Source organism: Oenanthe melanoleuca, chromosome 1 (genome assembly GCF_029582105.1).
Source record: "Oenanthe melanoleuca isolate GR-GAL-2019-014 chromosome 1, OMel1.0, whole genome shotgun sequence".
Lineage (NCBI taxonomy): Eukaryota > Metazoa > Chordata > Aves > Passeriformes > Muscicapidae > Oenanthe > Oenanthe melanoleuca.
The window spans coordinates 89,424,343-89,568,521 of NC_079333.1; the positions used below are offsets into that span (position 1 = coordinate 89,424,343).

The 144,179-nt window shown below is 36.6% G+C and overlaps 1 protein-coding gene across 1 annotated transcript; it reads right to left on the bottom strand.

Annotated features, from left to right (window-relative positions):
* Positions 1-36,925: 36,925 nt before the first annotated feature.
* On the bottom strand, positions 36,926-92,441 carry PRKX (protein kinase cAMP-dependent X-linked catalytic subunit). The gene is made up of 9 exons (XM_056499160.1): positions 92,007-92,441; positions 66,695-66,863; positions 62,373-62,636; positions 55,527-55,646; positions 49,738-49,833; positions 45,960-46,017; positions 43,830-43,907; positions 40,867-41,015; positions 36,926-40,448 (listed from the first exon to the last, which is right to left on the bottom strand). Exons 1-8 carry the CDS (start codon positions 92,188-92,190, stop codon positions 40,890-40,892), a joined length of 1,095 nt encoding a protein of 364 aa, XP_056355135.1. The 5' UTR covers positions 92,191-92,441; the 3' UTR covers positions 36,926-40,448; positions 40,867-40,889.
* Positions 92,442-144,179: the final 51,738 nt, after the last annotated feature.

Consider the following 144,179-nt stretch of genomic DNA (forward strand, 5'->3'; position numbering starts at 1 on the left):
GGAAGGGAAGGGAAGGGAAGGGAAGGGAAGGGAAGGGAAGGGAAGGGAAGGGAAGGGAAGGGAAGGGAAGGGAGAAAAAGAAAAAGAAAAAGAAAAAGAAAAAGAAAAAGAAAAAGAAAAAGAAAAAGAAAAAGAAAAAGAATTACTTTCACTGTCTTACCTTCATGATTTTTGCATTAGGGTGTTTAATCTTTTCTCTTTGCCTATCTGATAGCTTCTTTCTAAGAGATCTGCAGACGTTTGAAAGAGTACCCCAATTTTTATTTATTTTTTTTTTTAATGCAGAAAGAGCCAAAGCAAGGTTGGCCTCCTGAATCAAGTAACAGCCCAGTACCTTTCCCGTGGGAGAGCTCCTGCTCGGGGCTGCTTGGCCCTGGCAGTGGTACCTGATGGGTCCCAGCTGGCTGCAGCAGCAGGGCTGGGATGGGATGATGCTCTGTTCTCTGCGTGGGAGGTGGGGGTAACACAGGCTGCTCTGACAGCAGTGGAGCAAACCTGGCCCGAGGGCTGCCTGCAAGGGTAAGGAACTGATAAATCAAAGTGTGATCTATGCAGGGATGAATGGAAAAAAGGAGAAAAATGTTGAACTTTTTACCTCACCAGAGGGGAGGAAGGAGCTGATCTACATCTCAGATTCATCTGCTCTGAAAATGTGAAGCAAAACTGTTACTTTGCAGGGCCTCATCCCTCTCTGAAACTGAGAAGTGATGCTAAGAGAATATGTGAACACAGTGAACACAGCAGAGATAAAACTGCATCTGTCAGTAGGTATCTTGTAAGCCCCTGCCTGTATCACACACAGTCTCACTCCGTGACTTCCTCCTGCTGTGAGCAGTGTCCACTCACACAGGCCTAGAAAAAACCTTAGCAGCTGAATTTTGTGCCCCTGGGCTCATCAGAGACCCTGCAGACCTGTTTGAGAAGTGAAGCAGGTGACTGAACTTCAGAAAGGTCAGTGTGAGTTTTTTTACAGTCCAAAATACAAACTTAAATCCCTGAAAGAATGTGGATTTTGATAACCAGCTTCTGAGCCCAGAGACATATTGTCTCCCATATCTGTAAATACGGAAATAAAAAATTATATTGTTTGCCCTCCTCCTGTTTTGACATCTCAGAATAGCACAGCATCCTTTCCTAATAATACAGTAACCCCTCTCCTTCCAACCAAAATATCCAGAGGTGGAAACAACTGGCAGCTTCTCCCTTCCCTTCATTATTATAACTCGTTCACTTCCTCTGGGAAACACGAGAGGGATGTTTTCCTAGGATTGTGCAAAAGGGAGTTCCAGCTTGCTGCACGGGGGTCAGAGGGTCATCTCACCCTTCAGGAGCAGCAGAGAGAGGATGGGGGAAGATGGTGTGCAGTGAAACACTGAACCAAGGAGTTACTTAATGGGGGCAAAATGTAAAATTATTCACTGATCCTTACATCAAACCTGTGCAAGTTGTTGGAATTAGAAAGAGAAAAACTAATAGAAACACATAAAGGTGTACACAGACAGGTGAGCCAAAGGGTCAGTCTGGGAAAAAGGAATGTAACAGGGAAGTAAATGAGCTGAGCAGTTTCTGATAAACAGGGGTTAGAAAAAGAAAAAAGTTCTGCTAAATAGCACAACTTATGCATTCACGTGAAGAAAAACTTTACTGGAAAAAGATATCTGGAGGAAAGGTCTCAAAAATAAAGGCTATAGAAAGTTTAGAAAAAACAAGATATAGAAGGTGGCATTGGAAAAGTTAGTAAAACTTCTGTTATTTGCTTTTCCTGCAGCTATTGCCTCACACATATACCCTTTCCAAAATGCAAGCAACATTTGATTCTTAGGGGAGTGCAATCTTCACTTTCAAGAACTTGATGCTTAATATGCAGAGGATCCTTTGAAAATCCAGGATGCCATTTCTGATGGATGTAATATCCCTTTGAAAAATGGTGTTTCCTCTATAATACATCATCAATGCTTTTGCCACCCCTGCCCTGCTTTATGATTTATGTCTTGAACAATGTCTTATACCAGAATTCACCAGTCTGTAATTGTCCTGGGGTGATACACTTGGCAACAATTTAATACTTCTTACTCTTTGGCTATGATTTTACACTGAGGTTCTGACTTTTGAGATAGTAAGGGACATGCAGAAGTAATATTTGATCTCTTTCCCTGTCATGAATCACCCACTCTTGTTAGAGGCAGTTTGTTTTCATGATATTTGATCCTTGGATTTTTCCTGTGAGACCACAGATCATGAATGTAAGGATGCTGCACTGCAGAGATCATCAGTGACTTAACAAAGCCTTAGTGACTTCAGTGCAAGTTTAGACTTGCCATTAATGTAATGCATTAAATGTTTCTTGAATCAGGAGAAACACAATAAATATTAAGGAAAAATCACTAGCCTCTTTGACCATCTCACATTGTCAAAGGAGTAGTGGTTGAAAACTGATATGCTCTGCAAGTATGAATCATAGCATAACAGCACATCTATGCCCCTAAATAAATTCTTCTTTGTCTCCAGGATTCTCCAGAAAGACAAAGGCACTGAAGACTGTTTTCTGCAAAGCAGTTGGTTGAACATAGACATCAAGAAATAACTAGAAGAAAGGTAGCTTTCAGTTAGAGAACTACTTCTAATTGGCAAAAAAAAAAAAAAAAAAAAAAAAAAAAAAGAGAGAGAAGAAATTTAAAAATGCAAGATTCATCCTCATTTTAATAGGAGTTTCATTATGACTTCAGTGAATGCCACATGAACTTACTTGAGAAATACTAATGGATATAATTTTCTTTTAAGCTTTCACTCTGGCTAAGATCTTTCCCTAAGTGTAAGAATTCTGAGAATGGAAAATCTGTGCAGGATATCCCAAAAGGAAAAGGATAAAGAAAAAAGATCTTATCTGGTGCCTGAATTCTAGTAGCTTGTATTAGAAATTTGCTATAATTTCTCAATGAAACCCATTAGGAAATGTGAAGGTAATCAGAAATCTTAATCCATACAGATAGTTTTTCTGAGTCCAATGGAATCATAGTGTCAATATATGTAAGGACTAAATATCTGCCCAAGTTTGCAATGGTGCTTATATATACATATATGTAGATATAATGATGCTAAATGGTCTACTGGTTGAAACAATTTTTTCCACTCAGGATTTCAGGGATCTGCTGTTTCTAACACTAACAGATGACTCAATCTTACAGGATGCTCTGCATTGTCAATTACTGTTCAACTGGGACTATTGTGTGGGTATAAGAGAAGAGGTGGAGGTGGAAATTATGTATATGTAGCTTCTGCCAAAGAAACAAGATAACTTTCTAAATGTTATTTTTGCTGTGATTCCTGTAGAAATTGTATCTATTATAAGTAGTTAGCACAGTGACAGAACCAGACATTTTACTTGAAAATAAGTATTTACTTGATAACAACCTCAAATGAAGAGTCAGCTCCAATGAAAGTATTCACAATGCCTTGTGACTCCAATTACACTTTCAGCATAAACTATTTGTTGCTGAAATCATAAGGCCTTCTCTCAAAATACACCTATTTGAAAACACAAAGCAGACTATTTTGCTATTTTCATAACTTTAAAAACTAATGCTGAACAGAGGTCATTTTATCCAGAAGTAATTCACAGAATTATGCAGAATAATTAATGGAGTTAGTTCATCACTTAGTGCTGCCCAGCCTCCAGTCTTTTGTTATGCAGATGTATACAGCTATGCCAAGGGAAATGAACGAGATAGAAAAGAAAAACCTAATTACCTAATTGCATTTTTTTTAAAAAAACATTTCTTTGCAAATTTTGCAGATAAATTTCATGAGAAATGTAATATACAAGTGGAATGGGTGTTAAAATTTCCCCTGGGAAAGAAACCAAAATTTTCTGAGGTGTATGGTGGCCCCTAGTGGCCCCTGCCTCCAGACCAAGATGTGACAATTGTCATGTTTTAAAACATACTTGTTGGGACGATTTACTTCAAACCCATTATGTTAGTGCAAATTATATATTTATTAGATTTGTTTATTTGCAGTTGCATCTAAGTGCCTCACATTGTCTATCTTCTGGAAGGAAGCATGCCATAAATAAATACAGATAGATATATAATATATGTATGTATATTAAGATACATTCAAATCAAAGATTAGCTTGAATCCAATTCCTTCATATAAACTCCTTGTAAAAATATAAGAATATTGGGTTCAGCTTCAAAAGGTTTTAGCTGTAAACATCTTCCCTGCAAATAGGTTTTTGATATTTTTTCATGTGAGATTATTGCAATGTAGAGAACAGCTGCATAGAAAAAAATTGCTGATGTTTCCAAGTCAAAAACTTTTGGTTTTGTCTCATCTCAATCTAGAGGTGCATAAATCTTGGGGGAACCTTAACTCCTTTAATATTATGCATTGTAAGGATTTTTACAATCCTGGTTTGAGGCAGTCCCAGAGTCACCTGTGTCCTGTGGTGCTGAGAAGCAGAAAAGTATCACACACCAACCATGAGGATTTAAGCTGTGCTTTGTCTAGAGCTAACACTGCTCTGCAAAAATCCAGCTTCATTTCCTCTCATCCTCTAATGCTAATCCCCCATGTGTCAGAAATCCTCCTTAGAAGAGCAGATTACAGATCTGTAACAGCAGATCTTGCAGATTGCATTACAGGATCTCTTCTGCTTTGGTTGGTTGGTTGGTTGGTTGGTTGGTTGTTTTATGATGACTGACAAGGTTTTTTTTAGTTTAAAAATTCTTGTGAGGTCCCCAAGAAGATAAAAAACAACATAACTGTATGATCATTATAATACTGGGCACTAAAACAGTGAAACAAATTGAGTTGTCTGAGCTGTGGAGTATTATTGTTCTACAGGGATCCCTTTGTAAACAGTATTGTTTTCAAATAACAATATGAAAATTCTTCCTAGACATTAAAAGACATTCTTTATTGCTGCTTGATGAAGACCAATTAATGTTTTGATGTATCCTGAGCTGTCTGTTACAGTGCTTTATAAGTAGGCATTTAATATAGTTATAAAGTTCATATTTCTTCTAAAATACTGGTGGCATTGTAATTGGTTATATCTTAAGCTGGTTTGTATATGCTGTGGTATCTCAAAAATGCTTTCTTACTGAATATGTAGCAGGTAAAATCATCTTTGGCTATCTTGCTAGTTCCAATAAACATTACCTCAATTTCAGAGTTGCAGCATGGAAATAACTAAAAATTTAATTTCACAGTAGAATAATTTCCATGGCTTTTAACATATAATGAAAAATTGTGAAACAATAAACTGGGAAATGAGATGTGTCTACGGGGAAGTTCTCACCTGCAGAGAGTGATGGAATGTCACTCTTGGTCCATGCCACATGGCAAAAAATTTATTGTCTTTTTACTGAGCTCTGATCTACTGAGCACTGACTATCCCACACATTTCTGAAAGCTTTAGTTATCAGGAGACAGCTGCTAATGATAGTGGCATATAAATCCTAGAACACAAACAGAATCACCCCAGAAAGTTGCATGCTGACCCTCGTGAATTTTCCCTTCCAGTCTTCATGTCACTGTGGTCTGCAGACATCCCAGATCTGCATTCATACTCTAAACCTTTTGGATCCTTCATACTGAGACAGGCAGAGCTTTCCCTCTTCTTTCTTTTCTTTACTCTCAATCTTAATGATTGGGTCTCCTATGTATGGAGTCCTGTCCCATTCATTTTGTGCCAAACACTCCTCCAAGTTGTTCTTTTTTAAAAGGGCCCTTCTGTTATGTACTGCTATCTTCCTTTTCCACATATCTCTCCTAAAGTATTTTTGACCTTGCTATATCCCTATATACAGAAGAACAGGAAATTTAAAAATTTAACAAAGAAGGTCAACCATTCACATATTTTCCCACAACAAATAAACCAGATGACCTAACTTTTTAATATAAAAAAACTTGTCTGTGTGACCTCTAAAGAAAGACTTTAACTCATTGGGGCCCTTTTAGTTTTGGATCCCCTTAAGGGATTGGACAGCTTGATTAACTGGGATTGCTCATCTGGGATCTACAGTGCTGAGAAACTGAAAATTTACCTTTAGAAACAAGAGATAAAGCAAGTGACAACTTGTTCATGGCACCTTGGCACTTTATCAGCCCCTGCCAAGGTGACAGAAATCAGCCCCTGGAGGCATGTGAGAGCTGCATCTTTCACAGTGGGTTCCTTCCTGATGTACATTTTTTCTGAGACAGGAGTGCCCTGACTGGAAGGCCAGGGCTGTCCTGGCCATGTCCTGCCTGGCACTGCTGTGCTTGCTGCTTTTGGAGGGTTTGGTCACCTGCAGAGCCCCAAGCAGAGGGAGCCACAGGCTCCGTCTCTCCTGACATCCCTCACTCTCCCACCTCCCACTGCAGAAATGGGTGAATTTATTTTTTCTTAAGGACTTGAGAAGCCTGTTTATGTCTGCTCAATTATATCACTTGCAAGATGAACCCTCTTCCTACCTGAGATTTGTTTTTTGCATATATACAATCAATTCTCTTTGTAGGTTAATACTCTCCTAGGGTCAGCCCTAGAATATGTCCATATTGTCTATCAATTTCTCAAAAAATGCATCTTCCCAAGGAAACTCACTTTCAAACTCCTAAGCACTGAACACTCTGCAATGATCAATTGTCTGTTTCAACAGAGAAACTCTCCAGTTATTCTGAAATATAAGCATTTTCTGGATATAAAAATATAAAAATTGAGATTAATTCATGTAGTCACTAACCCTTGTACCAAAAGAACATACACATTGTGTCACCCTGAACCACATTAGGAGAAATTCAGTAAATTATGTAACAATTTCAAAAAAGTGTTGTTACTGCAGCCCCTCCTATAGCTACCCTGAATTATATATTTAAAGAAATAGACCCAGGGAGGGTATCCAAATTTTTTTTAAGGAACACAAGAAAGCAGATTTTGTATATACCTTGAATGAAATTGAAACCACTTATTGCATTACAACTTTGTATCTTCCAAATAAAAGATTAAAATCGACAGTCAAGAAAAGGTCAGTTTCAGAAACTTACTGGTAAACTAGGTTTCTAGTGCATGCTGAACCATATAGCTCAAAAATGGTCTCTTACACTATTTAAGAAATGTGGAAAATGTTTCTGGCATCCTTGAATGGAAATTCAATCATTTTTAGTAGTAAGCTTGCTCAGAAAAAAAAAAATCTTGGTCTGAAGTGTCTGGGTGTGTCTACTTATACATTAATTTTGTATTTGTAAAAGTCCAAATTTAAGTGTCCAGTAATGCAGGCACAGAAATACTGAAACACTGAAGACTTTTATGAAAATCTAGCTTCCTCTCTTATTCTGTTTAAAAATATAACATTTAGAAGTACTTACCAAAAAGCTTGAGGTATTGATGAATTTACCCAGTTTCTGAGGGCAAATGCATAATCAGGCTTTGTAACTTCCACAACCTGCCATTTGCTACTATTTCTTTTCCAACGTCTTAAAAAGACAAAGTCAATTGTTTAAAAACAGGGTGGGGGAAAAGATAAATATAACTAAAACATATATAATAAATTTTTGATGGTTTATATCTACTGTACAGAAGAAATTTGGGGTTGTGAAAAGGTAATTAAGTTTTTTATAACAGTATTGGTAAATAAAAGCACAAAGCCTGTTTTCTCCCCTGCTTTCCACATTACAGTACTGTGACTTAAAAAGAACAAGCAGAAAGTGTCAGACACCACTGAATCCTGATGGGAGCACAGTGAACTTCCTGCTGAGCAGGGCAATGACTATTCCAGGTGGGCATTAATATGGAATTAATGACCATCAGTCCACTATGCTTATTGGAAATATCTCTGAAGGGATTCTCTATTAACTGTTGCTTTGTCACTCTCAAAGAGTGCAAGGAGAATCCCATGTAACCCATTCTTTGCTGGGCATGTCACCTTCACAATTACTGAAGTAACAGCATGGGCCAGTGTCACACATCATCAGCTCACTGCTCTGGAAACTGTGTGCTGGCCAAGGTCAGCAGCTGCTGCCATGACAGGCAACTTCACTGGCAAACAATTCTTGTGCATTGCCATGCTTCTCAGCTAAAGATCTCACTTCATCAACAGTCAGCCCTCAAAAGTGACATTTTATGGAAAATGCTTTTGCACCATTACCAGTGCTGGCCTGGGAGGGTTGTGCAAATGAAAATTCAAATTCATCATCCTTAGAATTAAACTGGAGTTTAATAATTTACCATAAGGAGAAACTCTTATTCATCATTGTTTAATTTAAGTTCAGCAAAATTCAATTTGGGAAGAAGGGACATATACTACATTTTTAGACAGGCATATATCATGCATGTATATGTAGTTATATATAGTTTTTATATGTATAAAAATTACAGTAAATCAACATCTTCTTCTGCCATAACAAATGCACACAGCTGGGGGTTCACATATGCTGAAAGAAAAAACACATCTGTTTTATTACAGGGCTTGACTGCCCAAAATACATCTATGTTTTAACCCTGTTAAAACAAAAAGCAACAAAAGCAACCGTATATTTCATTTACATATTTTGAGTGCTAGTATTGAGAAAACAGAAAAAAATGTTAATTTCTTCTCCAAAAAAGTTTCTGGCCTTTAAGGGTCATTTCTCATTCTCTCCCTCAATTCTTAGCAGCGTACAGTTTCTTAAGAATCAAAAGTGAAAACAAAACCTCTCCTGAGATATTAGAGTCCGAAAGCTGCAAATGATTTTATGAGCCTTGTACATTGATATTCCACAACTGCTGCTATACAACACCTCCACAGAGTCATAACAATTTCTTTCTGTCACTTTGTGGGAGGGTGAAAATGAGAACAATGAAGATTGCTTTTTTCTTCTCGAAAACACCACAAAATATTATGAAATATTTACTATCAAAGATATATCTATTTAGCATTTGCTTCTTTCAAAGGTAATCTCATCATTCCTGTTAAGTCAATTTTTTATTGCACAGTCTGCTAAGGTGTAATGTGCCAAACATGTCAGATGGTCCTACAGCAACACAGATGTTTGAAAACAGAAGCCAGGTCTGAAGAAGCTACATAACTCTCTAAGCTTTTTTCTAGGTTAAATCTCACCCAAGCATTTCCTAGGCCCAATCTAACCTAAATCCTGAGCTTGTGCAATGTGTGATTGGCTTCACCTAACACATACTGTTAGGTGTTTATCTGTAGGGAGCTGGAGTTCTAGGGTCTGCTTATAGGGTTTTTATAGGTGAATTTAACCCAGGTTCATCTAGATCACCACTGAAGCAGCAGACTACTGTAAAAATGTGCTTTGTCCTTCTTGCAGAAGCCAGTCTCCAGTATATTTAGCATGCAGTCATACAGCCAGATGTATCAGCAAAGAAGAAGGGGCAGTGTTGGAGAGAGAGCTCTGGGTGATACTGAGATCAGTCTGCTTCCTCCAGCTGCTCCTGCTTCACCATTAGCTTATGCTCATACCTTAGCTGCTTAGCAGCTCTCAGGACCTACTCTGTGCTCCAAAACCTTACTCTGTTATTCATGTGATATGCAGGGGCGTGGCAGTGATCTGAAATAATCATTGGCAGCCAAAAGAGTGGCAGGGGAACAGAGCCACAGGTATGGCCAAGTGCTCGGCAGTAGCACACAAGGCTGGGACACTGCCTGTTCTCAGGGCTGCTCCTTCCCCTTCCCATATGGACACACTCAAAAAAGCCAGCTGGAACAGCTTGAGATTTTATGCAAAAGATCATCTTACAAAATACTGAGCTGTCATACCTCTGCCAGCAGGGCAGACCTCTACTGGGTCTCCCTGTTCCAAAACATCATTGCATAGCAAACTTTGGAGAAAACTGCGGTTTGTAAGAAGCAAATGCAATTTACTTTGTTCTGGAAAGACACTGTATAAAAATAATAAAGCAATTAATCATAATTCACTTGTAGAGTCTGAGGCAAAAGTAACTCAGCCTCCTGAAATAGAAAGTAAAAACAACAACCAAAAAGTTAATATATAAAGCAAGACCTGAGTGTGCATTTGTGTGTGTGTGTGTGTGTGTGTGTGTGTGTGTGTGTGTGTTGAGCCAAGTAATCTCTTGGTTGCTTTGAAACAATTAACCCTGCACTTGGAGCTTCATCAGGGAGAGGAAGGGATAAGGGCTGATCTGAAATAAAAGGGAGGAATGAGAAAGAAAACACAATGAACAACTTCTGCTGCTGCAACATTCCTCAGTCCAGACATGAATCCAAACCTGAAACTGGATTGGAAAATAAATCAGTAAGCCAACACATCATTAAAACAGAAGGAAGAGGCTGTAAATTCATGCTGTCCATTAGAAATTTACTGCAATTGCCTCACACTCACAGTGGATGCATTTTGAGATGTGAAGGTGACCTTTGGGTACATTGGGTACCCTGCTGGTGTTCTAGGACAATCAGCACTTTGTTTATTGAACAATTCAGCAGGTTTGGGTGTGGTCCTGAGACTGATGGAGTACTGGAAAACACAGTGTGACTCTTGGCTCCCCATGGGTTTTTTTTGTTTCCGTCTATTTCTTTATTTTGCAAGATTTGAAAGAATTTCTGAGTTTCTATATTTCTCCTGTTTATGCCTCTGCAGTTTCTACTCAGAAATGTAACAAACTGACAGCTTTCACCTGCAAAAAGTTCTCTGCTCTGAGACCTTTTCTTTTGTTTTCCCTCTTTTTTAATAAGGAAATAAAAGGGTTGTCTCTCTAGTTTATTGCAGAGAACAAAAATCACTTCTATTTCTCTGTTCTTGCCTCCTTTTCCCCCACTCCAGTAAAACCTGAAACATGCTTACAGTCCTGTAAACAAATATCTTCTATTTTTTTCTTGAATTCAGTTCACACCATCACCTTGTCGTAAATGTAAGTACAAATATCTGGGAGTGGAGTTTTTTTCTGTTTATCCTTTTTTTTTTTCATGTAGATGTCAAATCCATATGGAAGTCTTTCCAGATGTTCCTCTTTAAATGCAAAGCTGTCTAAAAAAAGCTGTGTTTTAAATGTTTGTTTGCTACAGGAGAAACCAATAATCTTAAACTCAAATCTAAGCCAAGTAGAAAAGCAACAATACTGCTTTAATATCTTCATTTTAGATCACCTTTTCACAACTCTAGATTCAGCCATGTGAATATAGGCTTTAGAAACTTGTCCCGTTTCTATAAATTGCTTTTTAATAAAAATGAATAGTCTGCTTACCACAATTTATTGCAAGAAGTAAGATTTTGTAGGGAAAAAAGGAGGGAAAAAGAGTGGGAAAACTGATTATAAAATTTTAAAAACCCCATGAAATCTAGTGACAGAGAATCACTATCATGTGGAAGGTGTGGAGGAAAATTGCTAGAAATATGTGGTGCATCTAACAAGACTTTGGCCACAGCACTGATGCTGCAATAAGGCAGTCAGTTTATCTCTTAGTATCCTTATCTTACTTCCCAGACAGTTCTCTGGGAGTGCAGACTCAGAAAAAGAAGTGTTGAAACAGGCCAGCCTCACTAAGAAAAATGATCTGTGAGAATTCTCCATATTTTCAAAAGAGAGTTTGTTGTGAGCACATGATTTTCTTATATGAGCTGGTTAAACAAATAGGGGTTCCCTTAGTTTTAAGGCTCGACCCACTTGGCAAAACTCAGAGCAACTGTCTAAATGGGAGTTGCCATTTCTCCATATTTAGTGAACCATTTAATATCAAAATATTCAAAACAGTGAAAAGAAAGACCAATGGTAATATCTTTTCCAGACAGATAATACATCAGTGAGCCCAAGTCTTTCAGAAAAAAATGACAGTGTCCAGCTTAAGATAAAACCAGCTGCCTTCAGTTTTTCCAGAAATTCCAGGGTTGTTTTTAAACACCTTCTCAGAGATATAGTACATACTCTACTTTCACTGCACTGACTGTATTTATCTAGAAACAATGTACAGTAGTCATGCATTGACCAGATACAGGAAAGGAGACAAAACACAGTCCACACAATATTCAGGAGTAGACAGTACCATATTAAAAGAAGTTAATACCATAATTTGGAAATAAAATATTTATTTGTTCAACCACTAACACAAGCAACAAACCAAGTCATTTGGAAACCAAAGTTTAGAAATATACAGCCGTAGAAAGCTTGCCCCCACACTCTTAATAAAATTTTTGTATCCAAATATCTTTTTAATCAAGCACTTCCTTAAAAGTTTTAATGTGTCTTAAAGATTTTAGCTGATGTGTACACAACACTTCACATGGCTCTACCCAAAACAGAAAACTTTTAGATTACTAAAATGTACAATAAAAGGTTACAGGAAAATAACAGGCTTCTTGTTTTTATATCTTCAATTTTTAGGAAAGGAAGAAGAATGAAATCCAATTATATGCAGCTCAGTTCCTGGGATGAATGCCAACCAATCACTCTGTCTCTTCTCTTCTCTTTTGACTTTCAGGGCTTTGAGATTATGTCTGTGAAGAATTAGTAAGAAACTTGTATGCTTTAATATAGCTTTCTATTTATTTTCTCTTCCAAGTCCTGCCTCCAAACCATACCTGTTTTCTCACACTGCTATGGTGGTCTTGAACTGGTAGAAAAAATATGGTAAGCTCTGTTCTCATTTTATTATGGTCTACTTACCTAATCATAGCAATAAGTTACACAAAAACTCCAACATCCATATAATTTATCTTTTCTCCCACATACTTTCTGAGATACTGATCCTTTTAAAAACAATGAGAGAGAAAACCCTCACTTCAAAATTTTCAGAATCAGACAAGCACTTCTGCCTCCTGTAATAATAATCTGAATTCAAAAACTTCTGAAGAAAGCACATAAACATCCTAAGAAACAGCCTGTAAAACAAGGTATTATGTTCATTGAGCATCACTCTCAGTAAAAACAATTTTAAACAAAGACAGTACCAAATGGCAAAACTATCATAAAGTCTGTCTAGCCACACTTTCTTAACCTGGAATCAAACCACCAGCTTCCTCCAAAGAATAAGAACATCAGAACAATTTTATTCAATCCAATATCAGTAGAGGTGCTGTTGGTCCCTAACCACACACATAGTGAGGATATCTGAAACTGCAAGACAGCTTTGCAGAGAAAAGCACTAGTGTTTCTGTGTTTATATGAACATCCACCTGAGCCCTACCAAACTTAGTCTGCATAAGTTTAACTGGGAGCATTTCAGTGTCTTCAGTGAAGTTCAGCCCATTTGCAAGAACAGAGATTGGTCATGGAATGTAGATCAACAACCCTTGTGAAAATATTTTTAACAACACATGAAGGATAATTTTTATACAACAACTAAGACTATTAGAAAATTAAGAGTCCTTTTCCATATATATGAGAGAATTACTGCATAATGACAGTTCAGAGATCCCTTATAGAAACTACTTAAGGGATACTCTCAGAAAATCAACAAATGCACTGATCCTCAGAGGTAACTGAATGAAAATTGCTGGATTTTGAAGACTTTAAATGTTCTCATTCTTTTTGTTATTCTTTTGGAGGCCCTGTTTCCTTTCTTTCCAATTTCCCAAGTTTCAATGAAGGGACATCAGAAGGTGAAGCAGTACCTTCTACTAAAATACTGTTTTCTGGAAGGCTTCATATAAAACAGGCAAGAACTTATTGCTAGCAACAATATCCTAACAACAGACTCTGTTGTACTTTCATTCCCCCAGCTTTCCCCTTTATGTAGCCTTGTCCATCTGCAACCGGCCTTTCAAACAGGAAAATTCATTAGAGTATGATTTATAGTGCATCCACTGAGATCACATTCATTACTATTCTTGGGAGTTACTTCAGCAATATAAAGCAGGCATCATGCTGACTTACCCTACTCTATAATGCTTAGGGGCCTATTGTATTATTAAAGCAGTGGAATGTAGTAAAACCACACCTATTTTAATGTTCATATAAAATATTCATCTCTGTTGGATAAAGGTTTTCATTTTTAATGCATTACATAACATTCCTAACTTTAGTGGCAGAGGCTACAGCTCAGGTTGTTTGAATTTATTTATATTTTTTCAAATGAAAAGAGATTTTCTCCTTGGTTTCTGTAAAAACAAGCAAAACTATTGAGATGTCTACAGCTTCTGTGCTCAGTAAAGATTCAGAATGTCTGTTTAATATAAAGGCAGTTTTCATTTAATAACTAGTATATTAAAAGTACAGTTTTCAATTCTCAAATATAGAGGAGGTACTTTAGTCCTACTCTGGAAAAGATACAGATATGCATGATTTCCCAAGAGCCTGACTTCTGTGGGAAGGTAAATCAGCATCTCCAAGAGAACTCCAGAATCAGGGGACCAAGCCCATGCAGGATGCCAAGGGATCATTGCCTCGTGCTTTTCTGAACACTGCACAAGCACCCAGGCAAGAAAACCCTTCCCCCTCTGCTTGGAGCTGAGGGTGCCTGGGCTGCTTGCTTCTCTCTCATGGCTTAAGGATGGAATGAGTTAAATTTCCCACTTGGCAACTGGACCTCAGATGCAGACTCTAGAGAAGTATGTGCCCTTTCAACTCATTCCCAAAATCCTGATTAGGATTTTGTAGCCTGTATGCATTACTGGCTCCCATTCAGCCAACATCAGACAAACATCAGGAATCACACTATAATGGTGATAAAATCAATTACTTTCTTTTACCCTGCAATTGAGTCTATCAATTACAGATAATGACAGGCAAGGATTTAAAGCTAATGCTGGTGGAGAATTGGCCTCCTCTGTGTATTCAGTTTTCTCCACTGGTTTTTCCATATTTATGTGATCCCTTAATGTGGCTTTCTTATCTGTACATGAGTGTAGCCTGTGGACTTTCTAGGGTGAGACTACCTCTGTATAAAACTTAGCAGAGTAGGGTGTAGCCAGGATTTGTAGCTGTACTGTAAGGAAAATAAACATTATTTTTAAAAATATTTAATTTAATTTAATTTTCCAACTTAAGAACCAAAAAATTGATTTCATAGACTATTCTGTTTACCATATTTGATATAACCACAGATAGACTTTTTATCACCTCTGACATGTGTACTCCTGCATGTGCTGAGATTCCAGAGATATTATGATAAAGGACAGGTTGCTTTTGATTTCTTCAAGTTATTTAATGTGTTCAACCCAACAGGATAAAAGCAATTTTTAAATGCTGCAAAGTATGTCTGGTTCTTTACATAAAACTCAACATCATACAACTGAATCTAAGGAATTTACAAGGTAAGAGGGAGTTTCAGAAACTTGTTCTGAGATTAAGCTGTCATGTTAGAAGAGAAAGATAGTTCAATACACACACATGTGGTGGGAATGTGGCAGTATATCTGGAATATGTCCTCATAAATACCATTCTGTACTGACTGGGTGAAAAACTCTATAACATCAAAGGATGCTTTGGGAGAACACAGTTTCTCAGAAAGAATAGTTACTGACTTTGGAGTTTAAATCCCAGAAAAAAAAGTCAAGATGAGGAAGGAAATTCTTGATACCTTGCAATGTACTCAGATGACCTAAACACTCCTTCTATTTAAAAACAATCCCTTTGGAATAGGTTTAGGTTGCAATATTGACTTTTATACTTTTTCACTATGTACTCATCATAGTGGTCATTTCTACTTAAAAAACAAATGACATGGAAGAGTCTGGTAACAATATGTCTAATTTGTATTTCATATTTTTTGCAGTATCATTCTTGCAGAACATGAATTTTTAAAAGAGGTTGGTGGAGAGCAGGTCAAAAGCTCTGGGATGGGCCTGAGGAACACAATGGGATCTCCTTGGGGACAATTACAATAATAACAATTTTATTATTATAATAATAAAATTATAACAATTCTGCCTGCCAGGCTTCCTTCTTCAGGATATTACTGCAGTGCATCTGAATATGCTTTGACCTGCCTAATGCTTTCTGATTCCCTATCTGGGAACTATTTATTCCTTCATGCATATTTCTGACTTTCCTTTAGGAGAGACATTAAATGATTGGACAAATTTAACCTAATTTTTGATCAGCAGCATTAAATGAATTGCTGAATATGTCTTTTTACATCTTGGCTTCACAGAAGCTTTGAATCTTTCAATATAAAATCCTACACAAAACTTTCCTCTGAAATCTTGGGAAAGTCCTGCTTTCAGTCACTTACCTAAGTACCATCCAGATACAGTTGCTGTAATACTTATAACCAGAACTTACCTTTAATTAAAACCTTATTGCAACAAGAGAAACAGTGGCTTTTTCAGCCAGCCAAGTGGAATCTGCACATTTTGTTTTATAATTCAGTTTTTACAGTGCCCTTTCCAGAGGAGATCTTCTCTTTCCTGTCTTTGATTATTGCTGGGCTGGTGCCACTATCATGGCTTTGCACCACAAGACAAAATCTGAGTTTTAGCAACACAAAGGAGTGGGCCCAGCTCCTCAATCACTCCAGACTTGTATCTGACAGCACTCTGGAAGCACAGACCTTGCACAAACTGCCAATAACAGCCAACCTTCCCAACTGCATTCCTCTAAAAGCCACTATTGTTCTCATTCATGATTGAACAGCTCAGCTTTCATTTCAAATGAAAAAAAAAAAGAAGTCCAGGCTGCATTGAACAACTTCCAGACATTTCCTATACCCTCAGAGCATTTCAATACCATTGTAAGGCTTTTTAGTGTAGCACCCCTGAAATGGTGATGGTTATTATCTTTTCCGACAGGACAAAATCTCTCTGATTAATGCCAGCACTATTTTTCTATAATCTTTTAAAAGAAATTTTCTGTATGTATTAACTTGCAGAATTGGAAAGGCAGTGCAGTAAATTCATGCAAGGCACAATTTTACTGGCAGACAACTAGATGATGGATTAAATCTGGTGTTAGTTCAGCTTCTTCGGTAATAACCCATTTTCATTGTGATCCCAAATTGTTTTTCTAAGTCACATTCTGGGCTTCAAGACAATGCAAGCAGTTATAAATTATTTTCATTTTGCTCAGTGTTATGCTAGAAAAACAATGAGCTCCAGGAAGATGTCATGAATGGAAGTGTTTTTAACACAGACATCTTGGTAGCCTTTTTCTCCTATTTCTTGATTATGTTTCTTAATTTATCCCTTTTCTAGAATTACTACCTAGAAATAAACTGCAAACTTCCAGTGTGCTAGACATCAAAAAGAGGGCATGGTCCTTACCCAGGAGACATTATGATGTAAAACACTAGGCAACTGTCCAGTTAAATTAGTGAGTTATAAAATAAACATCTGCATATTTTTAATATTTATATATTTTTAGAAAAGGTATAATTTTCCTCAACTCCTTTCATATTCTGACACATGCATTTTAGGAAAGGAAAATAGGGATAGGGATTATTTAGATTACACACACAGAATGCCAGAAGGGGTGAGGTTGGAAGGGACCACAGTGGGTTATCTGGTCCAACCTCCTTGCTCAAGCAGGGTCATCCCAGAGCACGTGGGCCAGGATTGTGTCCAGATGGTCATTCATCATCTCCAGTGAGGGAGACTCCACACCCTCTCTGGGCAGCCTGCATGGTCACCCACACTGTAAGGAAGTTCTTCCTCATATTCAGGGGAGTTTCCTGTGCCTCAGTTTCTGCCTGTTGCCTCTTGTCCCATTGCTTGGCACCACTGAGCAGAGCCTGGCTCCGTCCTCTTGGCACCCTCCCTTCAGACACTGACAGAGACTGATGAGGTCCCCTCTCACTTTTCCCAAGGCTGAACAGATCCATCTCTCAGCCTTTCCTCATAGGGGATGCTCCAGACTCTGAGTCATCTGTGTTGGACCTGCTCCAGGAGCCCCATGTCTCTCTTGCCCTGAGGAGCCCAGAACCCAACACAGCACTCCAGATGTGGCTCCACCAGGGCTGAGTCACCTCCCCTCACCAAATGCTTTTCCTGATGCACTCCAGGATTCTATTGGCCTTCCTGGCCACAAGGGCTCCCTGTTCATGGACACCTTGTTGCCTGAAATGAATTTAAATATTATTCATGTTAAAAAAAACCTCAACACACTGGTTTCTCTATGATGAGCTAGCAGAGGTGGAAATACCCAATATCTATGGGCAGGTCAAACAGAGTTTGGTGCTTTGCTTCCTAGTGAAACAGGAAAGAAACAGGGAGAAAAGTACTCCATTGTGCAAGAGAAAAAAATTAGTAGATTCAAATAAAATTATTTTAAAACTCCTTCCCAGTAAGTATTTACATGAAAATGTTAAGTAGGAAGGTAACTTCAGCTCTGCTTTCTGGTGTTCAAGTGCATTTTTTTAAAAAGAAAACCCCCTTAAAAGCCAAAAGCTCTGCTAAATGTGAGCCCAGACACAGTTTTTCATTAACTACAGTCCAGGAGAGATATAAAGAAAGAGCACTTCTCTTGGGCACACTCCTGTATAGAATTTCCCTTGGTACTGGAGTGTGGCTGGTGGGTCCTTACACAGGACACAAATTGAATTGACAGTGGACTCTCAACTGACAGAAGCATCAATCCCTTATCTAAAAACTTTTATACCTTTCCCCAATTGACAGTGCACTAAGGCTGACACCAAAGATGCCAGCAAGCATCAGCAGTTTATTAAAGCTTTCTGCTTTTTCTCTTTTGCAATCCCACAAGGATCAGCACCACACAATACAAACTCCTTCCTCTCACAGCACAACCTGCCAACTCCAACAACAACATCTCCTCCCAGCTCTTTGTACATTTTCTCTCACATGCATGGCTCCTGTGTGCCCTTTCACACTTTTTTGTGTTGGCCAATACACATCAGCATTCTGTGCTTCTTCTCTTTCAATGCTGCTCACCTGTCTAATACAGCTGCACCCCATCAGGGATGAGGCTTGTCTGCAGCCCCATTCCCTATGTCCCATAATCTGTTCTTCCACACTGGAGCAGTGAAAATCTCTGTCCACTTGGAGGGATTCAGACCCAAAGTTCCCATGAAGCTGGGGTGGGAACTTGCCTCAGATACCCCAGTGAAGCTGCACATGGATGTCACTTAAAGCTCTCTCTAAGAAGAAGCAGAGAGATAGGAAGGTGGGAATCTATAGCACTCTGAAAGGACACTCACCTGGAAGGCAGGAGAGTAGCAATTGATTTATTTTTTGTACCAGGTGGCAAAGCCCAATTCATATCCCCAGCAAAGATCACTCCCATGAAAACCCCAGACACCCAAACAGGAGATCCAAACAGCCCCATGGTGAAGTAATTCAGCTACCCAGAAATCAATCCCAACACTAGGGAGCTGTCCCTTGTCATTGGAAGCACCTGTCCCAGCTATTTCTGGGATTGCATTTTTTTCTCTAATTAGCTGCTTGAAATAGCACCTTTTTACACAAAATGAAAAAATTATAGTCTTTATTATCTAATGGTTTCATTATTCAGCATTTACATTGGAAGTCACCAAGAAGGATGTCCTTGTGGACCAGCTTTCTTCCATAAAAGCAAATAAACTGGATGGACTCCATTCCCCATTTTCATTAATATTAAAGAATTTTATACCAAGCATAGATAGCATAAATTTGTGAGCAGGAAAGGACTTTCCTCAGTGGTATATCCACTGGAGAGGAAATAATGTTTGTTCATATTTGACAAGAAGAGAAGAAACTGAATGGATCCTGCACAAACTGGAGGAATTTTCTCTTTACAGAAACACTAGGAGAGTCAGAACCCACTGTTCCACTAGATACCCAGAATGTATCTGTAAAACCAGTCCCTTGGACCACATCAGGAAAACCATACTGATTGTCTGCTGGGGCTGGGATGGACCAAAAGTACCTACACTGCTTGGGCAGTGGAAGTTACATGTCTGGGATAAGGTGGCAGCTGAAGGAGGGTTTTGTACAGCTCAAGAGCACATGATGCTGATGTGAGTTCTTTCATGGTAAGGAGGTGCAAGTTGGCTGGGAAAATCTGTACACAGTGGGAAGATCTGCTATCCTAATCTCTCCAGACAAATAACACAGTAAAGCATTGTCTAGATCCATCTAAATTTAACATGAGGAGTCCTTATTGTTTTCACTTAGTGGATTAGCAGTGACCTTATCCAAACATCCTCTTCCCTCTCACTGTTTCCTTCCCTATTGCCTGTTTCTCCTCTACAGCTGAGAGGAAGCACCTCTTGGTCCCACAGGACTGTCCACTGGGTCACATTGCACTTGTCCAGGCCCCTTGCCCCAGCAGAAGCTGGACACACACATCTTAGAGGTGTTAGAAGACTAAAATATAAGGGCAATGGTAAATAAAGATTTGACACCAGGAAGCAGGGAGAGATGGAGGGAGTATGTAATAAAATTCCTTTCCTGCCACCCACACCTAGCTCTCCTCTAGGTGCTAGAAGGGAATGAAGACTCTCTTTCTTGTTCTCTTTCTCTCTTTCCCCCTGATTCCCTTCCTACCTGGACTGACATCCCCTGGTCACTCTCCCACTGGTACAACCTTCAGCAGATCCTAGGGCTCGTGCTGCCAGGTCACTGGCACATGTGAGGGACCGGCCTCTTTCAGAAAATCCTGGTGATATGTGGCCAGCCATTCTACACATAAAACCCTGGAAGTTCCTAATGTGTTCAGCATGTGCAAACTGATTAAGTTCTGACTACAGGGAAACATAATCATCTGCATATAGTCGGAGGTAGTAAGAGGAGAAGTTATTAAACATGGTATGAGGGAGTTTATTAGGAGTAATAGGATGGAACTAAGAAGGCAAACACTTGAACATATGGAAAAGCTGCCAGACAATGAGATCAACTCAGTATTAAGACTAGTGCAAGGAGGTGGAGGAAACCACATTTAAAATTAGACTTAACACTAGAAATGTGCTGTGGGGAACGCCTGCCTGGCAGAGAGTGCAGAGCCCTTTTTCTCTCCACACCTAGCACCCTTGGATCTGAAAACAGATCCAATCACAACAGATCCAGACTCCAAAATCTGAGGCTTCATGCTGTCTCTGTTATGATCAGAAGAAAAATCTTTTTAACATATGTTATGAACCACTGGAAAACGTAGCTGAGTTTAGTGCTTTATCTTTGCACTGATAAAGGCCAAAGAGGACATTACAGGACTGGGATTTTTATTCCCAAACTAGCTATCACCCATTTTTTTGCTAAAACTTTTTTTATGCATCCAGTATTTTCTGGGTGGAAATGGGTGAAAGGAAAGCAAGATGTGTGAGATTAAAAAAGAAAGTCCCTAAAATTATGTCCAGAGTGTGGGAAGTTCAAGCAATGTATTTTGCCTTTCAGAGCCAGGGAAGGAGAGCTGTTGGGAAAGTCTGGCATGGTTATTTTTACAGCTCCATGACTATTGCTAAACACAGCTTTGTAGACACCACTGACTGGAAACACCCACCCACCAGCTACATATTTATTGTGAAACCAAGGCAATAGCAGAAGGCACCAGGGCTGCTGTTATCAAGCCAGCTGGGAACACCAGCAATTCTCATGTCCTCTCAGCAGCCAGGCAATCCTGGAGCCCCAGCTCAGCAGCAAAATCTTGGTTCTCAGCTGATACAGCACTGCATGTATGGGGCTAAGAAGGCTTGAATTAACTGTCAGACATTGCCTCAGGACACAAAGATGCATAGATTTTTCCATTCTCCTTTTATTTGCAATCTCTCTGCTTAATCCCACACAGCAGTCTCAGTGAAACCCAATAGGTCACTGGTGGGCTGCTTCCCACAGCTCCTGTTTTCCTCCTCTGCAGACAGGCTCAAATGGAGCAGCTAAAACAGGTTTAAGTGTCTGACACTCAAATACCAGAAAAGAGCAGAGGTCTGTCTGGATATATTAATGGGCACAGTGATTTGCATGATGGAATAATGCTTTTTAGGGGGTAAACATGGGAAATTTGCAGTTTTACATATGCCCTCATATATGGATTCTGGGGGGTGTCTTTATACTTGCACTATTTAAATGTACAAATCAAGAATATTTCACTGTGTAAACACACACTCAAATGAGGCAAATTGAACTATTTCTGTTTCCAACAAGCTGCTCTGTCTCAGACAAAGAGCAATTACACACTTGAATATAATGTCTTTGATGCTTTTTCATTACAAAGTCTTGGCTAAAATATTCTGAATTTGTATTTATCTTCATTATTGTTACAGACTTTGGCAGCAATACATGAGGAAATCAAATAAGGTAATTTTCATTATTTCATCCAATGATAAACATTTTCATCATGTGGCTTGGATAAAATACTGTAAGTACAAAGCTGTGGGGAGCTGATGAAATACTTATTAATCAAACTATTGAAGAAACAATGGCATGTGGATACTAAAAAACATTCAGGATTATGAAGCTGTGCAACTTCACAGTTGCTGAAAAAAAAAACAAACCCAATAATATTTCCATTAAAATCAAACTTTTTTTCAATAATATTTCATACTCAAACACATAAAGAAAGTCAAGAAACACTATAAGTTTGTGTTTGTTTTTGATGTGAGAAAAAAAGCCAGTGTGTGTTCAGAAAGCCTGAAAATGCAATGAATTTGTCTTCACTTCAAAAAAGCCTGAAATGCTGTTACCCCTGCAGAGCACCTTGTCAGAAAGCTGTCTTGGGGGAGTTATCTCAGCTGTCCTGAAGTCTTTGTTAACTCAACTCCATCACATTTCTTGCTTTTCATTTTAACATAGGTGGATATGAGCACAAGCTGATATTTTCTGCTGTGCTCCTGAGTCATTGATATTACCAAAGGATCAGTTAGAAAAAAAGGCTTTGGATGTCTGGAGTCTTGGATGGCAGGCTGAATTTGTCCATTTAAGTGACCCTTAACAAGTCATTTAATTTTTAATTTTGCACATCAGTTTTCCCTTATGACTGCCATTTGCAATATCCAGGACACTGAGATTTCTGAGTAAATGACACTTTTATTAATTATTTGGATGACTCACATCCAAGAGGCCAGTCACACAGTAAACTCATCTGCATTGAACACAGTACAAAACTGATAAACACACATATACAGACTGTAAAATCATGTGTTAGGGGCAGATTAAAAATAATCCATAATGGCAAATAACATTAAGATTAGCTGTCTTTTATGACTCTTGCCCAAGACTCATAGAAAATCCTGAAGGAAGCAGAGCTTTGGAAACTACACAAATTGATGAAACATCCACTAAAAATTACTTAGTCACAACAAGTTTCCTGCTCACCAGCAGATTGTTTTGACAAGCTGCTATCTGGAATATCTGAGGCAAGGCAGCTGTTTCTAGTCATCCCCCTCCACATGAACTGTGCATGGAAAGTGTACAGTGAGGATATGTGGAGGCAGAAAGTGCCTACATGATATCAACCTCAAGTGATCAAACATCTGAGATTTGTTTTATTTCATAAGCCTTTTTTCATTAACAAACCCAAATGTCATATTCTGTTATCCTAGTCCTTTCCATAAAAGGATTATAGCTGTCCAGTTTATCAGGGCTCATTTTTGCTAACAATGGGCAGATTTCCTTCTCTTTACAGTATAAGACATTAATCTTCATTTTTCTATTAATCAGTCCAAGGATTTTAACACTTAATACTTTATGCATGGAAAGCAAAAGAACTGTCAGCATGATATAATTAAATTCTCTCTCATTGACCCTTATCATATTTAACAGCACTTCTTCCAGAGACAGAAATATAGTAAAATGGAAGGAAAGCTTCCAAATTCAGCTGGATCTCCTGAATAGTAACTGCATTCTTTATCCCTGAATACACAGCTGTTAGCACTCCTGTTGAGATGTATTTAAAGAACCTTCTAGGAGAACAACTACATACCCATAACAATATTAGGTAGAAAATCCTACTTACAACACTGATGATTTGTTAGATGTCCAAGACCTTTCTGCAAAATGTCTGATTTTCCATTTAGAACACAGTATCCAGGATTTAATCAAAATAATTTAGTAGATGTCTCTCTGCTCTACTTTCTCAATAACCAGAAGTACACAAACAGATATCAATTACAAACATTTCTGATTAGAGATACTTAGAGGAGCATCCATGTCCCAGATCACAGGCTTCAGAAAAATGAATACATCTCAGGTTATTTAGAGGTAAGACTGAGGAACAGATATAGTATTAATGCAAGTTTTAAGCCTGTCTGCCATTCTCTCACACAGAGAAAGGCAGAGTACAGATTGCCTTGGTCCTGGGAGAGTCTGAGTCCCCTTCAACTCTGAGAGAGGGACACCTGGTGTGACTGCCACAGGTACCCTGAATGAATATTTTCTTTTTGCTATTTTCTTAAGGTAACTAACTCTCAGTTTTAATCCCTGCATGTACAGGATTGCACAGACAATTTCAAGTTGAAAAATCCCAAGCTTTTTGTTTAGTTGAATGTTCTCTTTCACAATGCAAAACTTCCATGCAGTGACAGCTGGAAATATTGTACACACCAAAATAGCCCTGCCAATATTGCTGCTGAAAATAACTCTGAGAAGACACTGATTTACCATCTGCATCCTCTGCAAGTCCACTTCCTGACTATTGATTTATCAGAATTTCCTCCCCTCCACGAGCAGCACTGACCATGCACAGTTTATTCACCGAGCAAGTGAAACAGAGGATCTGCATTTCAAGGGACTTCACAGCTGAGCAAGAGCAGCCACCCTTCTGATTCACACCAGAAAATCTCTGTTCTCACAGAGAACTTCCCTGGAGTTCTCCTGCTGGCCAAAGTATCTCCCAGTGATAATGTGGAGCAGAAATGGAGGTTTCTTGGCTGCTGGAGGCAAACATGATAGCACTCAAGGTTAACATGTGTTTTTGCTCTATCAGAAAATGATCTCAGCTTTTACCCCCTAAATTTCTTATGCTAGAGGAAAATCAGACAAAATCAATGCAGCAGATATTTGAGAAGTGGGAGGAGAGCTATGTTTCCTCTAACTTAGGCAGCATCAAGAGCTCCATCCAGCTCTGGCACATCCATCTCCCCTTAGTGCTGTAAGTTTGTGGATGGGCAGAAGGCATTTCCCTCTCTCTTGCCCCACAGTGTGTTCAGGGCAGATTTCAAGGCTGTTATATGCTTCCCCAGACAGACCTAGGAGCTGGGCCTGGGGCCAGGAGTCTGGCTCATTGTCCAGAAATGTGATTCTGATTTGGACTTTGTGATAGGTGAGGGAGCTGTGCTGAGTTTCCTTGGGGAAGAAAGAGGTTTGGCCAAAGCCTTTGTAACACAATACAAGTGTAAACCCCTGAGCTGGAGAATGCCCTGTGATAGAAGGAGCTTTGGCCAACCTCATTTGTGTCACTTGCAGCACCCAGGACCTGCAGCTGTACCAGAACCGTTCTGCATGTAAGTGCTAATCATCACTGTGCTCACAGCCATGAAAGGGCACAGCAGCTCTTCAACATATGCCTGGGAACAAATGATTCACACTTGCTTCACAGCTGCTTGCTCCTGCTTTGGGAGAGGATTAAAGATACGTGGAGAGCAAGGAAATGGGATTTGTGCTGATGTCCTGCTTTTTCTTCCCTCTTGGAAACTGTAAAGTGTGGAAGAACAGAGAGGCAAGAGCCTCCTTTCCATGAGCCCTGTCTCTTTCCAAACTCAGCTGGATGGAGACAGTCAAACTCACTAAGACAGCCTGCCAAGGCTTGGCAACACAGCTGTAATTATTTGGGCTGTTTGCATTTTGTTTATTTACTTGATTGTTATATGATTACAAAAATAATCTGTTTTTCGTTATTTGTTCCTTATCCTTTCAATTTCCTCAGAAAAGAAAGGAACAAAAGAAATTTAATAAGCAAAGACAGGGATTCACAGTATTTCCAAGGTCTTCTATCCTACAGGCTCAGGAATAGAAAGAGAGCAAGTTCCTTAGCGTTCAACTAAAAATTATGACTACTACAAAATATGTAGTATGTTGAGAAAGAAGGGATGTGTGCTTCCTAGTTAGACTGTTTACTTTGCACAGCAATTATCTGTGGTTTGAGGATGGAATGCCAGGCTCCTTACCAGGCTGCAGAACCCCATCCACACTTGATCCCTGCCCCTACAGCATCACCTAGCTTCAAGAAAAAGCATGGTCAGGAATGAGAAAGTAAACAGTAGCCTTTGAACTTCGGTTTTCGTTTTATATTCTAGATAAGCAACCACTGTTTTACAAAAAATAATTTAATTGGGGGGACTCTGTTTTTGTAGTTGCCTGTGAAAATCAGTATGAGAGGATTTGAGGCTTTTACTCAATCAAGCATCTTGTGAGCACAGCTGTCTGCCTACCTAAGCACAAGAAAGGAGAGTAAGTTTCTCCCCATTATTCCAGTTTAAAATATTGCTATTTCACACAAAACTACAGTAAAAGGTAAGTTTATTTAAGTAACTCATAATATAATAGAATAGCTAGGGAAAAAAAAGAGAGAGAAAGGGCTGCAAGGAGAGGAAAACAACGGTGTATTTACAGCCTCCAAAGCAGAAGCCAGGGCTTCCCAGCAGGGCAATCTCCCAGCAGGGCAATGAGCTTTGCTGAAATGATGGCAGCAGCCCCAGGAGCAGGAGCCCTGTGAACAGGACTGCAGCTCTGCAAGGCTGCTTGAGGTGAGACAGGTCTGTTCTCACCCCACAGTCCTCTCGGGAGAAGGGGATTTTTCTGCTGACTGACCTAGGCTGCAAGAACAAGCCCATTCCTAGGGAGCAACATGCTAAAAACCCTTTAATACTTTTAGTTTTTAAGGAGGCTGCTTTTTCATCTGAGTGAAGATGGATGTAAGGCAAATGAAATCTCTCCATTCAAGTCCTTCCAGCCTCATTCTTCTTTTAATTAATTTTGGCTGTGTGACAGCTTCCCTTTCCTGTCCTGTTGCTCTTTCAGATCTCACCTCTTCCCCCGACGAGCTGCCAGAGCTCTGTTTTCACTCTCTGACTGTCACTTAACTTCTTAGTGCAAACCCCAGACCACAGGCTCTACCCCACAAGCTCTTTTTCCTTTCTTCCTCTTGGGCTGTGCTCACAGACTCTCATCTTACCAAAGTACAATGGAAAAAAAAACATTGCTCATTTTGACTCCTGTGTTTATGCTGCTGTTACAGAAAGTCTGTGGAGAGGCAGAAGAGATGTGCTGGTGTTTGGATCTGCATGTTGCACACCAGGATGCTCTGACACATCCACCACACTCACAGAGATAAAAGTATCAAAGAATTGTAAGTCCTCATTGCACAAATTTAAGGACTAATTTGACCCCAGAAGGTCATTTACAGTGACTATGCTGGATAACCACCTGGAAGGTACAAAGCCTCAGGCTGAAATAGGTGACTCAGGGTGCCAGGCTCCCTTCACACTGTCTGAGAACAATCAAAAATCCAGTGTACTGCAGGCCTTCAGAGCTTCTCCCACTGTTTGGATGTGTCTATAGGATCCTGTGGAAAGATCATACTGTGACAGGTCTGCAGAAGCTCTTTACTGGATCATGCCACACTTGTTGTACGTGAAGATGACACATTTCCAGCCTCTTGAATCACACCTTTTAAAACTCCATATGGCACCTGGACCTGTCCGTGACATCATGTGTTGAAGCATTCTCATGAATCAAATCACTTGAATCACTTTGTCCTTAACTTCTCTCCCAGCTACTTCTTTGTGAGACTATTTAAAGCAAAAAAATATAAATTTTGATTCAACTTTGTTTGTTTTTTCCTTCACATTCTCTGGTGCTAGCCCACGTACCATTTTTTTTTCCCTTCAAGAAGCTTGACTTATACACTCAATTTAATTATGAATGTTGCATTCAATAAAAATCAGAAACATTATGATGTTAACCCCCTGTGACTGGCTTAAGGGAGAGAGACTTGCAGACATAGAAACTGATGTTCTTTAAGTGTTTGGAAACTCCTAAACTATTATAGGAGAAATAGTCTTTCCAATCTCATGACCATGTTCAAGTATTAGCCAAAATTATAGCCATTAATGTGATGATGAAACTATTTTTCAGTGAGTAAAGGCAACCTAAAAAGCAGAGCATAACAACATTACAGCCTTCTTAAATTACAAGAGTGCTACTTTTATGATGCTGACCTACCTAAATAATTATTTAGTTAAATGGTTGCATAGTTTTCATCTGGATAAACCTTTAAGTGCCACTCTAGGCTAGAACCTCTTGGAAAATAACAGAAAAAGAAAAAAGAAAAACAAGAAAAAGGAGTAAAGAAAGAAAACTGCCAAAGAAAAACACAACTACCCTTGTTTTATAAAATAGCCCCATGAGATGCCTCCCAGTTAAATTAACTGTTTTGTTTTATTACCCTCACTAACCCAGCAATGTTGTATTTGCAGACATAAATATCAAAAACTATGAATTTCAATTTTCTGAAACTTTTCACACTCACAAAAATACAATAAAAATCTTGGGATTGAAATTTCAAATCTCTTGAGACTCCCTATACCCCAAGTCCACATTTAATGTCTAAAGTCTGGCATGCCCCAAGCGAGCAGACACTGCCCCTCCAGAGATCTGTGGAATCTCCTTTTGTCTAAGGACATTTTGAAGCCCCTTGGTCATTTACTTAAATTCTTGGGGCAGTTTCCACCTCCTGATCCAGCTCTATCCCTCCTTTTCGAATCAGGGCCATTGTAGGGAGCCAGGGCAGTGGTGTGTGCCAGCTGGTGCTCCTGTTACCTTGCTGTGATTTTACTGCAATGTATTACACTTCTAACATGGTGCTCAGCAGCATTAGAGGGCAATCAATGGATGACATATTCCACACATTGCAGGCTGGAAGCAGAATCACTTATGTACCCAGTAGTACAAAACCACTGAAATGTTTTCAATAGTTCTGCTTTTAATAGGCTCATTTTTAAAGAAAAAAAAATACACACTGGATTATAACACATGCTTTGCTTGTGAGAAGAGGACACTGTGATCATTGTCTAGAGAGGTTCATGGGGGAGCAAGGCATGCAAAATTAACTAAAGAAAAGCCCCAATTCCCATCAATTCAAACAGGAAATGAGAGAGGAAGAGAGTTTTGTTTTCCTGCACATCTTTTTAAGATCAATTCTTTTAACTCCAAATTTAGAACTGCTTGAAACTAAGCCTAGTTGAAACAATTAAATGATTTACTATTGTTTAAAAATAAATATGACTCCAGAGTACACTTTAAAAGTACTTCTGTGGTTATTTTATTCCTCTTTTAATTTTTCTTTTATTTAGAGGGAGAACAATTCTTCCTCTATACTTCTGTCACCGAAAGGACAAAGAACAACTCAGGCTCTGTTAATTAACAGTGGAAAAATACTTCTTGACTTTGAAACTGTTTATTAAACTATTATATGGTATTTCAAAAGAAGGGGATTAAAATTATATGGTGTTACTAATGTATGTACATAAACTGATGCTTAAGCAAATGAGGAGTTTATCACAAGAAAGGCATGACTTGGAAATGGCATCAGTTTCCCTCTGTTTTCAATTACACGTATTCCAGGCCAATTCCCATGGCACAGTTGTCAGGGGAGGAGAAAAGAAGATGTTCTCTATGCATTAGCAAAAGCCAAAATATTAAAGTGAATTCTTTTGTTGACATGAGGCCCCCTGCATGAGCAAGATGGAAGTTGTACATTTGGGGTGCTTGAATAAAACCAGGTGGGAGCAGGCAAGTGTGTGTCTTTAGACCTATGGCACAACTCCGTCACCCAGCCCAGGAACAGACATGAGGCTACTCCAGCCTTTGTCCTGAACATCTCCCCTGACCCACGAAACATCTTTCCCAAGAGGTCTTGCTGTGCTTCGTTCCCATCTGCCTGTGATAAACGTTGGGTGGCAAGCCAAATGGAATCATGCTTGGGCTCATGGTTCCTGGCTTTTTTGTGGAGACACATTCCCTTTCCACACTCCAGACAGCTGTGTAGGATCAGCATCTATTAATCAGACAGACTGTATCTGTCTGATGGAAATGCAAGCACAATGTCCCAAGACGTGATTATTTGTCAGATTGTCATATCACAATAGGAAGAACTGGCTGCAAATTAATTTCTTGTGAAACTTCTCTATCTCATAGAGGTGTGTTCTGCACAGCAACCAGCACTCTTTGCATTCAGGGCACACCCAGCAGCTTGGGAGCACACCAGCTTTAGTCTCTCAGCTTGCAAATAACTCAGTCCTGCACTAACTGGCAGGGCCATTAGAACACCTGTGACGTGAAAAGATTTATTAATTACTGCAAACTGTTGGTTCTACACATGGAAGGCACTGAGGTAACAATTTTTTACCATAAACCTGTGACCAACAAAATCAGTTTTCTTCCAAATGAAAATTCAAAGCTGTCTATAGACAGCAAATCCAGCACCACCTTTAATGAGGACTTGCTTGTGGTGAGCAATGAGTGTGGGGCACTGACACTGACTCCTTTGCTTGCACATGGTCCTTTTCACAACTTCAGACCTCTATTAAGTCCAGAGAGGTTAAACATTCCTTCTACGGCATTTGAAAGTCAAGGAGCTTTGTAATTTCAACTCCACTGAAGTTTAAGTTGTGAGAATGATGAATTATATTACTAATAAATAATAACTAATAATAACATAATTATTTGCTGTTTTAAAAACTTTAAAATGGAAAAATGATTAAAAAGAAATGCTTTACTTTTCAGTGAAATACAAAAAGCAACAACAAAAAAGAGCAGTGTATATTTTATTTTCTCAGCTTTTGAGGACAGTTCAAAGAATGCCACTTAAGATGAATACAAAATACTGTTTCATTGTCTTGGCTCTAAATGTCCCTGCCTGAGCAGGGGCGTTGGGCCAGCTGACCTCTGGAGATCCTTTCCAACCTCAACCATCCTGTGCTTCTGTGAGATGGTCAAGTGAAAGTCAAAACTTTTCCTAAGTATTTCCTTCCCCTGCTTCAAATTAATCCACCTAATTTGATCCTCGAAGACCTGAGCTCCTCTGGTGTAACATAAGGCTCTTGCCTGAGATTCTGACAGAAAACTTTCAGACCCAAGTATGTAACACTTCCTCTCCCATTCTCCCACTGCTGTTCTTCAGTTTCAAGTACTGTCTCCACCCCTAAAAACTGCATCTGCATTAAATCAGCTACTTCATGGGTGGTGGAGTTTTTTTAGTTGGTTTTGGTTTTATTCTCATAGAAGGGGATACATATCAAAGGAAATAATCATTGAAGATTTTTATTTCATGTAGTCCTTTTTCCAATTTGAAAATATTTAACCCCCAAACAAAGAAAGGCAGGCTGCCTAAATGTGCTGTGGTGATACCAGGCAATAAATGCAATGCAAATAAATTTTTTCTCCCTTCTTGCCACAGGTAAACATTTGTTCTGCAGTGTTACCTTTCGATTAGAGCATTTCATAGAAGGTAAGGTTTTCACATTACCCAGACATTCTCCTGTTCCAGACACTTACATACAACCCTACTAACTTTCCACTATGCAAACTGAGATAAATTGGGCAAATGGAACTATTGACATTAATAGGAGAAATTTCATTTGTTCCTTAAGCTTTGTATCTTTAAGGCCTTGTTTGAAATAATTTTAATTTAATCATGTTACTCGAAATCCTTTTAAATACTCTACTGTGATAGGATGTGTTCTGTCTCTTGTTTGTCTCCTTCTCATTCATTGTCTTTCATGATAATTCATTGTTTCAATCTGTAATGTATTACTGCTATCGCTCATAACACCTTGAGAAAAAACAGATGAGGGATTTTTTCAATAGAATAAACAGAAGTGAACTCCACTGAATGTCACCCTCGGGGCAACAGAGAAACAAGCTTGAACATGAAGCAAGCATTTGCAAAACATTACAGGAAAATACACTTATTGACAACTTTAAAGGGAACTAGCTAAGCAAAGTATATGCAAGAACTTTACTGGCAATTTATGAAACTGTCCAGAGCTGTGTCTCAAGGTGCTTTTTTGTTTTAGCTTCCAATACATCATATGTTATATGGCCCTATGCAGAGAAAAGAAACCAAAACCCAACAAAGCCCTCACACTTTTGGACAGCATATGTTCAAAATGTCATTGACTGTTTCTATATTCTTCTCTCAGATTTTCTTCTCTAAGTTGCTTGAAGTTATGCCAATCTTGTATCAACTAAAGGGCTTTAGAGAGAGAAAAAACTAATGGAATGAATTATTTCAAGTAGAATGACATCTCTACTCAATGTACAGAATACACTAGAAGCGTAAAGACAATCCAACATAAATGCCCCTCATCTGTTTTATTGTATTAATTACTATTCCTTTTGACAGTTTGAAAACAGAAAATCCAGCACACAGATCACAACAAATTAAGTAACTTCCAGTACTGCTCATGATTTTGGCACTGGCATGATAAAAAAGTCAACTTAGTTTTAATTTTTAATTACATTGAAAAAATAATCACTTCACTGTTTAATCATTCAATGTTCTTATTTTATACTTGGAAATATAAAAAATCTTCACCAAATCTTGTCTGTCACCACGAGCCCAATGGAAGTTTGTTTCCTAGACTGATAAGTTATCTCAATGAAGGCTATTTCACTCCATGAATCCCATCCTTAGATAAACATGACCTACAAAAAGATTTTTACTCTGCAGCAAACTCAGAAGCTGAGAACTGTCTTGTATTGGCAACTTTCATGTGTCACACAAATAGAACAAAATCGGTAAAAGGCTGCATCTTTTAAAGCTGCAAAGCCTCCTTTGCTTAAGAAATGTGACATCACGTCAAAATTCAAATCATTTAACATTTCATGAAGATAAGTAATAAAAAAAAAAAAAGACAGGGTTAATACTATTAACTCAGCTACTCCTTTTCCATTGAGGTGAACCTTGGTCTTGGGGGTAATAAGCAAGATTTTATACTTCTATCAAAGGCTTGCACTTCAAAGTGATACAAAAGCATACAGAGTGCCAACAACCAACAATCTGTTCTCAGGAGGTGACTCCCAGCATGAAAGCACCCCAGTAAATCCTGATACAAGGACAAGCTGCTCGGCATCACCACAGACTGCAGTTCTGAGAAACATCCTGTACATATCCCAGCTTCATTCTTTAATACTGGCTACTGCCATGGCTAAACTTTTCTACTACATAATTATTGACAGGTTGGAAGAGAGGAATTAAAGAAAACTTCCTCTTTTATTGCTCATTCAATAGCTCCCAGTGTTAATCCCCAGCTGAAGAACTGAAATCAGCCCACTTTCATGATACTTGTTTATTCAGACAATATTATCCTATTTCCAACTTTAAAATATTTTTCATCCAAAGTTTCAATATGGTTAAGCATCTTATTCTTAAACTGAATGCAATGAAAAATGAAGTATTTTCTTATTTGGTTGCCAGTTCAGTGTATTAATTAAAATTTTAAACAAATAAGAATTTCAAATCTGCCATATTTTGCATGTAAATAACCACCAGCCACATAGACAAAAAAATATAAAATATAAAATTACTAGCAGACTCTAGTCTCTAAAAGAGATTTCAGATGTTTTCAAAATGCAGAACCAAGGGTCAGCAAAAAAACCTGACTCAAGGGTAATGGTCACTCATGCTTTGATAGACAGCTAGAAAATATTTTTAAAAATAATTATTAATTATTATAATTAATGTAAATCTCCCTTTCCTCAATAGCAAGATGATGATGGACTCAGTCCCTAGCAACATTTGTTTAAGTGATTCACCACCACACTTTCCTTTTTGCATAATCAAGATTCTGCTGGGGATTACATGAGTCATAGGAGCTTTATATAAATATTTGAAAATAGATTAGAAATGCACTGTAAGAATTTTGTTTTATTTTACAGAACATTGCAATACTCTTGCTCCCTGGTGGCAAGTACCTGCAGAGAACAGAAAGACTTCAGTCACACTCAGCTTTTGAAAACTCCTTTTCAGATAAAATAGGTGGAAGTAGTGCTTTTGATGCAAAGTTCAGGTCCCAGCAGGGAAACATTTCTGACAGATCAGCTGGGTTAGCAGGCTCACCTACAGCTGCTACATGGAGGATGGCAGAGTGGCAGGAGGAGCAAGTGCCATGGCACAGGACTGCAGCTCTGCTTTAAGTCACAGGCCAGTAAGAAAAATAAATAAAACCCCTAAATCTGAATACATTCAAAGCAGGAATTTATTAATCTGAAGATGCTGCTGTTCCTGGATAATGCATTTACATATAAACTCATAACTCAGCTTTATCAACAGGAAAAAAAATACCTACTTCTGCTTACTTACCCGCTTTTTTTTTTTTTTTTTTTTTTTTTTTTTGCAAAACCTGCTAGTAGAATGGGTAAAAGCTTGACCAAAAACTAAGAACAGAATGTTAAGCCGTTAAGCCATCTAGTTAACATGCATCAAAGGAAACTGGTTATCAGCACAAATGGAACACAGCCTAGCAGCACTGCTTCACTTAAATGGTGCTTCCCAAGCATCTTGATTAGAAGAGGGTCCCAAATTCAACTACAATTTCTTTGTAACTGAAAAAATAAAAGCAGGCCAAAGAAGCTACTAGATATTATACACACAATCTGAAACACTCCATATTTTTGGCATTTGTTCACCAGACTTCAGAAGCACGTAACAGCACAGGATATTTTACTTTTGTATTCCAAATCAAAAACTGAGCTCTCTAATGCTTAGCTTCTGAAGTGTTGCCATTGTAAAGCTCAGTTTTTCTATACCTCAGTCTTAGTACTTGCTAAGCTGCCCAGTTACACTCTCACAAAGCTGCTCAAAGAAGAGACTTGGTCCTTCAAGGTGAAAAGACTTAAGTTTAGGCTCTGCAGCCTCGAGCAAGCTGCTGTTTTTTTTTGTGTGAATTGCAACAGTATTGGAACTGAAAGCACAACCACCCCCTCGGCACAGCTTGCACTCCAGGAAAAAAACTAACAGCATGATGATTGTAAAGCACTGACCTTCTCCAACCAAGGGATTTTAGTATCGACGATTCTCTAAACTAGTCTGATTACTGACTAAAGTTGAAATAAACTCGGACTCCCAAAACTACATTTTTGGATACACCATTGAAAAAACCAGGAATTTTAGCTTAAAAGCCAGCATAAATCTAAACAGGAGCCATTTTTTCTACAACAGTTAGTGATAGAAAAGTGCATTTGCAGGTATGTACTGGTCAGGCATACTAAGTTATTTCTTGGATTGAAGTCCAATTCAAGCTTATTTGTTTTCCCAAAATATTTAATTCCCATTCGTCTGCTTTATTATAATAGTCCAGAATAGGGACAATATGCTGGAGAGAAAAATTTTAAAAACAAAAAACCAACAAACAACGAAAAAACCTCTGAAGTTGGTTAGTTGTTCAATCTGACACAGACTACACTTCTTGAGTACCTATCTGTGGTCTGATTATGTAAAAAACTAGTACAGTAGAGACATCACCTGAATGGCACCTTAAAGTTCTGCATGCTAGAAGCAAGACAGGCCTGCATTTTTGGTGTTTAAAGTTGCTTATCAGTTTTGGGATGTGCCTCAGACACAAACAAATGCAGTGAATCAGATAAACCTACTTTAAGTCAAAGTTGGAATAATAGCCCCACTGGCTGCTGCACTTTTCACAGAATAAGAGTTTGAAGTATGATTGCACAAAATTGGAAAAGCATTTGGATACTTAGAAAGAAAATCATACAATTCAGCTTGCTAAAGTTTTACAGTACTTCTGCTTTCAAGGATAAATACAAAGCTTGACATACATTCATATGTGGGGATTTTTTGAAGGGTAGATGGAAAGGCAGCATGGAAGTCAGCATGGAGTTGTCTTCTACTGAGACCAGCAGAAGAGCCTTTTACTTTCCCTGTGAAAAGCTGCCTGAATTCTAAAGCTGAGATTGAAGCAGCCTGCAGGAATGAGCACACAGAAGGGCTTGATTTGTGAATTTTATAAGAATTCACAAAGTACTAGGCAGGATCCAGACGTAACAGTACCAATTGCTTTCTACCATTCCTTATAGCATCATACCTTTACTGGATAACAGTGGGTCACAGAACAGTGGGCTACTGTCAAATGCTGTTCTAAGAGTGTTTTGAAGTGAGAGATTTGGAGGTAGTAAGTGTGGCCCAAAAAACCTACCTGCCCTGAATGACAGAAAAAGCATATTTTAAATGGTCTCTATTGGAAAAGATAAGGAGTTACACGTGCATTCAAAAAAAGATACAGTACACAGGACAAATAAACAAAAACTCTACCACACGGCTGGAGTATGAACAAGATGCCAAACAAAATTATTTCTTGTTATCATCCAAAAATTTCCTGTGTTTTAACTGAAAAGTCCTTTTAATTCATGTCAAAGACATGACTAAAAGCCTGCCAGGGCTCATTGCGGGTTTCCTTCACTTTCCATTAGCAGCCTCTTGAAGCACATGACGTAGTGGTTTACAAGAGAATAACATCAATGCACAGAATTTAGAATGAAGCCAGGCAGGAAAAAAAGAAATATTCTGCCTTAAGAAAGTGAACCTTTAACTAGTCCAAACTATCCACTAGGTTCTATGACTATGTAATTATCACCAGGTTATATCTAGGGTATAAATAAAATACATTTGATCCAAGAGAAGGAATTTAACACAAACAGCTAAACTAATTTTGTTTAAAATGAACTTCTCAGGTTTTGATGTAAGATGAAATAAAGGGTAAATTAGGTGTGCCTGACATGGTAAGAATGTTTTTCGTGACATTGTAAGAATATTTTTCAATGGTTAAAGAAACCGATTGTACTGAGTGTTCTGGACAGTATTCAGGTCATTAAGTTGTGAAAATGCCAGAACAATTAGGGTCATATAATAAAAGTTTAATGAGAAGTCCAAGTTAACACTTTTGATTATTGGTGCACTACCTGAAATGTTTTGAAAATGTACTTTTTGGTGCTTCCTTGACACCATCTGAAATCTGTTCCAACACTTGTGTCTTGTTCTGAAACGGCTTAAAACACGAAAAGAAGGAACAATTTTTCTCCTACTTCTCTCACCTCCCCTTCACCATTTTCTTGGATGAAAAACCCCAATCTCCTCCCAGCATAAATGGAAGCAAACTAGGTTTAAACATTTCAGAAGATATAAAGGTTTATTAAACGAATCCAGATTTGACAGATATTACATTAAATTATACAGCAATAAAGTTTTACTAGGGTTTATGTACAGATCACAGTGATTTTTCATTGTGCAATGAGGGCTGACTTTGTAACTTTGAACAGTACTTACATGTGAGCTACAACAAGCAACCAGCAACACAACATTAGCCCAAGTGAACCTGCAAGTCGAGCAGTCCAAACAGATTATGTAGCACACAAATGCTGCTACTACTATCACTACTTACTACACAACAGAGTATTTATAAAGCAGTCAAGGTTTGCCATAGAAAAGTGCAAAACATGGGAAGTCTGTACACAGTACAGTACAAAAAGGAATCATGCTACAGTCATTGAAAGCTGAAAAATAATTCTATAGCATAGGAAGCACTGCATCACAACTCTTCTGAATGGCAAGCAGATGGGCTGAGGAACAGCCATATCTTCATTGCTTTCAAAACTGTAAAATCCCTGTTTATCCATTTTAAAATAGTTTAGTACCTATATTTGATCGATAGCAATGACTGTCTACAGTGGAAGATCACATTAGTTAAAGCTCAGTAGCACACATATTCATTGATCAAGCTCATTTACAGGAAAATCTACAGCATGTTCTTCATCGAAATCATGAAGCATTTATATCATTTGGTTACAAGGCAATTGAGTTTACAATTCATGTTTATCACTTAAAACCTCAGACTGAGCAATTCAAAATATATATATATTAAACTCAAAAATAAAGGCTGTTTTTTAATGTTTAACATTCTTGTTCACTGATGTAGAATACCAAAGGCCTATGGGCTCTCTTGCAAAACAACAGCCCTTATGCAACAGTCTATATGTAAAAGTACATATTAACAGAGGAATCAAAACAAAATGAACTTCAGGGAACACCCTACTTGAATAGAAACTAAAACAAACCTTCTAGTCTTCTTAAAAAAATCCATAAATCCAGAATTCTTAGTGCAGTGTTTACCTGCATGAGCACTCAGAACTACATTAGTGGGCCATGAAGTCCCAGTTAAGACTTAAAGAAGACTCACTTGTGCAAATAAATACAACACCACCTCATTAAGTCCAGGATTGTAGAGAAAATAACTGATCACTTAAAGTAATGCTTCAAAAATGATTTGGTTTCATTTTTCAGTTCAGTATTTCAATGAAAAGAAATTGAAAGCTGTTTTGTACTAGAAAGCATGCTGACGAGGTCAGTAGTTCGGTGTGTGTACACATGGCTCGGAAACAATCTGAAGTCAATGGATTATCATTATTAATAACATTGCATTCACTTCCTTAGTCTCCACCACAATGAGTGTCAGTGCATCCACTGCCAGCAATGGATAAGATTCATAAAAAGAAAATCCACAAGCATTCAAAACTTCTAACCGCCACTGTGGCAAATGACTCAAATTCAGCTTCATTTCTTCAGATCTGAAGATTTAAACACAGATCATCTTTGAAATTTGAAGAAAAATCCTATATTTAGCACACTTTCTTGTTTCAGCATGTAAATCTTCAAATAAGAAACTGATGTTGTAGTATGGAGAGTCCATAAAATACCATAAGCTTGCACATTAAGTAAACTCCTAAACTGTTTTCTCCCCCTTACACAAAGTAAGCTGTGTTTTACATTGAAACTGTAATTTCCTATGGATTGCTCTGTTTTGCATAACATCAAGACAGTTTTGTGATATTCCAGAATTATTATTTTGAAATATCATGATTTTGTTACACATTGTGCATTTTTGCAAAGAGTTATACAATCTATTTAAGTAAGACTTCCTTTATGAAGAAATAATCTACCCTAGAAGTGACAGGTTCTCAATAGTAATTCTGTATTGTTTAAAAAAAAAAAATTGAGATCACTTTCCCACGAGACTCCAGTAACAAATCTGCCATAAAATCATTAATATGGTAATTTCAGTAGCAATTACTAGAATACCTACTTTGTAGGCATTCAGGATTCAGTCTAGAAAACCAAATCTTTGGCCAACACTTTTTATCGCTTTCAGATCAAAAATGTGGAGAGCACTTTTTGGGAAAAACTGTCTGTATGATCTAAGTCATAGTAGTAGAAGTCCAGGGAGCAGATGTGCTCTGAGAAAAAAATAAATTTGGTCTAAATATGATAATTTCACTAGAAGTTATCTAAATTCACAATATCCTGAAGAATGTAATTGCTTTTTGTAATTGAAGCACTTCAAAATCAACTCCTTTATATTAATAAAAGTATCACAACATGTAGCATGGAAAAAACCCCCGAAAAAAAGAGATTCTGCCTAGTATTCTGCCTACCTTCATGTTTCTGTGCATTCATATATATAGATACATACATGTGCACATAATGGTATTTAGTGCTACTTAAAATGAAGCAATATTGCAAATACTTCCAAAACACAGTGTGCTCAAGCTGCTAGAAAGATGTTAGCACAGGATAAAAAAAGAGACTGTGCACCTAAGGTTTGAACTCCATACATATGAAATTGCTGGCAGCAGGGACTAGGACATTTTCAAAAAAGGAGGAGCAGAAAAATAAGACTGTACTATATATTCAGTCTTCCCTCTAATATTCTGAAGTGTTCAGCATTCAACAACAATGAAAAAGGTCTGTTATGGCTCATGCTTTACATCTGGAGAAGACAACAAGCTTGCAAGGGAACCACTCCTGTCAGAGCCAAGTAAAGCTCTTTTATCAGGATGGACTGACTTGCATGTTTACAGCGAGTTTTCATGTGAGGAATCTCATTTCAGACAGTGTATAATCACTCAAAATTCTGGTTTTCAGAGACATAATTGTAACAGAACTTTATAAATTAGGCATTAAGATGCATCTTAAACAACAATAAAGCATGCCATTGTCTTTCTGCTTTCAAGTACTATGGTTGTAAGTGTGAGGCATTGGAAATTTTAGGTACAAATCTTTTTAAAACTTAATTATTTTTGTTTTTTACAAAGAATTATAAAATGTATATAAGATGATGAAAAACTCATTTATCCTTTTTTAAGACTTTTATTCCTAAAGAACTTCTTGAAAAACATCATTTGAAAAATAAAAATCATAGACTCTGCAAAGTACAAAAATTTACATCTTTGCACACAATTCCTGTGCTTTAGTTGTACTGTATTCATTATATACATATATACTAATTTGTGCTTTTAATTACACAAGTTTAGTATAAACTTATAAAATTAAGTCTATGAGTTAACTATGCAAAAAGGATCTGGGAATAGCAGGAAACTTAATTCAACCATAAGTTAAAAAAAATAATCCTAAAAATATTTTAGTTAGTCTACTTCAGAGCAGACTTTCACTATTACAATTTCCTAAACTAAAGTCAAATGTTTACAGCAAAAAAATTATTCCTGTCTCCATCTTTTTTGACATTATATACTAATACACATATCTGAATGCAGTATCATTCTTAGCCACAAAGAAAGTTTTCCTTTATATCTGAACTCCATCGATCTTCAGACTTGCTCTCAGCACTTCAATTTCCTTCCAGTTTCTAAAACAAAAAAATAACACAAAACTTAAGGTGGAGTATTTGAACTCAGGAACAAGTACCAACCTATCACATTTATAAGAGAGAATATCTAGAGTACAGAATTAATCTGACAATCTTATTCCTCTAGTCTGCGTTCTTAGTAGTAAAACCTTACAGTTAAGAACTACCACATTTCCTTATCTGTCAAATCAATATAGGTATATCTTTTTAATATACTATTTAAAAAAAAAAATAAGGACAGAAGGACTTAAATATCTGTATGCAAATAAACCTTCATCACTGTAGAACACTAAGTCCTGTGAGTAAAGTGACTTTTGCCACTTCAACACATTATGAATCAGAAAATGGAATTTCTGCATGTGGTTCTCACTCACAGATCTGCAATATTTCCAAGAGCACTCTTGGCATTTGGAAATACCTTGTCCAATGTAGATGTTACACTCAGAAGTTCTTGAAAATTTCTAGATCTTTAGGAGGTACTGGAGGTGTCTTGTTCCAGTCATCTTCAGGATAAGCTTCAAAATTGGAAGTATCCCCATCATTGGATACTTTGGGCACTATGGGAGGCTAGTCAGAAGCACAAGAAAAATGTTAGTAGTTTCCTCAATGAGCTCTTCTCCACCACACTATTTGTAAAAGATCTATTAAACAAATGGAGTACAGATTCACAGTTCACCTTTTCCCTAATAACAAATGGTGTGTGAGGAGCTTGCAGCATCACATACATCACATTCCCAAACTTTGTCGATTTTTTACATTTAAATAATGTGGTTAAAAGACACTTAGATAATTAATACACTTAATACAGATACCTATTTTATTGAGCATTAGCTTTTTTTCCAACTAAGAATCTCCATAGCAGCATGGGAAATTGCTACCATGATGAAGGAAAAAAGCCTCCTCTTTATGCTTTCAAACAGATTGATTGCTTTTAAAGAGGTTGAAACTACTAACTTCTGTTTACCAACTGTGGTTTTTCCTAACCTAGTAATAAATTCAAGCAGGTAAAGAAATTGCTTCACCATAACTCATTTCACAAGGACAGCTATAAAAGCAGCTTAACTCAAATGGATTATTTTTATGAAATTTGAAGGTTCCAAAAGAAATATCAGTTTTCTATTTGATTTCACAGAGGATCCCTTCAATTTCTAGTATTGCTCACCAGCTTCACAGCTTCACCTGTAGTTTTAACTTGTCTTAAATCTAACATTGAGAATACTCCATGCTTCTGGCCACAAACTATAAGATAAAGATCCTTCCAGGAACATTTCATTAATTGTAGGTGTTAATGAAGGGCAAATCTCTTTTCCTCTCTCAAGGGACATTCACCTCTCCATCCTCTTAGCAACTGAGAGCTTAACTATCATGTTGAGTCCTACAGAACACTTTAGAATGAGAAAACCTTACAGATTATCACTGCACTGGCCCAAAGTTATACCACAGACAGAGCTATAAAGTATGGCAAAATGCTATTCTGCATGTCCTCAAAAAGATAAAAGTCTGGCTTCCACTAGCTCATGAGATCTTATCTGATCCTTTGAGCTTCTCAAAACAATGTCATCATCAGTAGGTTTTCAGTGGTAAAGATGGGGTCCCTGTAAGATAGTACTTCTAACCTTCAGCCAAAAGCAGAGTCCTAATTCTGTGTCTGGCAGTCACAGTAATACTGCCCAGATGCTTAGGAAAATGTGCAGAATCTGCTCTGCCCCTGACAACTGTCTGTTCCACTGTGGGCAGCGTCTGGTACCCCTCCTCCCTGTAAGCATTTGGCAAAAAAAAAAACAGTTTTGTGAAGTGACACACAGAAAGAAAAAAGAAGAGAGAAAGGATGATTAATGAAATTATTTTCTCCCTTTCAGCCACTGCTATTGTTTATATTATATTGGTATTTAAGACCATATTATGACCACAAATAAATGCATCATTTATACAATAGACAAATTCATGTTTTTTACACAAAATATGGAGCATTGTGGGCATAATTTCATCTTTTCAATCTCTTCATCACTATGAAATCATGAAAACAAATTCTGAAGAACATAGGTGCCTCTAGAAATAACCAAGTAAAATTCTGATCCACTTCACATCCCTACTTTTAAGTCTAATTAAGCATCATCTCATCTTCTAATACCCTAATGTAACCCTTAACCAGCTTAATCAAAAAGATTAAGAAACAAGTTTTGTATTCATAATAATCTGAATGCTATAGTGACTGTTTTTTGATTAATTTTTTTAATGAAAATGCCACACAAAGGATGTTTAGACCTGAGACACTTGACTGTATATCCAACAATCATTTTTAATTCCATTTGTTTTTTATTGCTTTGGCTGCTATAAACTTCAGAGTTTATATACTTATAAACAGATTATCATCCAATTTGTGTTCTTTGCAGGTTTCAGTAAATAGAATTTATAGGAAATACCTAGAAAAATGTAACTTCACTACAACACATACACACATTTATATATAAAACGTCAACTGGGTGCAGTAATGATTAAAAATAAAACAAACCCACACATTTAAAACACTGTAAACTTATTTTTCTTAAAGAGAAAAGTCACCTACAGCTTTGTATTAGATACTGCTTACAAGAAAACATCAAGAACATTTTAATATTGTCTCTTCCCGCCCCTCCCCAAAAACTCAAGGTATCTACCTGGAATTTAAGTACAAGAAACTAATGCAAAGAACACTGCTGTAAGGAATTGTACAAGTTAGAAAATTCTAAAGGAGGAAAGAAAGAAGGCAGTTTTATTTTTAAAGGACTTCAAAACCATTTTGTACTGTTGATAGCTTTGGAAACATGTGCCATCATACAATACTGGAATTCAGTGTTACTAAAACGTATGTTGGAATTGCATTCATAAATCCTTCTCTTCTACCTTCCCTATTCCTCCTACTCCCATATGCTTTACATACTATTAAAACATTTACCTGAACTGAACTTTGCACAAAAATATAAAGCTCGGAGTAAAATACTTCCATATTTATAAGGACAAGGAAAAAAAGAAAAAAATCAAACCAACAAATTATCAATCTCCTCCAACTCCCAAAATAAAAAAAAAAACCACTTAGAACAAGTAATCACTAACAAAACCCTAAACCTGAGAACTCAACTTTGTATTAACTAATCAGCTTCAGCAAACTAAAGCAGGGATTATTTTTTGACAGTTCATATACAGACAAAAATGCAAATAGACATTCATACAATTAACAATTGGCAAAAAGGCCAATATGCATTTAATTACTAAGAGTGCATATAGACGTGGTTATACACACACAAACACACAGATGCAACAGCCAACAAACCTTCAACAGGTCAGCTTAAATGAACAATGATTTCTCCTTGTGATGTCCTATACAGTATTTGCAGAATGTACCTTTAGTCTCCTTTGAGGTACAGCATCCCAGTCTATAGACCTGAACCATCGATGTCTCTTCACATCATCTGCTCCATTCTTTAAGAAAGAAATCAAAATAACTATATTTTTCAGCTACACGTATGACAAAACACGTATTTTATTACAAGCACTATGATATCAAAGAAGTTATCCTTTTCTCTTTTCTTCAGGTGCTAATAATTAAAAGATTCTAAAGGATAAATTTGTAGAGTTAATTCCTTAGCAGGTCTGAGTTCTAGCAATAAAACCCAACTACTTCTGATTTGGGGTTTGTCTGGGCTTTTTCTAGCATTCTTCTGACACAATGGAGATCAAAAACAGGCTTTGAAGTACCCACAAAACCATTCACTACACTGCTATTTACTTTTGTTTTCTCCAAATTTTAAAGGATGCCTTCTCTTCAGACATACTTTCTAATTCTTGCACTATAAAAGAAAATAATTGAGGGTTGACGGTGCTTTAAATAAAAATAATGTCTGGGAAGCACATAATTTTTTCAAATATTATAGATATTTAATGCTGATAACAAGTTCTCAGTACTGTTAGGAAAGTAAATCTTAAAACATTTGTTTTCATTTTAGATATACAGATAAAGGTGTATTTGCCTTGTAATGATTATTCTCTCTGGGGTGCCTGTTTTATTTATGTACATAAGAAACAAAAATGTCTCTTTTTTTCATTATTAAGCTTGTTTCAAGCACAGACTTGTTCTCAAGGCATTAAGCACTGGGGATAAACAGTTGGTTCTCTGTTTCAGGCCTGATCACAGCATAGCACTCAAGATTATACCACATACAGCTTCACAAAATGGAGCATTATCACACATTTGGGTTTCTTCAGATTTATGTGGAGTGCAACTATCCACGCTCATATCCAATGAAGCATCAAGGAGAACAGTACCACCTAGTTCCCTCAAAAGCACATCTAACTGAATGCTTCACCAGGAAAAGTTCAGTGGGATTTACATCTTTTTAAACCAATTATGATCATGCAAAGGGATGAGACAGAAGTCCTAGTGCTCCCACCCCAAAATCTGCTTTTAATTAGAACTGTTTTTGATTTAATAGTCAACTCTAGGGAAAACCCCAAAACAAACTTAAGCCACTACAGACAAAAGAAAACCTCCCAAAACAATATAAAACCCAATCAAACACATTTACCAAAGCCCATGTTTAAATAAGTCAAGATTTGCTTTTGTTCTTGATGTCCTTCAAAACTGTCCAAAGATACAAAAGTTTTCACTGGTAAATGAGTTTAAAAATTTTCAGCTTAAGAAATCCTCCTGAAAAACACTACAAAGGATTCTGAAGGATAAGAAAAATATTATTTCCTGTTTTATCTTACTAGTTGAAATTTGTGCAATAAAAAGGCACCAAAAGAAAACACTGGACAGCTTTTAAGCATTTATACTTATATCAGTATGTTAAGAAAACCCTGGATGATTGTGCACCTTTTACCTTTTTCACCTATGTTTACCATTCAATGTGCTCCGGGCCAGAAAGCAAACCTCCAACATCCCTTGCCCAGACAAATAAAAAATGTAGATGTCTCTGAAGAAATGAAATACTATACAAGCTAATTTCAGTATCTATTGTCTTCATAAATCAGTTCAGATTAGGGCAAATAATTCTTCCTGGTGGTAGAGTATTTGACGGTGCTTAATCAGCCCCACTGAGACAATGACCAGGTATCAGAGTACTACAACAATCCTTATACTCCTAAATTATTAAAATGAAAAATAATTTTTAGACTTCAAATTTGATTAGTGCTCCTTCTGGGATTAGCATCTCTACAAAAAAAGAACAGAATGAGCGGGCACCCTGTACTACAGGACTTAATACTATGTTTCTGGTCTAATCTAGGTTTTCACATTAATGAAGGGGTGCTGGTGGGGGTGGTGGTGAGGAGAGAGGGAAACCATCATGAACAATAGCATTAATCCAAATAGGAGAATGATTTTCAGAAAAACACAAATACACAGGATTGTAACCTAAGTAATGCATAGGAAAATGTATCTATGTATGTAAACTCTAGGAAGAGCTGGTCTGTATCTTTCCAATAGAATTCTTTCAACCTTGTGCTGTGTTACACTAAAGATTTTATACTGACCTTCATATTTCCTAGTCGTCTTGTTCTGTCAACCACAAGCAGCTTCTTAATAAGGTCTCTGAAGTAAAGAAAACATGTTCTCTGTTAAACAGAAGTAATTTATATTTGACTGTCAAGTATTACAGAATACAGACACGCTTCCCTTTGACCCATTCATTTCTTCATATTTTAGGACATTTAAGAGTAAACAATAGAAAAGAATCTAACAGAATTCCTAAAGATTTCTTTTAGACTCTTCAAGAAACAAAGGAAAAAACTCTCTCTTCCCCTGCCTCTTGCCAAGTAGCACCATTTTGTTTTTTGTATTTTACTGGGCATTCAAAATCTCAAAATGGATCTCCAATCTGTTTGTCAGAATTCAATACTAATATATATTAAAAAAGCAGCTAAAGCTGCACCCTTATCTTTATGGTAAATGTCCACGGAAATCATGGAAGAGCTAGTCATCTGCTTAAAACTAATAATATCTATAATTTCATTGAAAACAAAAAGCCTCACTGAGATACTGGTTCATTGAACAGTTCTACATAAAGTTAAAACAACATTTTAAAAGATTAAAAAGTTTAAAGACATAAAGCTCGTTAATTTTAATAGCAAGTACTTCAAATATTAAACTTCAAACAACTTTGACATAAACTAAAACTGTAATAGTTTATGGAATTAGCTTGAATACTTATGAGTTGAAAGAAAAATATGACTTCTAACTTCTATAAGCAGTTACATTTTATCTCTAAGATTATTTTTCTATTTCATTTTAGAAAAATGGCATTCTGACAAATTGCATAAAGTACCAATGACAAGAAAGAACTCACTTCTATAATCGCAAGTAGTCCTGAGAGATGATTTACAGCATGAAATACTGGAGATTAAAGAGTATGACTAGTTCCAATTCTAAACAAAATGGCTAGTTCCAATTTTTAAAAATATGAAACTATGGCTAGTCCCAATTTTTAACAATATGAAACTTTTTTTTAACAAAAATAAAAAAGTAAACAGTTTTATTTACAGAAAAGAACACAAACATAAAACGACACACCTGCCTCTCTCCATCCCTACCTGTAAAGTCTACTATCCCTTCCAAAAATAGCATCATGTCACCTATCCTTGAAATCACAAAAGTGCATGCAGAAAGAAGTGAACATGCTAGACTGTTTAAAAAGCTGTTGCATTTGGCAGGAATACAATTCTGAAATTCAACTGGGAAAAAAAATTAAATTACTAGATATACGAATAAAAAATTCCATGTACAAAGCAATTTTAAAAACTCTCATGATTATTCCAGACAATCAATATTTGAATTAGATTAAATCATGTGACCAACTCCTTTTACAGTCACCTTTGTAAAAAAATCCCTTTCTACTTCACAAAGAACATCATTCCTTATGAAAGAGGCTAGAGGGATGGCTATAAGCACACTTAAAACAGAAGTAGGGTTGAAAAGAAATCCAGAAACCCAAAAAGAGATTAATACAGTTTATGGCCTAAGACACACTCCTATTCCTATAAAACTAGACAACATCTTATGGATCTTTCTTGACTTGCTTCAAAAATCCATCATGAAACAGTTAAGGGGTGAGCTTTCTTGGTGATACAGTGCTGTCACTAAAGATGATACTTGCTGCATTGGAACAGTGAAATATCCATTGAATTGAAACAAATAATAGATGGTTTAGTAGTTCTTTATTATATTGGTTCTAAAAAATCATTGAAAAATTATGTTAAAATTAATTCAATAGATATGCTGATGTATGTATTTGGAGAATTAATTCTACATGAAGGTTTTTCCAGACCAATAATCAGTAAAATCCTGTAACAGTGACATTTTGTTTGGAGTTTTCCAAAACTGGCTTCACAAAAAAAAAAAAACCAAAAAACAAAAAAACAAACAAAAAAAAAAAAAAAAAAAAAAAAAAATTCCCAAAAAAGTTTAAAAAAAGATGTAAAAAAAAGGTGACATTTATGCAGCAGGAGGAAAAGCAGAAGTGGTACAAATTCAGAAAATATAGAGTACAGGAGGATGATGGGGGTAAGTGAGTAAAAAACATCAATGCCCATAAGCTCAGGTAGTACATATCCCTAGGGAGAGAAGCATTCTCACCGTTCAGAAAGGGAAATAGTTTTGCTACCTCAGAATGGAGTTGAAACCACTGTATAGCACTCATACCTCAGACACAGTCTGGATGTGACAGGACCCAAGTCAGCCTGCTATCTGGCTGAAATACTGACTTACTGGAAGAAGAAAGAGAAAACAGAAGGCAAGATGCAGACTGCCTTCATTGGACAAAATAATCCTGGCACTTGCTTTAAGCTAATGATGCAAAGATGTTCAAAGACTATCCAGTTCTGCATACTGTGGACTAAAAGAAGGAAGAGGGGCTGACATTGTGCTCACAACTCACTGCAGAAAGCAAGTGAAGCCACAGAAGCAGTGTGGCCAGCTGGACACAACAGTGATTGCCCCCCTCTACCTGTCAGTGGTGAGCCCACACCTAGTGTCCCTGTGCCCAGTTCTGGGCCACTCCCTTCAAGAAAGACATTGAGATCCTGGAGTGTGTCCAGAGAAGGGCAATGGAGCACGTGAAAGATCTGGAGGGTAAGTCCTGCAAGGAGTGGCTGAGAGAGCTGGGATTGCTCAGCCTGGATAAAAGGAGGATCAGGGACAGCCTTATTAGTCTTTTAACTGCTTTCACTATATTGGATGGGTTGTTAGTGATGATAATCTAATTTGAGGCGTTCCACCTTCTGATCACAATATTATAGTTCAGCGCACAGAATGCTACAAGAGAGAATCCATTTTCTTTCCAAGACCAATTGGATTAGGAAGACTAGACAATGAGTGTACATTAAACTGGAAATAGTGTGTAGCTACTAAGAGAAAACTGTTACAAAGAGATAAAAATATGAGACACTGGTCAGCCTAAGGGGCATGCAGACATGCTTCATTCCCCAATGATTCATTGGAGGCTTAAACAAACAAACAAAACCATCTTTCTCAAATGATTAGCTTTGCTTGTATCTGTTTACCCAGTAGTGACAATAAGCAAGCGCCTCTCTAAGGTCACCATCAAAACACCACCAATGATTAACATAGGAATAACTTCTTGTCTTCACTTCCTCACTCATTCATTCAATTATCTCTGGTTCTAAGAGAAACTTCATGTTTATAATTGCATTTCCTCTGTTTCAATGTTTAGTAAAATTATTTCATTTATGGAATTTTTAAATTGGAAAAAAGTTATTTCATCTGAAATAATCACCTCTAACAATTGTTAAATACTGAGAATTAAACCCACATTACATGTATATGTAATACTGTATACTGAACTGGGCCCCTGATATCATAAGTTTAAGTTGATTTTACACCAGAACTTCTGAAGTACCAGAGTTCTCTCAAGTAGTTATGCTGAGGTTGATTTAAGTGGTATGTACCTACAGATAGAAACAATTTAATGTTCTCTTCCTGCTCTCCTAATTTTTACTCAGATTAACTTCTCATATTTCTCCTCATGACCTTTGTATGGCACAAGGTGCAAAAGCATTTAATATCCCACAATACATGGAAAAGAGAGTCAGATATTATCTTACATCTCTATCACCACCTTGAAGTCTACCAAACATATATGTTTATTTCAACTGAAAGTGTAAATGTAATATAAAGTATTTTCCAGCATGATGCTTCAGAAAATCAGAATTTGAAATCAGGTCTTCTAAAAAGATTTTTTGGAAACAATACTCAGGAGGTATGTAGAAAAGACAGTGTTGGAAGTCATTGACTTACTTTACATATAAATCCAAATGCCTCGGGAAATCTATTTTGCCAGCAAGAATCTTCTGATATATACCAAATGGATTATCATCAAAAAATGGAGGAAACCTATTTTAATACAGAAAATTTCCAGATGTTAGAAAAAGAAGTTTTAAAAATCTTATAAGCAATATTATGCTGTAGCAGTTCCCCTCAGAAATAATTGACTATATTGTTCTTTTTGGTAAGACACTACCAATACTATCTTGAAGAATAATTTAAGCCTGCCATTGTAAAACAGAAGACACTTTTGTACGCAACACACTGAATGCAGAATTAAATATAACAATAGGAAAGTACAAAATGCTATATAATTGCAGTAAAAATACAATTTATGACAGATTTTCAGTGCTAAAAGTAAAAAATGCTTTGCCTTTATCTCTAAAACCCAGGGATATACTCTCCAAAAGAGCATTTTTGATCTTGTCCTGTAACTGCAGGCACACCCTTATTTACCAGTTTCTGTCTAAAGTGCTAAAGTACCTTCACAAGAATACATTATCCAGTTCAGCTCTTTTTTCAGTTATGTTGACATCTTTAATTCAATTATATGTTTTGCTAGATAAGGTTTCTGCTCACAACTCTCAAAGTGCAGTTGCCTTTCAGTATGGGACAGATAAAGTTTTCATTTCATAATCTTCCCCATGACGAATAGTAAATTAACATGTAAATAAAATTCTACATTTAAGTTTTCTATGAAGTTTTTCATGAAGTTATGAGCTAATGGAGAGACTTGTACAGCTACAGTACGAATTGAAAGTTTTATGCTGCACTTCCTTTTTTAGTACAGTATATCCCAATTGCTGCAAGAGGTGCATCAGTATAACCAGTACAGGCAGCTAAGCCCAAGCACCAACAGCTTTCTGAGTGTCAGTCATGTTCTTAAAAGTTACCACAGGAAACCTTCCTAAGGGAATGGAATAACTCATTCAATAATCTCAGTCCTGCTTGGCTCTTTGTATCATGACCAAAGCAACCCTCTTACTATGCTTCTGCCCCAAAATCCCAACAGAATTAAAAAAAATCCCACAGGTTTGAGTGTTTGCTATATTAATTACATGCAACCACTATTAAAGTTTAATTAAAATACTTTTCACGTCTCCCTAACATTTCATAATCACTTTTCTCATACACACACAAATACAGTACTTGTGGCTTTGGAAAGCACTGGCAGCATGAAAACAAAGATGAAAATGTTTCTTCACTTCAGACTCTCTTTAAAATTTTATAGTAGTCCAACTAGTTTATTCTTCAATGAGTACTATATATTATTTCCATTATGTTTTCAGAATTATTAATTTGTTGATTATTCAGCTGATGATCAAGAGGATGAGCATTCCATTTGAAATACTATAAATTTTCACCATGGTAATGATCAAATTCCATCAGAATAATTAAGTAAAGATGTCTGTAGGCTTATGGTAAAAAAAACCCAATAATTTAAAGCACTGAAGAGCATGACTCAACTACCTGATTAGGGCAAGACTAAAGGACATTTTTTGTTGCTGTTCAGAAAGCCAGAGTGTTTCTTTATACAAAACTACTTTCCCAGGTAATTGGAAAGTGGAAGAATCTCAGAAATAATTCTTGTGCTATTAAAAATTCTTGCTTTGACACTAAAGACCAAAGAAAATGTGATTACTATTTAACACGCACAAGTTTTTCCCAAACAAGAAAGACTATCATATGAAGTTTTTTTTTAGTCCAGCAACATAAATATTCACATCCTACACAGCAAGTTGACAAACTCAATTTTCTATTTATTATCTATTAGAATCTATAAATGCATAAAGCAATTAGAATATTTTGTAACTATGTATCACATAGCTGCTGCTGCAGTAAGCAGATTGCTATATATTACTGAGGTGAGAAATCAAGAAGAACAGAAATACATATAATTTTTTTCATATTTACATGTTTGAATTGTCCTTTGCCTTCCCACTTTGAAAATTCAAAATTACTAGAGTTCTTAAGAAACATTTAAATCAAAGTTGGGTATACAGTAATTTTATGGCAATTCTGCTTGAAGTGCATTTGAACTCTATGCAAAATGGCAACAGCTTTGAAAGATTGCAGTTTTCTCATGGACAAACCAAGTAACTTGATTTTGACACTTTTTGTAAATGTCAACCTTCAACACAGCACAGACTTTAGACAAAACAACGTAAGTATTGTGCTGAAGAGCTACCTAATAAATCAAGAAAAATCCCCTTGAGCTTCAGACTTTCTTCACACCACAACACAAACAGCTGCCTTTTCACCAACTGAAAAGAAGCTACAAAAAATATCATCTCTGTAAATGGGATAACAGCTGCAAACTATTCATTTTGCTAACTGAAGCATAACAATGGCATGGACATAAGTTTGAAAACAGTCTGAAGAACATAAGTTGTAAAACCTCAAGGGAAAACAGACAGGTCTGAGAATATGAAACTGTAGACAAGAACCACCAACCTACCTAAAATGGCAGACCAGCACATCACATAAGACAATCAAAGCAAAAATAAAAAACGCAAAGCTCACTTTAATACACAAAATTCTTATTAGCTGCATATCTGATAACAGCACAATTATGACCTAACATATCTAATGTTAAATAACAAGTATATTTTTCTCTGCATTAAATTGTAACAGAACTCATTTACTCAAAATAAATAGATGTTCCAACTCTTGTATTGACAGTTTGTTTAGCTTCTTTAGATTAACTCTATGAACTTGGTGTTATTCAGCTGTCAAGAATTCTTCTCACCCTTGCTTACCCCTGTTCCTTCCCCTTTCTGTATCTTGCTAGTTAAACCTAAACAGGACCTTGCCGTAAACTTAGTCTGTGCAAAAGAATAATTCCATGGGCCTCCAGAGATTAAATTAGGGAAATAAGACACCGTACAGGAAGGTGTGGGTTTATTTGTTTGTTTTTAGAGAGGCCATTTCCTTAAACACACACCTACCAATTCTTTTCAATTGCTTTTGGGCTTCAGAGAGACTAACTTCAGGAAATAACTATCAAATGTCTTATGTTAATTTACTTGCAGACAATAACTTAGTCTTGAAGTCAGGTTTTGTTCACCCCTTAAATATTTTCAAATTTCTTAAATCTCTGAATTTCCATGCATAAAGTTAACTAGGACTGTTTCTGTAATAAAAGCCTTGCTAGTGAATATCTATCCAGATCTTGAATTGCTGAGGAAAAGTGCCTCAAAACACTATCGCCAAGAACAGCAAAAAGCTGATAAAATGCTAAAAGCATACATTCATTGTGACCAACCTTCCCATCTAAACGAGACACATATAAACCATAACCCCTGTCCTCCTTTAATCCTCTAAAAAAAATTCTAAGAAATTAGTATCTATCTATATTCCATCTTAAAAAAACTCAAAGCAAACAAAACTCCCCCAAAACAGACCTCAAAACGCAAGCAGCCCCCCAAAAATAAGCTTGCATGGAGTCCCTATTCCACCTTTGAAAAATGACTGAATGCTGCTGTGTTTTATTTTTCAGTGTTTCATGGAGTCCCTATCCAAAGCAGCATTCAATCATCATGTAGAGCACGAGTACTGCAGTAAGAAAACCTTAGAAAATCACGCACAGCAGACAGCTGCTCTGTCAATCAGCCTATATAAAACCTCACTTGACGTTCAGGGAAGTGCAAGCTATCTCTATTGGTTAAAAGTCTCTAAAAGACAGAGTGCTCATATTAAGCCACCTTCCTCCTATCCCCCCACCCTGAAATCCAGCTCTCATCCCTTGAGCCAGACATGTCACGATGCAGAAGATCCTACATAGAAACAACGGCAGCTGCTCTTTTTTTTAAGTGAACAATTATATTTCAGTAGAATATACAGCAGTTACACTCCAGCACCCTCCAGTTTTGAGGTCTTAATGACTCCAAATATCTAGCTTGATTGCCACCTGTAGCCAGTATGTTAACTCTCTAAACCATGTTTCTATTAGTGGTCTAGTGGAGAGAATACTACAATATCCACTTACACTGAGACCACACAGACTAACAGAGAGTGGTCCCACTGAAACCCGTGGGAGGAAGGTAAATCACAGCTGGGTGACTCCAGCACCTGTGCTCGTATTACGGCCTAGACATTTTTATCTACAGTCTTCCTGCTGTCTAGGACTAAGATTAGTGGCAACAAGCTTCCTGGGAATCTCTTTTTTCTCTCTGAGAATCTTTCATCTCTCTGAGAAGGACTCTTGCCCAACTTAGGCTGCTCACCTTACAGGAAACAATGGAAGAAAGGTGAAGCCTGGTCTCTGTACAGATCAGCCTACATAAATAACTTCATATTAGACCAGTCAGCCAAGCCTGCCTGGGTCAGCCAGCAAATATTATATATTTTTATTGCTCTTCTGTCCACAAATTGCCGTGACATTCAAAATCAATGTATATGCAAGGCTTCAGGATGTTAAGAAAGCAAGCAGTAGGTAGCAATGCTGTGCTGGGTGAAGTTGTGCTGCTATCAGGTGAACTTCACAGCAGCACATGCAATGGATTACAGCTCTGAAGTGACCACCCATTCACCAGGGGAACTACTTGCTCAGGCAAACTTATGAGCTTATCCAAACACTGGAAGAGTCACCAAAGTCACTTTGTAATGACAGTATTGCACAGAGAAAAGGATGAAAAAATGCAAGCAAGGACACATTGTTCTGATCATTCTATAATGCTGCAGATTTATAAGGAAAGGCCACAGAGGACACCTGACACAGCTGGGGACCAAGAAGAAGGTGCAGAACACTCTGAGGCAGGTACTAGGCAGAAGCTCTAAGAACTATGAAATCAAACTGATGAAATATACAATGATTCTTCAGAAGCTATGAAAGCCTTGCTTTCATCTGCATTTGTTCTACAACACCCACCATGGCAAAGTCAACTGCTTTCAAAAATCAAAATCTTTTTTAGAAGTTCCCTCAAACAACATAGCCAAGACAAAGAAGGCAGAAGACTTGTTTAGCACATAAGCACAATTTCACTTTCTACCTAAATCAGTTACTTATTTTACTGAAAAAAAAAAAATCTTGAAATCAGAGCAAATTGAAAATATTACTTTTATCTAATACTAACAAGTCAGGAACAGTTATTTATATTAATGGTTAAAACTGTTTCTTCAGTTTAAATTCATATCTTCTGAAAACATTGTTTATCAAACAAATTACAAAACACCAAAAGCAGCATTTGAGCAAACTAATTTCAAACAGGCCTATAAAGTTTTTCCCTCTTGTTCCTCCAGTTTAAAGAAAATCAGCACTCAGCTGTAATATAAACGGTATTAATAAAAGTCTTCCTACTTGCAAGAGTGCATTTTTACAGACTAAAGCTCCCACTGTAATTAGGATTTCCCTACACTGGAAATTAATTACAGAAGCAGTTCTGTTCTTTACCCTTTAAATATAAAGGACTTTGTGAATAAAATTCTAAACTTTGGCAAAACCTGAATTTCTAAAACACATAAGGAAAAGAGATGCTGTTAAAAAAGTCTTAAGTAACAAAAAAAAAAAAAAAAAAAAAAAGCCCAAACCAAACAAAAAACCCAAACCCAAAACAAGAAACAAAACCAACAAACTCGAAACCCTAGACCATTCCCATAATAACAGTGATATATGTTCTTTTGTAAAGCTTCCCAATTCCTTTCTTCAAAGGCAGAAGTTAAACTGCTATATCAATAATAAATTTAATCCAAATACTGTAAATAGAACTAGAAAATAATTCTTTATTACATAATATTGCTGTGATATAGTAATTATCACTTACCCTGACAACATCTCAAAGATAAGAATTCCTAGGGCCCACCAATCCACAGCTCTTCCATGGCCTTTACTTTGTATAACTTCTGGTGCAAGGTACTCAGGAGTGCCACACAGAGTCCACGTTCTGGTTGTAAAAGGAAGAAAAAAAACCACAAAACAAACAACAAAAGCAGATCAGAGTGGAACTGAAATAACAGTAATAGGAAAAACCAAACACACGTAAGCGCTCAACATATACCTATGTATTTACTGCACAAAGAAACAGAGAAATAAGAAAGGCCTCTACCAGATCTAAACAGTCTGCTTTGATGAAGTTCTCCAATTCTCCTGGAACAGAGATATATGCAAATTAAGAAACTTCCTGTCTCAGAAAATATCTGTGCACTGAGTTTCCCAGCTGGTGCTGTGGTGTTCTACCCATCAGACTATACATTGTTTTGAATTATTAACAGTGTTTCTCGCTCTGTAAACTGCAGACCCTGTGAGCTCATGGACTACTTCTGACAGGCCCAGCAGAAGGCAAGCTTGATGGCCTTTCCCAGAAAAGCAAAGTTTCATTTAGATAAAAAAAAAAAAAAAAAAAAAAAAAGGAGGGAGTTTTTAAAGTAGTAGTAATTTAAATCAGTAAATAGTTGCACATACATGAAGATTTGTTTTACCATCTAAGTTTTTAAAATAGTATTGAAATCTAGCTTGTCATCACTTCCCCAATATTCATTAAAAGGAAAACATTTTGTATTTTTAGTTATTTAAAATATTTACAAGGTGTAATTAAACAAGTGTGAGATAAGTAAGCAATACCTTTTGTGATATATTTTAAAGTCACTTTTATTCATTGCTTTCTATGGTAAGGTTGGAAGAAAAATGTTATAATGCTAACTAATTGAAGCTCAAATTCTATAAAGACAAGAAACAAATTGAAACTAAGCAGTTATGTTTACAAAGACCAAATTACATTTGAAAAGAAGAATATTCGGAAAGAATTTTTTTCCAGAAATCTGAACTTCTTTTTGTAAAAATGCCCATGTAAAATTTGCCTGGCTTTACTCCCTTGACTTAGGTTTAAATGCACACTTCAGAAAAAAATGAAAAATGTGCTCTTATTTTGAATAAATTACTCTTCCCCAGCAGCAAGTCAGAAAATGAAACTTTGCAAATGTGCTCACCAATTCAAGAGAAACTGAAATCACAACACAAAGTAAAAAAGAAAACTGTATCACATTTTTAAAGGAGTTCTAGTAAAATATGACAAAGAATATAGTCACAAATGGTCACCACACGTGATTTCTAACCTGCACTAAAAAAACCTGAGCACTTGTGTGAGGAAGAATTTTCTCCAATCAAACTGGTAACACACTCCTGAACAAATGCATTAAGATGAACAGCAATCACCTTTAGAAGTAATACCAATTCAACTTCTTTTTTTTTTTTCTGAGGATGAAGGGAAGATGACTGTTCCACCCTACTCTCTGCTGATGTGGGCCAACCTTGAGTCCTGTGTGCACTTTTGGACACCACAATGTAAAAAAGACATTAAGCTACTAGAGAGTGTCCCAAGGAGGGCAATGAAAATGGTAAAGGGTCTGGAGGGAAGCCTTATGAGGAGGGGTGAGGACACTTAGTCTGTTTGGACTGGAAGAAACTGATGGCAAACCTCACTGTGGTCTTTAACACCCTCAGAAGGGGAAGCAGAGGGGCAGGCACTTCACTCTTGTGGCCACTGAGAGGACTCAAAGAAACATGAAGCTGAGTCAAGAGGGGTTGAGGTTGTATATCAGGAAAAGGTTCTTCACCCAGAGGGTAGCTGAGCACTGGAAAAGGCTCCCCAGGGAAGTGATGCCTCAGGGCACATGCCTCAGAATATTCAAGAAGTACTTGGAAAATGCTCTCAGGCACATGGTGTGACACCTGGGGATTTCCTGGGCCAGGAGAGGAGTTGGATTTGACGATTCTGATGGGTCCCTTCCAACTCAACATATTCTCTAATTCTTTGAAATATTTTAAAGAGAGCTTTTGGGATTTTTTTTTTCCGCTGGTTGGTTTTTTTAAGCTTCAATCTTGATTCAGAAAAATAGTTAAGATAAAGGAAGAGGAGCTGTACAGTCACTTAAGGCTTTAAATTAAGAATTATAATTTGAATTTCTTTAAGCTTCAGTTTACTATGGCAAAAAAGCCAAATTACTCCAGCTAAACTGCCAGAAGTGTTAAGCAAACTTTGCATCCAATGTGCTCTAAGGTTCTTAAAACTACATTCCTAAGTGTAAAGAACACATCTTTAATTTTTATCATTAATTTATCGAAAAAATGTAAACTCTTATTTTCCAAATCAAGCATACTGAAATTTTACGTACAGTGCTGCTTTACACTACTGCCATCTAGCAGCTACCTAGATCAGGATCATGGAATTAAGAATAACAGTGAAGCTCTGTCATCTTTAAAAATGAAGTATTTCTCCCTCTCCCAAATTTAAAAAGCTGCATCCATGATGTGACTTAATCATACTGATTTAGGCAGCTATGCAAATGAAGGAGCTGACAGTTTTACTGAATTTTTTTTCAAGCAAGAGGAAAACTAAGTGAATTAAGGCCAACATAACTTGAGGTCTCCTAGCTGCACTAGGAAATAAAATTTATAACCACCACAGTAACTACTTCCTTAATTTCAATCAAGAAATGTATGTTTACTAACTACACAAAAACTTGGAAGAGGCTCATGTTCTTTTTTAAGATGTGTATTTGTGCCATAAGATCATGACTTGTATTTCCGCTTTTGTTGATCATGAAACAGACTATTTAGTATTTTGGAAAACACATCAAGTAGATGCTACAAAAAGATAATATTTAAAATTATTTTTTATGATTACTGTTTTATGACTACTGCATATGCATCTGAAATTCCTTATAACTTTTCTGAAGATAAATTAAAATGCAAAAAAATAAGAATAGACTGTTTGACTGTTCCCTTCAAACTGCTACAAAATATTCACTGTTCTGAATTTTCAAGATAAAAGCTGAAATACAGGTAAGTGCTAATTGATAAGGTGTAATATGTAATTTTAAAACATGAAATACAGAATCTACTCTGGTTACAAAGGTAAGCTACAAAGTGATTTTGTGAAACTTTTGAGGAGTACTGTGTGAAGAAGTTTAGTCTCAATGGTCAATATATTTTAGCATTTTACACCATTCAGAATCCATCTCTGTAGTACCTGACAAGCTTTTTGCATATGAGCCAGATTAACTACGTTTGTTTTGGTATTCTGGCAGTTTCTCTAGAATTATATTTAACAAAGATTGCCTCGTATCCAGCCAACAAAAATTTGTTCTGCAAGACATTCTTTCTTGCTTCTAGAGTGACAAAGGGTACACTTTGCAAACCAGACTTACTGTGTCTTACTTAGGCTTTCTCTCTTCAATCCACTGTGTAGAACAGTCATGAGGCACATCCAGCTTAAGCAACAGTGCAGAACTATCCTCAATATGTTTAAGATTTATCACTTCTCAAGTTTCTAGAAAGACTCATAGGTAAATTTCTTTTTTAGGAATGTAAACTGAATAAACTAAAATTAACAGTGAACAATTCCAGGATAAAAAAAAAAAAGATCACTTAAGTCTTAAATTTACCTAAAATGTTTATAACTTTCTGAATCAAAGCTGTCCATAAAAAAATGCCATAAAATTCCATGCAGTTTAGTTTTGTGTTTCTCTGAAAGAACATGGGAATTAAACCCCACCCCCCCCAAAAAAATCCCAAAAAACTCCAAATCCCAAATCAAAAAGAAAAAACTCAACCAAAAAACTCACAAAAAAAGGAAATCAGATTAGAAAAACAAATGCAATAAATATATTATACCTAAAAAGTGGTATATGCTTTTCAGAAAAAGAAAGGTCTACAAATGTAACAGCTGTAAAGTTCAAAGGAAATCCTTTTTACAGCCTTCAGGTAACAGTAATTTATAAAAACCCCCTCCCCAATTTTCTTCTTGACACTGCCCTTTTTTAAAAGTAGTCGCACATCTATTTTATATTAATGTACTTACAAGAAACTGAAAAGGTTATTAAGTCTTCAGTTAAGCAACATCAAGGTGGAAAAGAGAAGAAATAAACAGCAGCTGAGGCAAAGACACACTGTTTTGGAGAAAAATTTAGAATTTTTAAACGTACACTATGAGAAAAAAGGGAGGAACAATGAAAAACAGAAGGACATACCAACAAGGAACAGAAGGAGCAAAGAAAACCTCCTCTCCTCTGCCTCTAAAAAGAAAATATTGAGAGTCTAACCCTTCTGAAATTGTACTAATAAGAAGGTATAGGTGCAGGCTGCTTTCCACAATGGGAACATGAGCTATGAGCCAGACACTCTTTCTGAAGAGCAGCTTAATTGTAGAGGGACATGGTGAATATTTCATCCCTTCATACATGGTAGTGGGAAGAAAGGAAAATGCCTTCAGAAAAACTCCAATTAGGCAGTTACAGAATCATTCATGTGAAGTATTACATATCTGGAACGTGCGATTGTATCTAAAGTGTTCTGCAGACTATGTTTTTATTTATGTGTTATGTCTTCTTTCTAGGAATGCCTTCACTGATCCTGAGAGCAGATTACCTCACAAGGTTAGAGAAACAGATATTTAGTGTCCTATTTTTGTTATTCATGTATGCTGTGTATATGCACACATCTATACACTCACTGACACCCATACATGTAAGATTCATGTGTACAGATATTTGCCATGCATAAAAATGACAAAATACCTCCTGTAATTTTGATCAAATAGGCTATGCTACAAACAAAAGTACCAACTGGAATGTACTAGTGAATAAAGGGCTGATAACTGTGTATTTTTACAGTGACAAAATCAACATTGTGATGATTACTTTAGCTAGTGGGGAGAATACTATGTAGTTTCAAAAAAAACCCAATAACATGAAAAACTAAGCCAGATTTGCATAGGTTACAATCAGTGCTCTAACTGATAATGTCCTTGCTCTTCCAATTCTATGTTCTGTATTTATGTTACCTCTTGTACACTTGAAGGTAAATCAGCTATGAATATAGAACTACTATAATGTTCTATGATTCAACTCAAACTGATCAACTTCACTGCCCCCCAAGCAATGTGGGAGATACAAACCCAATTAAAACCAGTCATGATTACTTTGATATCCTAAAATATGTATGAACAAGTTTACTCTTAGGGATTCATCTTCCAGGTTTAAAAATACACTCTGATGTGAACTATCACCTTATTTACTGAAGAGCTACTTCTCTTGTGCCTTAAACCCACAGAAACACAAAACAAGAATTACCACTAAGTGGCAGTATTTACATGTAAAGAGCAAGTCACAAGTATTTGAAAATGTCTTACAAAGAGACTGTACTACTTTCTTACATGGAAGTATGTTACCTCTTCCTGCAAAGAGATATTTTTGCTTTAAACATAAAGTATTAAAAGACCAGCATTGGTATGCCTTTTTGCTTGCCTACTGGAAACTGAATTCAGATACTCATAATAAAACTCTGTGGTTTTAAAACAGATTTTCAAACCTTAAAGGTGAATAGAACTTTTGATTCTATTTTGTGATTTGTCTCATCTAACTTTTACTTCATAATGGATCCATTAAGCAGCTTTCTCAGACTCACTCTTCTTACCAATAAGTAAAATTTTAAAAAAGCAAGGCCTTGTAAGATCTAGGCTGAGGCCTATTACTTTGGCTAAGCAGAAAAGGACTGTGGGAAAGTGACACAGCTGAATAGAAAAACAAGTTATATATATAATCATTATGTGCTGTATGGTGGTTGGTTGAATTATGTTTGTTATGATTTAAAACTATGTAACTTATAATGGGCTAACAGCTTAAAAAGTCCTGGTTTTTGCAATAAGGCAGCTCTCCTCTGCACCTGCCTGGGGACTCACTCATACTCTCCTTTCAAATTGACCTTGTAGAACTCTCCTCACACACAGACACTGTTTGTTGCAAAAGCAGCATCAGGCAGGTTGATGACCAAAGAGGGTGAGCACCTATGTAACACCTAACTCACCACTGTGCTGCCTCAATCAGAACAATCAAATATGATCTCCCTCAAGAGAGGGCATAACAAAGGCATAACATCAAGCCTTGTCACACCACTCTTCTGATACAACAGGCTGGTTTTTACCGTCCCTTTTCTTGAATCCCAATGCTCTTGCTTACTCTTAAAAACATGTACTATGGTCTTGGAAGAGTAGTCCAAACAGAGAGAACAGAGAAATCACTGGGAGGGAGCCTCTGCATTATCAAAAAGTTTACACATGTAATTAAAGCTGACAGTAATACAGAAGCTAATTTAAATAAATCAGTTCTGCTGAAGCTGGCCTTATGGTTTCTGTCTGGATTTTTGCAGTTTCATTTTAGCCACAGGCTAGTGAAAACATTGTATCCAGTTTTTAAATGTTATTCTCACACTTCAAAAATTTCAAATAGGAACTCAGATGGAAACATGAGTTACATAACATGTAGCAATTCAGTATGTATTGAGGATTAATTTACATTTCATAGCATTTGCTCATACTACTTCCCAGAACTCCCTTTTTACAACATGACTACTGAAAACTTAAATGTACAAAACCAACTATACAAAAATATTTTTCTGTCGCTGCTTACATGTGATAGTGCCCCTGGTTATGCCTAAGGGGTAATACCACTTTCCATACAGCCATTTTAAGATTGTAATTTCCTTCATATTAAGGGATTTGACATGTGTGAATCACATGCAGTGTTAAATCAAATGCTGAGCATCTGAAATCAAACAGTTTTTTTCTAACTGTTTAGCATGCAAAATATAATTACCAGAACAAAACCTCACTTACCTGTCCACCAGTTTTTTTGCAAATCCAAAGTCAGTAAGCTTGATATGCCCTTCTTTGTCTAGTAATATATTTTCAGGTTTTAAGTCTCTGTAAACTATTTCTTTGGAGTGCAGGTATTCTATTGCACAAATAATTTCTGTCGAGTAAAACAGTCCTGTGCTGTTGTTGAAACGCCCCATGTTGCGCAGGTAACTAAACAGTTCTCCTCCTGGCACATATTCCATTAACATATACAAAAAACGTTCATCGTGGTTGGTCCAAAATCTGGAACAAAAATACTGTTTTACTGAATAAAGAAATTATGTCTCCGATTTGCTTTACAAGTAAACATCAGTAAAATGGCCTCTGCCACCCCAGCTGTGTACATAACCAATTTCTGATTCCATGTCTGCAAATATTAAACCCCCAAGAATCCAGGATTATGTAGGTCATTCAAGTAGCCACCTTAACCTGCAATGTAAACCAGATAGCTGAGGATTAGTACAGCACAGGCCAAGAAATAAAACTGATAGATTCTGTTTTATTGTACACAACAGATCTTTTCTAAGCACCACTTGATATCAAGACCAGATATTTTTTACACACCTTACATTTTATATTATCAAGCATTACCAAAGAAATGAGGGTAGGTAGGATCTGCTTTTGTAAAGACTTGGATGACAATATGTTCAAAACCTTCTCTCCTGTGCCTTTTTCCTGGGAGAATCACAATCCCAACTAAAGCATCAGATGGCAATGCTTGCTCTTCTATGGCATCTTTCACAAAAGTAACAGAAACAAGATTCATTTCTGTACCTCAGAATTAAACTAAGAATAGGCACACCTTCCATCCCTCAGACTGCCACCTCTAATTTAAGAGTTATTTCCATGGTAGTCAGAGTAACATAAAGAACAAGAAGAATGAAAATAATTATTTGTGGCTTTAAAATGCTTCATTACAGAACACAGCAATCTTCGCTTCCACATTCCCCTAAATCATGTTGTATTTAATTCTATCTACATTAAACAACTCATCACCACACCCCTAAATGTAGCTCAACAGTTAAGAAGAAAAGCATCTGGTAACATCTTGAAGAACTCTACCATTTAAAACAAAGAACTATCCCAAATTCCATAATAAAAGACAGACAACACTGTATCCTTACCTACTTTATTGATACAGTGATACAAGAACAGAAGCTACTTCAGCTTCCAGTCAGTGCTTCTGCAGTATCACAAGTACCTCATGCTTAATCAGGGCATGGAGCCTCGGGGAAGATATGCAGAAACCGAGCTCCCTGACACATCAATGACTTTTAGTCAGGAAGGTTTTATTTTTGACAGCAGCACTGAGGGAACCAAGAAATAAAACAGACTAACAGACATCAGCTACAACTCTTCCATTCCCTCAGTGATGGAGAAAGCAGAGCCCAGGCTTGTCTTCTGCTTTTATGAAACTTCTGCCCTATCACAATCATCAACATCATTAATTGGCTATTGATGATGTTCACAGTACATGTACAGTACACAGATGATGTTCTTTATTTTTATACACTTTGAAAATGTATTTTAGGTAATTAGGCAAAGCTGTACCTACAATAAACAACGAAAGAAGAGCAGGAGTGGATGAAACAAAGCAAACCACATATTTATGGGAGAGGAAGAGCAAAATCTGATAATACAAATGAGAAAAAAATGGAACATCGACATCATTAAGCACAGTATTTTTACAGGAATTAATTTCTTCAAAAATTGATTCAAAGTCTTTCTGTCTGTCCACAGAAAAAAGGATACATTATTTGGTATACATGAAAAAGAGCAAAATGAAGAACTTTTGTACTTGCAATTCAGATAGCTTTAAATGGTAAGTTAATACAAAAAGAAGAGGAAAAAAAATTCTGTGATTAGAATAATATGTGGTATCATGAACTCTACAATTCAGCTTTACTACATAAACCTCAGATGCCATTGTCCTACAGACAAACAACCTGTTTTAGCTTATACAACTACAAGACATATCTGATTTTCATTAATTCTTCCTCTCTTCAAAAACACGTCAACATTCCATCTCACTATGAAGAGCTGCACCACAGTAATGACACATTACTCAAACACATCAGTAAAGATGCCAGGGAATCTACAGTGATCAGTTGTTGCAAAAACACCTAAGAAATATCTAGAAAAAAATTGTTTAAAAAAAAGACACAGATGAATAACCTCAATGTCTACAGAAAAATTGCACCTCCATATATCTAGAATAGTTATTTCTCAAAAGTAACAGGAAAAGAAAAAAAAACACAAAAACTCTTTAGATATAGGAAGACATACAAAATTTCCGAACACCAGCAAACAACTATGTGCAACATTATTTTATAATTTTTCATCATAAAGTCCTGAAATATTATGCTGCCTTGACACTTATTCCCTGTTTTACAACCAAAGGAGAATACTATTGATGTTAAAGATAGTGAAGCTAACTGAAAACATAAAAACCAGACCATATAGATAACACATTTTAAAGGCATTAAAGCTGAACTATATAATTTTTCCCCGTTTTTGTTAAACATTTACAGTGAAACAATTAATAGAAAGAAACTCTAAGATGTATTGGGCAGGAGGTGGCTGAAGAAACCTTTTAGTCACACAAAAAGCTGAAGAAAGTGTTGTCATACAGTCTAGTGATAATGCTTTAACCTAAAGCACATAAACACTGTTGTGACCTTAATTTTAACTACCTCACTTCAGCTACAGAGTCTCTTCTGCCAAGGGAAAAAGGCATCACATGGACACTGACATGAGCATAGCTGATGCAAGATCTCACTGGACATTTCAACAGAAAAGGCAGAGCTCTAGAAGACATGAAGAATGTTTGCCTGGCATACAAAGTGAACTACTTGCATTGAGTTCTTTGGCAACCTGAAGAATCTGATATTTTGTAAATAAGGTGTGAATGAAATCCAGCGAAACTCCCCTCTCTGGATTTTTGATCACTTCTGTATGAACATGAATCCTCTCATCCCTGTCTCTGACATCTCACCCAAATTTCTCTACTCCCACTGTTCCTATTGAGATGGGGTTTGTTAGGGAGTTTGCTTGTTGGTTTGGTAGGGTTTTCTAGTAAAGAATTTCCAGATGTACATAAATACATATACAAAATCCTGTTGCCCCCATTCCATCCATACTTCACCAGTCTAACCAGTTGTACTCAGCCTCTCCATCTTGTTTTCTTTCATGAATCTCAATCTCTACATATTCTAGAACTTGTCTCACTGATACTACGCCACAAAGGATTTCTGAACACTAGCTGGAAACTACTAGCATCATGATGCTGGAAAAATCCAACATCACAACAGGAAAAAAAACCTCCTCCTTCAGGGCTCATTTTATCTTCTGAATGACTACCGTGCTGTTGCCTTCTTCCTTTCCCTCTGATGCTTGCTTAACCCTGGCAGGAAGCTGCACTCCCTGCAGCTAGATTAACTACAGCTAATTTTGTCTAATTTTATGTAAAACTGATTAAGGCAGGTAAATGGAAACAAATCTTGGTTAATAGTCAGCCATGTATCCATGCATGAGAAAATATAAATGGAAATTAACCTGCAATTACCAGAGGTTTTAGGTATCCCAATAATAGATATGGACTAAGATACACAAGAAGCACTATGGTGCTGTGAACAGAAGTATGATACCTACTCTAACAATGGGATCATTGGGATCATTAACGTTACCTCAATTCCATTACAATAAAAATGTGTTCTTTATGAACTGTGTTTAAATCATGCTTCTCAATAGCTTCCATCACTTAACAACCTCAAATACAGGAATACCAAAGTCCAAGAAGTGCTGCAGTTACTTAAACTCTTTAAAAATAAAGTCTGCAAAAGTATAGTTCACTTAAGCTTTTAAAACCTAGATATTTAAGTCTAGGAATATCTTTAGCTATTTATCAGTATCTACAGCACATACATGTAGAAGTACTTTCATCACCATTTTAACACAAAGAATCATTCTAGAAGTCATTTTTGTGAGCCAATCCTAAGAATTCTTCATTAGCATTTTCCCCTCACTTCAAAAAATGTCTCTTCTGCAGTGTGAAAATAAGAGAGAGAAAACACTTTATAATAAGTTATTGTCCGAGTGTTTAAATTATGCCTCTTTATTTTAAATTCTTGATTATTCTAAAATACATAAATCATTCCCAAGTCTATCTTAATCTAGGTTACATATGAGAAATTAAATGCTCAGTGTAGGTTTAGTACGTAAGAACTTGCAATGAGACTCTGAAGTACTTTAACTGCACTTTCTGTATGAGTGAAAGGAATTTAAAAAATACAACAACTTACAATCTGATCAAAAAAGGGTGGTTGACTTCTTTCAACACAGACTTTTCATTGTGCACATGCTGCTCTTGCTTCAGTCGAATGACATCAGGAATGCTCATGACTTTCAGTGCAAAGTAACGCTTGGCCATTTTGTCCTTCACCAGATGAACACGTCCAAAGGTACCCGTGCCTGAAAAGTTGGAGAAGAAACATTAACTTATTGTAAAAAGGGAAAAACAACAAATATAATTTGCTAAATTAAAACCTACTGGAACTCCAATTATTCAGGTGAAGAGATTGTGAACTTAAGCACGCACAGAGAGGCGAAGCGATTCAATAGGATAAGGAAGAAATGGGGAAAAATATATAAAATTTGCTGATCCTTCTAAAAAGAAATATTTTTTTTTAAATTTGCTTATAGTGCTGAGTGTTATACCACTTGGAAACAGTGGCTGTCTGGAACCCCTTTTTTATAGTTAATGTATTCCTTTTCCAATTCACGCTAAAAAATAAAGAAGGAAAATAAAAACAATACTGACTTTTAAATAATGCATTAGACAATTTCTCTATTCAATAGTCATTAAAGTTCCTTTGAAGTGCATTGCACTCAAGACAATCATATATAACTGAACTGAGTATCTCTTTTAGTTCGAAATCAAAGTTAAAACTGGCTTGTTTAGCCAGACTGCTATTTGTTGTGCAGCACAGTGTTATACATTTAAAGATGAACACACATTTCAGCTCATTTGGTGGTTGCTTATTGTTTTTCTGCTCCTTAAACAATTCCACGTAGGTTCCATCACAACAGTACACCAGATATTTTTAAGCCCATTCTCAGACAGAAATATGTGCCACTATAAAGGACACCTGGCATTTAAACCAAGTGCCTAACTTGTGAAAGGTCATTCACTCCAGAAAAGTCAAAAGCTTATCCTTCAGCTAACAATTATCCTCTTCTTGGCAGCACACAGGCCTGTTACAGTATCATTAACTGATTTGCTACTTGATTTCAGATTGTATTGATCAGTTATGATCAATTTATAGTAAACATAATTTCTGAAGATGTGCAACAGATACAGGGAAAGGAGTATGTATGTGAAAGGAAATACATTATTGAGAGATAGCTAGGAGCAAGAAACTAACAAATGAACTTCTAAAATTGCATTATTGGACAGACGAGAAAAAAACAAGGGAATTTTTGCATCTGGTAGCTTCAATTTATGTTTGAAATACTTGTCTGTATGTGTCTTCTCAGCTAAAAATTTTTATGTCATTTAACAGTTTTTCTTTCCAATCACTTAAAATGTTGTTTAAGACATAACATTTACTATTAAACAAAACACTCATCTTACAAACTAAAAGCTACCAACTCCAGCAATCCAGTTTTATGGAATTTGCAGCTCCCCTATCAATACAACTTTCAAAACCAGTTTTCAAGATAAAAGAGCTCACTACACAAACACATCAAGGATTATCATTGTCGAAGCACAAAAGATTCTGTCAAAGAAGTTCTACATTTCCACCTGTCCAGAGTTACAGTTCTTTAACCATGAAAACTGTGTACAGGTCTCAGAAAAAGCCTGCTGTTCCAGCAAAGTAAACCATCAGGTTACCCTGGAAAACTTATCATGCAATGAAATCCCTTAACAATGTAGTCACATTACATGACTATACCTGCAAACAACTTTATTTGCTCAGGGATGGGCTTCTGCAGTTGAAAAAAAACCCCAAACAAATAACATTAAAAAAACCCAACAAACACCAAAAAAAGGCCCAAAAAGCTTCCAAGCAGAGACATCTGTTCAAGCTACTTTAAATACTGATTACTTACATCTACACTGCACTGTACGCACAGAGAAAATTAACTTGGGTTATTTCTGAATTAGGAGCTGAAATTTAAATTCTGAGTAAAACCACAATAATGATAGTCATATGGCACACTAAAACTAGAAACCATCTTTCATTTTTGAAACTTCCAAATGTAGACTCAGGGAAATTAACAATACTAACCCCATAAGCAAATGTGATTTTACATGCATTTTGATACTTGTATGAATGAAGTGCTTCCAAAGACATATCCAACAGGAAAGTCAGAAGTGAACACATATCTAATTGTCTCTAGATTTCTACTGATTACATGTTTCAGGACTTGTTCTACTTGTTTAAGAAATTTTTATTTTAGAATGCTTTGCTTTTCCTTAAGCTATTAGTTTATCTTTACAACCATTGGTCAGAAATGACAACAATAATAATAGAAATAACAAGTTCCATCTATTTTCAAAGAAAAACCTGTCAGCAATATTTATTCAGCAGTGTTCTAACTGCTATTTAGCAATAGTTCTAACTTTGGAAACACTTCCTCCTTAAAAACATCTCTGCCAGGAACAGCAATGTTTGGCAGGCTATTCCAGAATAGTGGCAAGGCCCTAATCTACAAAGCCTCTGGGAAAACCAGACGACCACACAGACAGGCGAGAACAGAGAACCTCCCTAACCAGTTTCATTGCTGAACTGATCCCAGGCAGTCTATTTTCAAACATCTTTAGCACAGCTGCAAGCAACTATGAACATCAAGACAATACAGACCAAGAAGCTGTCTAACACTTGTTTTCAGACATCTCCTCCCGTAATATGTGTTTTCTCCTCATCAACTCTTCTCAGAAAATCCATTAGGCCTGCATTAGCTGGCAGTACCCACACACTCACCACTCTTCCATGGGACTAATTGCTATGCTTTTTCTTTTGTTTTATGCCTAGCCAGTCTTCAAATAACCAGAAAAAGTTTGCATAAATAAACTACTGTAATTCAAAATCTCACTTCAAACCTGCTCATACTTTGAGCCATTTCTGTTAACATTTTTAACATGTTCTTCCTTGCAATTGACAGGGAGGCAGGAGAAACAGGATGACAGTCAAGGTGGGAGACTGCAACAAGATATTACTGTGGTTGTTTAGCATAGTCAAAAAATCTGTTTTATAAGAACAGGTTGTTGTGCTGTGACTAGATGGAAATTCTGCCCCTCAGATTCATAAAAAGAAAACTAAAAACCTGAAGCACCATGTGGCACTGTGCAAGATGAAGGCCCAGCTCCATAAATTTGAGAGGCTTTTGGAAGCAAAAGAGGCAGTGTTAGTAGTCGTCCATCAAAGCACCACTCCAGGTGAGGAGACACCTACCTCATGAAATAATTTCTATTAATCCCTATAAAAGAACTATTCAACTTTTTCCCAAATCACTTCAGAGCTCAGCTGTGTGAACCAACAAAATTTGACCTTTCCTGACAGACAAGTAAGCACGCCTTACGATTACCTTCAAATGGGAATATTCTATACTTGTCTGTAAGAATGAAGGGAAATAGCATTTATGGATTTGCACTTTAGTCTAGTCAGATTTATTTAATATTTGCTTCAAATCAAGAGAACTTGAGGAATATTGTATCATTCTGGATTAGTCCTGGGATCTACCACCCACTATCCTGCTGAAAGAGGAGCAATGGCTTCATACACTCCCTCCATACATATCCCTATCCATTGTTTATTACAGTACATGTTACCAGAGTTTCAGAGCAAAGCACCTACACGAGAAGATCATACCTCAAGAAAACAGCTGTTCTTACAAAGTCTGAAGGCAGATTTGTAGTTTATTTGCAGAGGCCCCTTCTCCCTGCTAAGGCATATGGTATGTGAAGCTCTCTGGTCACCAGCAACAACAGCAAAAAGAATGTCTGAGCTGTTTGCAACACAAGTCAGGATTTTCAAGGACTAAATGGGCAAACAGAATAAAATACGCAAAATGCTAACCACTAATCCAGTAAAATCTGTTTATAACAGAAACAATAAAATTCTTGGATCCCATTGCAAATTTTATGTGGTAGCAGAGCTTGAAGGAATGCCAGCAATCTTCTCCATTAGGTAATCTTCTAATGTTAAACACAAAGAGATAAGGTCAAAATCTACAGAGGACCAACTTGGCCTACATATCAAACACAAGTAGGGTATTTTCAGTTCTACAAGCTGGATTCCCTAATACCATGCAAAAACACCATAGCCAGTTTCCAGGATTTTGTTCTCTTTGAAGCCTGGCAGAAAAGAATAAAGTATGTGGGAACCTTTCTGATGCAATTTCAGATGCTTTTGATGCTAGGTAAACCAATCCTGCAACTTTTGATCAGCTGAAACAATCGAGTGAGTAGTCATGTAGTAACCACTCGCCATTGTAGATGACTAATTTAATGCTTAGACTGCCTCTTTATTTGCTCAAATTAATTAGACCCAGCTGTTTCAGCTTCCCATCCTTTTAATCCCCAGCTCTTTCTTAAAATCAAGTTTGCCTTGCTCAGATAGATACCATCTGTTTTAATGAAGAATAAACTAGGTCATGTGAGCTCTATGACCCCAAGGGCTGCTTTCTGACTCCCAGAAGGGTTGTCCCTGACTTCAACAGATGCCTACAAAAATCATCAGATGTATTCACTTTTATTTACAGATAGAAGAAACACTTCCTACTGTGACACATATTAGTCTTTATTGATAGCCACAACAGACTTTATTCTGTTAAATATCAGAGATGAACTAAGTGAATTGTATCAGATTGCAAACTCACCAGTGAATGTCAACTTTTGTCTGACATTTAATCGTTGTCTTATTTTGGGATGGAACTTCAACAGCCTAGACTAGGAAATGGGGGTTGTCAGTAATTCTCGAAAAAGAAGTGGAAAAGTGGCACAGCAAAGGAAAAGCAGCCTGCCCAAACAGACTAGTAACCAGAAGATTAACACTTGGGAGAAAGATTTAGGGAAACCACAAGGCACAAGCAACTTTGCGCTTCTACAACAAAATATGTGATTGGCACATGAATAGAGAAACTCAAAAATGAGGATGATGATTTTTGATATCACAGTAGTGAAATTAAGGTTTTTATTAATGTGTCAACCCATAGACCAATGTCACTGATAATGCCAAATTCAGTTCTTCACTATTCTGCAAGCCAGCAGTAGATTGTTCACTGTAAATCTTAGATCACTGCTTTTATAGATCTGCATTACTCGAGAGGGTTAAGATCTACTGATCCACTGAAAAACATGTCAGAGAAATAACAAAAGTTTGAGGTTTTACAGAATGCCTTTTTTTTCCCTAGAACTGTGCATCTCATATTGCTGAATGAACCAAATAAATGTCTGATCACAATTTTTGCAAAGCTTTTTTCTATCCTTCAACAATATACATTGAAATCAGAGACAGTCTGATTAAGATCCTAACAGCACAGAAATAGAGATGAGTGTTTAATGTTCACCATGGGCAGCCCTGCCAGAGGGCCTTTCTTCCACTATGCTTCTTATTCATCCATTGTGCAATGATTCCATTTCCACCAAGAACCCTTTGAAAAGAGAAAACGTCTTTCCACTCAGCAATAATTAAGATACTACACAGCAAGAACCATGCCCATTACATTCCAGGCAAGATCACTGGATTACCTGTTCTGCAAATTTTATTGGTACTGGCATACCAGTGGTTTTATCTTCTCTTTTGGATGATAGAAACCGCTTGTCAAACCAATTGAAAGCTCAGTACCACTAATTCTTTATCCCACCTCAGTTAAACTTAAAAAGAAAGTAGCAATGCACATATGAACTACAGCTGAACTTTTGACTCCCTGGGGACGCTGTAAAAAATTTTCAAAGATCCCAAAGATCTGGCAATTTTTAGGTTCCTTCTTACTTGGTATACAAGGAGCCTACAACAACACATCACTAAAACTACATTTAACCACCTAGAATTTAGATTACCCTCCTTACAATTTCAATACATCAGAGAATACCAAAACATTGTACCAACAACTCTTGTTGCTGACCCATCCATTTATATATTACTGAACTACAGTCCTTAAGAACTAAGGACATGGAAATCACCAGGCTAATTAACACCCATCAGTCAAGTTTCATTTCTGATTTCCAGAAAGTGCCAATCAACTGAAATTCAATGATGCAAGTTCCTCTGTAATTTCAGGGGTTTTTTTTTTGGTTTTTTTTTTTTTCTCACAAATTGTCTCTCTACAAAAATACTGTAAATTTCAGGGTGTCCTTAAGCAAAACAAGCAGAATTCTTGAAAGTTTCTTCTTCTGTCTCTTTATTCTTTCTTTTTAAAATTATTTTGAAATACTAGGGACCAATAAATAAATGAAACCAGAAAGTAACCAGATTGCTGGTTATGATAGCCATAATCCTCTCAATTTCTAAACAGCTCTTAGAACACTGATTCTAAATGCATCTCTCTTCTCAAAACTTTTAATATCCACAATCCTTGGAACATTTCTTATCAAACTGGTATTTCCATACTTGGTTCTTCAATGCTATTTTTGCAACTCTTTCAATGTCTTCCACAACCTGCAATTGTGACACATTAACAAAAAGAATCTGAACAGAAGAGTGGACGATAAAGATTTTCCTCCATATTGAAACTAGGACATTGCAAAATCACTACTACTCCTAGTTTTACCTATTTAACTGTAACACTTGAAGTACAGATAGATCACAACTTAAAAACTGGGTTTTTAAAAAATAAACAGCTGAAATAAAGACCTTCAAAGATTCACTCCTTTTTCACCTAGAAATGAAGTTTTATACTACTTGCTGAACTAAATTAAGGCCTGTTGAAATAGCTTATTTTAAATGATACCAAACACTTGTTAGAAGTGAAGCTTATCAATCTGTATTAATATAATTTTTAAAAAACTTGGCCTATCATGTTTTAAAAGACATTTAAGCTAAGAATTAGGTACCTGTCTGGCTAGTAAACACTTGCCAAGCTAAAACACTAAGAAAGCATTAAACTCCCTTTTTCATCTGATAAGAACTTCAAGTAATTAAAGCATTATCAAAAAGTGTCACATTTTAACAGTTGGAGAAGGATCTGTGAATTGTAAATTATACAAGAAAGACTTTTTTTTTGAATTTAAAAAGTTTTAACATTCAAATCCTATTCACAGAATTGATTCTTTCAGTTAGGGAGAGGTTAAAATAAGTACATGAACTACTTGGAATGAAAATATTAAAGGGAAGAATTTTTAACCTATTGGTTTCCTTCCAAATAATTTCTCAAACAACAAAAACCAGACAGGCAAACCTCACACCTAGCCTTCTGTACATTAACTGATGCTTAAAATTCCCATCAAGTTTTGAGTAATTCAGGACTCTTTTACATACGTATGTGTTCAAAGTCAATCTTTTCTAATGGCTTTAATTGTCTTTAAGTGTTTAAGCCCACAATGAGACAACTTCCTTAAAATAAAATCTAACACAAATGGACATTTAGGCCAAGTACATTTAATTCAAGTGTGCTACACTTCCACTTACCACAAACAAAATGGGATACAAAATAACCCAGATTCCAGCAAGAACAAAAACCAACAGGTGAGTAAAGTACCATGCCATCTATCATGAAACCCCAAATTTTATTCTACAAGATTTGTCTTAATTGTTTAAAAAAAATAAAAAACTATTATGACAGAAACATCTTCCAATACAATCCAAAGGGATGAATCCTGATGTCTCTTCAGATACACTTTGATGTTGTATCTCTGAATAGGTGTGAGCTGCAAATATACAGCTCCTGCTTCTTGAGCTGGGATTAGTACTATACTCAGTATTTTGAACTGGATGTCTCAGAAGTAGTCTAAGCCAAAAGGTTTTTAATTTACTATGAGGATGAATAACTCAGCAGTTTACCTCTGGTAGTACATAAAGAATCAATTCCAGTAAATCATTAACATACCATTTTCCATTTATTCTGTTCAGATAATGAGAAGTGTTTCTCAGAGATTTTTTTCCCCTTCCAAAATAGGTAAGTAGGAGAAAAAAAAAACAACAAAGTAGGTGCACATCTCATATTGGGAAAAAAACAAAACAAAAAACAAAACCACCCAAAAAACCCTCTGCTTTTAAGTTTCATTCTCATAATCAAATTTTTATCCAAGAGGACAGTAAAGTGCTCACTCATCATTTATCAGCACTTCTATCTTCACCTTCAGTTTTCTTGGTGACAGAAAGTATTTACAAAACTGTTTTGGCTGGTTGCTTTAGTCAAATTCAGCATGAAGAAATTTAGTTGGTTTTCCACCAAAAAAACCTCTGCAAAGCAAAATAAAACAAACAAAGCTAAACAAGTTGCCAGGTCAGAGCAATAACGAGTTTTAGCAGACTGAAATCCTTTTCAGGTAACTTGAACTAAAAGAAACAGCCATTAAGGTATTCAAAGTTAAAATAGCACCTCTGTAGAAGATACACGACAGTTCAGGTACTTGAAATATTGTTCCAAGATCTTCTGCTCTGTCAGTTGCCACAGATGAACTTATGAGGCTGCGTGAGTCGCCATCAAACAATTATACACACGAAGCTTACAATTACACCCAAAGAAAGAAGAAAACCTTAAAATAAAACTGGCCAGTCAAACAACTACAAAACATGGCTCAAAACTCATGCTTTCATCTCAGAAAAATAAATAAAAATAAAATTTTGATGACTAAGAAGAAAACACCAATCAATAATCCAAAAAGGATTTAGAGGCACATAGTTCCAAATAAGTTAATGCTACACAGAATAAAAATCAAATCCATGCAACAGCACAGATCAAAACTTTAACATCAGCCCCTGTGAACTAGGTAAGTCTAAACAGGGGTACTTAGTAGGTATCTGATTAGCAACATTTCTTTTCAACCCAGAAATAATGTGTCTCTACATCCTTGTATGATTCTACATCTTTTGGTCTGTCCTGAAACTCAGTTTTTCCATAACAGTTGCTGCAAGTCAATCCCTTGTTAATGCAAAGAAAGCATGAGGTTTAATACCCTTGATAGTGTCCTTTTAAAAAGCAAACAAAAAAGTCTTGTGAAGTACAAAGGTTTATTATTGCTGACCCAATCTAATAAAAGCCACATTGTTTGTACTTGACCGATTTCCTCCTTCACCAGTGCTGGACAGAAGCCTTTGAGGAACTAGTACCTCTTATAATACATTCCTTTCAATTACACTTCCCTTCCATCTTCACTGAAGGCACTGCAAAATCAGACACAAATCAAGAGGAGGTATTCCAAACAATGCACAAAAACTGTATTTTTAAATTCTTTTCAAACAGACTGTCTATTTATTACTTAATATCCACTACAATGATTGCAAAGTATAAGACTGAAATTATGTTTAAGAGCTTCTGGTTGAAGACAGGTAAGACTTAGAGTTAAGACTTAATTTAAATGCACTCAGGGCATTCTAGTTCTCTTGTGTTTCAGGAAATGGGCAGTAAATAGGCAACTCATAGAAAACTGTTCGGGGATTACTTATTCCCTGATACTTTCTGTGTTACCACACAATTAAGCACAGAAGGCACCAGTCCAGAAACACACTTGAGCACACACAAACCAGCACAATTGAGAAAGCTGGAAAAACCAGGTTGAAAACCTGATACACTAATATCCAGAAAGGAAAATTAAATCAAAGTTCAGGGGTGGCCAACGACTACTTTTCCTTTTTTTTTTTTTTCCAATCAAACTTTTCACATTCATTTTTAAATTTTAAACTGACCTAGACCTAGCTCAGGATATAGAAAACCAAACCAAACAAAACCTCTGGATATTCCCACTGAAGACAAAGCCTGACCATTGAGTAGTAAAGACCTCAAAGCATCAGAAAGTTCAGTCTTCACATTGTATCTTAAAACCTTAGGACTGGTATTTTTGAAAACTGAAGTAAAACTTCCACTTTCAAAGACAGATTACCACAAAACACCACATAGCCATACCATCTTCTTCATGGTTGGACATTAAAAGACACAGTAAGTACATGCTTTCAAAGAAACGCCATTATTCTTGGCCTGTTCCAATTTATGGTGGAAACTTATAAAAACTCTTTGCACAATACAAAAAAATGAAAGCAGTAAAGTTGCAGTCTGAATATGCAAGCTGTTATTGTACCCCAAACACAAGGTGAGACACAATCTCTCCTATTTTTCAGGCAAAGAATCAAGAGTCTCCCCAGATGCCCTGAGCCACAATGTCTTCATTTATTACACAGCTTAACTTTGGACCAGCCAAGTGGAATCCCCTGCAATTCAACAGAGGAGAAAAAAGGCACTTCTGTATTCAGTAGAGTGGTTTTACACATCCAATTTATGAACACACAAGTATCTATTTCCCTCTGCTGACTCTGCACATATAAGTTTGATAGTTGTTTACAATGCATACATCTGCATTCAGACAGGAGAGACCAACCTCAAAGTTATATGGCCTGATAAGTGCATGACACTTTTCATGACAGAAACTACTGAAAGAGAATATGCTAATCTGTGTAAGGAAGTATATAAATTTGTGAGCTTTGAAAAAGAATTGTTGGCAACTCACTAAATTCTCCATGCTTCATGTCACAAAACCTATGCCAAATGATAGCTATACTGCTTTGTAATCTTCAGCACCTAACTTACTGACCCAGCATCACAAATGTGGTATTAACAATGTTAGTTCCTTCATCCAGCATTTTTTTCTAAGTATTCAAAATATTCAACATTGCACACAAGAAAGAATACTGTGTGTACAAATAATCACAGTTCAAACCACATCCAATTTGCAAGCTTGAATTTATCTCTATAGTCTGTTATTTTACACATGTTACTCAAGTTAATACAGCACAACAATCTTAGAAGGTATTTAAAACATTACTCTCACACTTGAGCTATTATGCTAACAGAAAAATATTTCTGATATAGCCATGACCTTTTCTAAAAATTCTCTTAAATTTGATCTTTTGAATGGATTGTAGTGAGTACTAGAGATTTTATTATAGTATGCACAAATGACTCAGCATTGTAACCATAGCAAAAGAAATGCCTTTCCAAAAGACTCAAATAATTCCTTTGCATCTACAAGCTACGAGCAGCTGCTGTGCCACTCAACACTGCATTCTATCTTCTATAAATGAAAATTTCCAAAACAAATTCAAACTACAAGCCCACAAGAAGTTTCTCCCAAAACACTATCTCGTTCTGGAACAAGCACTGCAAATATATTTATATTTGGTTAAAGGTTAATACACTGAGAATTCATGAGTGAAACAAAATATTCCTCAAAGGGAAGGCTTTATTTATATTCAGAAGGCAGTATCAACTGATATTCCTCAGAGACTACTGAATAACAATGCCTTAGATATCTAGAATTTATTTCATGTGTTCCACTACCTTTCCAAATTCTCACATAGTATACCTTACAAAAATGAGTGTAACTCTGTACAAGGTAAGGTGATGAAATCACCCTTATTTGGCACTAGAATGAATATCACCATATCCTCTACATAAAGAGCTATTATCCAAGAAAGAGGAAGTAAGTCTAGAATATCCAAATAAAGTTATATTTGATATGGAACTGGAACAAAAGCTCTAACACAAATATTAAGTTTCAAAATCCCAGTCTTCAAATTCCATTCTCAAATACCAATTAAACACTTTGGAAAAAAATCTTGATAGTGCCCAAGAATTACATTACTAATGGAATTAAAGACTGCAAATATCACTTGTAGTAGTAACTAATGTTACTGAAGACGTGCCAATAGTAACATCTAAATACTCTATCAGAGAGGACCATGGTCTGAATTTTTCATGCTATTCAGGTGTTGTATGGACCAGTCACTGTTTTTTCTCTACAATGCAGAAAAATAAGGCTAAACTCAAATTCTGTTCTAACTTCATATCAGCCAATTATGTGACTGAGACACAGAATGGATACAGCATTTTTTTCTATCTTTACTATGCAGTTTCTTAACAGGAAAGAAAAGCCACTCTACCAATCTCCAACAGTTTCACCTTCCCCTGAGTTTTATGCACACACTTTCCTTCCTATATCAAAACTGGGATCCAACCTTTCTCTATTATTATACCTCCCAATACCATGTCCAAGGAACCCATTCAAATAAACAAATAAGACTTTAAATAGAACACTGTACATAATTAATATTATTTAAATGGACCAAGGGGAGAACATTTGAAAATTTATGAAAAAGTACACTGAAAAAAACCTACAAGTAAATTCCTTTTATGAAACAACTCTGATTTTCCAAACAACTCTTAAGAAACTAACTCTACAAGAAAAGAGAAATCAAGTCAATGCTTGAGTAACTTTCAGAGGTTATGGCATATATTGTAGCAATATCAGAAAATTTGCAACAGGAAGAATAGGTTTTTTTGCTGATAACCGGATGGCACTTCTGTCCTGGACACTGTTTCTCTACAATCTTTCCTTTTGTTTTTCTTTAAGCATAACATCATCTGAGGTTCAATATTTAGTTTTTAAAAATTTGCATTAAACACAGTTTACAAATGCCATACATCTAAAGAGACTGGTGGAAAGATGCAATGTGTCATGAACATGCAAGGACAGAAGTGAACTCTCTACACAATACATTTTTTCCATGCAAAGGAAGATTGACATACAAGACTAAATCTCATTTTGAAATGACTAGCTGCCCTGAACAAATACATTGAAAGAGTAAATATACGTGTACAATAAAGAATTTATCAGATTTGAAATTATTAACAAGAAATGCATGCTTGCAGCCCAGAAGGTCAGCCACATCCTGGCCAGCATCACAAGCAGTGTGGGTGAGCAGGTCAAGGGAAGGGATTCTGCCCTCTACTCTGCTCTGGGTAAGAACCCACTTGAGCAGTATATCCAGTTCTGGGGCTCTCAGCACAAGAAAGACACAGATCCGTTAGAATAGGTCCAAAGAAGGGACACAAAGGTCATTAGAGGGCTGGAGCACTTCTCCTGTGAAGACAGGCTGAGAGAGCTGGGTTGCTCAGCCTGGAGAAAGCAAGGATCAGGGGAGACCTTATTGAGGTTTTCTGGCAGCTAAAGAGGGCTTAAAAAACTCCAAACAAAACTGCTACTTTTTACATGGGCAGATAGTGTTAGGACAACGGGGAATGACTTCAAACTGAAAGACAGTAGCTTTAGGCCAGATGTTATGTTAGATTACTCAGACTGCCCAAAGAGATTCTGGACATCTCATCCCTGGAAGTATTTGAGGCCAGCTTGGATGGGGCTTTCAGCAACCTAGTGGAAGATGTCCCTGCCCACAGCAGAGAGGCTAGAACTAGATGTCTTTAAGATCCCTTTCAACCATTTCAACATATTCTCTGATTTTATGACTACTAAAATCTTGAAAATAAAACCAAGTTCACTTTTTTAGTAAGAATCAACATTTTCTTTCAGGTTTTCTGTTATTTCACTCTGCTATCCTACATATGTCTTCATCATACATTGAATTTCCTATGTAAGTAACACAGGTATACACATGAACCCATTTACACAAAGTCAGGTTAATTTATTCTGCTGTTTACTGCCACAGTTGCTTCTTACTTCTACAATTCCCTTGCTCCATACAACCTCAGAATTACCTGAACCTAGTCTGATATACTTAAAAATGAGACCACAGTCTGTAGTAAAGGAAGTAATGAATAGCAAATCCAACATCATTTTGATAGGATAGATCAAATTACAGCTAATTGAATTCATGAGCAATAGTTCACACGCCAAAAGTACTTGATGTGCCCTGTGTAGATGCTGTTTCTCCAAAACTGGAACATTATTGATGAGGATCATTCACTATTATAACTGACACAGCACACAGCTCAAGAGATATGCATTTTAATTTGGTTTTGATTTAAAGAACATACAGTTCAATATAATTTATAATTCAGAATTTACATTTAAGGAAATAGTCTACAAGCTCAAAGCTGCTAAAATTAGAAGGCATGGACAGATTTAAAATCAAATAAACACAGAAATAAACATAAAACAAATCTATCTGGGCTGCTCATTAGCTCACATTTAAATCAGTTGTAACTGAAAGCTACTGGTAATCTGATTATATTTTATTCATTAACATTTTTTACAAAAAGTGAAGCATATTAAGTTTTCAGTAGCAAAGTCAAAAGGCATACTTCTTCCCTGAAGACAAATGAAATAGCCAAACAAGAAAAAGTATCCGGTATATTAGATATTTACTGTTACTGAAGCTTGTTTCAGATGTTTGCAGATTTCCTAGGAACAAGTAACAGTCTTCAAATACAGAACAGACTGACAAAATTATAGTCATATATATGAGGTCCTAATACATCACTAATGGAAGAAGAAACTAGCACTGCACCATATAAAATACACCTTCTCACAAGGTACCAGAAGCTCTGCCAATGACTAACAAAATTTCATACTTCTTGACATTAAAACTAAATGCTATCCTTTGTAGGACATGCCAGTACACAAGCTAAGTATAATCAATGTTTAAAGAGCCCCTAAGCACCTGCTTTTACTAAAGTGCCCCTTCCAGTCAAGTTCACTTTCAGTCTTTAAAAGGAGGTCTGTGTACAACATGCAAAACTCCTTAGAGATGACTGTACTTTAAAGTAAATTATTCAATAATTTCCACCCTCCTCCCTGCCCCCCTCCCCCCCCAAAAAAAAAGATTTCTCTGCTTATAAAACTATGCTGGAGAAGGCTCTCTAAAGCAAAGTGATCAAATGCAGCATGGCTTTTCTCCTTCTCTTTGCTCCTCCTTCCCCAAATGGCCTTGCATTTCTAGATGGCTCTTTTTTTTTTTCTGTCCTATTTTTACAATCATTTAATTCTATATCAAGATTCATACTTCAGAGAAGCAAAGGAGGACAAGCAACAAAGTTGTGCTTGTTCTGAAATAATCCAGTTCTTAACATTTCTATCAAAATTTAAAGCCAATTGGACTAGAAATCTCAACTATCATGGGAGGACCTGGAGTTCTGAATCTCTCCATAGGTGTTACATCCAACTGCCAATAGGAGATTTTTCCCCCTTGTACCAATATTTTAAATGCCAAAACATAGAAAGAGTAGAGAAAGTTTTATCTATATATTTTATTATTGGATATAAACCAGCCATATTTCATGCAGGAGTACCCAACTTGAGTATATCAGAGAATTAAAAAAGCTCCATAGCCAATTTACATCAACATGAACAGATGACACTGCATACCCAGTACTACCTAGCAAAAACTACACATTCAGGTACACCAAATCAAGAACTAGTGACATCAGTTTTTTCACTTATAATCATGCAGAATACCCAACTGTGTTCCTAACTGCACTTTCACTCAGTTCTACTGGTTTTGCTCTGAAAAGAATCAATTATCCAGGAAATATAAACCCACTCAAACAAAATGGAAGTGTCTCAAAACAGCACTAAACCGCCTTATCCTTTTTCCAACACTATTGTTAGTAAGAACTCCAACATACTGTACTAAAGGTATAGCCTCCCATATGCACTCATCTCCACTGCCTGCCAGCCTTCTCTCATTATTCATTTATTTTGTAAGTCCCCATTTCACCAAGAACCCTCTTTTTAGAATGCAAAGAGCAACCACATAAAGTCAGTAAAATTCTAAAAGAATATTTAACACAGAAGCATAACGGTTTATACCTTTTTCTCCAAGTACTATACCAAAGCATTTCAGTTGCAATTCAAAGACAAAATGATCTATATTGCAGGCTTTTATCACCCAGGTACACTCACAGGAAACTCTTAAAGCAATGTGAAACAGGCAGACACTAAACTATGAAATCAATAGCTATGAAACCAACTCCTGCCTTAGCTTTAAGTTAGCTGGGTTTACCTGCAAACCTGTCAGAATAAAAAAAACAAAAAACCCCAAAAAAACCTCAGTGCTTGCCGAGGTATTGGTTAATTAGTCACAAAACCAGTTGTCTTCCTCATTTATCACTTCACAATGTTGCCTCTCTAACTTACAATTGGCGTGTATTCCAAGCTCTTCTCGACACATCAAGAATTCACTGATAAGAAACATCATTTGCAGACAGCACAAATCATAATTATTTTATGTACAAAAGTATTTTTTAAAAAAATTGTTTTCACAGAGTTATGCCAAATCAAACAAACCAGGCTGTACTCTGTCTAATCCACAACCAACAGTAGTCCAGAAGCACTGAAAAATTTAGGTCCGCCTAAGAACCAAGACAGTAGGAAATTATCACCATTGCCACCAAAATAAATCTTTTACCCTACAGTAAGTCAAGTGTTGCAGATAAATAGTTGAGATAGAAATCTAGAAACTCTTCACTTATTAGAACAAAGAATATAATTTATTTTATTAAAATACTTTAAATGGATAGATGTCCTAAGCTTTACAGCATCATGATTGAATGTGCCCCAATTTGTATCTACTTTTCAACTAATGAATGTATAAAACTGAATGAATGTGCAAAACTGAAGTGGGAAAAAAAAAATCCTTTTAACAAAACCTTTTTTCCTCCACAGAAGAAATATATCTTCATGTTTGTGAAGATATTTTGCATTAAGTGCTAGGGTTTTTTTGCAGATTCTTTCCAATTCTTTTCTCAGTTACTTTTGTTTTTCCTTGTAATGGCTCTGTCTTGTAGGACACACTCTCTCACAGCTTCTTCCCAGCCGGCATTTGTAGCAGAAGAAAACAAAACAAAACAAACAACTTTAACTAAGAAAAGTTTTCCGAAAACAGATCCAAGGAACCACAGCTACTCACTGTAAAAATCCTAGAAGAGATGTAAAAAAGCTTTTAAACAAAAAAATTTTAATTAAGGTGCAATACTGGGAAAATTTTAGAAATGTTTTTTTTTAATTTATTATAACCAAAATTCCATTATTTCCAAATATATAAAATAATGAACAATTTCTACAAATATAGGAATTGAACTATGTCAGCTACTAAAAAAGGAGGAATAAAAATGTTGCTGCTTCACCATAAATTCTAAACTCACCACATCTGAGTGTGACAACTGGGTGGCTTAAATAAAGGCATAGTGCCAAAGTTTTTGTAGGCCTTTGAAAGTCACAGAAGTCAGGGAGAATTTAATGGCCTCAGAACACAAACTCAACATATTGACACGCAACCTTAAAAGTTGTCATAAAAGAGGGGACAAGAATCCCAGTTTAGAAACATTTAGAAACTGACCAGCATTGTCCTCATTGTTCTCCAGGGACAGACAACAAGCTACCCACTAATCTTCCTGAAAACAAACAAAAATTTTACAATGCATACTCTGGAGTTATTTTTGGCAGGCCATGCAAATTAAAGCTGTACAGGCTATCATCTCCTGCACCCAAGAGCTGTCGGAAGCTGCTCCAAGCTACGACGGAAGAGGTCTGAGGCTGGAAGTCTGTCATCAGTCCTGGGGCAGGTGGCACGAGGAGTCTGCTATTATAGCAACAGTTCAATATGAACATAGTCAGCCACCAGCCCCTTCATGTTTTTATTTGCCATCCATATAGCTATTAGAGTGAATCCTCATTAGCAAACCAGCAAAATAAAAATCTTATACCCAGTTTCGCCTGTTTTTGCAAGAGTCTGGAGAGGGATAGTTCCCTTAATATCTACCTAAATAATTTCAGAGCATTTAATTTGCTGACTGAAGCAATACCTGAGAGGCATAAAAAGCAGTACTAACTAGACATTTTGTTTCCATCCAGAGAGCACCCTGAACCTTCAGCAATAATGGCAGAGTCATTACTATTAATATTTCAAATTGCTCTGAGTCACCATATTCCCCAACACAAACATAACACTTTAACAAATACCAAGAATGCTCTGTAAGAAGCTACATTTTAGCAAAGAACCAAAACTCATAAAAAACAGAGCATAATGGACAACTTAAACTGTCACTTTATAGGATTTATAGGTAATCAGCCCTTACCTCCTTGGTAAGAATCATGTAAAGAAGAAACAAACAAACAAACAAGAAAACCAACTAAACAAGAAACAAAACAAAACAAAAAAAATCCCAGACCTTGGCACCTTCACCTGTTTTCCTCTTGTATTAGACAATGTCAGAGGTTCCATAATCACATTTTCCAGGCAAAATAATTTACTGCACTGTTAGCTTTAGTGCTTTCAAAAATATGCCTTAGATAATATCAAGACCATGTACAAAAAGCAACATGTATAAGTCACAGGTTACAATTGCTGATAATTATTTACATATAGCTCTTCTGCTTTGAGTTCCCTTTCTCCAGTACTCCAATAAATACAAAATATAAATAATTACACATGAATATACAAATTGAGTATTAGAATCAAATTAACAAATAACAGGTACATGACCTTTCATAAAAAATTAGCTCAGAACCAATCCTCTAAAGAAGTAAAAAATATCGTAGCTTAAAAATTAAATAAAAACCCACTCCTACATGCTATAGGTACTGTGTGAATAGCTTGTAGAAACTGAGATCTGGTAAGTGTGATAGCCATTAAGAAGTCCAAATATGCTGACAGAAAATAAGCAGAAGAATTATATATTCTCACTTTTCCTCTATCAAGCTGCAGAATAGTAAAAACTATAATTTATGAGTTTGTATAAACTTAAATATATATATATAAATAATGTATAATCCAATAGAGAAAGCTGTAGGTGATACTCAAACCAAATATTGAGAAAAGAAACAAAAGCAAAGACTTGACATCAAAATTAATCTCCTGATATACAGACAAGATAGCTTGTTGGCATAAGAGCTATGGAATACCCTTCCTAGCAGATAGTCACAAGACTAGAAAAATCAGGTACTTCGGGAATGGTTCCACTGCCCAGATCAACCCAGCAGGTAAGTCTCACATTCCACCACCATCAGCAGCATACAGAAATAGGTTATACCATACAGTTCAGTGACATGAAAAGGATGCTTCCTTCACTTAAATTTAATGTGGCTCAGTTATCAGCAAATAAGTAACGCACACACACACACACACACATTTGATTTGTCTGTTTTGAAATGTATCAAAGCAGACCAATTGATTGCCTGGAGAAAAAAGACAACACATTTACACAAAAGTTACTGTCCATCAATTAACAGACCAGCTAGAAACTGCTTCAAGCTGGAATGTGAGTGAAGAAACTGGCCAGAAGAAAAAGGGCAGCCAAGTGGAAAGTTTTCATGATCAAATTCTGTAGAATTTCCATCTTTGGAAATTTTCCAGTATTAAAAATAAGGATTTAAAAATTCCACTTTTTATACAAAAAACTGAACCAGTGCTCTAATGTGAAGTGCAAACAGAGCAAATAACAAACTGAACATTCTTAGCAAAAAATGTTGTATCATGTATCTCTCCCATCTTTATTTAAAAAAAAAGAAATCAACACTTGTTCAGTCATTTGAAAGACAGTCTTCCTATGGGAAAGTAGAAATAGTCTAATTTAAAGATTTGTTCTACCCTAAATATCCCAGGTGCACAGTAACACATAGTACTCAGCAAAATTTTACTTGCCAATCTGAAGCTGCTAAAAAACCCACTCAAACATCCCAAGTAAAGATAACAAGTTAAATTACTGCAGAGTAGTACAAGCTAATACTGAAAATGTTTTACGCTGGTAAGTGTCAACCGTAAGGAATTACACTGAGCTAATTTGGTTAAAAACAGCTTATGCCCAGACAAGACCTTGGAAGGTAAACACAGGTTCCTATCTTTTACTTTACAAAAATTCACACATCATTGCTGTGCACACCTCTGTCTCTAATAAAAAACAAAACAGTACAAAAATTTCACCACATTTGTCTTCTTTTTCTAGTTACACAGCCTATCACCCTCAAACCAGGATTAAACACACTTTAGGAAGGGATTTGTTTTGCTGTTTTCAATACATTAAAGCCAAAATATCAAGGCAGTCATCTCCAAAACGCTGCTCTCCCTGTCCACTACAAACAGTCCAGACATGAATACTCAGGAAGCTAAACAGAAAAAATTGAGTCAAGCCTTAAGAGCCTATATGTTATCAATCTCTAGTATTTTAAAGTTCTGGTTTCTTCCCACTGAAGAAGGAAAAAGGAAAAAAATAGTTAAAATCTCTATTTCTCTTCAGGCTTCTTATCTTCTTTAGTTTGGGCTGAGACACAACACTTAGCAGAAAAATTTTTCTGAAGTATTTTCACCTGGTACATTCATGTTTTTTAAGCATAAACTTGGCAGAGAAAAGGTATGGTGTTAGGTGCTTTTGGTTTGCATGCTTCTTATTTCTGAAATATTAGTACTAGTTGGGTTCCAGATTATTTGATCATTTGCATTGCAAAAAGTGCTTCAGGGGATCTCTAGGCTATTCAGAGGACTAAACAAATTACTTATCTTCAAGAAGCTTTTCTGAGTGTCAAAGCCTATTCCGTAACACACGGTCAAATTCACCACATCAGGAAAAGAATACTCAATTTCTTTCTGCCATCAATTAAATACCTAAACTAGATTCAGACATAAGAAACAGGTGACAGGCAAACACTAACAATTTACCTCAAGACTGATTTTAAACACTGAAGATAGAAAAGCAGAAATGTGAACTTTCAATTTTCACATGTTCAGACTTCTTCCATACACTTTCACTTTTCTGACCTCTCTGAAAGATAAAAGAGAATACTTGTTTCAATCCATTTTTTCCATCCTAAAGAGAACAAGAAACTTATATGTAAGAACCTGTTGCTGCCTAAATTATAATAAACTCTATGGTATTGAAATTCACATCAGCAGTGGATAACAGGAAAAGCAAGGGAAGAAAGCTGAGTCATTTCTCTCTACAACAGCAGCTATAATAATAATGATTTATTTTGAGACAAGTGTCATTTTGTGGGAGGGAAAAATGAAGCAAGAAATACAGAGAGTGAAAACAAAATCCAAGTCATTTAGCTTTATGACTAAAGCCTCAAAGATGTACAAACGTAATGGTGAATTCAGGTCACCATTACAGTCACAACATTCAGACCATGTTTTCTTTCAAAACTTGTGGTATTTAAAAACATTGCCAAGTAAAATCATGGATTATTATTTATCATCTCAGTATCAAGAAAATGTGACAAAACAGGGAAAAAATGCTCATACATCCTTTAGAAAATTTAAAATAGGTGAAAACCTTGGTAGTGAAACCAAAAATAACACTCGGTATGAAACTGAACTAATTTAGGCCTCCAAGAAAAGGCAAAAAAGCCACAAGCACTCTTTTTATGTAAAGAACTTGGCTACTCTGGGGCACAATTTCTTACTTAGGCAATCCTCTGGCATTAGACTACTGCTGTGTACCTACTGTCATGCTGATACAATGCCACTTGAAATACTTTTGACTATTTTGTGTGTGAACATAGAGAAATTAAGTATTTGAAAATACATAGCACCTCATTTTTTCCATGAACTTTTAAAAATTTTCCCATTTGCATAAAAATGAAAATACTGGTATGCCAAATTTTTTATTCTGCATTCATTTATTGTAAAGCACTTAATGGGGACAGTAGTTTAAAAGAATATTTTTGAATAAAAATGCTCTAATTAAAATATTTCAATCAATTGAAAAGATTTACAACTCCAAACTTACATTTACATAGTATGCTATGGAATTCATTGTACTTTTTAAAATGGACAAGAAACATATTTCCAAGGAGAGAAGGCAAGAAAAATTTGTCATCTTTCTCTTCCTGGTGTTCTCTTCCTTCACCCTTTTCCTATTACCATGCATTTCAGCTGGAAATGTAACACTTTTCACACTTTTATCTACTCAAAAGTGAAGAAGTACCTTCTGGTTTTCCTGCATTACTTATTCTAGTTTACCTGAATTACGCTTTCATTATGGCATAATTAAAAATTTAGCATCTCTATTTTAGGATGCGTGTCAGGTGTCCAACTGCAGGCATTCTGGCTTCTGGAACAGGAAGTTTGCCCATATTAAATGCTCATCACAACCAAGGATGATTCAGAAACTATGCCATTAATGCTCACAGTTTCCCTCCTTCACTGACCAGACCTACAAGAAGTTTGAAGTAAGTTCAGATAAGCATAGGCCACAAACTTTCAATTAACATAGTGGTCATGGCATAAAAATTTTTGCTTCTGTACTGCACAGAACTAACTCAATCTTGGCACAGTTGAGTATGTAAATTCACTGAGATTCACAAGAGTATTTCAGCCTGGCCTGAACAGCAGTTTCTGAGTATGCTGAGCAAACATTTGTATTTCTACCTCCTTTGAAAGAAAAATTAATTCAAAACAAGATGAGGAACACCAGGCACCTTCAATGGCTCCAGAGCAAGAGTGTTCAACTTTCATACAAGAAAACTAATTAAAAAACCTATATACGTCAAAGGTTCAAAGCCACATCTTCTATCCCTCAGGAAGTACCTTTAAAGAAATATTTTTCCTGTTTAACTTCTCTTAGTGCCAGAAACCTATATGTGCCCCAGTCCTGTGTCCTCCCCAAAACCGTAACTTCACTTTATCAAGTAAATATTAAGGCACTTCCCTCCAAAACAAAACTGTAGTCCAGAGTCTGCTCCAATTGCCTTTTAACAAAGGGCCCCACAAACACCCAAACAAAGGTCGAGTCCTGGGATGTTTGGGGGAGATAAATGTCCTCTGAATCATTATGCTAAACTGTACTTCCCTTTTGCTCTTCCTGCCTTTACACTCTGCTAAGCCAGGAACAGTATCCCAACAGATATCACAGAAAACACATGCAATCCACCATTGCATTATGGTGGTCAGGTTAACAGAGATTTTAATCCTCTGATACTATGAAGGATACTTAAAACAGTAGTTGCTATATTCAAAGCACATATTGCATTCAACTCTATTAGTTTTTTTACATGGATTTTATTCCATCCTCAGCGAAAAGATGCAGAAAGTCATGTATGGCTACAATCTCACAGTTCCTGATAGATTCTGTTACACAATTCTGTTACCTTAAACATTAATCATAAACAGCTGCAAGAGCACGGACCTCCCTATTTTGACTTTCAACTTTCTCAAGTTGATAGTTTCCAAGGCCATAACTATTTCTAAGCCTGGGTATAACTAAAAGCAATGATTCTAGTAAAGGAGATGCCAGAACTTCCTGTTATGTAATTTTTGGGTATTTCCCCTCCTATCCCCAAGCATCTCCAATTATCTCAGATGGAGCACACAGGTTTCAAGAACATCAGCAGAAAGAAAACAGTTATCCTTATCAGAGCAGTCAAACTGCAGACGACTCTAAATTGCTGTAGTGAAACTGATGATATTAATCCCATCTATTTGTGTAGGGAGATCAAAATGGAGGATAAGGTAATACTGACTTAACACACTGCTAAAAAGAACTGCAGATATACTTTCAGTACATGTGATATAAATCCTCAGTGTACTTAACCAAATGAATCAAAAAAGGTTTAAGCCAAGCAAAAAAGTTTCTCAAGCTAAACCACAAATCTACTCTACTACTCTGCAGTATTCTGCACTGATTTAACTTGCAGCCCATTTAAACCAGGTCTCCAATGCTTCATGTTAGCAGGTGCACACAGAGCAGCCCAACCTCATGCAGGCTTACTGACTCAGATCCCCGATGCACTACAGAAGCATTAGTGGGGCACTGCATCTTTTATAAACTTGGCCACTCAGAGCACGTATTCACGTGTTCAGTTTCAGTATCACTTAGAGGCTGCAATATCGCTTCCTGGTCGGGAGCAAGACCCGGTCCCTCTCACAGACTTCTACTGAAGCACACAGGCATCTCAAAAATTCATTTTTCAACCAACTTAAAATAAGCCAGCTCAGTTTCTTTGACAAGGTAAGGTCCTATGTATTTATTTTTGCACAGTTTTATACCTTTCCAGTTTTGCTTTTTATCTTTATTTTCCCTATTAAATGACCAAAGACATAGTTCAAAGGAGATGCAAAGAATGGTCATCTTTTCAGACACAGCTATGTGAGAAAAAAAGAAAGGATAAAAAGTCAAGCTGGGGAGGACAGAGAATGAAGGGAGACTATGAATTCTGTCTGTGCCTTGACAGGCAGCTATCTGTTCCTTTTACCATTTTTTCTTTCTCTGAATCTTCGTAACAGGCACGTCTCACTTTTTAAAGCGTCTCTTTAAATCCTGTGGAATCACAATTTTCCCTTTGCTTAGCCTCTAAAGAGTATCCTAATGAACAGTCTAATAAAGGTATATTGCTTAAAGTTGACACCAGGATTATTTCCACATTTCTTCATTGGCCGAGGAACATTTGCATGACTACTCTGTCTTCCTTAAAAATTACTATTTTTCTGCAAAGTGTGTTTCACCCGAAGTCTTAATCCTCAGTGATGACTATCGTATCCACAGTCTTGATGTAATGAAGAAAAGCAACCACTTCTGGAGGAAAAAAACCATCACAAACCTTTCAAAAAGTCTCTTAATAACTCAAATAATTTATCAGTAACACAGAAAAACGTCCGCCCACATTTTAAACTGGAATATTATCTCAAAACACAATGCACTTCAAGAGAAGATAATGTGTTCTTCACTGACAACAACACTCTTGGGCCTTTCCAATTCCATGTTTAAAGCCATCAACTTCACTAAGAAGGGGTTTATATTGCACCTTTTTGGCTGAAGAGAGCTTAGGAGAAATAAATATTTACATCACATTATTTACTGGAATACACCTGTCCAAAATAATTTCACAGTCCTATAATGGAAAAGTGAATAAAACTTCCATATAGTTGAACATACAAGCTTTCAAACCAGGTGCAAAAACATATGCAACTGTCAGTATGTATGTTCAAACACAATGCACAGATACAGCACACATGAACACTGAACATCAAAAGTGATGTCTGAAATGTCTATTTATTAGGCACTCTGCAATGCCAATGATTACAGGCAGTTTTAGTGTGGTACTTGTGAAATGAGACCTTATCCTCTACCAAAATTTTACACACGCAAAGCATCTTTGCATCAATATTCAGGGCAAGAGCATGTCGGGGGTTTGACATACTCCCAGCTGCATTCGGCTAACCTGTTTGATCTCTTCCCTGGCCCGACAACTAATTTAAATGATGAATTTTTTATCATGACGCAGGTAAATGAAGTTAAACCAGATAAACCAGGTTTTATAGCAAAAGGTCTCTCAGCTTCAGCAGTGGCAGTATCCATCTCACAGACGAGCCAAACGCGGGTCCGGGTGCAGGCTGGCTCTGCTGCAGATCCCGCAGCGGAGCCGGTGACCTGGCAGCACCGGGGCCGTACAATGCCCGCAGCCCCGCAGCCCCGCAGCGCGGCTCCCGGCGCTCGGCAGCCGCCCGCAGCCACCGCGGGCAGCCCCAGCTGCCCTCGCACCGGCCGGCGGTGGCGCGGCGGGAGAAATGGGAGCGGAGCGGGGCGGGGGACACGGAGAGAGAAAAAACACAAAAAAGAGGGCGCTGGGGAAGGGGACAGCCAGCTGTTCGGGTATCTCCTCGCCCCGGGCACGGTCGCAGACAGGCACCTCGGCAGCTCCTTTGTTCCCCTCCTTCCCGCACTCACCCACGGTGGCCAGGGTCTCCAGGTCCTCCAGCTTGTAGGCAGCGGGCTCCAGCGCGGCGGGCGAGCCGGGACCGGCGGGGCTGGGGGCCGGCACGGCGGGCTGAGGCGCGGCCACTCCCGCCGCCGCCGCCTCGCCGCCGCTCTTCGCCCCCATCTTGGCCTTGGCAGCGCTGAAGGCGTCCATGGGGCCGAGCGGGCGCCCCGCGGCCGCTCAGCGCATGGAGAAGGGCGAGAGGAAGAGGGAGGAGAGGGAGCGGCGGGGACGCAAAGTTTCAGTCTTCAGCAGGCGGGGTGGCTGCTCCCCAGGGCTGGAGCCTGCTGCCGCGTGTGAGGGGGCGCGCAGCCCTTCAGCATCGCGGCCGCAACCGCCACGCCGCCCGCCGGTGCCCGCAGCAGGCAAGGACCGCCGCGCAGACAATGGCGAGGGTGCGCCCAGCCGCGCCACACGCGGGGCGGAGGGCGGGGTTTGCCGCTGCCGCTGCGGCACCGTCCCGCTGAGGGCCGGCGGGGCGGGGAGGGGCCGGGGGAAGCGCGGCCCCGCCGCTCAGCGGGAGCGCGGCCCTCGCCCCTCGCCCTGGCACGGCCCGGCCCGGCCCGTGTGACAGCCCCGAGCTCTCTGCTCGTCCTTCCCCACCCCGCGTCCCGCCCGAGGCGCAGCGCGGCGGGGAGCGGGGCGGAGGGAAGCGCCGGCGGCTGCCGCGCCTGTCCCGCGCTCCCTCAGTGCTGCAGGGACGCCTCTCCGCAGAAAGTTAAAAATGAGCGGTGGGGCCCTTGCGAAGCGGCAGCCGCGCCCCCTCGGCTGCACAGTCCCAGCGCTGGGAAGAGCTGGTCTTTCCCCACGCGTGGGAGCGTGTGTGCGAGTAGCTCCCCCCGCGCGTCCCGGAGGGTTTGTCACGCCTTCTTTTACTCCGTTTCCAAGCAGGTGTGGATTCCGCGGCGGTCGCAGCCCGGCGGCGTGTGTTGGTGCGGCTGGGACGGCTGGGGCCGGGCCGGGAGACACCCGCCTCACGCTGCAGCAGCCGAGTGTACAGCTCCGAATATAGCTCCTTCCACAGCAGCCAAGAAGCTGGTGACGATTATGCTGGAAAACCAGGCATCACACTAATGTGTGTGAAACAATCACTGTAAAGCGCGCACATCAAAATTAGGGAGGAAATCCTAGTTTTTTCCTTGCCCAGTTTTACCCCATTCACAGCTACTACCCTATGCTCCCGTGAGCAGGATAACTGCAAAGCTGATGTGTAAGTCAAGTCACACGGGCGGCATTTGGCATCTCCTTTTTATTAAATTGACATCATGGGAATTTAAGGCCTATTAGTTTCTGTATGGAGTAGGTTCAATAATAGTAAGAAATAATTGTGTGTCTACAAAATATGAGTACAAATACATAAATTATTCATAAACATTACAAATTTCTGTACATTTATCCTGAATTTTAAGGTATCCTTAGAGTCCTATTTATAGTCATAATATCAGAGGATATAAAATGCATTGTTATCTTTTAGCTTGTTGACATGAAGGTTAATGACTAATTTGGAAAATCATTAGGTCATGTCTGCTTCCTGTCAGCCTTTGAAAAGTCACCAGTCAAGGAAGATGACATCACTTTTCCTCCAAAATTTCAGATTTTATCTGTGAACTCTTTGGAATGCAAGTTGTACACTTCTATTTTGCTTCACTACTTTACAGTTTTACTTCCCTTTGTGCTTCTTTACTGCAAGGCTGACAGCACTAGAACAGGTTGCCCAGAGTGATTATGGAATCTCCCTCACTGGAGATATTCAGAAACCATCTGGATGCAATGCTGTACACTGCTCTGGGATGACCCTACTTAAGCAGGGAGGTTGAAGCAGGTGACCCAGTGTGGTCCTTTCCCACCTTACCCATTCTGTGATTATGTTTGGTACAATGTATACCAAACATTTACCACGATTTAGGCCTTGAATGATAAATTTTAAAGATTCCTTAAACTGAAAATGGTAAATGTTCTGTAAAGCTGTAAATTTAATTCCTGTCTGGTCAAAAGATAAGCAAGCCAACAAAGCTCTTTTAACAATAACTGAAAAATTTGTTTAAGATAGCAATTTGAAAAATAAACATTAAAACGTTGAAGAAATCTCACTAGAAATATAACTTTGGTTTTTCAGCCAAATAATTGCAAATTGATAAAAAAGGTATAAGGTGATTGTGATAATTATTTTCAAGAGAGAGTACCTTAAGTCTAGCCAGGAAAATGGATCTTTGATTCTTTGGTCTTCCTGAAACTTTTAATAAAAATTAAGAAATCATTCACTGCTCAGATGTTAAAAGGAGCATAAAGTATTTTGCTTAAGGTATTGGTTATCTTCAACTGATGTTTCCATTTATGCTACAAAAATTACCTAATGTTTAAATTACTTGCATTCAGCACCATAAAACTTTCTTTTAAAGAGCTTCCTACTGTCATGCTTCAACAGTTGGTGGCCTGTATGAGTACCCATTCAAAAGAGCTGTGTTTCAGCAAGGCTCCTAAGCACAGGTTTAGTTCCATTCGATGCAGTGTCTGTTCTTAAGGTAAAATTTTCCTTCCTTCCTTTGCATCCAAGGCATTTGCTAGTTGTAGTTGTGGCAACATAATTGCAATGTTTATATTTAGAATGTCAACATATTATTAGTGTGCTTTGCCACCTCTGTATAACCCTCTCAGAATTTATCTTGCAGATACTGATTATTATCCACTATACTTCAGGGAAAGAAAATGTCATTCTTTCTACATACAATGAGGTTGAGAATCAAAACTCTTAACTTCATAAATTGCAAGTGGAAGTAGAGCTGGCCACTAGATTGCAATAATCGATATGAAACATAGTTTCTTGCCCAATTTGGACACAATTCATAGGCAAGCCTGCAGCTCTGTACTCCTCTTTTCTTTCCTCTTTGCACTTGTTCTAACTTAAACTGTGACCTTTTGGTCACAGGTACTTTTTGAATAATCTTGGCCTTTCCTTTGCTCTTGATAATTCATAGTTCTCAGCTTTTTCACTTTCCCCACAAATGCATTAGGTTCCTAGAGCCAGGTTCTTTATCTTTAAACAATTTACATTCTTTATGTCTTCAGTCCTTTACCTTACAGTGCTTATACCAAGGGTTAGTTCTATTTTCATTTTCTCTTAAAAATACCAGATGTTAGAGATGATTCTTTCCAAAGACAGTGAAGATCTTTTTAAAAGAGGTTTTATTTAGGAAAAACCGAAAACCAGAGAACAGTAGTTTAAATGGCTTTCTCAATTCATTATTTTAGTGAGGGCTTATTCTTCCATTTCAGTTGCAAAAAATGTTCAGTATACTTATATTCCTTTATAAGCTCAGAATTTTCAGGGACCAGAAGGATGATTCTAGGTGTCAGTTTGGTTACTCCCTGCAGTCTTTTATGAATGTGCATTTGCCAAACTTCAGCACATACAACCACACTGGTAGTTAAATGTTCCTTTGGGTCCTAAACTACTAACTTTCCTCCCATTCCTTCCTTTTTGTTTGCAGGTTTTTTATTTCTGCCCAGGAAACCTCTAATAAACAATATTAACCTAATAGAAAGGATAACAAACTTTCTACCTATCAATGAGTTGATATAACAGATCATTCTTCAGTCATTTTGGGGGGTCATTGTGGTACACATTCCTTGCAAATTGAATATGATTTAACCACCTGGCTCTCTGGGAAAAAAAATCAGTCATTTAAATGTCTCCATGGCTGCAGACAAAAGAGTTTTTCCTGTGGTCTGAGCAGGTTTGCGTTTGTCTACCTGAAAGCCTGCTTCTTTCTTCCCTGCAAATATATAATTTTCCTTACAAATCTTGTTAAAGCATATCTTTACCATCAACATCACAGTAAAACTACTACAACAAGTTTGCTGGAGAACCTGTTCAAACCTGTAGGGAGGAAATGGAGAAGTCCTTCAGTGGTGGTTATTACTAATAAATAGCTCCATATCATCTCTTTTAGTCACATTACATACAATGCCTAAAAACGTGGGACTGCTCTGAGGAGGAAGAATAACTAGTAAAGATAATTAGTACTGGTATGTGTTTTTCATTTGTTTTGTTTTGCTAAAGAAGTTCATGATCAGACAAGTCCTATGATGTAAACCAGCACCCTTTCGTGCAAAAAATCCCGGCCTATGACAAAGGAAGGGGCAAATTATTCCACCCATCTGAAGCAGTTCCTTCATAGTATGGAAATAAGGCCATCTGTATAATGAGCAATCACACACCATGCGAATGTATCCACACATTCATAAAGCGACTATCACACTTTTATTTGAATAAGATTATGTTTAACATTTTTTAAAGAGCATTTAAATTATGATGAGTGTAGTGGCTGTATCCAAATGAGAATTTAAACATTACGAATATAACATTATTGCCTACATCCAAAACCTGTTTCTGATGAGTCTTGCTGAGCTGATTCCTTGCTTCGGAAATGCATTGGTGTAGCCGGTTCAAACGTGGAAATGCTGTTACTAGGGTGTCTAGACTTTCTGCCCAGTCTGAGCAAATTTGTGTCTACCTTCTGCCAAAACTAGATTGAGATCTGGAAACAAGATGTTGCTTTGCCTACGTTTGCTGAGGAACTTGTTCTGTTAAGCATTCTAAAGGTATATCTCACATACATGCAAAACTGCTACTTTCATAAAAGTGAGTTGTGGCCAATTTTTCACACAAAAAAAAAAGTTATAGGAACACTTGGTAGCTGATAGAAGACCCTTTATCCATGCAAGACATAATATGAACTTTACTGCATTCAGGGTAGTCAGACAGAATAATAAACTCTGCCCGTTGCTACCAGCTTCAGAGAATTAAGGTATCTCAACAAGGAGTTCTTACTTAGATAAATGCAAAATTTCTATGACAAAACATTTTTCCCCTCTGTATTTAGAATATTTAAAAGCTTTTTAAAGTGAAATTGCATGTGTCTTTTTAAAGACATGCAATCTAATGCATAAACAGAATAAATCTTTTAATTCAACCTTTTTTAAAATTTTGTTTGGTTTCATACTGGTATCTTCATGTCCAAGACTAAGGACTCAATGAGAAAAAAGAAACAGCTAAAATCTTCTAGTCACAGGCTTCAAAGTGAAGATGTTGCCAGGACTCAGAGTCCATTGTATCTGCATTGATTTAGCATCAAATTTTCCCCATGTCACAATTTATGTGGGCATCAGGTGTGGTTCATTTTAACCTGATCCAAATCCAGGCTGCCACAACTCTGTTGTTCTCCTCCCTCTCTCACATCAGCACCCACGCCCTTGCTTTTGCTTTTGACACTCAGGTAGCTTCCTGGTGAGCCAGTTTAGGAATTAGTTCAGGGATTCATTTGTTAAATAAAGTTATTAGGGTTTCTAGCCAAATCACTCCCCCAAAGCCTTGCCATGCACAAGGTTTTAGGGCATTTAGTGCCCTAATCTTACAGCTGGGAGAATTCTGACCCAGACTGCATTTCTATCAAGCTGGTTCAGTTTTATTCAACACTTTCTTTTGCTTATGCCTTTGCTTTTTCACATACTGACCCTTGAAAAAATAAATCAGCATTTTGAATTCTTCATAGATATACATGGCTGCAGCTGAGGTTCCCATTATTAGTTTTTAAAGGTACCTTTTTCCATAAATCTTTTCCAGCCTAAATGATTTCGTGCTCTGCATGACACAATCACTTCATGGTGGTGTTGAAACTGGCCATAAAATCAGAGGAAAGATATGGGCACCTCATTTAGATTGTCAGATGGAAGATGGCATTCTGGATTCCTTTCTTTGACTAGCTCTATCAGGAAATAAGCTGTGAGATTTAACTCACATTGGTTCCAGGTGAGACTGCCATTCTCTCTTACTTCTGTAGCACTTAAAATTAGCTAAGCTAAATCTGACCCTTATTTACTTCCAGCTTAGATAAATCTTTTCAAATCTTTGCAGTTTATCTCTAAAACAAAGATGAAATCAGAACCCTGAACTTTTACAAGTAGTATACAAAGATGTTCTATAAATATTTGTATTCATGGCTAAATGTAAGCAATTCTTGTTATTTTTTTTCATTGAAGGCAAAATGCTTGAATGCATGATAGCTACATCTTTAAAACTGAACTGAATGGCAAAAAGGAAGAACATTATCTGTTGAATGCAACAACATGAATTATGCATTTATTGTTTGTAGCTGGTATCTTCTGCTGTGAAGTAATATATTCTTATTCTGCTCTTAATGTAGTTAAAATACTATAAAGACTAAATTCATTCTGTAATCACGCTTACCACTTTAACACTTCAAGCTGGCCTAGTTTATATTTTTATCTTTTATTGTCAATCAATATCCTCACAGAAACATGAGCTAAAGCAGATAGAAAAGCCTTCAAAATATTTCTACTGATCTGATTACTACCAAAGCTGAAGAAATAGATTTTAGAATTCGTAGAATTCATTTTTGTACTTTTACATATGAAATAAAATTTATGTATGATATTCAAATTCTTCTTCTGCTAAACAAATACGTTTTACTGAACAATTGCAAAGTGATATTAGCTGTGATTCATTCATCTGTTTACAGTTCAGTTCACAAAATGTTCAGTGCATGAGAGTCACTGCAGACTCATTAAGCGAAGTATTTAAGCACCTACTTAATTTCTGTTAGTTTTAAGCAAGTACCTAAATTCTGTTAAAGCCAATGGAATTAGTCATAAGGTGCAATGATTCAATAACTGTGGCTGAGTTTACATGCACAGTTAAAGTCATGCATGTACACATGAAACTGCTCAAGCAATGAAACTGAGAAGGAATCATATTTCAAAAATAAAGTGAAAATAGAATAAAATTAAATTTCTTAGGCACCGTGCTTATTTAACTAGGAACTTAAGCAAAAAAAAAAAAAAAAAAAAAAGCATTGTGGCATTTAGGAAGGGTCAATTTAATATATCATTATAGATCTGTGCAAACTCTAGGTTATGCCCAGGCATATATTGCATGGCTGGTCACAATAACTCCTAAAGAAGAAGAACAATTTATCATCAATTTATATGTGAATACATTTAACGCTCTCACATTTTTTGCTACTTTTTGGTACTTTTTTTTTTTTTGTTGTGTATTACTTTGATGTAGTATAAAATTTGCAAAGTAATCAACATAAATATTAAATGTTGTAAATGTTGAGCAATACAGGATATGAATGTAGCTTAGTTCAGTGGCATATGAGCAGCCCGTTCATTGATCTTGCAAAACAACTAATTACATAACTTTCCTACTATACATAGCAGCTGATCTCTGGCCTTTGATTCAGCTTTCTGTGTGTTGGAAGGAAATGGATCATTTCTTTAGATAGCTGGACTAGATCACTCATTCATGGTTTTATTAAGGATGAAAACTTTATTTATAAAGCCATGATTTGGTACATGGTCATTTTTCTCTTCAAGTTTCAGACTTAAGTAAATTTACAAGTTTTATACAGATGAAATTAGGGTTATTTAATTAAGTGTAAAACACAACAGCTCAAATTCAAGCTAATAGCATTTCAGGGGATAGGTTACTGCATCAATTGATGCAGTGTCAGTGCAGTTGCCTGCAAGTCTGAGAGGAATGAGGAAGACAGTGTCTTGAATCAGAGGAAATATTCATTTAGGAAGACAGGATGCTTTAAATGATCTAAAAATAATTGCAAGCATTCTTTTCCAGCTTTGATTTTAGTATATCTAGAAATCATGTCTCATTATTAATAAATTCACTTTATCGAAGTTTATGTCCAGTGTTTTGCAAACTTCCTCAATGTGTTTATCTGTTTTTGTAATGATTAATTTTCATCATACATTCATCTACTTCTCATAGTCACAGGAATGTTTCTGTGATGACAGAGGCTTTGCATCAGGTATAATCTACATACACTTGGGATTGGTTTGTTTGTTTGCTGTCGTTAGATCATAGTGACATATTTGAAGTATTGGGAAAATGTTTGCTTGGATACTGATTCCAACTTAGCGGGAATTAACAGGAATCTTGCACTTATTGATGTAAGAGATTAGTGGATGAAAAAAATATGTATTAATTTTGTAAAGGAATATATAATTTTGGGAAGTCTCAGATTACAGGAAAAGGATCTTTTTTTGGTATTTCCCTCCAGTTCTAGTTTCTTTATTTTTATTTCCCTGTATATGAGAGTCAGATATATACAATTTATTTTACTAAAATAACTCTGTCTATATATTTTTTATTAAAAAGAAAATATCTGTGTTTTTAGCTTGGGCTACATTTAACTACTTGATTGGTCATGTAACAGGGGATAGGGTTTTGATCTTTATTTTGTTGCTCCTTTTTTGTGATTATTCATATGCTTGACTCTGTTAACCATTTTATCAGTGGTGCTGCTTTCATGAGTATATATGAGCACATATGTTTATAAATTGTGGGTTTCTTGTCTGTTTCTGTTTTTAGAAACTTTTTCATCAGGCAGTCAAGCAGTCTCACTGCTTCCAACAAGCTTCATATTTCCCAATGACATCTGTACAGTTGCAAATGGTACTAGTCAAAAATGAACAGAAAAATCTTCCAGATTTGTCTTCACCTTTCTCATATTCTCCATTAAAAATGATACCCAAATTCATTATAAGAAAATAAAATACATGAAAAATGTAAATAATAAGTAGTAGCAGACATATAGGCCAAGGAGAAAAAAATGTTTTCTGTTGGAAAAGTGAGTGCTTGCGGAGTGGGCAGGGTGGTGGGAGTCAGGGCAGCACTTCCAGGTGTCATGGGTAAGGAGTAATTCTGCTGAGAGTTTATGAGTCGTGGGGAAAGCTTGTGAAGGAGAATAGTTTCCTTTTTCAGCTTCCCTCTGTACTTCCAGTGGGAGGAACAGCAGACATATTTCACTGAGGACTGAGAAACCCAGTCTATAGAAACCACTGAAGACAGAAATTGGATTTGATCATAACGTGGCTCATGCCATGACTTTCCTGGACAGCTCTGTCCTTTTCCAATCCTTTAGGAGAAATGTGTAATAAATGCACATGTGGTAGTGCATGGCTATGCAAATGTGTTCTAAATATAATGGGAAAAATGTGAAGAAGTTCTTTAGCAATGATTTAGCTAGGTTCATCAGTTGTTTTCAGTATCTGCATTTGAACAGCTGGAACTTGGGGAATGTTGAAAGGAAGAAAATTACTGTAATTCAGAAATAAATGTGGGCAAGGAGATATAGGGGTCTCACAAAGAAATAGTGAAGAGATAAAAGTGCTTCCCTAAAAATACCAAGGCACAAATTTTAAGGTACAGGTGACTGTAACACTGGTGAGGTGTTTCTGAATGAGCACATTCTCAAGTCTGGGCAGTTTATCACCTTATTTTTCTATCACTAGTAATATTTGACTGCCCAACCTGTGCCCCCAGGGATTGTTATATAGGTAGACTGAGGAATTTAATGAAGGAGATGTGCATGAGGTTTTCAGAAGTTAGGAATTTTAAAAGCTGAAAATGTGAAAATCGTATTGTCACAGTGTTAGAGAGAGTGGAATAATGAGGCTAACTGGCATGATGGAGACATCAAATGTTTCTGCAGGTTTACTCAGTACTCTTCTACTCTGTTATTTGTGATGGAGTAAAAGTTACATTACTACTGGTACTTTTTTCATTCATTATAAATATTCAAGATCTTTACTAGTGTAGTGGGCTGTCCTATTAAAATTGTTTCAGTTTTGGTATTTGATGGTGAAAAAAAAAAAAAGGCCTAAAGATGACTTGCACATTTGAGAAGAAATGTGAAAATACTTGGTGATATTTCTGAGATTCAGTGAGAAGTGGTTTTCACTAGACAATTTAAAAAGCACTGATAGAGTTTATTTGGCAATATTACAAATAGTGCATATCTTAATCTCATTACATTACAGATTATTTTATTTCTTAAAATCAGTAGTAATTTGCTGAATGTAACATGAAAACTTTGATACTTGTTCAAAGTTTTTTGAGAGAGAGGTTTTGACTTTTAAATAAGGTTCAAAGCTTGATAATTTAATCTCCTCAGCCATACAGAGGGACTTTGAGAAGGAAAAATCTTTAATGAATTGTAATGGAACCAGATCACAGCTTTTCTTGGATAATTCCATTTAAAATGTATTTCTCAGTTTGGTCTTGTTTTATGAAATCAATTATATGCACTTTCTGTTTAAGCTTGTGTATGATTTGAAGTCAGTAGGAGCAAAAGAAACATTAAAGCGATTTGTTGACTAAAAAAATTATAAGACAAGCACATACAGTAAGTGCTTTACTAAAATGAAACGCTTCTACTGTTTTCTCCAGTTGTGATGAGAGGGAAAGAAGAAAAAAATTACCTTACATTTCATTGAAGCATTTAAAAAAGAGGTATGGCTCTCTAGGAGCCTATTGTACCAAATCAGGGCAATTCAGCAGAATGAATCTTCAAACTGCAGATTCTTATTACATGTAACACTAATTTCACTGAGTGTGAAATTGTTTTTTGCTAATCCAAAAAGCATGAAATAAGCACTGAGCAAGGAATATCTCATAGAAATAAAGTGCCACACTGATGGTTTTTGACAGTAAGTAATGATTAATGAGAGGGAAAAGGCATTCTCATGACACAGGATTGCTGCAAACTAAAGAATTCCCTTTGCACCACCCCAATTTATTATTTTCCAAAAGACTACTAAATTTTGATTTTACAAAGCAGTAAAATTGTCAAAAGTCAAACTATTGATGCAAAGCAAATATGATATTCAAAATTCATATTTTTGTCATTTAATAGATTTGCTGAAAATAAAAAATAATTTTTTGTCAAATGAACCTTACAGTGCAGTGCAGAAATAAAAGACTGGAAAATAATACATCACTGGCATATGGAGATTCTGTGCTAAGGCCTCTCAAATAATTAAAATATTTTCTATTATTTCACACACATTAATATAATCTAAAATAACTGGGCTCCCTCTTATTACAGATATAACATAATTTTTCACTAGAAGTCATTATGCATCAGGTATCTCAAAATAAAACAGCAGTGATAAAAATACCCTAAAAAATTCTTTGCATGAGATGAAGATCTGCTCAATTCTGAGAAGTGTTTCTGCTGAAGCTGTGACAATCCATCAAGGCCATGAGAATACCTACTCTGTGGTGAAGCCTCATAAATCCCAAGTAGGGAATTATTTTAAGATGGGGATCTGGAGCCATTCAAGACCTCTTCCTATATACCATAGAAAGATTTCTGCTAATTTCTGTTTGTCTTTATCTAGCAAAGCTTTATATCATTAAAGAACAGAAAAAGCTCATAAATAGCTTTTATGACAATCTTATATGTTCCTCCGAAAAATAAATTATAAACTCATGATTTTATTATTAGATTTTTGCTTCTGTAAAATGTAAACATGAACATAAAATGGTATACCAATTATTTAATTCTGATTCAGTATTCCTGTTTTTATCTAAGTGAGTGCTAGTGAAAATGACATCTTTTCTAAATAGTTCATTTACCCAACGCAGGCAACTTTAAAACTAGATTGGAAAATTTATATTGCCATGCTGCAGTTTGAAAAAAATGTTTCAAATTTAAACCAAACATTTATTAAGGGTTTGATATTTTCCTTTTGAAGGCATAATAATTCCTTGAGTGTCTCTTTGAGTTATGCTTTCCACTTTAAAAAAGTAAATCATTATGATTTAAAATGCCATGATATATCTTTGTTTATATTTTAGAAATCTCATGGAAAATTGAATTTTTTCACTGGATTTTGAAAACATGCATATTTATTTAATATAAATATATTAATATATTAATATTTACTGGAAAAAAAGAACAACTTTGTGAGTTCAAGTGAAATGCCAGTTTTCTATTTTCCCTCTGTAAATTTCTGTTTCTCCCTGAAGAACATCATTATTTCTGTGAGATAAAATGAAGGAAGGGTTAGCATTGCTAACTACACTAACACGATACTGGAACCAGAGTTGCAGACCCCAGTGCACTGAGCAAGGAACTAGTCCATGAGTGAGTGGAGGTCAGAGAAGACAAGGACAAGGTGTGCTGTGGACAAGGCTAAGCATTTACATTTGATAGGCAAATTATTAGTATACAAAGTCAGGATGGAAATGCAGGTGCCTTGGCATCTCAGCCATTGGGGTAAAATGAGATTCAGGCCAAGTTAAGGAGTTGTCAGCTAATTGTTTCTTTTCCCCTCAGCCTCTTCCACTTGTCCCCTCAGCTGTGCAGCCACCCAGTGAACAATCTTGGCAAAGCCATCAGACTGACAAGCGATGCCATGGAAAGGGAAAGCTTTTTCCAGCCTTACCAGTTCCTTGGTTTGGGACACCATACTTTTACAATAATAGCTCTCCCAGAAAGATGGAAGAGGTGATCAGGAAAAGAGAAGCTGGGTGAGCCACATGAGCTGGTGCTGCAGCTGAACAAACCCACATAAGATAATGACCTAGCAGACCATTTTTGTCAAACTACGTCTTCCCATTGACTCGCTACAGGATATAGTAGGGTCAGAACACTTGTATTCTAAATCTAGATGTAATCTAAAGGTGTTTTTAAGATCCAGTGTTCTTGAAAACAGAAGCCTTGCATTTGCTTATTTACAGTGATTATGAGATTGGTTGCTGTACCTAGGAAATAATCTGGTCCATCAAAATTAATAAGAATAGCCAGAAAAGACACAAAGGTAGTGAAAACTGGTTTTAGTCCAGCATTCTTAGGACTGCATTCACAGTTGAATTGCAAACTGTAGTCCTTGACAAAATGAAACCATTCCAAGTGATTTCATTTGTATTTCTTTTGCATTCCTGGGTACATTATCCTCCTTTTGTAACATAGACATGATTTTTTTTTTTTTCTTTTTATTTTAGCCTTATTGTTGAAAGTATTTGGAAAGAGCCTGTCTTCATGTCATTGAAAAAGAAAACTGACATATTAACATCTATTTATTTTGTTTTAGTCCTATTACAACAGTATCTCAGTAGAGCCAAATTTAACTCAAGATCTTGCTAATCTTGACTTCTTTTTCTTATTCATAGTTTTTTATTAACTTCCTTTGAAACACATTGTCACAAATATTGGACAGATACCCATATGAATTCCTCAAGAGTAATTATCAAGGTGCTATTTTACTTTCTGTTGGTTTTTTGACATTTTTCAACCTTCTTCCATTATTTCACATCTCTGTTTTTTCTATATTTAACAATCTCTTTTCTTTTGCAGTTGCAAGTCACTATTTTTACTAACATAACATAACATAACATAACATAACATAACATAACATAACATAACATAACATAACATAACAATATATTAAATCTATCATGGCTGTTGGTTTGAAGACTAAACCTTGTAGCACCATCTGAACTTTACTGTGCTGGGTTTGGTTCTTCCTCATGATATATTTAGCATTTATATTTCTCCATATTTCTCATCTTTCATCTATTTCATTATTCTGTGATATAAAAATTTTGTTTCAGACCTGTCACTGTTTGTTTTTTAGTAGCCTACAAACTTACTTATCCTACATTCCATCTATTTTTCAGTTCTGTAAACCCTAACAATTTCCAGCATATTTCATTCATTCCCACTCACAACTGTTTTGCCTTCTGCTGATTTAGATTTATTTCACCTTCTGCAGTAGCATTTGTATCAGTTTCAGTAATGTGTATGTGTATTTAAAAAGTACTGGCATAATGATGATTCAATACTTTAGTTACTTTGCAAGAATAAAAGTACTTAACAGAATTTCTATGCCCCGGTCTTTTCTGTCCTCATTCTTTTCACATATATAAATATTATTAACTGAAACCTTATTTTTTTTTCAAAGTGTGTTTGGTAAATTTCTGTTTTCATGATTAATTATTGTTATGATTAATCATAAAGGACATACAGTACAGCTGAGTCTTCCTAGAAAGTATAGAAAATACAGAAAAAGTTTTAATTTTTTTTCCCTGTGAAGTATGAAGGAGAATCAATGCTTAATCAAGATTTTGGAAGCAGTGAAGACATGCAAGTACCAAACTGATAGGTCTTTTTCAACTGGTGCAATGATGGATTTGCAGCAATGCTGCCTCTGTGTTTTACCAGGTGAATTTAATCATTATTTAATTAAATTCTATTAATTAAAAATTCAGCTGAAGAGAAGAAATATGCTGACAGAGTATGCTATAAGCAATGTAAATTATTATAAAGTCAGCTGCTTTAAGTGCATCTTGCAGCCCAAGGTATCCATTTCCCCCTCTGGCCTCACTGTGTTCTTCACAAGACTGGAGTCACCTCACTACCAAGCTTTGTCTGGCAAAAGACCCTGGAGAAAAGCCCTGCAGAGAAGGTGTGAAAAATTAAGAGAGAGAGCTTCAGGCTTCCTAATCTTCTTTTCATGTTGAGAACAGCCCTGGTTTTTGATCCTGCATCACTAGTGCTAGAAAACGGACTACTCAATAATTATTTCTTCTTTTCTGTGGGATTCCTCTGACTATGACATTTTTGTACCAAATTAAGGAGGCTAGATGATGTCAGAGGGCCAACAAAGCCAGTCTTGTGCACTGCACAGGAGAAGAAATGTACATGTCAGAGCTCCTCCCAAGTTAACTCTCAAAAGAAATCAGAAGTTGTAGAGTTTCAGAAATAATTTTTGCCTGGAGTAATGGAAAATTCACAGATCAAATGATATATTTCTTGATTCTATAAGTGCTATAAGTGCTCTTCACAGTTTGTGAGAACTGCTAATTGAAAAGCACAATTCAGGCACAATTTCTTACAGATCTTCCATAGGGCTTAGCAGCACTGGACAGTTTAAAGTTGTCTAGCAGATTTCCAGGTCTTTATTAATATAGGAATAAAGGCCATGTCAAATTGTTCACTTGAGAACAAGTCTTTTGATCCTGTTAAGCATTTAAAACTAGAACTTAAAGCAAAGCTGGTTTAAGCAGCTGCATGTATTTTCTAAACTCTTTTCATATTATTTCTAATTAGTTGTTCTTTCCCCCAGACTAGACATTTTTACTAGCATTTAACTTTTATATTCTTCTGGTTACATTATGCCAAATGAATGCTGTGCTGCATTTCCTCTTTTGCTCTCTTTCCACGTTTGTTACAGAGTCTTGAACAAATTTTAAGATCATTGTTACTGCTTTGGATTGCAGCAGAAAGCAGACATTGATAAATGGAGTGGCTATGACAGTGGCTGGACAAATGTTCTCCTCTAATGCCTAGAAGTTATCTACTCTTCTGTTTTATCTGGGAAATAAGTTATCCTTGTTTTAACATAATCGTACTAAAACAGTGCTTTAAGATAATTTCTTATGAGGATAGATTTTAAGGCTGCTACAGTTAAGACTGAAAGTTCACTTTGGTCTCCTAAATTAAGGTCTGAGTTTAATTAATGCTCAGTGTCTATCAGCTTCACCCAAGACAGTTGTTGCATACCATATAACACCAGAAAATCATATTATTGTTGTTCCTACGTGGACATAGGAAACTGGTTTTAGATTTGATTGAGTTAGAAAATCTCATATATTTTATTTTTGAATTTACAGGAAGAATTCACATTGGGCTTAAATTTTTAAGGATGCAACCTCAATTGAATGGACAGAGATTGTCCTAGGCAGTGGTCATTGGAATTAAGTGAGAGTAACAGTCACAAAATACCATGCTCATCATGCTGCTTAGGTTTTAAAATTTTCACTGAAATGTCCTTTTTTCCAATTAACAAAAATAAAGCAGATATTTTTATCACCAAAGTCATTCAATAAATCATGACTAGCACTTTATACTAAAACTTTTGTTGATTTTAATTATTTACATGCCTTATATTTCATTATTTTACAGAAATGGTATTTTTTTATTTTAATACCCATGTCTGATCATGTATACAATTCTAGGACATGCTCCACCTTTAATTTATGTATTTTTGCCAGAAGATTCCATGGTCCTTGGCATGGAAAGCCTTCACATTGCTACTATAATTAGTCACTATGTAATCTAGAGCCTAATAATCATATATAAATTCCCTACTAATTACCCTGTAATCTACTATTTGTTGATTAGAAGAGCATGAGATGAGTATTTCTTCTATTATTAATTTCAATTTACATCATAATTACAGGGTGTTACAATTTTTTCTTGTTTACTTGCTTGGCTGTGCTGTGCAGCCTTTTGTTGTGTTAATAAAATACTACCTTTTTTATGTTCATCTATTTTTATCCAGACTCAGCCAGCTTCTCCTTGCGTGCACTTCTAGCCTGCATTGTTCTTGGGCTGATACACTGGCAGGTCACTACAACAGGTCATTCTTTGTTTTCCCTGAAAATCACACAGGCAAGTTTTTTGTGAAATAGTTACAGTGCTCTTGTCTACTTTAAATATAGGGTGAAACCCTGCCTGTGCTGAAGGAGCAACACAGGGAACTGTTGCTCTGTGGAGCAAGAATGTACACATACCTGCTCTGAAGTTCAGGAGGAGGCAGTGTGGTTGGATACTTGGGTGAAGATGAAAGGGGAATAAAATAAGGTTAATTTAATGGTAAGGATATACTATAAACTGACAAACAGAAGGAGTAGGTGTGGACGAGGCTATTTTTGTGCAGCTATGTAATGCATCAAAATAGCAGGGTTGTAGGAGATGGTTTTAATTAAGCTTGTATCTTTGAAAGAGCAATTTTGCTTTTCACAAGGAATAATAACTAGTCAGATGGACACAATATTTATATTTGAATAAATGGTTTGTGCTAGCAGTTTTAGGTGTGATTCAAACTAGAACCAGACAATACCACTTGAAAATCCAAAGACAGGAGACATGTTGATGTAAATGATTATGATGTACTTGTAATTCTAGGAAGAGGCTGCATGTACGGAAGAGGAGGATAAAGATGGAAGTATACTTCAGCAAAAGAGACAGCAAATTCAAAATGTTGTTAGGTAGGGTCTCACAGGAAGATAGAATGAAGGAAGGAAGGTAGAAAGCTATAACTTTTAATTAAGGAATTCAGTAAATTTTACTACAGCAAAATATCTCAATACAAAAAAAAAAAAAAAGGTAAGTAGTTAATGAATATGATAAATTAGAGAAATTATCCGAAATCAGTTAGATGAAGTCTAGTAATGAAAAATGTATAGTAAGGCATTAGAGGATCAAAAGAAAAACAACCCCAAACCAAAAAACAAACAAAGACAAAATGGGGAATCACTCTTTAGGCAGAAGTGCAGAGAAGCATTTTGGAGACATTGCATATGCTGCATAATAAATGTAAATCAATAGTTTGATGTGGTTAAAGAAAAAGCAAATTTCATTTTGGGAGGTATAGGCAGCTGTGTTGTACATATTACAGATAGTAGCTTTTCTGCTTCTTCCAGATCTGGTGAGGCCTCAGCTAAAGTCACATGTCTACTTTTAGGAATTATTCTCTGTGAATGATGTAGGCAAGTTAGAATAAATTCAGAGTAGAGCTAGAAATGCCAAAAGAATTAGACAGTATGATCTCGAAGAACAATTTGAAAGCACTGAGTTAATTTAGGAAAATAGGACTGTTAAAGGATAAATCCTCCAGTATATACAGGTTGTTGCATTGTGGTTTTCATCTATCTTTCATGTCCACCATAGGACAAGGACAACATTAATTGAGTTTGCAAAAAGAGAGGTTTAAGTTCAACGGGAAAAGATAATGTTTAAAACACATTGATAATTAATAACAGTAAAGGAAGATAAACTCAGTACATTTTTTATTCTTACATGATTCTAATATTTCCAGGTTGGATGGGGGTGGGGGGTTTGTTTGTCTGAGTTTTGTTTTTGTTTTTGTTTTGGTTTTTTTTTAATTTAAGGGCAGTAACACCTTGGACTTTGGAGAGTATTTTACCTCCTAATGAGCTTGATATGACTAAAAGTGGACCCACAAACTAGATCCAATGCATTGAAAATGTAGTGGTAAAATATATGACTGAGCTTTATGCCTCCTTTGCTCCTACCAGCTTTTATATTAAATCATGGGACACAGTGTATGACCCCCAGAAACCACGTAATCAGATGGAAAATACACTGAGTGTGTAGTATGAAATCACATAGCTCAGTTACATCACGGTATTTGAAAATTTTTGTAATTACGGGAGTTCAGTTGATGCTCACAATTAAAAATTATGTAATTTCCATTTGAGTGCTTAGTTTCAATTCAAATTATAAATGACTCATTCAAATAAAATGTATTCTTGTGAGTGAGACATTGTCAATCTTATTTGAACTATGGTGAACAAATATGGAAATTATCAGAAATAAATGAAATAAATGTTAACTTAATTAAAAATAAATAAATCCATATGAAATTATACCTTTGGTAATCAGATAATGGTCTAAATAAAAAAACCTCACACACCTTAAATATCAAAGAGAGACTGAACTTCATGAAAATGCTTGGAAAATCTTAACTCTAGAGACTTCTTTATCTTAAATATTTTCAGTGTAAAAAGAAACTTTTGCTTACATCTCCCTATCAAGTAAATATCAGTCATGAATTATAGAGAAGTCATCACTCAAGAGTTAACCCTGTAAAATGGAAGACACCAACACATAGCCAGGGTTATAATTAATACAAGGATCTCATTGTTGCTTTGCTCTGAATAAATGGAAAAATTATAGTTCTATAGAGTGGAGGCCTTTATGGAATAACTGATATATTAATGCACTCTTATTATATAAGATATGGGGAGAGATCACATTAAGATACATATTTAGGATAATTTTGCCATTACTTTCTGTCACGTAGAAGAAAACATTAGGGATATTTATTTGTATGATAAATGTTTTAAAAGCAATATATTCATTAGTATTAGGGTGTGAAAGTAAGGAGAAATTATCCTTAAAATGCTGTAAAATTTATTTCTTACAGGCACTCAACCTGTATGTATGGCCGACTGATGAGATGCAATAACAATATTCATTATGTTTCTTTTTTAACATTTACTTATGAAAATAGAGCTAGTGAATTTAGCACACTGTACTAAGTTTCCCTCATCTTTTGCTGTCCCTTTCAAAATCCATCCATTTTAGGTTTTCAAGGACTGCCATATACAACCACTGGGTCGATTACCCAGATTTCATCAGTAAAAACTTAGGATTCTATCACAGGATAAGTAAGGGACCTCCCATCATTGCTCTCACTGCCCAGGCATGATAGGTGATGCATTTGCCAGATAAAATTAGGCTTGCAAGATAAAAAGGCATTTAATTTGAAAATTCAGTGGAGTTCATAAAGAGAGAAAGCTTCTGTATTAGGCCTGTTCTATGAAACAGAGGATAGTCTTATGAAAATCTGTCTTTGGCCTCAGCTGGAAGGAAAGGAGGAGACTGATACTGAGCTCAGCAGACCTGGGCCATGGCAGGGAGGAACCCAGTCTTGTCAGCCAGGATCATCAGGGACAAATCAGGTTATTAGGGAACAATTGAGACAAAATGGACAAATGGGAGTGAGATGCTGAAAGAGGGAAATCATCATTATGGAGTCAAGAGGAATTGAAAAGGAAAACACAGGTAACTCATGGGGAAAAGCCTGGTGTGGAAAAAATTGGAGAAGAAGGGAAGTAGTGGTACAGACTGCAAAAAGCTTTGTGACCACAGTCACCTGCTCCTCTTCAGAAATCATGGTCAAAGTAGGCACACATTGAATGTCACCAACCTTCTACTGATTACCGATACAGACCATCACCATGAAGCAACAGTTTCTGTTTTATTTTGTGTTGTTTCCATTTACATTTTAGGAAATACACACAGACAATGACACATTAAGGATATACTACTTTTCCAAGTACTCAAAATTAGGAGGTACCAAGGAGAGACTTGTATCTTATATTACAATATTTCCTTTATGTGCATGATCCAGGACCTGGTCCATCGGTCTGCTCTTGTAATGGAGGCAATTGTCATCACAGTGCCTTAAGATCCATTTTAACTGCAGCTGGAGGCTTTAAAAATTACTGCCTTTCTCTCTGTTAAATAAACACCATCTACACTGTGTACTGCAATTATTCATTGCATGTAGCCAAAGGATAATGAACATGTAACATCATCCATGCTATTGCAGATGATATGGTGGGAGACTGAATCAAGATGGCAGAGGTGACCTTAATTTAATTGCTTGGTCTATTCTGACAAATTGATTTTGTCCATTGAGTTCTTCTAGTCTGGACTATTCTTTGCCTTGACCTTAGATTCAGCAGTCTAAAATTGCCTGTGAAAAGTATGAATTATCATTGATAAATATCTCTCTGCAATCAAACTTTTTTTTTTTATTTATTTTTTATTTTTTTTTTTTAATGCTGAAGAGGAAACTTTGTTTTTAAAAGCTGCTTTCTCTTTCAAGTTTCACCAGAGCACTCTGTCTGGCAGAGTAATTTTGCCTTACTGCCTGATTTGTATTGTTCTTGCAGCTTTATTGTAGTCACAGAGTTTTTACTAGTAGCACTTGAGATGTGCATCTTGATTGTAACTAGAAAATCAGTGGAAATATTTTATTCTTATAAGGACTTCATGAATGCAAAACAGGTATTTTTGATTCAATTGTGTTCTTTATACTTTATTTTTCCTTGATCTGTCCTCCTAGCATTATGGAAGAGAGAAGAAATCTATCTGTACATTCATCATACCTGCTCAGTAAAAAAGGAAAGAAAAAAAAGTGGAAAAAAAGTATAATTGATTGAAGGAAGAAGTAGCAGAAATTAATGTAAATTCCTTTAAAATGTAAGAACAAGTAGAAAGTAAGAGTGCAGATGAGGAAAATAAAATTGAAAGAAACCTAGGAAAAGATGGTGTCTCATGGAGAGGGGGAATAGGAGAGCTTGTCTGATATCTGGAGACCTGAACATTTGCAGAATGCAACATTACTTCTTCCTGATCATTCCTTGTGTGCACAACTGGGGGAAAATCTATCATGATGTGTCCTTGGAGCTATTGTGACAATACAGGTAAATCAGAAACACAGCCTAGAAAAAAACCAGAACTGTTCTCTGGAAGCTGTACAAAGCCATCCTCTCCAAGGCTGATTGCCTTCACCTTTCATCTGAGCATCTCTCTGCCCTCTGGGAATGCTACTACCATGGGACTGTAACTGTAATCCCAGAAGTCTGCTCCCACCATGAACCAGTACTTCATTTTTGGTGACTATATTTAGCTTGTAAACTACTTTGTTCAATGTACCAAACACAAGTATTAGGGTCGCAAAGGATATGACACGAAAAATGATCAAAAATACTCTGTATAAGGCAATTTCACTCATGTTACAAAAACAGCTACATCAAAACCCTGTGGACAGTAAAAAAAAATAAATATATTAAATAGTGCCAGAATTATTCATCTGCTGGTAAATTTACTGTGTGGGAAGAAAGAAAGTGTTTGAAGGTATCATGATAGCAAAAACAGCTGAACACGAAAACCAATAAACAGACAGAAGGTGACTTGCTAATTATCACTACTAGGAAATAGTTAGGGAGTTGTATGTGTGCCAAATGCCACTTTCAGAGGGCAGGGTACAGTTTATTCTACATTGCTTGCTCCCTCCTTTCCCCCCTCTTTTCCTTATGTTAAACAAATGAAACTAAATGACTTTTTAGAAGATGGCAGCATCTTTTTCTAGTAAACAATACTATCTATTTCTGTTTGTTTGGTTTTTTTCTTCTACTAACACAGAGTAACCTGTTCAACTTTTCTTGAGGAATGCACAGTCATAAATTTGTGAGGAAACAGAAAGATGACTGTAGCACATTGTCTTTATGCTGCAGCATTCACTGCATATTAGAAAGCTGGAAAGTGAGGAAGTTTTACATGGTGTCTCTCTGGACCCAGCAGTAACCTCTTCTGGTGCAGTATAAACACATGGATATAGCAGACAATTTAAATACAAGAGGTACATAGTGTCCTCTCACACAAATTGCATTCCAATTGTATGGTAGGCACCATGAAATGCAGTGAATGTCCTTAAACTCACACAGCAAACATTTGCCATAAGCTGTAGGTGCATCAGGTGTGGGTCATTACCTAGTAGTGACATGGTAGAATCAGAAGTGGAATAAGTGATATCAAGAGAATTGTCACCAGACATACAAGGCAATTTATGCTATTTCAAGCCATCGTTCCTGACTGTAAGCTTAGAGAGGCATTGCTTCATTGATTCCACAGTCATTTTATATTTTACAACACTGAGACTAGAGGCATTTTAAATACAAATCATGAATCTGGAAGATAGCATTTAAAAAAAACCGCATCTGACATTATGCAGCAATGTGCTCAGGTCTGTAATCATATTGTAAACTTTCCCTGGCACTAAGAGTTAGGCAAAGTAGATAGGCTATATCTGGCAGTCATTACCCTTGGTTTTATGTGAACAATTGAAAAATGAATATCAATATGACCAGTATCTCTGGTACTAAGAATATTGTGGATTTTGTGGCTAATTATTGTCAGGCCACTGATGACTTTTTTAATAAACTAAGTAATGTTTTGAAAAACTTCTTTACATTTGGACAGTGCTCTGGAAGCTAGAACCAAAATCTGCAAAATCTGATGCTTGGCTCAGTGGAGGTTTGTGACCCCAGTAACTGGTGATCAGGTTTGTTATGTCAGAGCATGGGACTAATTAACTGGTGTAAGGTGTACAAGTTTGACAGTTTAGAATTGCTTTTTAAACTTATTTCTGGCTTTGCATTTCACTGTGGTATAATTTTGCTCTGGTGGACTGAAACAATACTAGTGACCAAATATCAAGTGACATTTTAATTCCATTCATTTTCTGCAACCAGGAGAGAGAAGGCCAGTGTACCAAAGCTTATTGTCACCTCTGACTACCTCTAAAATTATCTGTCCTGTAGAAAGATGTAAAGGTAGACTTATGCTATTAAGCAGTTAATAGTTAGATATAGATTCTGATAAATCTTTTACTGAGATCTGTTGTTTACAAGTAGAGTAGAGACAGCATATACCGTGCTGAAAGGAATTTAGGACTAGGAGCTCCTGGGGTGCTTTGTACACCTGCAGGCCTGGAGTAAAATAAAATGAAGTCTGATATCAAAGAGCAGCAGGCACTGTATTTTATTACGTGTGACAAGTCAATATCACTCTTCCTGTCCCTTTGTTCTTTGAAGGAGGAAAACTGAGCTGCTTCCATGTCTTTGCTGGACTGGTTCTTCTGGCCAAGGCAGAGGCAGAGAGAGCCAGGTTCCTGACCTTTATTTTTACATCCGTTTCTTTGTGACTCTGGCTCTGGCTCAGGCTCTGGCTGTTTTCACTATTAACTTTAAACAAGTTTCATGAGTGCAAAAACCACTTTGTATTCAGATGTCTATGTCTCTCTCAGGATTTCTCTAACTAAAGTTATGATGTTAAATTTATGACTTAAAATACTGGCAATCTCAGAGTCTAATGACAAAATTCAAAATTAAAATAAATTGTTATTATTAGACATTTCTGTATTCTGTTAACTATGAATATATTGTCTTTTGAGGCTGATGTTTACATTAAGACTCTTATTGGTGCCAACAAAAGCAAAGCTTGCCTGCCTAACAAAAGGAACCCTGTTATTACATCTTGATGAATGCTAAGAGAAAAATGTCTCACTGCTGCCATTGCTCAATTAGGCTGGAACAAGTAGTGTGAAAGAAAAACATGGGGCTCATCACAGCTTATCTGTGAATGTGGCCATGTCAAGAAGGTGTGGGTTTTTTCTGCAGCCTGAGACACAGAAATACTCCAGCATCTCTGGCTATTGTTAAGGAGCTCTCAGCAATGTGATAGCCTGGCTCCACTTGATGTCTGTCCAGAGAATGTAAGGGGTTAATGCAAAATAGAAGAGATGGAAATTGGAAAAAAAGATGAAAGAAATGAAAGCAATTAGTCAGCACAAATGGTGCTGAGCTTCTTTCCAAAAATAGCAGATTTAATATTTATTATGAGCAAGAACAGAAGTATCTTAGTGACATTGGCTTTGTGGTAGGAGAAATATAAATAGAAGCAAGCAGTTATGAAAGCAGTTGAAAGGAGAAGTAGAAAACACATGAAAGACATTGGAATCACTTAATCTGATTACAAAGAAGGAGCAACCTCAACATTAAAGCTAATGTTAATATTCTCAAAATTAATTAAGAAAATAAAAATTATTAAGATGAACTAGGAAACAGTAGGCATCCTCAGTAACCAACCTAATTTAGTTAAAGGAGGTTTTTTTGTTTGGTTGTTCCTCTGGTTTTTTTAATTAACAAATTATGAAAGCCAGGAGGATAGATGGACTTGACTTAGTTTCTTTCTTCCTTTGGTTTATGTGGACTGTAAATCAGTTGTCTGTTTACCTTCTCTCATTTGAATCACCTCTTTGTTCATTGGGAAAAGTTCTAAAACACTCCTTAATTTTCCTTGTTTCCTGATGGATTGTATCATTGCAATTTTATTTGGAGAAAAAAGTCGAACAAAGGAGATGACAGTAGATACAACGCAGAGTCTCATTTTTAGATCCCTGTTTTGTTTTGGCACAGTTCAAAACTGAGAGTTCTTGGATGTGAACCAGCCCTTTGAAACTTTTGATGGGGTTTAAATCTCAATCCCACCCTTAAGCAGTACCTACCCACCCTGTTCAGTTTGAGCCCACGTTTCTCCCATTATATCTTGAGTCAACATCCTGCCATGTCCTGGGAAGAAAAGTCTTGCACATCACTGCTACCTTCCCCTCCTTAAGAGGAGGTAACCTGTTTTTATCAGTTGTGTTTGATTGTAGTCTGAGGTCTGATGTAAATCAACAAAAACAGAGTTGATGTGTGTTTGGCTGAATCTTTGGTCATACATTACTTTGGCACTGCAGATGGCTCAGATGCACTAATGGGGTTGTAAAGAGAGTGATCAGCATTTGTGGATGTAGGTGTGGTATGTTCATAAGAGGTATGGTTTTGGGTTTTGTTAAGGTACTCTTGGGGTTTGTCTTTATAAATTATTCAAGAAAACGGATTATGCGTACATCAGTTTTTAATGTGAAAAATCCAGCCTCTTTGCCAGCAATAAATTCAATAGTTAGAAAAAGGAGAACCCAGTAAGTAGTATTAAAAACCCTGCCTAAAAATGTAGGAAAAAAGACACTTGTCCCAAATTCTTTGAAGAAAGAAGTATTAGTATAAGTAGCAGAGCAATTAATGCCAAGATGTCCAATGGATAGAAAGCCACCATAGGAAAACAGCTCTAGTTTTCTCCAGTGATGAAGGACCAACAGACAAATGCACTCCTAGACAGGAAGGGAACCTGATATGGAGGGTTTCCCCTACGTATCATGTTGCAGAGAAGCCACAATGTTCTATCATAGCCTAGATTTAATAAGAGTCAAGCAAGTGTCAGCCTAAGTACATGTAAGGACTCCTGCATTCACTAAAGCTCCTCAGACTACAGGCAGCCAGCTAACTCCCTAAGAGGTTCTCATGGCTAGAAATGGGCTTAAAATGCAAGTGCTTAGATTTGCAGAGAGATTAAAAAAAATTAACTATTGATTAACTGAAATTATCAAGTACTTGCTAACTGATAAATTGCAGTAAGATGACCCAGGAAAAGTTCAAAGATTTTCCATTTAAAGTACTGTCTGTCATATGCAAAAGGAACAGGCAAATGTAGGCTCTGTTTGTTTCCACTTGGTTCATCCTCATACTGCATCTTCTGGATTTACAGTGCCTTCTAAATGCTCCAACAGAGTTTACACTTTGTGCTGGATCAGGGTTAAAACTCGATATTGGGGTAGGGCCTTGTATTCAAAAGGCAAAACTTTCAGTTTTCATGGTCTGCTTCCCGTCTTTCCATAGTAAACTCATAAAAAATGACAGGGAAAATGACAGGTGACAGGGAAATCAGTCAACAAGTTGATGTTTAATAGGTTGATGTTCATTTGAATGAAATAGAACAATTATCCAATTAGTGTGATTTGCATTCTGCCTGTAGTCTAAAGTAATGAATTTTGGCTACTGAGATAAAATTAATTCTGCTAAAATGAAATAGAATAGAGCTACTAGGATATAATATTTCAACTTTTCATATGTAGTTAATAAGCAATTTTCAGCTGCAAATAGGCCAGTCTTCACTATATTGTAATTACATTTTTATGGATATCTTTGACTGTTCTAATAGAGCTGCAATGTGGATTGCCAAGCTCACAGCCAATTTACAGTAAATATCTTGACAATCAGCATTCAAATGGATCTTTCTTTGTATTCAGAGAAATGTTCGAATTCTAAATGACTTCTAAACCAAGTGACAAATACTTTCACAAACTGAAGGCTCAAGGAAAAAAAAAGAGAGAGGAAACCAAACATTTTTTACTTTTGTCCTGTTTCCATTGCTAGAAATAGTCATTCAGCATCAGTACATGAAAAGCTACCTTTCAATCAAGGAATTATCAGTTCAAATCCAATTGCATGTTTCTAAACCATTTTCCTGTTAAAAATTATCCTGGCCATGTAATCGCATTAGCTGTTGACTGGCTTCTATCTGGGCAAGGCAGAATGTCATGGTTGATGCAGAGACTTGGCACATGCTAGCTCAGGCCAAAGAGCATTTCTAAAAGGATTATCCATAGAGCAGCCCTTGATACAGGATCACAGAAGAATCCACAGCTGTGCTTGCCCATCTCTACACTTAATGCTTTTTATGGCTGTTCTATGGAGAATTACTGAAAAGCATTTTATAGAGCTGTTCTCCATCACTTGTATATCTGTTTTGGCTTAAAATTTTCTTTGTAGATGTACAGTGGGTCTATATCACCAGATACTGGTTTTTAGATCTATTATTGCATGGATTAAAGCAGGAATACCTAAGAAACTGTATATTTAAAATATAAAAAAAAATATGTAAAATTTACTCAAAAATAGAGGAAAATTTGAATTCATGATGATGTGTAGATTGTCATCTAGAAAATAGCTTCATGGTATAGGCAGGTAGACCACATCAAAGGTAGAAGATAGATCAGCTCATGGTCATCCTGTTAAGATATGAGGGTGACTGTTTAAGTACATACATATTTCCATGCATTATTCCTTCCAGTTTAGTACCACAATAAAATCTATTAGCATAAATTTGCATATTCTGATACACCTCTCCCAGCCTAACTCTAACTTTTCTTTGTAATATCAGCATTTCCAGTGGGACTGAATCCTGATGGCATCCTTCATGTTCTCTGATTTTTATGGTGGTGGTTTACTGTTTGAGGACCTCTCCAAGCTTCCTTCTCCTTTTGGGGCTCTGCACTAATGTAGGTTTGGGGTTTTTTTGTGGTTTTCAAGGGGTTTAACCTAAATTGCATATCTTGATCCTAGCAGTCCCAGATGCATTCACTTCCCAGACCACACCTATAGACCTGGAAATATAATGAGAGCACTTCACAGCTCAAAATTATCTGGTATGACTTGCCCTTCAGAAGTGGGGTATGAGGAGAATCCTTGTTATTCAAAGGAACTCTAACAGGAATCAGGACACAGTCTGACAGAGCAAATGACCCTCTCTTCTCCAAGCCATGGCATGGAGAGGAAAGAAATTGCACAGGAGTAACAAACAGAAAAAAAAAGCAGGTCAGGAGAGCTTATGGATCAGAATAGCAGGCATACAGAACATATCAGACACACAGAAAGGCAGTGTGCTGGCAAGGGCTTGGCATCGCATCTGTGTTTCAAGAGAAGAAGGGAATTTTTAGCTCCTTTAGAAGTTTACTCATTGAAAGAGCCTTTATTATGCTAACTCTGTGATCACTGCCCTCTAAAAAATTACCCAAAGAATGTTTTTGGAATTAGCCAGTGAACTTTGTTCTGTGTTGCCAACATATTTTGTTTGAACTTCATGCATGAACATGCCCAGTTCTCAATATAACACTCTCAATTTTTTTCTTCTCGTGTAATTCTGCAGCTGCCTGAGAGAAAAAGCAAAAAGAACCATTTGGTCTTGACAGTTCTAAATGCCCTTTTCTAGTCACAAGAAGAAAAAAAATCAGTGATAGAGTACTCAGAATCTGTTTAATCCATCCAAGTCTTTAAATATATCTTGCACTAACATGAAAAATAAAATGTGTTTATGTGAAGAGTCTGCTTAACTTTGTGTGTATATAAGAGAAAATACTTAAATCACTGAACCTACTAGAATAAAAAACTGATTTTCCATTAAGCATTGCACTGACTGTAAATATTTCTACATTTATAACTGGCAGAAAAACCAGAGAACAAAATTAGGTGAAAGGATGAGAGAAACTTGACTCATGCAGTAATGAGGTTTTTCAAGGTTCAGAATGTGGACGCTCTGGCAGACAGAATTGGATTAAGTTTGTCTTTTGAAATGCTTTCCAAAATATTTTGAAAACATTTGTGTTACAATATAATACAAATCCAGCTAATTCTGAAATAGATTATAAACATGATTAACTTTGTAGTGGAAGCTATTCAGAAAGCTTTAGGCAAAAACTGTTGCCATCCTGATGAATTAAGAAGGGGATAATATCACTCTAATGGATATTTTTGTATTAGTGCTTGTCATAAGGCTTTGAAATTAAATAGTCCCTGATCAAATTCCATATGCCAGTTTTGGCAGCATGTTCTTTTAAAAATAAATTCCCTTTCATCACGGTCTTCAGACACCTGCCCACTGATAATGTGTAGATAAGTTTCCACTCTGCCCCTTCAAAAAGACCATGCAAACCTCAAGTTTTCTGGATCAAGGCCTTATTTACCCCCCAAACTGTATTTTATATAACTGTTCTGAGATTTGTTTTAATTATTGTCCTTTATTTCTGTTCTCTTTTACTGTGCACACAGACTGGTGGGAATTATGAACAAAAATAGCCTCCATTGAAGGCATGAATGTGAATCCAGGTTAGACTGTCTCAGATTTTTTTTTGTGTGGATGTATATCTGGACTATTGATATAGATTGCAGCTAGTATAATGCAGGGACTTTAGTTCAGAAGAGCATGGATTTCAAGGTGCCCTTGTGACACTGGAGACCAGTTTTGCAATGAGTGTGATATTATACAGTGCTAGATAAAAAGAGCTGATTACAAAGGTTCCATTCTTGTCAGTACCTGGGAAAATATTAGTACAATCTCCTGTGTTCAAATCCTTCCACTCTTAACTGCAGAAAGAAAAATTTCCCTTTGTAGTGACTATTAGTTTCTTCAGTTTGTATCAAAGGGAGTTAAATACTCTCTATATAAATAAACAATGCATCATAAAGCGAATACATGACAACAGCAATGGTTTTTCTTTGTCATAAGGGTGTTATACTTCAATAACAGATGAATAATAAATGCATGTCTTTAGATTCAGGGTGGTTAAGAACATAAGGCCAGACCTGCTGCCCAGAGAGATTTAGAACTCTCCACCCAAGAAGCTGTTCTAACCCGGGCTGGATGAAGCCAGAGCAACCACATCAACCTCAGAACTTCACAGATTTGGGACCTCCAGAGTTCCATTCTACACATATTCATGCTTACATGTATATACTTTAATATATATGTGTGTGTGTGTGTGTGTGTGTGTGTGTGTGTGTATTTCTTAACAGTTTGTCTTGACAAAATAGTGATCAGACTTTTCATATTTCCACATCTTTAACAATGTCTATATCTTTAATACAAGTTTAATTTAAATACAAGTTTAATACAGGGGTTTTTCTCTGCGTATATGTGTTATTTTTGTTTTGTTTTTGATTTCTGGGGGTTTTTTTGGAGGGGAGGGAGAGGGGTGGTGTGTTTATTTTTTTTTTTCGTTGTTTGTTTGTTTATTTGTTTGCTTGTTTTGTTTTGTTTTGTTTTTTTGTTTTTGTTTTTGGCTACTTCTATATTTGCTCTTCATTGCTATCCAGCTAGCATTCTGGTCTTCTAACAAATAGTCTTCTGCTGCTTTTGCTGATAATTTTTTCTAACTATTTCTCCGGATTTAAGAATGATGCTCCCTGTATTCAGTTGTGCAAGGCCACAGACAGGGACACTTTGGCCATGTGGTTCTAAAGACTATTTCAAAAAAGTTGTACTTGGGATCTTAATGTGTAGCACAGGAATTTCTCTCACAAAATTTAGTAATTGGACAATAGTATCATCCTGAGGTCTGTAACAGAGTGCCATAAGACCATTCTTAAAACCTGTGTATGTAATGGGAATCATCCCAAGCTTTTCAACAGCTTTTCTACACTTGCCTTTGCCAAGCTGATAATTTGTCTCTCTGTTCTAATTCTGTTTTGGATGTAACAGGATGTAACAGTTCTCTATATCAGTGAAAAGCAAAAAGAAAAAAAAATAAAAGGAATAAAAATTGTCAGAGAATAAGAAGTGAAAAGGAATCCCCAAAGTAGAAAAGGCAGTGATGAAGGTAAGCTGCTGTAACTTCAATTTTCTACCTGCTTGTGTAATATAATACTGTCTCTAACTAAATAAGCACAGAGCTTTATTTCTAAACAACACAAATCCTAATTCTGTTTTATTGCAAAGTTTAATGCAGAAGTCTTCCCTCTTACTCCTCTCTCCATTCTTCCCCCTGCTCTCTTAAATAAATAGTGATAGAGAAATGTTATATCTCCAGAAGTTATCAGTTGTAGTGACCCTGATATGACCAAAATATGTGGAAAATATTATATATCAAAGTTTTTAACTATTGAATAACAGCTCTGCTTAATTTTTTATATTGAAGAAATTAAAAAACAGTACCCTAGCTTAAAAGTAAACTTCTTTAATAAAAGGTGAAATTTAAGCCTGAGAAAGTGGATTCTACCTGACAGCTGAGAGAAAGGAGTTTTTGGGCAGTTTGAACCTACATGGATAGATATTGGATAAAGTGACATATGTGATGTTGTGTAATTTTGGACATTGAAAAAAAAAAGTATGGCCTCAATCAATATTAAGGGATGAATATCCATCTTACTTGAAATTTAAGGTAAAATTATGCACACTGTTGCAGTTATCAGAGGACAGTAACATCCCAATGGAATATTTCAGTAACAGTGATTGTGTTAGATTCTTTATTTGGTGCATTTATTTGGATTTCCTGCATTCTTGCTTAATCTTTCTCTGAAAGCATTTAAGATAAGTATTTCATACTGTTACTCTTTGTTTTATTTTGAAATACAGTAAAATCTGATAACAGACAATTTTCTACAACATTTCTGACTGAATTGAGATATTCTGACCTCTAATGGTAAAAACAATACCAGAAAAAAGAGGCAATCATCTGTAATTACCATATTAAATGACATTTATAGGAGCAAAGCAGAATTATAAATTTCCATCTATGTCCAAAGAAATTTTTCAGAGGAAAAAGCATAATGAAAGTTCAGCACCTTTCCTGCTGCTGTGAATGGGCATATGCACATTTCAGTAATTGTGTAGGAAAGGAATATTTAATGTTCTTACTTGTGAGTCTACATGCACTTGACTGCTATTCCTTTACTTCACTGCTTCAGAAATCTTAATTCAGTGGCATTTTTATGAAGTAAGAGCAAGTATCCTTTTGACCAATCCAATTATAAAATGTGATGCATAGAGCATGCCAGAGCCTGCTCTATTTTCCAGTCTTCTGTGCTTTGAAATAGGTTTTGTTTTTCATTTGGCAAACTGGTAGTGCAACTCCTCAAAGCTGTTACAACATTTTCATGGCAATGCATATTATTATGGACATTAGAGTCTGTGCCTTATATGCATGACAGATGTTTTTTAAAAAACCTTCAATCAGTAGGATTTTTATCTTCTTTACACAACAGAACACCTCTAATCCATGTGCAGTAGGTATAAACATGTGTAGCATTTTAATGAAAAATGACCTCTGCATAGTAATCCTATTGTTTCTTTTAAACACCAAAAAATTCTATGCTTGGATTTTAATGTATGAAAAATTTTACATTCAGCTCTGCTCTTTTCCTTATGTTCATTTTCCATAAAATTTAATGGGATTGCATCATTTAGTGTAGGATTATTAAACCATCCCACAATTTTTTCTGTCTGAAACAGTTATCTACTAAACTTTAATTGATATAATAACTGCTATAAAATATGTTTAGCATTAATAGAAATATATATACTTAATTTCTAAAGCATTTTTATCAGATTTTGCTCTAAGGCACAGTACACTAAGGAATAAACAAACAAATAGATTGGTTTATTTATAAACAGTAAAGTCCAAAGCAAGCACCTAAACAAAACACTGATTAATTCTTCCATTCCACATATTCTGAGAAGCTTCCATAGGAATATATGCAGCTGGAAGGCATTTCTGAACATGCAGGGACATACAAATGATTGTTTGCATTTTCTGTTTGTTTATTTGTCTGCTTTGTAGTCAAACAGCTCATTTCAGCCTCTGTGCTGCTCCAGTAGAACCCTCTGTGTTTCTTTATTTTTCACAGAAGTAAAATGGTGGCCTTCACATTTCAAAATGCTTTTCAACTAACATTCTCCCAAAAACTACCCTTTCTAAATCTATTCAGATGTTCTTGTGGCAATATGTAAATTCATATTCCTAGGAGATACTGTCAAATAATTGATATAAACTTTTTCTGACTACAGCTATGTTTCAGGAACAATAAAATTCCACAAACAGACCTCTAAGACGGAATAATGGTCACAATTATTTTGGCTTACTAGATATTAATTCAAGTGCTTCACCTTGTGCATGATCAAATAATCTGGCACATTAAAAAAATAAAAATTTGAGCAGTAGAAATATGTATCCATAATGCTGTCTGACACTAATGTGTGCAGCAGTGATTATTCTTGTTTGCACATCCACAAAGCTTCACTGATCTGAAATATGGAAATACTTTGCTCTTCTGGAGGCACAATGCATCTTACACCTCCCTAACACACTGGTGTGTAGGGAACATGAGTCTACAGTGTTACAGTGAAGTTTAATTAATTTTCCTTATAAAAAAAAAAAAGCCCCAAACATTGGGTAGATCTGTACATTGTTTAATTATATATTTAGCTGACCAAATAACTATTAATACCACTAATTTAAATAGGGAGAGATAAAATATGTTCTGCCTGAATAAGCAACTAGTTACAACAATTTCATGGATGAGGAAATGCTATAAGATAAAATATTTTTTTTTTTAGTTTTGTTTGCCCCTTTCTTCTTATCCGAATTATTTGTCACTGTAAGAACAGTAAGAAAATAATGAATGAATATAATGGTCCTCCCATACAGTAAAATAGCAGAAGCTCTTATATTTTAATTACATATTTGCCCATCAGCAGTTTTTGAGGAGATTAAGGGATGAGTTTTTTACACATTTTTTTACAAAGATGAGTTTTTTACACATAGACTTCTATGGATTTTTTTTTTTCATTGTGTGACTCTATGTTCAAGAAAATAAAATTTCTTTTTCCTTTGGCTAAGGTAACTGGTTTAAAACTACTTTCATACAGAGATCATGCAAGTACACCACTTCTGTAGCTGAAGCCTGGGAGAACAATTCCCATTTTTTGCTAGTTGCATCAGTCAGCTCTGCTACTGGCCAGCAGAAAGGTTGTAGGAATATGTCCATAATCCATGGATTCTTACATTATCATTTTCCCTTCGGTATTGGTTACTCTACAGAGCTAAAATCTGAAGCACATCCACAAAACACTTCACAGGGAAGCTGTAAAACACCAGCCTAAAACTAGAACAGCCCAAACTGCATTTATTTTTAAGGGGATTCTGGATATACCAGTACATTTTCAGACTAAATGAAAATGTATTGAGGCTGAAGGAACAAGGAGAAGTGCCTGTAAAAATTTTGTAATTCATTGCTTCTGTAGAACATAGTCTGTTATATCATAAAAACCCACAGGTGCTAGACATATTTTCTTCCACAAGTTTTTCAGAGATACCAGAGAAACTTGAATGACATTTTTAAATGATGAGTTAATTCAATAGATGCAAGTGTTACTGTACTGGAGAACTGTTTGCTGTGTTTTTGACAGAAAACTTCTCATCTTTGTGTGTATGAGTGCAGTCAATTATAGTCAATTGTGGTTGCTATAAATTGTGAAATTATTTGCACTGCTGTTCAAGGTATCTTTTTTTATGCCTGAAGGTATAAGAATTCAATCAAACAGAGACTATGAATTTTTCCATTCACAATGCAGAAACCAGATTGTGTGACCAAAAGATATAACAGATTGAACACTGAATTTTTATTCAGAAGTTTTTGTTGTCTGCTCTAAGAGCCAGGAACATCTAACCCCCACCCTTACCTCCCCTTTTCTGAGTGATAGAGGGTAATAAAGCATTGGAGAAAAAAATGTGTTTTGAGAATGTGGCAAAGCATTTGAGAAAAAATGCATTTTGAGAATGTGGCATGTATTTCATTAGCAGCATAGCTCTTTCAATAAATAGTTTATTAAGAGCTAATCTCCCAGTTGTGTTGCTAATATATTTTGTATAGATACCATGTGTGAATTTTCAGAGTATGGGTCTTGACTAATTACTGGGACATTATTTTTAATCAGTCAAGTCCATTAAAAATGCTAAATTATCTATGTATCTAAACCTATAAGTCTTATAAATATAAATGACTTATGTTCCCATTGTCTTTTGTTTTGGTAGTGGCCAGAAAAGTACAGATTATTTTTCCTTTATACAGATTGGTAATTATTGTATTCTTTCCTCTGATTGATGATAACAGATGCTGTCATTCCCAAGGCTGTGTACAAAAATGACAAGACTTACTTGCATTGTCACTGCAAAATAAGCACATTCATTTCAGTATTTATGTGTGTGATACTTTTCATAATCTATGTCTTCTATAGATTAATTTATTGACATATGAGAAGCAATTTTTCTCAGACTGCATAGAGACATTTCAGAATGCATTTGCTGAAGAAAGAAAAAAGGATAGAGATAGTAGATTCATTTAATTATATGTGATTAATATAATTAAAACAGTATTTTTTATTATGAATAATAATACAGTAATCTAAAAGAAATATTTATGAAGAAAAATAACTACTCTTATCTCTTGGCTGTGCAGTTGTCCACCTATAAGACAGAGCAAAGTGTGTACTCTCTTGGTTTACTCTATATTTGGGTTGCTGGACACTTCCTTAGAAGAAGACATCACTGATAAAAGACAAGACTCTCATCTGAGTATTATTACCATTAGGGTATAGAAAAGCTAGATGATTACATGCATGCCAAAATTACATCCTCCTAATATTTACAAAGTGTGACTCCATGCTAGTTTTGGGGAAAAGACCAAGACATGACTCTGGTTTGGATTCCTCTAATGGGATAGGCTTGACATATCCTACCAGGTAGCTTCAGGCAATTTCCTTGTTGGCTTAACTGCTGAAGTGCCTCATCAGAGACATTCAACCTTTGTATGCATTGTGTCCTAACTGTGCTTGAAGTCTTGACAATATGGGTGAGTACAGACACATTTAAGCTACTTTGTTCCATCTCTGGGGTGTATGGACACACATGGGGAGAGGTCCATGTTTAAACTGGTATTGAGCTTTTCTACTGACTGACCAAGTAGAGGGGCTGCCAGGGTAATCTGCAATGTTCAAAAAAAAATGCAAAAAGTCCCACCAGTTTAACAGCATCAGGACTTACCTTCCTAAGGACATGTCCATGGTTTAGGTATTGCAATAGCTGTCTGAAGCCTACTCCAGCCTCTAAACGTTGATCAAGAGCTGAAAAGGTTTGAGCTAAACTTAGTGATACATGAAGTTGAATTGGCACTTTGGGAGCTCTTGTTCATATGTTTAAATATCTGAAGGGAGGCTGTAAAGAGGAAAGAAATGGGCTGTTTTTCAGAGGTGCCCAGTGACAAAGAGACAATGAACACAACAAGAAACACAGGAGGTTCCTTCTGAATATCAGGAAGTGCTTTTCCCTGTGATGGTGACTGAGCATGGGCACAGACTGACTGCCTGTGGTAGGCATTCTTGTAGGTATTTAAAATTTGTTTTGGCATGGTCCTGGATATGGCCCAGCTCCAGGTGGCCCTGCATGGGCAGAGGGACTAGATCAGATGACCACAAGATGTCCCTTTCAAACCCAGCTGTTCTGTGACTCTGTGACTGCATGATGTGTGTTTTCTCAACAGGATTTTAGAGCTATCGCTTCTTTCACTGATTCATTGTTACGAGATTGGTATCTAGGTCTTGCTACCATAGGGTACAGAGAAAAAATACGCACATGGCACTATTTTTATCTTATAATTTAAATAAAGATTTAATCTCAACACTTGGCTGGGTTTCTTGGGCAGGAATGTATCTGCTAAGTAGTGCAACCATTGGAACTAAATATTCTTTGCAAGTTGTAACAGGAATTAGGACAGGAAATGGAATGGAGTTTTCCCATTCTAAAGGTGTTGTTTTCAACCAGTAGATTCCAAACCCATGAAATTTTTCACTCTAAATTTATTTTCATTTAATATTAAAACAAGCATTTTAAAAGGAATCATTTGACATATTTATGTTATATGACCAACTAGCTATTCTTCATTGACAGAAATCCTTTAATCCACAGGAATATCATTAGAAGAACACTGTGAAACTAATATTTGATTATTGTTGAGTTGCAAACATTCAACATCATCTCTACTTTGCAATTGTCTGTGGATTTTGCATATTAATATATGGCAGTTAACTTTTATTGCATACGTACACCCCTCAACAGGCTTTTTAATTTTTTAAAGTTTTTTCAGTGCTGGAAGCTCTGATCTGGAAATACTATGCAATTTCCTTGACATGCCTTTGTTCTTAAAATGCTTGCTTATTTTCGTAGTCCTGACTCTGCTTTGCCATTAAAGTAAATTAATTGTGACTGTTCTATTCATCAAGGATCAGTTGCACAGTTCTTTCTTAAAAATATCAGTAAACAGCACAGAATTTAACTGGTATACCAGTGATGTACCACTGAAGGCACAAACACACCCTGCTAAGCAAAGGATGTGGCTCAGGTAAAAATGTCATTACACATCAACCTTACTCCTTGTTTTTTTGTAGGTATATTCATTTTAGTAGTTTTGATCACAGATTCTTCCCCACCATAATTTTCCATTACTGTGTTTTGCAATTTTATGTTCTGTGAAGACTGCAATACTCTGATTATAAGAGCATATGACTGTCTAAGAAGCACTTGCTAGCTTTGGTGAAATTATTTACAACTCTGCACTATGACCACAAAGTGCTAGTGATTCATGATAGTTTTGCTTGGGAAGCATTTAGCATCCCATCCTACTTGCTTCAAAGAGACATAAGTGATCACATAGAAACAGAATTACAGACCTTAGGGGATTAAGAAAGTCACAGAATATGCAGTGTTTTTACTTAAATAAGTCATACCAAATATATGGAGAGGAAAAATAAAGCCATTTTAAAGTTCCATTTTGCATGTAATTTATCATTTAAAATGACAATTTAGTGGTTTAAATGGCATTAGGCAGATTATCACTCCATTCATTTCCTGCAGACACATGTACTCACAAATGTACCTGTGCACACCTGTCTGGGAATCTGAGGAAAATACACCCTATGACAGGATGTTTGTCATATGGCAGAGGCTCAGAGGAACACAGTTCTTTCACTGTATGGAAATGCATAAGAGAACAGTGTTCCTTACTGCAGTTCAAAATGTGACCAAGCATCAGACTCCCCTGACATTCACAAGGTTTTGGGGGTTTCCTGAAGTACTTCTCAGTTAAGTTATTCATGAGCAGCTGAGCTCGTGGGTGAGTGTGACGTGTTTCTATGTGCATGTGGTTTACACAAAATGTGATGTAACACAGAAAAGTAAAAGAACTCCTCATCAGGAGCAACCAGCCCAATTGAACAGGGTTGGTGTGACTTTACAAGAAATACACCTAATGCAAAATTATATGTTCCAACAGTGGGAACATTTCAAAACCTTTGGCTGTGGTTTGGCATCCTTGCTAATGAGATCCAAAGAGAAAACTCTGTGTTTCTGTTTTGTTTGTTTTTTTTTTCAACCCCTTACACTGATTTTAACAGTTGCAAAACTGATATTGGACATGCAAGTGTTTTACGTGAAAAGGCTTAATGTTTTTAAAAAGAAAATTAATAGCTCTTGCTCCCCAAGAATAACATCGTTTTAAACTGGTGACTTTTGCCTGGATTCCCTGCAAGGGAAGGAGGTGTAATGATGTAGTGACAAAATTATTTCTGCGTGGGGTGTGCTGTGGAAACATAATGGGCAATGTGCAGTGAGGTGAGAGCAGAGCAGGTGTGCAGCTTGGCAAGGTGCTCATTAAAGAGCAGGTGAACACAAGTAAGGAAAGAGTTGGTACTTAGAGAGGGAGGGGGAGTAAAGTTACAGTGCAAACTCCATGACTTGTAATGCACAAAGGGTCCTGATTCTTCTGTTTTCCTGATGTAGTCACAGCTGAACAAATTTAGTCCAGAGTAAATGTTCAATTATATACCTTAGAAACAACAATTCCACTCTGTTATAAAATGCTGGCAAGAAACAGAGAAAGACTTCTCTTGTTAACTCACACATGTTAAATTTTAAAATCTCTTGTGGGAAAGGGAGCATTGAAAAATGTAGACATGCTTTCCCAAAATTTGTGCAATAGGCTGCTGAATTCAAACTGCCATTTAAATGCCAGCTGCCAAATAAATCAACCTGGTATTTCCTGGTGAAGAAAAAACCCAAAAAATCAATTTTAACTGTTATTAGGAGGGCAAAGTTGGAAGAAAATCTCTCCCATACTTCAAACCTAAAATAAATATTTCCACCAAGACAGTAAATCTAATTTCCAAGCATTTGCATGATCCAGTAATCAAATAGAAAATTGTAATTGACCAATATAATTTTTCATTTTGATTGTTTGAAAGTCCTGAACTCCAATTTTGATAAGTATTTGCATTCTTTCATAAAAATAAAATTGAAATTTAAAAATCATATTCTGAATCAGAAAAAGGAAGTATTTACTGAAGATATGAACTTTATAATTATAAAGGTCAAAAAATGTGGAATATGTCTTCTTTTAAACTTCAAGTTTTTCAGCAACTGCAACACTTTTTCCAGAGACTAGTTTTGAAAAGAATGTTGCTGCTGTGCATTGATGAGTAGACAGAGTATATTTATTTTGGGGTGTATACTTTGCATAGAGTGTTTTCACATTCAACCTCTGTAACAGGAGTTTGTGAAGACAATCAAATAAAGCCAAATTTAATAAAATATTTAGATTTTTTTACCTCATAATTCTATGGTGCAATATATTCTATTTTATTTTGAAAAAATTGTATTTGTTGCCATCAAAAGAATTCCATTTATTCAAAAACTTCTACTACTTGACTTTGTTTGAATGTTTCATATAGTTACTTTGTTTGGACTGTTTGTAAATTTCCTGAATTTTAGTGCTTAGTTTTGATTAGTTATTTGACTAAGCTCTTCAAATGTGAAGTACATTTATTTTAGCACTAAACTTGATTAATATAAATTTCTCAGATGGAAGTACTTTCATTATTGCAACAATTCAGTTGAAGTCATCCCATTTCTAAGTGAATAAATACAGCATGGACGATTTTAGTTCTGATGCACAGAAATAAGGATTTAAAAATAAGTAACTGGTAGAATAGGATTTTGAAAGAAATGAGCTTTGTATTAAAGCAGATCAAGGAGGTGGCAATACCAAGGTCACATTTTTAGGCAGTGCTAGAGATATAGATGGTCTTTTTAAGTTGAATAGGGAATATTCTGAGATTTCAAACAACCTTGGTTATTTTCATAGGGTTATTTGATTTAGGCAACTGACTGAGATAAAACAAGATTTTAATGGCAGACAATGGAATACCTGTCAGAAGCTGGGTATATATGATTTGTAAATAGTCACAGAGGAGATGGCTGGAAAAGCAAGGAGCTGAGCTGCAATCTCCCAAGGCCCAGATTAATGCTCACTCCATTGAACAGCCATTCCTTCTTCAGGTAAATTAACAGAACTGGTCATGCTCCTAATTAGAGAGACATTAAATCTTTGCCTTGTGATTGTGTAACTGTACACCTTCAAACCTTCAAGGTCTTGTAAATAAAAAACTTGAAATAAAACCCTGCAAATTGTTTTTCTATTAAATCTCTCTGTAGTCAGAATCTCATTCAGATATATGTTCCAGTGATCTCAAAAGATTGTGGTTGAGTTAAACTCTCCTTAAAGGAACAATTATTTTGGAATTCATTGCACTAGATAACAGTACACTATGCTAACATTTTTTCCACTACAGGACCTTGTAGATTTAATTCAAATTAGTTAGTTTAATAACTCTGGGAAAATTAAGACAGAATTTGGTGCTCAGTTTTAAAATCAGGAGAAGCACATAGTAAGGGGGAACACAAATGAGGCCCAGAGATCAGGAAGCTCCACTTGAACATCTGTTGCATCTAATGCAAAGACCACTGAGAAATCCCAAATCTTTCTATGAACTCCCAGGGAAATCAGTTTGAGGTGATAAAAAACTGATTTTGCCTTCCAGTGTTGGCTGAATGATAAGACTTTGGTCTGTTTGGGGGTGTTTCTGATGTTATTCTTCCTTATAACAATCAGCATGATCACATATACAAGCAAGGCAGAGCTGCCCTCAACTGAGACAATGTTCCTGCAGTCAGTCTCAGTTGTATGTGTTCCATAAGAGAGGATTCATTACTCTCCTAAGCCAATGAAAAGAGCACTAAAATATGAGATTTTGAATCAGGAACTATTTTCTAAAACTGAAATATTCTTTATCTCTTTTGAGCACAGATATTTTCTTTTTACTTTAGGGATTTAAAACAGAATGATTTTGGTATAAATGTATAAATGTATATGTACATATGTATAAAGGCTGTGCAAGTTGGTAATTAAAAGATGAGATTTCATCCTGCAGTGATTTAAAGGGAATTAAAAGGAAAGACATTGAAAAAAAACCCCAAAACATAAAGGTAGGACACAAACCAGCAGAACTGCTCTTCTTGTGCTTTTGAAATATCTGTATTTTCATGATACAATAATTTTGCACAGAAAAGTCGAGCCAGCCCCACTGATATGTAAGTTGTTTCCATAAAATACATGATAAATGAATCAAACATGCAAATGTGGTTTTCCTGCTAAGGTAAATTTCTCATGCTGAAACTCATTGGATATTTTCACTCCCTGGAGACTCAGTTCTGCTTTGTCTGATGACACAGTAGGGATCAATAAGTTGTATTCCACTGCCATTAGTTAAGTGTATGTTACCTACCATTTATCTGTAAAGTTTGTGAACCTTCAAGAAACTCACAAGTTTTTAATTCAAATCCACACAGCCAATATAGCATGTCATTTTTGTAATCTGTGGCTGTGAAGGGTAAGAATTCTCTTGTGTTTTACTCTAATTTTGTCTTCTCAGGCATGTATGTGTGTTTTTTATGGGTCTTTACGAAGGTCAGAATGCAAGACTGTAGGGTGTTTCATTTTCATTTTAATAGATTTGCAGATGAAGAGAAATAAAGGACCACAGTGCAGAGATTCATCCAGGTGAATGTAAATTGTATATATTGTGAAGTATATATGAATTTACATGCTGCTCCTAGAGGAGGATCAGTATTGTGTATCATTCCTCATGGCTGGAATGGGAATACACACCTCTGATCTAAATTAATATTTAATTCTCAAAAGTAATGTACCATGTAGTAGTGGAGCCTTTGGTTAGTGTGATAATAAAAAGAATCTTAATTGGAAATTCTTTTGAGAACTTGCATGTACTGTACATTATTAGCCTGGGGTAGGTCATTCTCACCTCCATTAATTTTCTGACTGATAGAACACATACACATTCTCCAATCTCTGTAAGTAGAGAATATGGGCCTTTTTTTCCCCTGCTACTTTCCTCAATAGCCTTCCAATATTTTCTTGTTCCAGTAAAACAGGCTGATGTAACAATTTGGTATGTATTGCTTAGAGCTACTTCCATTGTCTTTGGACAGGTTGGCTGCCTGTTCAAATGGAATTATTGAAACAACGTGCTTTTACCAGGCTACACTTGCTTCTTCTCTTAGCAACAAGAGGTTCTGACGTTAGCAAGCTTATTTTGGAAAGCTCTGCTCTGCTCAGTGTGGGATCAGAGCACCCCAAGGGCTTCAAGTCAAACTTTGCAATTTGTAGTTTGATCAACAAGCTGAAAGAACATCCTAGAGACAAAGCAAACATATTTACTTTAAAAAAATAAATGAATCTGAGAATATGGTAAATAGTTGCTTAGGGTAACAAGGAAGATGCCATAGTGGCTCAAATATCCAGTTTGCTTGATTTACACTGACACATTAAAATCAAAATAGTATTAAATAGGCTAATGACATTGAGAAGCCTGTAGCTGAAATTAAGTTTATATTAAAACATCAGCAGGATATTCTGGTGAAGATAAAATATAGCAGTTGTAGAAAATTAATTGATTTTTAAAAATAAGGAAGACCCAAAGAAAAAGGGGGAAAACCTTATCTTGCCACTTTACTGACCCCCCTTTTCCCCTTGAGAATAAAGTGAACAATGTTTTATTTGTAAAAATGTTTACAAGACAGATAAGGTTAAAAAAGTAGATGAATATTCCTGAGAATTTTCAGCCTGGGAGAACTCCCAAGGGCTTTCTAAGCTTATTCTGTGGGTCTCAGACAAGTGGAGGAGAATTTAGCTGTGAAAATATATAGGAGAGAATAAATCTTAATAATACAGTAATATTGCCCATTTCAGTGTAATTTGAGTCTGAATACTCACACACCTAACTTCAGGTATTTGTCTCAAGTGTTTTGCTGAGCTAGAGACTGAGGACAGCCTTGAGGAGCTGAGAACTGGCAGATTGTAAGGAAAATTGAAGGAAAAGTCTCCTATTCTGTGTCTGAAAATGTGCTTTGTCTGCACCTGCACCTTTTATAGAGATTACTCCTGTCTCAGTGTCAGTAATGACTCTGACCATCAGGACAGGCGTCCCTTGGGCCAGGCTTTGATCACTCCTAGAATTAAAGTGCACTTCATTCCCACTGACTTCAGCAGGGCTGGAGAGCCCCGAGTGTTTGAAAGGTACCAACACATGTAGTACTCACGTAAGAGGTGGCTCCCAATAATTGGAAAGAGGTCGTTGTTCTTTGGGAAAAGGAGCTTGACACAATGAAATGGTGCCTCTGGTGAGCCATCAGATGTGTTTCCCTTTTATCTCCTGAGTTGGCATCAGCATTAGAGGGAGAGCAGGCTTGATAAACCCTTGAGGGCTCTGTACTCAGAGGACAAATATTGCTATGGAGGAGTGCAGTCACTGACTGCAAACAAAGCAGATTCAAGGAGAAAACCCCTCTGAGCTAACCTTTTTAAAGTAATCCTTTCAAGATTTAGTGTTATTTCTGTATTGCTCAATTTCTTTTTTTAAACGTGTAAGGCAGTAGTTCCAAGAAAGTTATTTCATAATAAAATACACAGGTTTTTCCAAGGCTTTTAATGTGAGCTACTGCACAAACCTACAGCTCCAGCTGCTGGCAGATTTTCCTGTTTTTTCTCAGCCATAAGAGGCAAAAGAAAAACATCTTTTTCCACAAAGTAAAAATAAAACATAAATAAGAGTAATAAATATTCATAATTTTTCCTAAACCCACACATTTAGAGACCTTCCAACCCCCTTTTCAAGGCCAGCCTTGCACTGTGTAACAAATAGATGCACAGGACACATTACTAACATGGCACAAATCACAGGCTAGCTGGATACACTGAGTCACAATATGTATATGCATGATTTATCTAGATATCTTTAAACTCTTCTCATCTTTGTGCCTGACTGTCAAGAGATATTAATGGATTGTAGGTTTCAAACTAAAAGATAAAAGGAAGCTTCTAATTTAGATGGAACTCATTGGTTTTATTGTCTCTTGACAAAATAAAAATACAATGAAGTTTTTGCGTATGGGAAGACTCCACTCAAGCCATTTGTACAAACGATAAACCAAACCCACAATTAGATTATGGAAGTTGTTAAAGATAACAAGGGAAGTGACAAGGAGTAAAATGCCTTCCTTGAGGAATAAATTAGCATGTAATATAGCAGGATCTTGCAATTGTCTTATTTTTAGGCCAGGTTCTGGAGTATACTACTGAGTGATTACCTAGTGGATCTGACAATATTAGCAATAAGGATTTTTCTTTCTTTTTTTTTCTTTTCCTAGAGAGATTAGTAGAATTGTTTCCATGAATCTTTACTATAAACATAAGCAAAGTCATAGGAGAAATGTTGGAAGCAGCTCAAAATGTGTCTGATCAGCAGAGGTGAAAATTCAACATTGAGGGTCATATTTGGGAGACTGAGTAAATCAATGCCCTTCTTTTCAAACTGAACTGATCTGAGCCTCTAGTGCTACAAAATCCCCATGAAACCTGCTGATGAAACAGTGCCTCTAGAAACTCACTCACCAAAACCTCAACTTCCCCCTCCCCCAAAATAACAAAAACACCCATTCTGCCCCTCCAGAAAATGCTACTGCCTCAGGTTGTGGTTTCATATTACCTATCAGCTGTGAGTGCTCATTGATCCAGAAAAGAAACTGCAGTTGTTTTCCTCTCAAATTTCTTTTTAGCTAGCAGCAGATGAGTCTAAACCTCTGCAGAAGCACAGGCTGGGGCAGCCAGGTATTGAAGGACTCTGCTGTGAGGTTGAAGAACTCACACCCTTCTGATGACACTCATGAAAGTCAGAATAATGAGATCTAATGAAATTTCCTTTTTTTCTGATTTTTCGGAGTATCAATCCTACAATTTTCAAATATTAGCCAGATTAAAATACATAATTAAAGACCATACATTTAGCTTGAAAGATTAGGAAATATCAGGATTTCCTCTGCTTGAGTAAGGTTCTTTTAACTCTATCAGGCACTTGTGGTATGAGTTACTTTTAAATTACATGATCACATGCTATTTTTCAACAGTAACCCTACCTCATTTAGTTAATAGGTCGTCTCTGTTCCCAGAATGGTCCCAGCTTGTGTAGTTAAAGATGCTCATAGCTTACAAGTGGAACCACAGTTCCTCATACCTCAGTCCTCCACATGTAAATTAGGTATAATAATAGCATGCTGTCTCACTGGTATGTTGTGAAAATAACTTAATTGGTGTTTGTGCATCACTTGGTGACTACAGCCTGTTACAGGAAAGCCCAGGAGGAAAATAATAATTTTGTATCTAGAGAAAACCTTGAGTCACGTGCATTATACAGGGTGTGGAACACATTTTGGACAATGACTAACAAACAAGATGTGGAAAGAGAACAGTGGCATCAGATATCACATGTTGGCTGCTCTTGATTTGAGCAGGTTAAGTGCATCCTGGATCATCTGCTTGACAGGTAAAGGAGAGGAAGGAGCAGGAGCACAAGAACTAACACAGTTCAGTCTGCAGAGAATATTTACTGGTGGGAAAAGAAAACAGTGTGTGGCCAGGGAAATAGAAACTGCAGTGTGATCCAAGGGTTGCACAGGATACATTACCTTGCTGGTCTAGTTTTTGAATACTAGAGTTTATAATCTAACCACACTCCTCTGAACATATATTATCCATCTTTCTGTGTATCTACTTAGATTCCATCTAATCAAGGAAACATCCTAACTGCTCTAGATTCTTCTCTGGCGGTCCTTAAACAGACATTAATGAAATACAAACCTCATTCCACAGAAACCACCGATAACCAAAAGCATTCAAGATCTGTATCAGATCCATCCCTGCTAACGGAAAGCCATCGAGCCTTGCAGCAGTCCTGCTGGCTTCCCAGCTAAATCTTTAGTCAATCATATTGATGAGATGGCTGATGAAAAGAAAGCCTCTGCAAAAATGAAAAGCCCTGCAAAAGATTAGGCTGTCAAACTGAGACATCTTTGTGATCATAACTGGCAGGATGGTTTCAGAGGAGTCTCATTTTTATGGAGTTCAGGATTGTAGAAGACAAAACAAATCCCTAAATATCTACTTGGCTTTTTTTTTTTCCAGAAAACCAGAGGAAATGCCAATTTCTGCATTAAAAATAATACTCTGAAGTTCTCATAATAAAATATGACAAGGAGCACAGTTAAATTTTTCACCACTTTTAGGTATCAGTTTATATATCATTGGAGAGAAAGCCTAGCCCAACAGTGCAAATGCAGTTCTATAGAAAAAAATCACAGTTCTCCATCTAGAAATGTAAAGTATATATAAAATTACAGCTCTAAATTCTGTATTGTAAGGAAATTGGCCAAACCTTATTGATATTTTGGTTAAGAGAACATACTTCTGCAGCTGCTACATAATTTAACAGTAGTTGGAAATCAGAACAAAGAAAAATCACAGCAAATATCAAAAACTTCATAGAAAAACTTAGCGCCATTGGCTCAAAACAAGCTGGAAGAGAAAGGATAAAAACCTCTATATGTTTCAAAGCATTATCAATTTCATCTTGGTTCTCTCTGTGTTTTTATGTAACCCTTATTCAACTACATTTAATCCTATTAAAGCTTAAAATGCCTAAGATTGCTTTCTAAAAGGTAGGAACCTTATTTTATCTCTTCACTGTATTCTCATCCCAATCTAGAGTGAATTCTATGCTCTACATATTTTCTTACACAGAATCACAGCTAAAAAAGCTACTTAGAAATGTAAGTCTTAGATGACCTTTGTTGCCTGCTATAAAAGCTGCTTTGATAATTATTTGTAGCAATTCTGTCATGCCATGAACACCAATTATGATGCTGCAAAAGGCTGGAGTAGATTCCGTATTTTCCTGTAATCAGTACCAGAGCCCACATCAACTCCATCAAGCTCCTTTGTTGCTGAAGGAACAAATTCCATATTTCACAACTGTCGACTGCAAGAATGATCAACTCCCCCTTGACCCTGAAACGGTTCAGGATCTGCTGCTCCAGCTGCATCCCTACAAATCTATAGGGCCTGGTGGAATTCATCCAAGAATCCTCAAAGAGATGGCTGATGTCATCACAAAACCTCTCCTGAAGGTTTTTGGAGAACACCTTGGGAATCTGTAGAGGTCTAAGCTACTGGAAAGTGTTTGTTCTGCCTTTCAAGAAAGGCAAGAAGGATGACCCTGGAAACTACAGTCCTTTCAGTGTCACTTTAGTGCCTGGTAAAAGCATGGAAAAGATTATTCTGAGAAATACTGAAAAACACCTGGAGGACAACACAGCCATCAGTCACAGCCAATATGGATTCATGAGAGGGAAGTCCTGCTTGCCAAATCTGGTTTCCTTCTACAACAGGGTAACCCACCTGGCTGATCAAGGGAAGCAGTAGATGCAATCCTTTTGGACTTCAGCAAAACTCTGAAAACTCTCTCTCACAGTCTCCTTCTGGACTCAGTGATCCTGATGGGTCCCTTCCAAGTCAGCATTTTCTATGATTCCATGAACCTGTAGGAAAGGAATAGCAGTAACTGGAATGAGATGCTCTCAAAAGCTCACCCAAAGCAGGAGTTTGGATTGGCTTTCCACAAGGCTGGTTGGGAAGCAGCCTTAGCTTGTTAGCTCTTCTGGGTACACCAAATGTGTTTCTGTAGCCTTCCTGACAATTTGTGAGTGTTTCTTGTTCTCAACAGTAAAAAGCTTAATAGAAGGGAGCATTTGTAATATGATACAGTGATCCTCTACCTGTGATAACATTTTGCACTCTGTTGTCAAAAGGATTGTTTTGAAAGTGAATTTTTTGCAGTGACATTCTCCTAAAGCGTGCAAAAAATGTTTTTTAAAAATATAATGGGAAAAATATTAATAAAACAAAACAAAACCACATTTAGCAGATATAGGCAAACATTTATCACGTTTTAAAAAAATATATTCTTATTCTCAGAAAGTATTTTAAGAAAGTATTCTAGTGAAGATTGCCCAGAAGCAAATAATTTAATTGAAAACTATATAAATATTTTGCAGATGTACTCATAAAGTTTCTATTTCTGGATGAGTGAAACTGAGTCAAAAAAAATCATGTATAAAAAAAAAATAAATGTTCTCATGCAACAATTGACTAATTCATTTCTATCAAAAAGTTAATGAAAATAGTGGGATAGAGTGTTGACATGGAGCTATGAAACATTGTTTAAAACCCTAACACCTTCTACAAGTCAAAAACAGAAAGTTGATGGAACACTATTTGTTGAAGAGCAAACCAAAATCAAAATAAATATTTTCAGTTAGCCCAGATTTTTTTTTGTCCTGAATTCTTTTAAAACAATTTATTAAAAAGAAATTAAATAACAAAAATAAAATGCAGAAACTACAAGTGAAATGTTTCAGCTTCTCACAATTACCCACTACTTCTGCTGTAGTCCCAAATCTGTGAATAATCATTTCAATCAGTCCAAATCCATCCTTCTGTGTTCTTTTTGGTGTTGTTTTGCTTTGTTTTTAATAAATTAAATAAAATAAAATATTGGTAACAAAGCATAGGGTTTCATGCAGTGGTCCCATGCACTGTTAATGATAGCTGTTAAATTCTTAAGTTGTGTGGTCAGTGGAATTCAGGCTGTGCATGTTGGCCCTCAGCACTTATGGATCTGAAGTAAAAGAAGCAGCAACTCTGCTCCAAAACTGTGTTGACAGCATGTGCTGAAAGAGGATGTGTTTTGATGTGTGAAATCTGAGTGGTTCAAAAGGCCAAGCAGCTGCCAGACCTGCAGGAAGAGGAAGAGGACCCAGTAAAAGACCTGGTGTCAGATGAAAATCACCATAATGTGTTTTTCAGGGGAATTTTCATCTGCTGACTATGGAAGGGTTTTTTGCTACAGTGGTTTCTCATTTTGAGGAGCTAGTCACACAGGAATGGGGAAATTGCACTGCTCAGAGCAATGGCAAGGACCCTGCTCCTGTGCAGCTGTGACAGGTTCTGCAGAGCAGGAGAACGCTGAGTAACAATCTGTAAAGATAATGGAGAGCACAGATGAGACCAAGATCCCATTATGGCTTTCCACTCCTTGCACCAGGGTGCTTACCAGCCAGCAGAGAGCCAAGACTGAACTTATTTTGCTCTTTCAGCTGGCAGGAACACACTTCCTTGGAATGGTTTATGCCACTGAATACCAAGTGTATCATCTGGCTGAATATTTCATTATAGCCCCACCCAAGTTACACAATCTGAGTATAACCTTTTTGTTTTGTAAGGAGAACTACCACCAACAGAACTGCCTGGAGTTTCACAACAAGGACTTTATATTTGCATAGTTTCCCCCATAATCTATCCTGCATAATCAGGAACTCTAGTCTTGTCATAGTAAATATGACAATGCTTTTGTCCCATCAAACCCTGTTACATGCTGAATAATTCAATACACAGTTTTTAATAATTTTGGAGAGCATGGGAATTTTGACTCGCCTTTGTGGTCTTGAAATCAATCTAACACATATATTGTTATTTCTTAAAATCATATTTATTTCTTTGGTAGTCTAATTGCAAGTTTGTCCTGCGTTGACAAGAATTTGTAAAGGAAAAACTGACTTTTTTCTTCCTTTTGGAGAACCATTGCTACTGTCCCCAGATGAAAATGAGTTTTTCCAGGGAATTTATTATCAAAATAATCTTCAATATCCTTCCTTGATTCGCTTGTACTGCACAACTGTTTCAGAGAAGTATCTGCTGATGTGAGTGCTTGGTTTTATTGTTTGTTCAGCCAGGAGTTTGAGGCAATCCTAGAGTATAGATGATATCTTTATTTTTGGTAACAAAGTATAATAGTGCTTTGTCTGCAAATAGAGAAGTAGGAAAAGTGAGAGAGGAGTTTTGAGTGGTGGGTGGTGTGGTGGTGGTGGTAGGCACTGAAAGAAATAACACCATAAAGGGCTGAGACTAGGAAAATTCTCTGAATTACATGGCATAATGTAAAAATTATGTAATGGTAGAGAAATACTAAAATATTAATAAAGAGAAAAGCCACCTGAAAGCCACCAATATTTTCATGTTACTTCTTTTTTGGACATAGTTACTGCTTTTGTTTTGATACCAGAGTGTAAGCCAAAGAGGCTGCAGAAGGTGACTAATTGAGGCTGCAGCATCCTTCTTGCTGTCAATTAAATATTTTGTCCATGAGAAGTCAAGATTTTAATCTATGGAGTTTCAAATAAAAAAAGTAATAATATTTGAATATGGAAAAGGAAAGGTCTTGAAGAAACAAAACAAAAAAACCTCTATTCTTTTATGCTTTTTCTCTCAGTAGTTAACACCAGATATTTTATGACAAGACAAAAGAAAGAGAAAAGCAACCTCTCCCAACACATTAATAGACTAATAATCTCTTCATTTTTATTCTATAGGTTTTTTTTTTAGAATCCAATTATTTGGGTCAACATGATGCAGACAGTATTATGAGTAAAATAAAATAGATTTTAATCTGCTGTTTGATATCCCGAGTCAACAAATGTGATAAGACTACTTGTGAGTAAGAAGTTGTGCAAGCAAGCAAAGTAGTTGAGACATCTTTCTCCCTATTGATTATAGGAGAGGAATTTGCTGTTCTGGTAACTAGAGTACAACATTAACATATTGGGCAGCAGATTTAACACAAACAAAGGAAGTAGTTTTCTTTTGACAGATAATTTACTGATTGAACTTAGTGCCACAGGATGTTGTGGAATCCAGAAACAGCTTAAAAAAGAGTTAGAAAATTTTGCTGAGAATAGATCATCAGTGACTGTTTAATAACATAGTTCACTCACACACTCAGAAATTCCTTGAACAGCTGGCTGCTGAAAAAACAATGTTGAAAATGGCAAACTATCAGACTGTACTTTCTGTAGTTTAATATATTTAATGTTGTGGCTTCTGTTCATCTGGAAAATGATTCTGGGCTAGATGGACTTTTGGTCTGACACAGTTTAGAGAACAGTTTTTGAGCACCTGTAAAGCAATGAGAGAATACAGAGCTGAAAAATCTCATCTGATCGGCAATATAGTTTGGCCCAAACTTATTGAACTTAACAGTCTCTGAGTTATGAGCTGAAGTATTTTAGTTTTCTTGGTGCTGGATTTAGGAGGATTTGATGTCTTCCTAGCTCATACAGCAGCTTGATGAGTAATTGGTAGATGTTTCTCATCCTTGCATCTCAGCTTCTCTATATCTTCTGAGGAAAGAGAATGCTGACCTGCAATTAGAGATCTTGTTAAAAGCACCTGCAGCTCCCCAACCCCTAATTTTTGTTATTACACTCGTGTTAACTTTTTGCAGTAAAGTATTTAACTTTTGGTAAAATCCATGCTTGTCTAGAAAACTCTGATTTATTTTGAGCTTTAAAGCCACCACACACTCACAAATATTTTATTTTAGTGCCCACACTGAATTGCTGGAGCGCATCTGTAGAAACGTGGACTGTAAAGGCGCCCAGGCATCTCTGTTTTCTGTAAAGTGGTTGAGTTTTGCCTTGTGCCCAACACGTGAGTTTTCTTGTCGCTTTTGTGAGAGGTGTAGCTCCATCTGGACAGGAGGTCGGTGTCCGGCTGGGATCTGGAATTCCGGTCCTGGCTGGAGCCGCAGCACCCCCTGCTGGGACCGGGCTCTGCATCCCGCACCCCGCAGGAACCTGGCCGGGTCTGCCTCCTTAACTTCATAACTGCACTCCTCTGCCTGCCTGCCTGTTGCAGAAAGAGGGAATCCCGCCCCCTTTTCAGCCACTTAAAACAGAGCTGGAGTGCTTTGTGCCTAGCTGGGCTTCACGGGCTGCTCCTGGCTTACACCCCTAATGCCACTCCAAGGTTTTCTGCTTTTCTCTAGGAAGACTCAGAGAAAGAAGCAGCAAACATCAAATAAATAAGCAGTGTAAGACTGAAATAGAATACTGCTATGTATTTCTAAGCATCTTTTGGAAATGATATGAAAATATTTTCCCACATTAAAAGAAAGTCAAGCCGCATAGAAATGTCCAAGAGGTTATTTGTCTGTATAACACCAAACACTTTGGGTTTGCATGGAGGTTTATAAAAATGAACATGGGCCTAGCTGAAGCAGAGATAAAGCTCTTAAGGAATCCTAAAGAAATTGTTTAATTAAAAATGTGAGTCGAAAATACACAGTAAGCCTTGCAAGTGCCATGGTTTTTAGCAATTAGTTAGGGAGTGTTTTGTGAGTTGCAGAGGTTAAAACAGTGAAGTGTGGTGTAACTTAGGATATCAGAAACCCAGTTCTATTGCAATCACACTTTGTTTCTCTTAGTATCAGAGAAAAACTCTCTCTGCCATCTCCATGGTAAGAGCC

Excerpts from the sequence above, each read along its gene's own strand:
- PRKX (XM_056499160.1), bottom strand. The coding sequence starts at position 92,190 with ATGGACGCCTTCAGCGCTGCCAAGGCCAAGATGGGGGCGAAGAGCGGC. Across the intron at positions 62,637-66,694 it reads CACCCTTTTTTGATCAGATT|ATTTTGGACCAACCACGATG; the intron begins GTAAGTTGTTGT and ends TTTTTGTTCCAG. Across the intron at positions 41,016-43,829 it reads TACCTCAAAGGAGACTAAAG|CCTCCCATAGTGCCCAAAGT; the intron begins GTACATTCTGCA and ends GCTTCTGACTAG.